Source organism: Pituophis catenifer, unplaced genomic scaffold (genome assembly GCF_029215685.1).
Source record: "Pituophis catenifer annectens isolate HBS135680 unplaced genomic scaffold, rPitCat1.0.hap2 SCAF_13, whole genome shotgun sequence".
NCBI classification, from domain to species: domain Eukaryota; kingdom Metazoa; phylum Chordata; class Lepidosauria; order Squamata; family Colubridae; genus Pituophis; species Pituophis catenifer.
Genome location: NW_027256893.1, coordinates 10,412,061 through 10,556,239, shown reverse-complemented (window position 1 = coordinate 10,556,239; position 144,179 = coordinate 10,412,061). Strand labels below are relative to the sequence as shown.

Here is a 144,179-nt window from a genome sequence, read left to right as displayed (position 1 = left end):
TTCCATGACATACAAAACAAAAATGTCTAGAGAGAGCTTTTGGCTGTTTCCAGCAGCTAAAATCACGCAAGCCTCTTATTATGACTGTGGGGTCCATATCCCTTTGTTTGGCTGGATGACAGGATGATTAGTCCAGAATGATTAGTAGATAATTAATGGCAGCTAAGCACAAGAGATAGTCTCCTCACGATAGCTGAGGATTTATCTTAAAGTGCCTGATATCCATCTCAAGACAGACTTTAAGTAGTCCCTACCATATGTCTGCAAGTGTTTTTTTTTTTTTTACAGTGGCTACTATCCAGAAAAGAAATTATTTTACTCTCTTCTTTGCTATCTTTTAGAAACTATCTAGGGATTTTTTTTTATCGTGGCAAACACTTGTGGTCAGGGATGAGTTTGGCATTCTTTTGATGAGTTTTGGCAGGACTAAGCCCATATGTCCTGGCCTGCTTAATCTTATTGTCATCTTTCTCCAATGTTGACTTTATTTTTATCAACATAGGTAGATTTGAAAAGTGATAGGTTAGCATCATTCAGATAGAGAAGGCTGTGAAAGATAGGATGTGTCACTCCTTATGAAGCTTTGATGATACCGAACCCCAGAAAATCCAGCTATTAAATATGTATACTAAACCTCTGAGGCTTCTGTTTAAAGAAATCAACAAGATATGCCTTGTGTCCTTTTGAACCTCAAGTGTAAGGAAGAGAAGGTGGGGAAGGAGAAGGGGAAGGAGAAGGAGGAGAAAAGGGAAAGAAAAGGGGAAGGAGAGGGAGTGGGAGAAGGAGGAGAAGGAGAAGGAAATAGACAATAGACAATAGAATAGACAATAGAATTCTTTATTGGTGTGACACACCAATTGGACACACAAGGAATTTGTCTTTGGTGCATATGCTCTCAGTGTACATAAGGAGAATAAAATACATTCATCAAGAATAAAAAGATATACTTAGTGATAGTCAAGGTTACTAATAAGCTATCAAATCGTACTAGGAAACAAAAACAATATAAATTGAAAGATACAAGCAACATGGTTATAGTCATAAGTGGGAAGAGATAATAGTAATACAGTCTTAGTAAATTATTTGACAATGTTGTGGGAATGAGTTGATTAGCAGAGTGATGGCATTTGGGGAAAAACTGTCCTTGTGTCTAGTTGTTCTAGTGTGCGGTGCTCTATAGCATCTTTTTCAGGGTAGAAGTTGAAACAATTTATGTCCAGGATGTGAGGGGTCTGTAGATATTTTCACAGCCCTCTTTTTGACTCGTGCAGTGTACAGGTCCTCAATGGAAGGCAGGTTGGTAGCCATTATTTTTTCTGCAGTTCTAATTATCCTCTGAAGTCTGTGTCTGTCTTGTTGGGTTGCAGAGCCAAACCAGACAGTTATAGAGGTGCAGATGACAGACTCCATAATTCCTCTGTAGAACTGAATCAGCAGCTCTTTGGGCAGGAGAAATAATACAGATTCACACTCTGGTTTGTCCTTTCCATTTGTTCAGTGCTATGTAAAAATAAAGTTTGGCTTTTTTCACCTATTGATTTCATTCTAATCCTTGCAACTTGCATGTAACATTTGGGTTTCAAAGGACCATGCTGATGTGCAAAACAGCATTTTTTTTTAAAAAAAAAAAGCAAATTAAAAACACGCCTGCGAATGAATTGACAAATACATTGTCGTTGCCAATATATCTAACAATTACAGCCACATGCAATTCTCTCACACAAATTTGCAGACATTTGGTAAAGAATGTTGAAATGGAACATATCTGAAACCTCCAGTTAATCATATTCTCTCTCTCTCTCTCTCTTGCTTTCTCTGATGTCTCTACAGGCATGCCTTCCGTCAGAGGAGTTTGACTGATAGGAGGGACCATTCATAACTTTTCCATACCAACAAACTGTTGCCTTCCTTATCTGTTCCATATATATTCTGTAGAGCTATATCATTAATCTTTTATTCCCATGGACACTGTCTGCCCACAAATCAACTCCATCTTAACAACTGCAAGAACAGCCTTAGAGCTGATGCAGAATTCTGTCTAAAAGTATGTTGTTGAACATCAGCTATGCATGAAACTCAGTTCACACATTTTAGGAATAAGCTCAGTTGAAGCAAGTCACTTATTTCTGGTGCTTATCTCTTTATTTTTTTATTTTATTTTATTTATTTATTTTGTCAAGCATATATAAGATAACAGATAAAAGTATAAACATAATTTGAATACATGAAAAAAGTAAAAAGAATATTAGGACAGGGATGGTAGGCAGGCTGGTGCACCTATGCACGCTCCTTATAGACCTCTTAGGAATGGGATGAGGTCAACAGTAGACAGGTTAAGGTTTGGGGGGTTTGGGGAAGAAACTACAGAGTCAGGTAGTGCATTCCAGGCATTGACCACTCTGTTACTGAAGTCATATTTTCTACAATTGAGTTTGGAGCGGTTTACCTTGAGTATGTATCTATTATTTGCTCGTGTATTGTTGTGGTTGAAGCTGAAGTAGTCATTGACAGGAAGGACATTGTGGCAGATAATTTTATGTACTATGCTTAGGTCAGACTGAAGTCGGCATAGTTCTAAGTTGTCTAAGCCCAAAATTTGGAGTCTGGTGGCATAAGGTATTTTATTGCTGGTAGAGGAATGGAGGACTCTTCCCGTAAAATGTCTCTGGACTCTCTCGATTGTATTTATGCAGTGATATCTTTGTGTCTTTTCATTCAAACTTTGCATAAAATTTAGATAGAATAGATAGATGTGTTTGTGTGTGTGTGTGTGTGTGTGTGTGTGTGTGTGCGTGTGTGTGTGTGTGAGAGAGAGAGAGAGAGAGAGAGAGAGAGACAGAGACAGAGACAGAGACAGAGAGACAGAGAGACAGAGAGAGAGAGACAGACAGACAGAGAGAGAGTTAGGACAAGTGATCTTTGTTGTGTTATAACATTGTCATGTTAACGACACAAATTGTATACTGTACATTGCAGTCATGTTGACTTAACTCCTATGGATAGACAGATGTATATTTGTCAAAAGGGGTCTATGGCATTGTGTTTTCTTTAAATAGTACTATAATCATAGTACAAGCTGTATGTTTTTCATCGTTCTAACACACCAGTGGTCTCTCATATCAAACAAAAACAACCCCCCCCCATGACCATTCTGATTTCCATGAGTATATGCATTTCATTAACTCTTCTTCCTTTTGGTACTTAATTCCTGTAATTGCTCAATGTCCATAGTCTGCTTGATTTGAGATTATTGTTGTTATTCATGATGATGATGCTGTTTGTTTTCAAACAGGGAAGCCCAACGTAATTTTATTACGGTTGTGCAGCAACTGAGATCTGGTCTCCTCAAGGCACTTCAATGAATTCAGGAAAAGGTGTCATCACCTTAAATAGTTGAGATATAGTCTACATTCAATATCTCAAGTGGTTGCAAAGCATTATGTTGCCTAAACTTTATTTTTAATAAAGTCACATATAAATCAAGTATAGTATAGTCCCATATAAATCTGGTATATAAAAGGCAGTGCAATCTATAGCATAATACTTTGCTTATACCCTGTTTCCCTCCCCGCCCCCAAGTAAGACATCCCCTGATAATAAGCCCAATCAGGCTTTTGAGCACATGGCAATAAGGCTGTGCGCTTATTTCAGGTTTCAAAAAAATATAAGACAGGGTCTTATTTTCGGGAAAACATGGTAAATAAGTTCATCTGCTTTTCCAAGAGATAAAGGGAAGCTGGAAATGGGGAGAGGGGGGGTGAGGGACCAGAGGGAAGACTGAAAAGCAATCTTTTACCAAGATTGTGCTAGCCATTTTGTGATGATTCCCATGATCTGACCTTAAGTTTCTATCTCGTATTTATTCCTTCGGGAAAGATGGCATTTTGCAAAGTCATAATGAAGTCTTGCCATTTGCCACTAAGGACTTCCTTCTTGAAGAACTATCTTCTCAGTTTGCCATTGTCCTTTAGATAAGGCAAAACTTCAATTCCCATAAATCACAGATGTCCTAAGGGCTGGGGTTGAGACTTATAAGAACTACCAAGCAGGGGTGAAATCCAGCAGGTTCTGACAGGTTCTGGAGAACCGGTAGCGAAAATTTTGAGCAGTTCAAAGAACCAGCAAATACCACCTCTGGCTGGCCCCAGAGTTTGGTGGGAATGGAGATTTTGCAATATTCTTCCCCCAGGAGTGGGGAGGGAATGGGGATTTTGCAGTATCCTTCCCCTGGAGTGGGGTGAGAATGGAGATTTTGCAATGTCCTTCCCCAGCCATACCCACCAAGCCACACCATGCCCACCAAGCTGCGCCCACAGAACCGGTAGTAAAAAAATTTGGATTTCACCACTGCTACCAAGTTTACACATGTAGAGAACATCAGAATTAGGGAAGGCTGAACAAGAATGACATTCTAGAAGAGCATCAGAGTAAGAGAAGGTAACATTCAGGCACTTGACACTGGAAAACAAATCCCTGGAAGGCAGGGGAGTGATAAAAGTTGTGTCACACATTTGGCAAGGATGGGGATTTTTTTTTAAAGTCTTTTCCCTGGGGCATGGAAGAATTGAGGTGGGTCTTTGTTTTATAAAGCAACATTAAACTTTAAACAGGTTTTGTTTGTTTCAGGGGCTGAAAATAGCAGGAAACCACGCCAGCAATTTTCAACAATATTTGAAACTCCTCTAGGGTAGAGAACCAGATACAGTATGCAAAAATCTGGATGGCCACCAGAGGGGAACAACTCCCCAAACTCTGTTGCCACCTAGGACATCTCCAGATTTCTATAGTCTGGAGCAGTGATGGCTAACCATTTCCGGACTGAGTGCCCAAAGCGCATGTGTGCACCTGAACCCTGAAAGTGCATGTGCCCTACCCCCCACACATGTGTGCATGCCCCCCCACATATGCCCTGACCCCTGTGAATGCACACTCCCCCCACATGCTCCCTGCCCCTGCACATGTGTGCACCCCCGGCATGTCCCCCCACATGCCCCCTGCGCATGCATGCCCCATCTCCCGCAGAGACCTGGTGACCAGCTGGCTGGTGGGAGGCACATGCACATGTGCAGCGGGACTGAACTGGGGCAATGGCTCACGTACTCACAGAGAGGGCGCTGCGTGCCACCTGTGGCACGCGTGCCATAGGTTCGCCATCACGGGTCCAGAGTCAGCAGCATTAGTACAGGAGTGGACAAAAAAAAGGGAGTTTTGTTGTGTGTTGCTAAGGATTATAGACCATCCATTTGCCTTCTGGCAAAATGATCGCAGCCACAACATGTTGTCATAGTGCAGGGCAGACAACAGCCAGCTTGATGGGCAAGACAAGAACGTAATTCAGCTTCCTAGAAAACTTTCAGGCAGTTCTGGCTTCCTAGCATTTCTTCTTTACGCTGGACCAGTGGTGGGCTCCTCCCGGTTCCGCCGAGCCGGTAGCGGTGACGATATGACATCACCGAACCAGTTCTGCCCCCCCGCCCTCCTGCCCCCTCACCCTCTGCATTATTCTTATGTTTTCTTTGGCCCCCAATCTATTGCTGCTTCCTGAGTCCCAGCTGATGGCTAGAGGGGAAAAAACTGTTTAAACTCTTGCCGCGGGGCTTCAAAGGGTCGCCCTGCAGCTGATCAGTGTTAAAAGAAAACAAATGAGTAGATCAGTGCCTGCAAAAATACATGAGTAAATCAGTGCCTGCAAAAATAAATGGGTAGACCAGTGCCTGCAAAAATACATGAGTAGATCAGTGCCTGCAAAAATAAATGGGTAGACCAGTGCCTGCAAAAATACATGAGTAGACCGGTGTCTGCAAGAATAAATGGGTAGACCAATGCCTGCAAAAATACATGAGTAGATCAGTGCCTGCAAAAATAAATGGGTAGACCAGTGCCTGCAAAAATACATGAGTAGACTGGTGTCTGCAAGAATAAATGGGTAGACCAATGCCTGCAAAAATACATGAGTAGATCAGTGCCTGCAAAAATACATGAGTAGATCAGTGCCTGCAAAAAAACATGGGTAGATCGGTACAGCTTTGCAAGCAGTTAAAAGCCTGGTAGATCAGTATCTCTGCTAAATCCTAAATAATTGTAACATGACCATCAAGCCACGCCCACAAAATAAGCCACACCCACAGAACCGGTAGTAAAAAATTTTAGAACCCAGCCCTGCCCTGGACATACGTGGTATGGCATCACTTCCCCAAAAAAGGGCTGTGTTGCGTTGCCAGGACAAAGAGTCACTGGATGTGGAAAAAGGTCAAAGTGTGTAGAAACAATATTTGTGAAGGCAACCTCCTCCCCTCTCTTTTATTTGTCACAGTTTGCCTCCCTTCAATTCTCTCCCCAGAAGGAGCCAGGTGAAAAGAAGTCCTCCTCCGTAAGACCTCCTCCGTAGGAAGAAAGCTATATCTTTGTTTGCAAAGTGAGGAGAGCAGTTCATTTGAAATGAAACAGGATACAAACACTTGAATTAAAGGGCTCGCTAGGGGAAATTTCGGCTCGTAGCCCTATATCATTTCAGTGATCGAAGGAGATACTTAGCCACTCCGTTCCACCAGAAGGAGATATATAATATCCTGGGGAACTCTTTCCAATCCAATCCGTGCCCTTCCCCTTTCCAAAAACACAGTTGTCAAATTACCAGATATACGCTTACATTCATTCATTTTTATTAGATTACAGTTCATTTATCCCAGCCTTATTGATCCGTATCAAAGCAAACAACAAGTGGCCCTTATTGGTTGCCTCCAGCTTCCCTTAATTGGCCTTATCACAGTTTTCATGGCAACAGAGATGGCGGGGCCAAATGGGATATGAATTGCGGTCGTATTTATGCTAGTGGCATAGTCCCACATCTCTCCCCCCCCCAATTTGGTCTTCCTGCATTTATCTGCTTGATCTATGTAACTGCAAACATCTTTGGCAGACTATATTTATTCTGGGTTTTCCCAACCTCTATTCAAAAAGCTAAGACAATTAAATCTATGCTTCTATGAGTTTCAGCATTCCAGGAACATTGATGGCTGTCCCAGCTCAGTGGCTTTGAGGCCCAGACAGCATTCTGGTAACAGTAAAACTAACTCCATGTACTCAGCCAGTTCTATGCCAGCAAGGAGAGGAATGCTTCGGGAGCATAGATATAAAACATTAGCTGGACGCCCATGCTTCGCTACGAAACTATGTGCTCAGGCTTGATAAATTGACACTTACAGCCTGAAACTTAATGTAGAATGTGTAACTCCGTAGCATCAGAGTGTGTTAATATAATGCAACTGGCAGTTGGAACAGAGGGGGAGTGGGAGCAGAATATCCCAGCCCGCAGTATCCATCGGTATTCATCGGACTACCATCCTGTCAGTGTGTGAGAGAGTTGAGGGGTGTTTGGAAACTCAAACAGTATTTGCTGTGTGAGCAAGAAGGAGACAGGAAGGAGCCTGGCCGTGACTTAGCTCAAATGTTCTGTATTAAAGCTGCTTCCTGCTGTGAAAGTAAAACTGAAAGTGAAACTCCTCTCCTCTGCTTGTGTTTTGCATTTGGAACAGATTTCTTTTCAGGTGGGGAGGGGGAATCTTAGCATCAGAGCGTGTTAATCATAAGACAGGAAATACTAATGTTCTGATGGTCATTTCAAAAAATCCTTTCTTAGTGAGCACCTAGAAGCCAAGAGGAACATACGTGGCAAATTTCAAGTTTGTAGGCTTTACGGTTCTGGAGATTTCGTGATTAATGCGTGAATGGTTTTCGCTTTTATATATATAGATTGTCCAGTGCCAAAGCCATGGAAGAAATCCACCTATTTGAATATGTACATGAACAGAAAGTATAAGGATTTCAGATCAGATGGTTTGCATTCAAAAAGTGCCAGCTTGGCTCTCCAGCAGTGACATCTCAAAAGATGCTTTTCCAAAAGTCAACTGGTCTTTCTTGGATTTTTTTCTTTGAAAACATTTCAACCAAGAAGCTTCTTCAGTTCTAATGGATGGGTCAGGAAGGGAAGAAGTGAATGCTAATGACCTGATGACTGCAACAAATATAAACTCTTCCATTTCTCCACCAGTCATTTAGAACTGAAGAAGCTTCTTGGATGAGAAGTGAAATGTTTTCAAATTTAAAAAAAAAAAAACCAAGAAACTCCATGTTCCTTTGGGACAACCCTGACCTGGATGATTGAGAATCTTCATAGACATTCCACAGTGAAATCCTTGACAGTTTTCTGCCATCCAGTCTTGAGATAATACCAAATTAGACAGACTAGCAATCAGACACAGTGGCATTTTGCATTGTATGATTTTAGCTTAGCTATGTTATCAGATGGGTGAACTCAGATGTAATCTATAATAAAAATATTTCATCCCCATTTGCATCTCAGCCTACACAAGTACATTCAGAATAGAGCTGGAAAGGACATTGGATCAGAGGTGGGTTTCAGCAGGTTCTGACCAGTTCTGGAGAACCAGTAGTGGAAATTTTGAGTAGTTCGGAGAACCAGTAAATGCGACCTCCGACTGGCCCCGCCCCCATCTATTCTCTGCCTCCCAAGTCCCAGCTGACCGGCAGGAAATGGGGATTTTGCAGTAACCTTCCCCTGGAGTGGGGTGGGAATGGAGATTTTACAATATCCTTCCCCTGCCATGCCCGCCATGCCATGCCATGCCATGCCACGCCCACCAAACCACACCCACAGAACCAGTAGTAAAAAATTTTTGAAACCCACCACTGTATTGGATGTCTTCTAGTCCAACCCCCTGCTCAGGCACGAGACCCTATACCAGTGATGGCTAACCTTTTTGCTGTCGCGTGCCAAAAGCAGACAGAGTGGGGGGTATTGCACACGCATGTGCCCACACCCATAATTCAATGTGCCCCATTCCCCCACGCATGCATGTGTGACCTCCCCGCTCTCCCCCCGCTTTTGGCACGTGATGGCCCAGTAGGCCCATTTTTTTGCCCTCCCCAGGCTCCAGAGGCTTTCTAGGAGCCTGGGGAGGGCGAAAACAGCCTTCCCCACTCCCCCGAGGCCCTCCGGAGGCCCAGAAACAGCCCATTTCCCGACTTCCGGTGGTCCCGGAAGGCCTGAAAATCAGCTGGACAGTGCACACATGCTTGCGTGCCCATAGATATGGTTCCGAGTGCCACTTGTGGCACCCGTGCCATAGGTTCGCCATCACGGCCTTATACCAAGTGGCTGTCCAGTCTCTTCTTAAAAACCTCCAGTGATGAAGCACCCATGACTTCTGAAGGCAAGCTCTTTCCATTGGTTAATTGTTCTCACTGTTAAGAAGGTTCTCCTTAATTCCAGGTTACTTGGCTCCTTGATTAGTTTCCATCCATTGTTTCTTGCTTTGCCTTCCGGCATTTTGAACAATGGCTTGACTCCCTCTTCTTTGTGGCAGCTCCTCAAGTAATGGAATGCTGCTATCAAGTCACCCATAATCCTTTTCTCTAGACTAGCCATACTGAAATCTTGCAACCATTCTTCATATGTTTTAGTGACCAGGCCTTTCATTCTCTTAGTTGCTCTTCCTCTTATATTATTTAGTTGCCTACCTAATTGTGTTACTTTATTTAATTTATTATTTGTACGTCTCTCTCACACACACACCTTTCCTTAAGAAGCTCAAGATAGCATTTATAGCATTCCTTCTGTCCATCATGTTCCTTCCTCCCATTTTCCCTTCAGAAACAACCCTCAGAGGTAGTTGGGAAGAGAGAATAATTGACCCAAAATTACACAGGAAGATTGGATGAGAATTTTAATCTCTCCAGTACTAGTTCAGACAGCCTGAAAGGACCAGAAATAGCCTTAAAAATTGCTATTGCTGAAGCCACATATGTCTGGTAAAAGTTTCCAGTAATTTTTCAATCAATCCCCCTAATGCAATAAAGAAGGCATGAGAGAACTTTATTTGAGACAAGGAGGACATCTGCTGGCCAGCTGAATATGCAACTCTTCAATTTCAGTAAATCTATCTACCAGGTATACTGGACCAAGAAAAGTACATTTCAGTTGAATTTGAATTTGCTATCCAAATCGATTTAGTAACTAAAATGGAGGTAGTGACAGATTTTATTTTCCTGGGTTCCAAGATCACTGCAGATGGGGACTGCAGCCAAGAAATTAAAAGATGCTTGCTACAGGGGAGTAAAGCTATGGCAAATCTAGACAGCATACTAAAAAGCAGAGACATCACCCTGCCAACAAAAGTGCGTATAGTCAAGGCTATGGTTTTCCCAGTTGCAATGTATGGCTGTGAAAGCTGGACCATAAGAAAGACTGAGTGCCAAAAAATTGAGGCTTTTGAACGATGGTGCTGGAGAAGACTCCTGAAAATCTCTTGGACTGCAAGGCAATCAAACTGGTCAGTCCTAGAGTAGATCAACCCTGACTGCTCTTTAAAAGGCCAGATCCTGAAGATGAAACTCAAATACTTTGGCCACCTAATGAGAAGGAAGGATTCACTGGAGTAGAGCCTAATGCTGGGATCGAATGAGGGTAAAAGAAGAAGGGGACGACAGAGAACGAGGTGGCTGGATGGAGTCACTGAAGCAGTCGGTGTGAGCTTAAATGGACTCCAGTGGATGGTAGACGACAGGAAAGCCTGGAGGAACGTTGTCCATGGGGGTCACGATGGGTCAGACATGACTTCGCAACTAACGACAACAACAAAGTAAAATCAATCCAATTTAGATACCTAACTTAAATAATTCAGATGGCCTATTTAGATTTAATCAACTTCTGGATTGCCTTAGATAGCAAATTCAAGTAGGGATACCCTGTCAATTTTGAAGAGCATGTTTTGGCAGAAATTATATGTTGTTCGGTCTTCAGAACCCTCCATGCATCATGCACCATAGCTGGGCCTTCTTTTTCTAAGCAATAGAGCAGAACAGCTGCAAAATTTACCTTCACTGACTCAAAGATGAGCATTTGCCCCATATTTTAAGGTGAAGCCTTTAGTCCAAGCAACTCAACCCCATTCAATATGAAACAGCCCTCTTCAGTACTTTGCAGAGCAGTGCACATCACCTTGATCATGCCAAGTGAAGCATCAAGCTGGACCAATCCACCTCAACTGGTGTGAGGCAATGAAAGTGGTTTCTACAGAATGCAGTCCATCTACAAAATCTACTCTCCTTCATTCAAGTAGAAGCTGATAGTTAAAACAGATCAAGCCTGCTTCTGTGTTTTGAGAGTTTGGGGGGGTCTGTATTTTGCACAGCAAAACCTTCAGAAGGAATAAGCCTTCTGAAAATGCATTCATGCATTTATACTCTGTTTTTAGGTATTGTGCTGACTGTTCTTGCAACCTGAATAACAGAGTTGGACTGGACCTTGCAGGTCATCTAGTCCAACCCCTGCTCAAGCAGAAGACCCTACACCATTTCTGACAGATGGCAGTCCAGTCACTTCTTGAAAGCTTCCAGTGATGGAGCTCCCACAATTTCTGAAAGCAAGCTGTTCCACTGATTGACTGTTCTAACTATCAGGAAATTTCTTCTTAATTCTAGGTTGGATCCAGGGGGTTCACAGGGTTCATGAGAACCTCTAGCTAAGATTCTGTGCACTTCGGAGAACCCCCAAATCTCATTCCTGGCTGGTCCCGCTCACCTCACCCCACCCATATGGCCCGTTTTCGGATGCAGGTAAGTGCTGGGCACATGCGGAGGCTCAGGGAGGGTGAAAAATGGGCTTATCAGAAGTTCAAGAAGGCCAGAAACAGACCTGTTTCTGGCCTCCAGAGGGCCTCTGGAGCCTGGAGAGGCCATTTTGCCCTCCTGGAGGCTCAAGAAAGGCCTCCGGAGCCCGGGGAGGGCAAAAATGCCCCCTCCGCCATGGTGTAGGAGGCCTATTAGGCCATGCCCACCATGGCCACACCTACCTAGCAACTGGGCAGAGAACCCCTTGCTAAAATTTTTGAAGCTCACCCCTGCTTGGATCTCTCTCTGATAAGCTTCCATCTGCTGCTTCTTGTCCTGCCTTCAAGTGCTTTGGAGAATAGGTTGACCCCCTCCTCTTCTGGCAGCATCTCAAATATCAGACCACTGCTATCACATCTCTCCCACTCCTTCTTTTCATTGAAGTAGACATACCCAATTCCTGCAATGGTTTAAAGAAGAGAAGAGAAGTTTTTAGGAGATCACAAGCAAATTAGAGAAAGAATCAGACTCCGTAACATTTCCTGGAAGCATCAAAGAGAAGATTTGCAGCCATTCTTTATGGAGATGACTTCAAAAATGAGAGTGAATGAGTTTCATGTCAATTTTTTTATTGTATGCTCATGTGGCCAAGTGGGTCTTTGCTTTAGATTCATTTTATTTTTTTAATCTAAAGCCCTTATTAGCAACTCATTAAAGTAACCATGTGAGTTTCTTAGATCATGGTGGCGATGTGGAGAGATTTTCCATTGCAACTACCTGACCTTAGAAATGGGTTGCTTTAAAGTAAAAGGTAAAGGTTCCCCTCGCACATATGTGCTAGTCGTTCCCAACTCTAGGAGGCGGTGCTCATTTCTGTTTCAAAGCCGAAGAGCCAGCACTGTCTGAAGACGTCTCCATGGTCATGTGGCCGGCATGACTAAACACCAAAGGCACACAGAACACTGTTACCTTCCCACCAAATGTGGTTCCCTATTTTTCTACTTGCATTTTTTACGTGCTTTCAAATTGCTAGGTTGGCAGAAGCTGGGACAAGTAACGGGAGCTCACCCCGTTACGCAGCACTAGGGATTCGAACCGCTGAACTGCCGACCTTTTGATTGATAAATAAATAAATAAAAATAAAGTCCTTATTATAAAGCAACTCATTAAAGTAGCCACCTGCGTTTTTTTAGATCATGGTGGTGGCGATGTGGAGAGATTTTCCATTGCAACTACCTGACCTTAGAAATGGGTTGCTTTAATGAGTTGCAAAAAAAAAAAAAAAAAAAGTTGCTGTGTGTTTTGCTCCTATGAAACATCTGCACCCGATAGAGTCCAGATCATCTGTACCCAATTCCTGCAACTGTTCCAACGATGAAGGCCCCCTAGAACAAAATCCAGCTCCTCTCATTGTGGAATCTGGACCAGAGCTCTTTCCCCAAAAGTCTGCATCTGTTCACTCCAGGCGGTGTTTTCCCCTTTCTCCCAAATTAAGGTTTCACGGGAACATTAATCTGTTATCAGCAGCCGCCTCTTCCCTTTGAAGTGCAGTTTCCAAAGCAGCTCCGTTTTCCCCCCTGGGGTTCTGCATGGACTTGCTAAACGAGAAATTCTCGAGGAGCAGAGTGTAAACATTTCACACAGGCATAACTGGAAAGACACTAATTACAATAAACTCTGCCCCAGGTGTGTGTACAGCAAAGGGGATTAAAGAAAGTTCTCAATAAAAGGCATCTGTAATAGTGATGATAACTCATAGAATGGTGTAGAATGCAATCCAGGGCTCAGGATTACATTAGCAAGATCAAATGAAGGGTAAATCCTTCATTTGAGGAATGATACTGTTCAGGCAGTACTTACCAGCTATACATTTTTAGCCACGGATGGTTGTTGTTTTCTTTTCTTAAAGAGGAACATGAAAAAGTGTTGTCTCATTTCATCTCCATCACAACAAAACAGTGGGGTATGTTACGCGCAGAGACAGGAGCATCGGTCACAGTCTTCCATACAGAATGTGTCATCAGCCAAACGCCACAATTGAGTGCTTATCTTATGATGTCTAATTGTAAGTCATGACATTTGCACGGTGATGCAATCATCTACGTGTCATCGTTTGTTCCCCTTCCCCTCAACATGGACATTCATGCTGAGAAACGAGGTCTGCCCCCCCCCCCAGCTGCCCAGAGGGCTCCAGAGTTGAGTGATGACTTAAATCTGGCTCTTAACCACTTCGCTATACTGAGTTACAGATCGTGTACTATCTGCAAGTTGAAGTATCTCTTCCCACCCAAGGAGATCAAGGTTGGTCCAAGATATTTTGCTGCCAAAGAACAAGGTAGAGTCAACTCCCATTTCACATATGAAAGCAAATTTGGCAGTATCAATTTATCTCTACAGTAGTGGCCAAAATTGTGGAAACCTTTTGGGAAAACTGTATTTTTGAGGTTTGATGGCTAATAACACCACTTTTCTTATTTGGGGGACTTTCAAGATAATCCTATTCCACTGCTGGAATGGCCTGGGAATAGCCCAGACCTTAACCCAATTGAAAATCTATGGAGCCGACTAAAGAAACTTGTTAGTCAGAAGCGACCCAGCAATAAAACCCAGTTAATAGAAGCAATCCTTCAATCTTGGCTTCACATTATAACAGCTGCAGAACTAAAAGACTTGGTTCACTCCATGGGAAGACATTGTAAGGCCGTAATTCATGCTAAAGGTTACCCAACTAAGGATTAACTGACATGGTGATCATTTTTGTATATCTCTTTTTTCTACATGTTTCACTTTTCTTCTTTATACTGTAACTGCTATTCTAATAGCAAATCCTTCATAAAAGTTATTGCATTACATTCTTGATTAAATTATCTTTCCATTGATATATAATTTTATGGTACTACTCCAAAAAGAAATGCTGTTATTAGCTAGTTTTAGAAAATACACTTTTTCCAAAAGGTTTGTAGAATTTTTTTTTAATGATATTTTCATATTAACAGTCCTTACACGTTGTAGCCTCACAACAAGCTTTTATTTGGGGACAGATGTATAAAACAGCTCATCTTGTAACCCCAGAAATTGTGTAGGAGAAAAGCTACAAATAAGTCCCCAAACAAATTATATATACTTGCTAGCAATATACAGTTTGCTGATTTGATGATAGAACACTGTACTTCAAAAGCCATGCTGAGAGAACTTTGGCTAGAAATGTGGCCAATTAGCACCCTTTACATGCTTAAGTGTTCAACAAATGGAATTCAACAAACGACATCTTTCGAGCTGCTGAAAATCGTCTCCCTGAAATGGGAATACTGTTTTTGAAATCAGAAGGAGATGCGGTAGATTTTAAGGAATAGAGAACAAAATGAATTCTACACCAGGATAACAAATTCCACTTTTTTTTAATTTTAGTACATATAGAGTAGGACAGGTGACTATTAGGATGAGGTACAGGGAGAGAAAAAAAACCCCCAAATGTTGGGCAATTAAGAAAGCATTTTTTTTAAAAAAAAATATTTCTCAGATGCTCCATAAGATGATGAAATAATCGCAGTCCTTGTCCATATTTTGATAGTTTGTGGGGAAGTGAAGAAAGTAATTTGGAAGAATGCTAGTCCTGATCCCCCAACAGATTGGAGAGGAATCTAGAGATAGCCTGTTTCAATCCAGGGTTGGAAGGATAAAGGAAATTCTAACATTCAAAGGGAATTTGCCTATGGAGATTCTCAGCCATCCAGGTCATGGTTGTCCCAAAGGTGCTTTTTCAAAAGGCAACTGGACTTCATTTTTCCTTCAAGATATTTCACTTCTCATCCATTTTTCCTCTACCTCCTGCATTATTTAAGCTAGTATAATTCTAGGTTCCTTGAGTACACCATTGACACATAATCTGTGGTGACTTGCAAATTTCCACAGATAATAGCATAGAATTCTTTATTGGCCAAGTGTGATTGGACACACAAGGAACTTGTCTGTGGTGTATATGCTCTCAGTGTACATAAGGAGAATAAAATACGTTCATCAAGAATAAAAAGATACAACACTTAGTGATAGTCAAGGTTACTAATAAGCTATCAAATTGTACTAGGAAACAAATAAAAACAATACAAATTGAAAGATTTAAGCAACATGGTTATAGTAATAAGTGGGAAGAGATAGATACTAGTAAGGAAAAGAAGAATAATAGTAGTACAGTCTTAGTAAATTATTTGTTGTGGGTATTAGTTGTTAAGCAGAGTGATGGCATTTGGGGAAAAAAACCTGTCCTTGTGTCTAGTTGTTCTGGTGTGCAATGCCCTATAGCATCGTTTTGAGGGTAGAAGTTGAAACAATTTATGTCCAGGATGTGAGGGGTCTTATAATGATAATGTCATCATTATTAATAATGATATTATTAATACTACTACTGAGCCTGGATTTTAAAAAAACTATAAAATGGAACAGATTTATCCTTTTCCTAATCCTTAGATGAGAAACCAGTTTGGTGCAGTGGTTAAATAAAGCATCAGGCTAGAAATCAGAGACCCAGAATTCTCATCCTAGCTTAGGCACAAAAGCAACTGGGTAAGCCTGGACCAGTCACTCTCCATCCTAAGAAGCGGGCAGTGACAAACCATTTCTGAAAGCATTGCTGAACATCTGCAGGGACATCTGGAAGAACCAGCCCCTGATATTTGAGAACTGCTTGCTCCTCTCATCGTGTCTTAGAATGATCCTTTGCCTATGTATCTCCCTCCTTTTAAAACTGCCTGGCATTTGTTCTTTCCTCCCCCAGACATAAAAACTGGCCATCACTGAACATCACTCTCCTTCTCATTTTCTCCATTATTGGATGTAAAGATTGCATTAACGTCTCTGGAAGTTCTCAGTGATTTATTTATTTACCATATGGCTGGTCACACACAGCATTAAAACACTTCATTTTTACAGGTTAAAAACAATTAAAACAATAAAAAAGCAGTAAGTAAACCTAAAAGGAAAACAGAAAAGAAACAGGATGGAATGAAACTTGCGAAAACCTGTACCAAAAATTTTTAGAGGATGATGATGCTGAGATAGCTGATGAACTTCTTCATAATCTTGACCTGATGTGCAGGCAAAAATGGGAGCACACTACGTCTGGATTAGATTTTAAACACTCAAGCAGGAAGGCATGGAGCCTACTGAGAAAACTGGGAGGAGATCAACCAGCTCAACGTAAACAACAAGAGGTTACTCCAGATCAAGTAGCAACTCGCATTGTCAACTTAACTAGAGTACCCCATGATAAGAAACATACTAAACTAGTGAAAAGAGAACTAAAGCATCTAAAAACTCTGGGATTGCCTTACCAGGAATACACTCGACCCTTCCAAGCAGCTGAAATAGACACTGCCCTGAAGAATGTCAAAGCTGGAAAATCTCCTGGTTTTGATGGAGTAATGCCAGAATTTATCATCCATTCTGGACCTCGCATAAGAGAATGGCTGGCAAAATTCTATACAGATATCCTAACTTCCAGTAGGCTCCCTCCAGAATTTAAAAGAACCAAGGTAATCGGCATATTAAAACCCGGAAAAGAAAGCAATAAGCCAGAAAATTATCGCCCCATTGCTCTGTTAAGTGTCTGTTATAAACTAAGTTCTCAGTGAAAATGCCAAGCAAAGAAATCTTTCTCTGAACTTCTCAAGATGAGGGGGAAAGCCTCCAAACAATATCTCAAGGACAGGATTCCCTTGTTGACAAAAAAAAATCTTGGAAGAGTTTCTTCCTGATGTCTTGGAACCGATTTCAAACATGAGAATCCAAGGAGGATGCACACTATTGATAAAGAGAGGATTGTACAGTAAGAGCCAGGAAATTCACACGTACTATATAACTAAATAATTGCACACACTGTATCACATCCAAATTTTCTTTGATCAAATCAAAAGAGAATTTGTTTGGGAGGAAAGGGGGATACAAGGGAATTTGGACCAAAGAATAAAGTTGAGTTGGATCAGAGTTGGCCATCATGGCTCTCATAATTGGGTAACATTTTTATGAGAATGAAATGTTTGTGCCAGAGTCCCCATGTGGAGAACACATGTATTTGTGTCTCTGGATCACACTGAAGTCTCTCATTATCACCTTCAAACACTATACTAGCTAATCAGTGTCTATTACAAACTAGGGCATACAAAACCTTTGCTAGACCAATTCTCCAATACTGCATATCAGACATTAACACAGTTCAGCGAGTCCAGAGATATTTCACAATAAGAGTCCTCCAGTCCTCTGCTCACAGCAGAATACCTTATGCCACTAAACTTGAAATTTTGGGCTTAGACAACTTAGAACTACGTCACCTTCAGTCTGACCTAAGCGTAGTACACAAAATTATCTGCTACAATGTCCTACCTGTCAATGAATACTTCAGCTTCAACCACAATAATACACGAGCACACAATAGATACAAACTTAAGGTAAACCACTCCAAACTCAATTGCAGAAAATACAACTTCAGCAACAGAGTGGTCAATGCCTGGAATGCACTACCTGACTCTGTGGTTTCATCACCCCAAACCCCCCATAACTTTAACCTTAGACTGTCTACTGCTGACCTCACCCCATTCCTAAAAGGTCCGTAAAGGGGATGTGCATAAGCGCACCTACGTGCCAGGGGTGGGTTCTACTTACCTTTACTACCAGTTCGCAACTGGGCCGCGTGCTCTTCTGCGCATGCGCTCTTCTGTGCATGCACAGAAGCATTTTCATGATGTCAGGGTCAGTGGGCGGAGCCCTCTGCCAGTTTTACTACCGGTTCTATAGAACCGGTGCGAACCGGGGGCAACCCACCACTGCTACGTGCCTACCATCCCTGTCATACTGTCCCCATTTATTTGTACCCATTTCCTATATTCATAATCATGTTTATACTTATATCTGTTATCTTATACATGCTTGACAAAAAATAAATTTAAAATTTTTTTAAAATTTAAAAAACGTACTTGTCGTTGTTTTTGTGGAGGAAAAAAAAGTGCCTTAAGCCAACATGATGAAATGAAAAGCCCCTCATATGATTTCATTTTGGAAACAGCCTATGAAAAAACTCTCACAGTTTTTACATCATGTGGCTTCCCCTGTATTTTTAAACAAATAACCACAAGGCACCTTTTTTTCATAACGCCGCATATGGACTTATGTGAGAGCAGCAATGCTGAAAATATCTTGTCAGGTTCCTATGTTGGTCATCATGGGCAGAATGCTTCTCCGTTTTTATGTTTCTCCTCCTGAGTCCTTGTAGGATGGTGATAGTACTCATTTTAAAGAAAAATAATAAATGCACTACAAGCCTATAGAATCAAATTCTCCAAAAAGACAGCTAGACATCATGCCAAATATCCTTCTTCCTTTTTTTTCCCACCTCATTTTTTCAATCTGATGGGAGGGAAATAACTTTCAGAATTATTTTGCAAAGGAGAAGGGGAAAAAATCAGTAAAATTCCCTTTCGTGAATTTTTTGAATTTATCTTACCTACAAGGTGGTCTAGGAATGTGTTTCAGAATTCAGTCTGTTTACAGAGCAGTCATTTCTTCTTAGACTGCAACCTCTTTGTCTTTCCAGATCTGTGTGTTTGTTCTCCTATGGTCAAAAATCACAAACTGATAGTAGATTAGGCCATTACCAACACAATGATGAATATTTTATCTCTTACCCCAAAAAGAATTTATTTTAGTCTTGGATGTTGAGTGAGCAAGGGAAAAAAAGGTACAAGAATTTGAATCTTGATTATTATATAAACCAAACTTGCATTTGACACTCAGTCATGGGAGGGAGGGAGGGAGGGAGGGAGGGAAGAAGGAAGGAAGGAAGGAAGGAAGGAAGGAAGGAAGGAAGGAAGGAAGGAAGGAAGGAAGGAAGATAAAAAAACACCCAGACACTATAAGAGGTTATCTTATCTAGCAATGCCTCAACTCTGCCGGTACCAATATATCAAGAAAGTATATTTGATGTTATGGCTTCTCCACACTTTTTTCAAAGGCAGGTGCATAGTTCAGAAGCACACTTTGCATGGAAATGCCCCAAGTTCAATTATTGCCATTTCTAGATAAAAGGATCAAAAGACAAATGATATAAGATCTTCTGCTTGACACCTTTAAGTAGAGACTTTTAAATTTGACAGAGAAACAGTCTGGCTTGAGACAAGGAAATATCTTATATTTCTAGTAGCGATGTTCCTACTTTTGCCAAAACATCTCTTTAGAAACCAATTGAAGGGCTTGCGTTCCTGTCTAGCCTAGATGGAATATGACTGTGAACTTTTCAAGAGGAATCCTCTATGGAACAATTAGGGTTTTTCATTTGTTGTGTTGCTTTTTCAGAGGAATCATGTGAAACCCAACATATGCCTGAACATGTGTTGATTTTTCTGACTGCTGAAGAGATCTGCAGATTGCTTACAGCTGTGCGAACCACATAAAAGGAGTCAACATTCACTCAGAGCTATGTTTCACAGGACATGCATTGGATGAGTGTTAAGAGTCCAGACAACGACATCCATTATAATGAATATTTGGGCTCCCCCACCCCACCCACCCATCCTGACTTGCCCTGAACTTTCATCCTCTTAAATAACATCACTCTTGCTCCTGCTATAAAGGAGGGAAAACACAGTTCCTGTTCCCACGGGTACCACTAACCTTTACATGATTTTGAAAAAGTAGAAGAAAAGAATGCAACTGGAAAAACATAGTGTTTTGGAATGGACAGGCCTTGCTTTGAATGGGGCAAGAGATGGTGTCACCTTTCTGCTTAAAAATGGAATAGAGCAGAGAGAAGGAAGGGGGAGAATCTTGCTTTTCTCTCTGGTTTTTGATCATTGTTGGGCCCATTGTTGGAATTTACTGGTTTTGGCAATGGCATAGAAGTAGGAGTCCAGGAATTTGGCTTAGAATTTACAATTATTAGGACAAAAGAACTCAATATTAACAGTCAAAGAAAGCAAAACCATTTTATTCCTCTCTCATGAGAGATGACCAGGGTTTTATTCATAAAATCAGCTTTTATTCCCATACGGTGTTCAAGAACATGCCTGGAAGAATATAAATATTCTGTATTTTTAAAGGGAATATATTTATGAAGTTTATTGAGTCTACAAAAAAACCAAGATTTTAAAATAACTCATGCTTGGTTTAATAAATCCTAATTTGTTAGATTCATACAACATTCTAAGCCCCTCTATGGCTTGCAAAACACATAACAGTATACAGTACAACATTCTAAGACAATATTAAATTTAACCAGTCCAAAATGTCACTTGGAATAATTGCAACTTCTCAGAACTGTGATTTGATGCTTCTGAAATGAAAACTGGATGATGTGTCAGAGTTAGGAATGTTGATTTTGTTTGACAACTTTTCCGCTGTTCCAAAAATGAATTTGATGGTGGGTTCTGACTCTGTAGTAGAAAATATGGTCCTCAACTCACATTAAATTTTCATTGTAATAAGGACTTTTTTGTCTTTAACCTTTTCTGAAAGCAAGTTCAATGCTAAAAGTGAGATTTACTTGATACCTACATCCAGGGGTGAAATCCAGCAGATTCTGACAGGTTCTGTAGAATTGGTAGCGGAAATTTTGAGTAGTTCGGAGAACCGGCAAATACCACCTCTGGCTGGTCCCAGAGTGGGGTGGGAATGGAGATTTTGCAATATCCTTCCCCCAGGAGTGGGGTGGGAATGGAGATTTTGCAGTATCATTCCCTTGGAGTGGGGTGGGAATGGAGATTTTGCAGTATCCTTCCCCTGCCACACCCACCAAGCCACGCCCACCAAGCCATGCCCACAGAACCGGTAGTAAAAAAATTTGAATTTCACCACTGTCTACATTCAGGTATTATGGAAAAATGTGAAGGAGAGGGTGAAGACTGGATTAATTATGCAGACATAGGCATCTATTAGATCCTACAATGACATCAAAGTGATGTTTTATACAATATAATGTAGTATGCATCATTTGTGTGATGGTGTCATGACTTCATTGGTTTTCCTCCTTATTCCTACCAGGAACATCTAAGTAAGTAGATTAAGTTATTTCCAGTGTGAATTGCTTTCAAAGGTATTCCTCCAGAAATCCTATCAGTCCTATTTCCAAAATACTATTTTTAATTACCAGTACCTTCATGAAATTATCTACTTAAATTAAGATTTTAGTAAAATCATAAACCTTTTTTCAGTCCCATAATTGGTTTTTCTCAGAAGGTATATCTTTCAGTAGATATGTTCCTTTTTTAAAAGAAAAGTTGCTTGGGTTAAATGCCAATTAAAGAGCCGAGGTGGTGCAGTGGTTAGAGTGCAGTATTGCAGCTACTTCAGCTGACTGCTAGTTCAGCAGATCAGCGGATCAAATCTCACCGGCTCAAGATTGACTCAGCCTTCCATCCTTCCAAGGTGGGTAAAATGAGGACCCAGATTGTTAGAGGGCAATATGCTATTTAGTATATGGTCTTTGGTGTAAGCCGCCCAGAGTCCTCGGAGAGTGGGTGGCATAGAAATAATATTATTATTATTATTATTATTATTATTATTATTATTATTATTATTATTATTATTATTAATAATAATAATAATAATAATAAATACAATAATAATAATAATAGTTTAGCTGCATTTCCAATGACTACTCTGTACAACCTAATGCTTGAACTACAACTCCCATTATGCTTGTGCTGCTGATCCAAGTAAAATAAGTATGGAGAATACCAATTCAGTGTAAGAAATGTGTCAGTGTTAGACTCTTGAGTAAAAGCTGAGTGAAGTTTGCTGTTTGAGTGATATTTGAAGTTGGGAGTCAAATCTTCCTTTGGCCATAAAACTTCCTGACATTTTTCTAGTTCCTATCAGCCTACTTCACAAAAAAAGCTGAGCAGGAAAAAAAAGGGGGGGTGGAGCAAGGGGAAAAAAAGCATTTCACCCTAAACTCCTTGGAAGAAAGGCAAGCTATAAATAGAAGAGACCTGTGACCAAAATAAATAACAAGAATATAATTCTTATTGTTGAGAAAGGTTATGAGACTTAGACCATGTCTGTCTGGGTTGCAGAAGGCTTCCACCGAGGAGATTGCCCAAAAAAGCAATAATTTAGTTGTTATCATGACTATCTGCATCAGCTCTGATAGTTCTGATAGTTAGATTCAAAGTCCTTCCATGGCCTTTGAAGTAAACTTCATCAGGGGAAAACATACTGTAACAATCAAAGGGGAGAAAAGAGGAGTGAACTTGGAGGCCTGTCAAAACACTCCACAAATGGAAGCTGTCATTCCAAAGCTGGAATCTTCTTTGTTTCTTTCTTTCACATAAGGATGTGATGTGAAGCCAGGACAAATATGTGGTGATGAAAAATAGGACAGGATATAAAACATTTGCGTTAGAAGTCCAGTAAGTTTTATTGATGCATACACACACACACATATACAAATTCCACTTCCCAAGACCCCGGTTAACTCTCAGTTGCACAGGAAAAAAAAACTTGTTTCAGGAATACTGTTTTGTGATGATGTGTTTGCTTTGCTTTTCTCTTGAATAGAAACGGTCAGGTGCAAGAAGGCAGGGGTCAGTTCAAGAGACTGTGAGTTCACTTCATGATACCTATACACAAGAATCCGAACTACTAACAGTCAAGGCAAGTTGGTGCCGGATAAGAGTGAATGGACGTTATCCGAGTTTGTTGCAAAAATCAAATCCAGAAAGCACACACAGGCAAACTGATTCAGCAGGATTCATTAACTTCTTTCTATACATAATAACACATGAAGTAAATTTACAATACCAACAGTAGATTTCTTCCAACGTGGTAGAGAGGAGAGGTTGTTTTTAGTTCAGTGGTGAAATCCAAATTTTTTTACTAACAGTTCTGTGGGCGTGGCTTGGTGGGCGTGGTGTGGCTTGGTGGGCGTGGCAGGGGAAGGATACTGCAAAATCTCCATTCCCTCCCCACTCCAGGGGAAGGATACTGCAAAATCTCCATTCCCACCCCACTTCTGTCCTGGGGGAAGGATATTGCAAAATCTCCATTCCCACCCCACTCTGGGGCCAGCCAGAGGTGATATTAGCCGGTTCTCTGAACTACTCAAAATTTCCGCTACTGGTTCTCCAGAACCTGTCAGAACCTGCTGGATTTCACCCATTTTAGTTCCAGCAGTTCAGAGCAGACTAGACTAGTTCAGACTTGTTTGCAGCTTCAGAGCTCAGAGCTTAATGCTGCAGTGCTAAATCACTCCCAGACTTCTTATTTCTGTTTTTAAACAGTCCCCATTGGCTGACCTGTTACCATGTCTATCCAAAGTCCCCATTGGCTGACTTAGTTGCTATGCCTATTCATTGGCTGATCGATTCCAGTCTATGAATATTCATATGACAGACGTCAAGTGGGGTTGGGCTAAAGTCTCTTACAGGAGCATAGAGACTCCAAACTGATGATTCATTTGACCCCACCTTCAGGCTCAGGTATTATTGATGCTGACCCAAGGTTATTAATCTTTCTTCTTCTTGCCTCATGGACAAACATTTATCTCCTGTCGTCTAAGACCTACGGGCCCTCAAATGAGCTAGACGTATTAAAAATCTTAGTTAATTAAAATCAATAAAACAAAAAGGCAGGTCATAAAAACGTCAGAAAAAGTACTGATGTAGCTGGTTGGCTATTTATTGCGATTCTATGAACCTATTGTACTTGAAAGGATTGCTTTGATGCAGCAGGATCTCGGTTCAGCTGACAGCTTATATATTTAAGATAATTGTTGCAACAAATGAATAAATATTCATTGAATGTTTTTTATTATGAACTTCTGGAGATTCTCTTCAGAAAACAAGGGATTTCAGGCACTATTATTAGCAAATGGAGAAAACTTCCTGTTTCTATAGGGACAAAGAAAGAGATGTCTTTCAGAAGAGTCTTCTGAAGGAATACACAAACAAACAAACAAATATGTTTTAATCTATCCTATTGACATCATTGGATTAAGACCTAACGAATGCTTACTATTAAATAGCCATTCAATTCAGTACATGTCACATCATCTCTAGTGCATTATGCTTTGTATGCCAGTTTCCACCATATCTAAGCTGCATGAATTTGGCCTCCATTACCTCCGATTTGCCCACATCCTATCCCTACATGGGATTATCCTTTAGGAATGTCTAGAAGTTCACTTAATGCAGAATATAGCAATGTGGCTGTTAAAATATTTGCAGCAAATCTATACTAGTTGTCACTTGCTTTCTGGCCACAATTTACAATCTTGGCGTTAACCTTTCAAGGAGTAAACAGCCTGACTATCTGAAAAATGATCTATGTCAGAATGAACTGGCCTGGAAATTAAAAACAGTAGGAGATCTTAAACTCCATTTTGAAGATGCCTTCATTTTCTGAGAATCATTTTTCAAGCATAAAGGTGAAGTTCTTCTACTGTGTTTCCTTGGAAAAGGAATCAAGTTTGCCTACTAGTCTATAATACTTGTGATTGTTTTCATGATATTGTTAAAGACAGGGGTGAAATGCTACCAGTTCGGACCAGTTCAGGCAAACCGTTAGTAATAAAAAATGCTACTGGTTCGGACGAACTGATATTTCCGACGATCAGTTGTGCTGCGTGCTTTCTGGCGAATCTAAATCGCGCGGCACAGCTGTTCCCCTCCCCCTCGCTGTTCTACTAACCTTAGAAAAGGCTTCTTAATCCTCCTTTTTCAGCACTGTGCGGTAGCACCTGCGGTGCAGTGCCTGTGGTGCAGCACCTGCGGTGCGCATGCATGAGAAGCATATGTTTGGCGTCCCCTCGCATGTGCACGCACAGCGAACTGGTAGCGAAGCGAACCGGTAGCAGACGTCAGAGCTGGTTAACAATCAATTTTGTATGGACTATCCTGTGTCTTCAAGCTTCATCCAATACTTGGTGCTATACTGTAGATGTTAGAATTAGTGTAGGATTTTACACTAATCAGGAATATACAGTATATTTATTGCAGGGAAACAAAGATTAGCAATTTACAGCTCCTTCATACAATATAAATTACTAAGAGTCCTCTTGTTGTAGACTAGGAGAACATTCTAAAGATATTAATCTAATTTTTAGTCTTCAGAAACTGCTCCCAACCGTCGAAATTCATACAACAAATGCTCATGTGATTGTGTTGATTTTGTTTTTTCCCCATGTTCAACCATATTATGTTGCCTCCTATACTTTAACAAAGGGACGCGGTGGCTCAGTGGCTAAGACACTGAGCTTGTCAATCGGAAGGTCGGCAGTTCAGCGGTTTGAATCTCTAGTGCCGTGTAACGGGGTGAGCTCCTGTTACTTGTCCCAGCTTCTGCCAACCTAGCAGTTCAAAAGCACGTAAACAATGCAAGTAGAAAAATAGGGTCCACCTTTGCTGGGAAGGTAACAGCGTTCTGTGCGCCTTTGGCGTTGAGTCATGCTGACCACATGACCACAGAGACGTCTTCAGACAGCGCTGGCTCTTCGGCTTTGAAACAGAGATGAGCACCATCCCCTAGAGTCGGGAACGACTAGCACATATATGTGAGGGGAACCTTTACCTTTATACCTTAACAACAATAATATTTCTTTAAACCTTTCTTATTCCTAAGAGTCTAGGTTTTTGCTTTGTTTTTACATGGAAAAGACAAATTTAACCACCTTAATCAATGGTTAGAAGACCTGATGTTTCTTTTGGCTTACGAAGAAGTGTTGCTCATGGTTGCGGATTAAGGGTGGAGGATGACACTTAAAAATGGTCCTTATAAACAGGATGTCATTTTTAATTGTTGTCACTGGACTGCTTTTTTTAATTTTTTTGTTTTTATTTTAATCTTTTGCTCTGTTCAATTTAATTAAATGAAAAATCAAGGGAAAGAAGAAGAAGAAAAAAAAAGGGAAGGTTTTTCAAACCAGGAAGCAATTAAGTTCTCTTAAAGTTCTTCCTAACTTATTTTTCTTCTTCTTCTTCTTTAATTCCGAAGAACAAAAGATAAAATGAAAGGATACTACAATGTTTTTAATCTTCTTCTCTGGTCTCCCAGTTTTTTTTTGTTTCTTGACTTAAAAGCAGTTTCGGCCTTCACAACTATGGACAGAATGACAAGCTACGAATACTTAGACAATAAAAATCTCAAGAAAATGTTATACATGTAGCATGATTAGTCCCCGGAGACATAAATATAAAGAATATGTGCTTTGTGCATCTTGCAAAAATTATTTGTTTGACTGAATTGCCTTTCTGTTTGGGGTGAGCACTCAAGGCAGCCAAAAATTGTGTCATACCATTACTGTTAGATTGGGCTATGGTCTGGTTCATACAACAGACATGCTCATAATGTGATTCTAGGATGGGTTTATGAGCGTCAACCAAACTTGGCCAAACATTTGGAGAGCTGAGCGCACCTCAAAACATCTGTAACAACTCCTGCAGCTATCCTGGTCCTGGTGTCCAGCTGGTCCTTCCACCTTACGCAATCTTAAAACTGTTTTTAAAAGAATTTAGAACCGCTGGTTTTATTAATTCATTTACTTATTTATTTATAGCATTTATATAGCGGCCCACCTTGTCCTAAACTCTGGGTGGCTCATTAATATGAAATATGATAATGATATATGCACATGCACAATTAATCACACTTAATAGTTGCCAAGCCGTTAAATTGTTTACCCTGTCTGATTTTAATTCCTTTTTTTTCTCCTTTGACAACTGCCAGCTGTTTTTCTTTTATGAATCAGTTTCCTGACTTACCATAAAGTTTTGCAAAGTCTGTTTTTAGCCAAGAGAGAAATTGTAGGGAAAAGGTTCCCATAGCCACAGCTGCAATCCCTCAATAAACGTAAGGAAAAGGTAAAGGTTCCCCTCGCACATATGTGCTAGTCGCTCCCGACTCTAGGGGGCAGTGCTCGTCTCCGTTTCAAAGCCAAAGAGCCAGTGCTGTACAAAGACATCTCCATGGTCATGTGGCTGGCGTGACTAAACACCAAAAGCGCACAGAACGCTGTTACCTTCCCACCAAAAGTGGTCCCTATTTTTCTACTTGCATTTTTTACGTGCTTTCGAACTGCAGCAGCTGGGACAAGTAACAGGAGCTCACCCCGATATGCAGCACTAGGGATTCGAACCGCTGAACTGCCGCTGAACTTTCGATCAACAAGCTCAGCGTCTTAGTCACTGAGCCACCACGTCCCTCCTTCAATAAACATAAGAGATGGTAATTAACAGGAGATTTCTATTTGTACCAAAATTACATTTTTAACAAGCTCTCTATGTTAATGTATGCAAACCAGAAAGGTTAAGGACATTATTATTATACAGTTGGTTGGTTGCACAGTCAGCCAGATGTTTAGACTGCATTTGGTATTTTGGTTCACCTATCCAGTCCTTCCCAAGGACCTAAGCAGATGATGCTGTTTGCTGGTGCTAAAGTTATTGTTGCAGGATATAAGCTGTTCCTAGTTAAAGTTGCCTTTTTGCAATTGACTGATGGTGATTTTGTTAATGCCAGTGGTGTTCGTGCGGTGTTCCAGATATTTTGGGATTGCACCCAAGGCTCAAATTACTGTTGGCATTCATCTTTGCTTTCTTTTGCCGCAGCTGTTCTACTTCTATTTGCAGGTCTTTGTATTTTGCAATTTTCTCCAGTTCTTTTTCTTCTATTGTCCTCTCTCCAGGTACGGCCACATCCACCAGCCAGATTTCCTTTTTGTCTTTCTTATCAATTATTATGGTTCACTGCACAGTCAGCCAGATATTCAGATTGGATTTGGCATTATTATTCTTATCTTCTCACTATCCAGTACATTCTTTCAGATATTCTTACAAATTTCTTTAGAAAACAGATTTGAAGTTGCTGAAGTTTCTTTGATTATGTGTGCCTTTAAAACAGCTTTAAGGAGATTTCATTAAACGTACTGTATTAACTAACACCAATGCAATTATATTAAAAACAGGGGTGAAATGCTACAAGTTTGGACCAGTTCGGCTGAAGCGGTAGTGATGGCAGAAGGTGGTTCGGAGAACCGGTAGCGATGACAGTGGTGGTTCGGAGAACTGGTAGCGATGGCAGCGGGTGGTTCAGAGAACCGGTAGCGATGGCAGCGGGTCGTTCGGAGAACCGGTAGCGATGGCAGCGGGTGGTTCGGAGAACCGGTAGCGATGGCAGTGGGTGGTTCGGAGAACCGGTAGCGATGGCAGCGGGTGGTTCGGAGAACTGGTAGCGATGGCAGCGGGTGGTTCGGAGAACCGGTAGCGATGAGTGTGAGGCTCTGCCCACCCGCCCAGTCATTGTTACTTCATGGTTTTAACCAAGAATTAACCTGTCTTTTACTCTCTGGGCATGCGCAGGGGGTCCACGCGTGCATGCGGCATGTGCACTTCTGAAACGGTAGGGAAGGTAAGTAGATTTCACCCCTGATTAAAAAGTAATCCAAGATTCCTGCACTAAAGTATCTGATATGATATATTCACACATACCAAATTCAATCACTATTGTCAAAAGCAATGAATATCCTACACAAAGACAAGATTTTGTTTTTTTTAATCCAGACATGGAAATAATAGAACAAAAAGAGAACAGAAGAACAGATGTATTAACAGGGGAGATGTCAATTCTTACTTTTATGTCCAACCGATTATCTCTCTTGAAAGTCATGACTCGTCAACATGCTGGGATATTCACTCTATCAGGTTTTATATTATGAGTTTTAGAGGCATTAAAACTTTCAGAGCTATATTTATTTTTGGGATTTGCATGTTTGTGCAATTAAACAAATTACCCTTGAAGACAAAAACAGCAGCAATCTTTTCACAAAATACATGTAATGAGGCAGAACAGGCCCAACAGTTTTACAGTCACCTAGCTGGTGAATAGGTTCCTTATAAGAATGTGTCAAATTCAGAATTATGAAGTTTGTATAAAAGTTTTTATTTCCTACCGACTGGAAACTATTCAGGTATGAAATATAAGAGAGATATTAGGGCTAGTCTTTCTTATTCTCAGACTCTACCCTTCTAAAAAGGTAGTAATTGGCAAGAAAATATAATATCAATAATAGTTACTGCTGTGCTATGTTACTGCTTATGGGACAGTGATGACTACTTAAGTTCAGGTTCAGGTTCTGGTAAGATAAAACTATTAACATTTTTTTTAAAAATGGATCTAAAATAAGGAAAATATTCCAGATATTGTTGTAATGTGCAGAAATTTCTAGGTTGGATGTTAAAAGAAAAGGGAATGTTAGACTTACCCATTCCCTAAACTTTTAGAATGTTTTCAATAAAGCAAAAAAACCAAAATGATGAAATAGAGAGGACGGGAATTAATTTGCTTAAAACCATTACAATTTGTAGAGCTGAAATGTAGGGTTTACCTCGAGTTTTACTTTTTAAAGACTATTCGCTGTGAGAAGGTCTTCTGGAACCTTATAGTTTACTCTGATCCACTGATTTAACAGAAAGACAAGAGTTGGAAGGGATCTTAGATATCTTCTAGTCCAACCCCTTGCTCAAGTAGGAGATCCAATAGCATTCCGGACAAATGGCTGTTTGGTTTCTTCTTAAAAGCTTCCAGTGATGGATCACTCACAACTTCTGGAGACAAGCCATTCCACTGATTCATTGTTCTCATTGTTAGGAAATTTCTCCTTAGTTCTAGGTTGGTTCTCTCCTTGATGAATTCCCATCCCTTACTTCTTGTCCTGCCTTCAGGTGCTTTGGAGAACAGGTTGACCACCCCCTCTTTATGGCAGCCCCTTAGATATTGGAACACTGCCATCATGTCAACCCTAGTCCTAAACGGAGGTCCTTTTTAAAACTATCCCATCCAGCAAGTGAAAGTTGATGGTTTGCTTCCATAAAAGGAGAATCCAACTCTAGCATTCCTTAGGTTCTTTCTACCTCCGAGCTATTCAAGAAGGATGGACACGGAGAATATCAGAGGTGGGCATTCGTGAAATATAATCAAATTCTTCCCATTCTTGGCCTCAGCATGCTTATTTATCTCTCTCCCAGCTAAATATTAGGGCCTCTGCAGGTAATTTGAAAGAGAAATAGACATCTCCATTATACTGTAAGTAGACTGCCCTCCTCCACGTCTTTCTTCTCCGCCCTCCCCCGCCTCCATCTTCGCAACTCACAAAGATATCTTTCATGACAATGGAAGGAGAAACAGCTTCATGAAAATAAATAGCCAAGGAGCAATATGGATTTCATTCTCTGTGCTGCAGCATTACTAAAATAAAACAGCTGTGATCGCATACTGAGATGAAAACCATTGTTCAATAAATATGCCTTATTAAACACTGTAGCAGTGATGAAGAGTACAGCTCTCCAATAGTAAAGTCAGCCTTCTTGGGTAGACCACCCATTGCTATAGGGAATAACAATGGGACCAGTCTCGATCAGAGATATTTTCATTGGGGTGGAATGTTCAGCTTGCTATTTGTGTATGTAATGGGACTGTAGTTCACCAATAGGTTACTCTGGTGTAAGTTGGTTTATTTACCGATGGATCAAAGCCTCATTTGGGTTAGTCAATTGTCATACAGGAACTCCTTTCTAGGAGGTTATTCAAGGAAGGATCATTTATGAATTCATTTATTAAATCAATGTTTAATTCATTCAGAAAGAAATAAAATCCATATTTTTTAAAAAAAAATAAAGACAATCTATAATCGACAAAGAAGATAGGATAGAGTGCACCTAAAAACGGTATTTCGTATTTACTATACATTTTATCTATGGAAGTTCTAGGGCAGGAGCATAAAATCTGCCCTGTAAAGTTAGCATTCTTGATGATCATATGATATAATCATTCTTCATTATTGGCTATGATGCTGGAATAGTCAGAGATTTTAATGGAGCAGCTTATTGTAGGCCTATTAATTAAGTTTCAAATCCACGATTGCCTGAAAAAAAAAGCAATGCATTTGCTCCAGGCTGAAAATATAGCAATTGTTGTTGCTGGTTGCGAAGTCGTGTCCAACCCATCGCGACCCCATGGACAACGTTCCTCCAGGCCTTCCTGTCCTCTACCATCCTCTGGAGTCTATTTAAGCTCACACCGACTGCTTCGGTGACTCCATCCAGCCACCTCCTTCTCTGTCATCCCCTTCTTCTTTTGCCCTCAATCGTTCCCAGCATTAGGCTCTTCTCCAGTGAGTCCTTCCTTGTCATTAGGTGGCCAAAGTATTTGAGTTTCATCTTCAGGATCTGGTCATCTAAAGAGCAATCAGGGTTGATCTCCTCTAGGACTGACCGGTTGGATCGTCTTGCAGTCCAAGGGACTTGCAGGAGTCTTCTCCAGCACCATAGTTCAAAGGCCTCAATTGTTTGGCACTCAGCCTTTCTTACGGTCCAACTTTCACAGCCATACATTGCAACTGGGAAAAATGTGAAGCTTCAAAGAAGACTTTATCTTTTGTGGCCACTAGTCTGTCATGCTTTGTTTAGGATTCCTTGCTAAATTTGTTACTTCAGATCATTTTTATGTTCTCAAACTCAACGCAAGTACATTGAATTGGACTCTAAAGTAGTTTGGGACCAACACAAGTAATAAAATATGGCCAGCTTTTAATGGTTAGGCATTAGTATAACCAGCTGATAGGTACAGTTATAAAATCTGGGTTGCAAAAATCCAAATTACTTATTATTAATAATAATAAAGAGTTCCAGGTCTCCAGGTCTCCTGATCCAGCCTAGGGAACACCAGGAAGTTTGCAAGCGAGATCTGATAGCTCTATGATAGGCTTCTCAAAAAAAGATCCAGGTACTCCATCCATGCTTACTATCTGATCCTCAAAGAAGCACAATTTCTCCCAGGCAGATTCAACTGGACAGATGATCCAGTTGCTAACAGTTACTTCCAACTTCTCTGAACTGAGTTTTAGCTTGCTGGCTTGTCTCCACTCTGAATGCAAAACACTGACTATTCCATTCTCCCACCATATCTGGATGGTATCCAGCTTCCTATTCGGCTCAGCTGTAAATTTCAGTTCTACAGACCCTAAACTTATTCTGGAATTGGCTTACTCAGCGATAAACGTTTGATCATAACTCAACAAAATTTGACTCTTTATTGCAGAACATGAATGAAACAATACACGTAGAAGATTTACCTGAAGTCATATATGAAAGTCAAAGCTTTCCTCAGTTTTTAACAGCTTTTTAACCTGTTTTTTAAATTTTATATGTTATGTTTTATCTCGGCTGTGCACTGCCCTGAGTCCCGCAGGAGAAGGGCGGTATAGAAATATAAATAATAATAATAATAATAATAATAATAATAATAATAATAATAAATCTGTATTTCAGATTTAAACTCTAGGCTTTTTCTGCAGGTCAACAGGTACCCAACCTTGAGTCTTGGGAAGGATCTGACTTGTGTTGAAGTTATTTTTACCTGATTCCTGTCTCATGAGCTTCATTCTTCAGAGATGGCAAAATATGTAAAATGAAAATTTTAAAAGTCAGTGTTTCAGGCTCTCTGGTAGCTGCCTGTTTGTTCCGTTTAATAAGATTTATTGAGCTCATTTAGGTGGGGTTGCAAGAATTCTGGTAACTGAACTATTTTCCATTTCAAACTATTACATCTGTAATGGATTTCCTGACCCTAAAAACATGAATGGACATTTGGAAAACAATGCAGAACAGGAACAGATGGCTGTTCCATTCATATCTCATAAATGGTTGGCCAGTCCCTCCGTAAATCCAGAGAAAGTTCAAAAGAGGATAAGTAGCATAGAAGAGGTCATGTCTTAATACTGATTGCTGATTATGTGCCATCAAGTGGTACTTTTAGCTATCCCAGAGATAGATTTTATTCAGGAGGATTTGCCTCCAGCCTGATTTTTTTTTTTTTGTACCTATTGCCATTATAATCAGTCCCTTGACCTTGATGTTGATTGTCCTCTTCTCATCTTCTTTTTCATCCATTTTATGCCCCTTTGCAACCTTATAGACTTTTCCAGAGAGCTAGGTATCCGTTAATGTGTTCAAAGTATGATAATTTGAGCTTGGTCGATTGTGTCTTAGCATTCATAAATAAAGCGGGGATTAAAGAGTTCTAATTTTCATGATTTTGTAACCCAATTTCTTTTTATTTACAATAAATTTGAACCATGCAACTTGTGAAAAATCTAATTTTCCTGGTTACTGCAAGGGAGAGTTGAAAGAGAATAGAATAGATTAGAATAACAGAGTTGGAAGGGACCTTGGAGGTCTTCTAGTCCAACCCCCTGCTTAGGCAGGAAACCCTACACCACTTTAGACAAATGGTTATCCAACATCTTTTTAAAAACTTCCAGTGTTGGAGCATTCACAACTTCTGGAGGCAAGTTGTTCCACTGATTAATTGTTCTAACTGTCAGGAAATCTCTCCTTAGTTCTAAGTTGCTTCTCTTCTTGATTAGTTTCCACCCATTGCTTCTTGTCCTGTCCTCAGGTGCTTTGGAGAATAGCTTGACTCCCTCTTCTTTGCGGCAGCCTCTGAGATATTGGAAGACTGCTATCATGTCTCCCCTAGTCCTTCTTTTCATTAAACTAGACATACCCAGTTCCTGCAACCGTTCTTCATATGTTTTAGCCTGCAGGCCCCTAATCATCTTTGTTGCTCTTCTCTGCACTCTTTCTAGAGTCTTCACATTCTTTTTACATCATGGTGACCAAAACTGAATGCAATATTCCAAGTGTGGCCTTAGCACATTGGGGGGGGGGGAGGTAGTGAGAGATTGGGAGGGAAGGGGGATACATAGATAGTACAATAGAAAATAGAAGAGGGAGAGATTGAGAGAGAGGGAGAGAGAGAGAAAGAGAGGGGGTACATAGTACAATAGAAGAGAAGAGAGAGAGAGAGAGAAACTATAGATACATAGATGGTACAATAGAAGATAGACGGACATATAGGTTTCATACAATTATAGGAATGAGTTTGTTACAGAAGCATACTTACTGGTTTTCAATTAAAATTGTCCTATTTCTAAAATCAAAAAGCTTCTTCTGCCACAGAGTATGGTCTACTAACATTGCTATGACCTGTGGTTACCATAAATTTACTATATTTACTTCAAGCATTTACTATATGGTCTGCTAAGATAAATACTGTCCTCTAGTGGCCAGAGGAGTTACTACTAGCTTTTAAACACCCCTTACAATTTTGGGTGTGAAAAAAAGTGGGGTGCAAAAAGGCAGCATTTTCACTAAGGTTTAAAAAGAGTCCTTGTGCTGAACCTATGCTGAACTTTTTCTGCTTGTTGCATTTCAAATCATCAACTTTTCCCTGCATTCTACTTCAGAGAAATTCCAATTTAAATCCTTTTACAATTCCTTAGTGCTCTTAAAGAATGATAAAATAGCTCATGCTGGGAAACAAATGAAACAGTATTGCTTTGTGGTATAGAAGAATGAAGATAAGAGTTGTTCCAAAATTCCTTATGATAATTATCATATGATTTAAAGGTCACTACTTTTTTTTTAAAAGACTTTTCAGGCTTTTGGCTAGAATACAAGTTCTTATGGTTGACCCAGTTATGAGATTGGTAATAGGCTGGTGTATCCTGCTAAACTAAATCTCCTTCTAGACTCCCTGACTTTCTAGACTTCTATGCACCCTCCTCACCCCCAAAACAAGACTTTAAGCGGAAACGTCTTCCACTCATCACATTTTTTTTTCAGAAGCTTGGCTTTTGTCACTGCCAAGCACAAACCATCCCTTGAAGAAAATGGCTGGGGAAAAAAAATTTCTTTGCCTGGAGCAATTCTTCATCCACAAACTTCACAGAGGATTTCAAAAGTCCAATTATACTTACCTGCATTGTACAGAACGTTCTCCAGGTGATTTAAATCTTAATTCTTAGCTTTCCTTTTATTCTGAATAAGGAAGGCCAATTTTGAGTTACTGAGCAGAAGAGTAGGAACAGACTATCTTGGCGAGCACTGGGCTAACATCAATGGTGAGTTGCCCCCAGTTCAGACCAGTTCTATAGAACCGGTAGTAAAATTGGCGGGAGGCTCCACCCACCGACCCCGACGTCATCAGGAAGCTTTTGCGAATGAGTGACCCCGTTGCGAACCAGTAGTAAAGGTAAGTAGAACCCTCCCCTAGCTAACATGGTGTGCTGGTGAGAAAGATGGAATAGAATTGGTACAGGTGTGAAATCTATTATTAATTTGGGGGCAAGCTTGATATCTGAAGCTGTTGTACTCTTAAGATAAAATAAGCACAACATTTGAAGAAATCTGGGAGGGCGATGCATCCAAGTTTGAAGAACACATTTGTGGGTCCCTGAATCTGCTTTCATGTTCCTGGTGACTTGATGGCCATTTTGACTTCCATTTCTATCTTTCAGTCCTGAGAATTCCTAGAGACGTGATGGTGAACCTATGGCACGCGTGCCAAAAGTGGCATGCAGAGCTATCTTTCCATTTCCTGTTGCTCTTCTGGGTTCCAGCACACCAACCAGCTGGTCTTCATGCATGCAGGAGCACTGGAAACCGGAAGAGCAGCTGCCCAGCGTGCATTCACACACCAGGAAGGTGATCGTTCGGCTACTGGTGCACGCATGTGCACCTGCCAGCTGGTCTTTGCGTGTGCATGCACGCCAGAAACCAGAGACCAGGTGGCCAGTGCTCATACAGATGCTGGAAACCGGAAGATCATCTTCCTCTTGTGCTCCTGTTTCGGCACTCGGTGCCAAAAAGGTTCGCCAACACTGTCTCCTATCCTATTACTAATATATCCTAATACTGCTTTCTTTGCAGATTAGCCAGGATCAACTAGACAATGCTGTCTTCTAAATAAAAAAGAACTCCATTGGCTCAAACTTGATCCCTGGTGAGCTCATGAACATGTTCGTGTAATTTTTTTTTGGCAGCCACGTGGAAATACTGTTGGGTTTTTTTGTTCCAGAATCGTTTTAAACTTCTTGTAGCCAAGCTGATTCCTGCTGGTTTTTCATGGAATTAAAAGATGATTCTGGATGGATATCTGCCGTTGGAATAGCTGTTCACACATTTTGTATTTCACAACTCCATCAAGTCCTAAAACTTGACTATTTTGCTTTTCTTGCCTGCTTGCATTCCTTACAGAAAAAAGCAAGTGAGCCAATGCTGATTTTCTTCTCAGTTAAAGAATTAAAAAAAAAAAGTATGAAATTGTTTCAAGGCTAACATATGCATAAGGAAACAAATGCTTGCTACAAAGGAACTAAATCACACATTAAAATGATAGCGGGACTGCAGATATAAAGATTCACTTCTTTGTATTAATGAACTTTTCAGCAGCGTAAAAAGATGACTTTAAAAGATGCTATCTCAGGTGCTCTTTTAAAAAGTGTGTATTCAATTGGATGACAATTCTTGATTGGAATTTCAAAGTTATATATTCTGAAAGAAAGAAAAAAACCGATCAAATAAGATTGGATCAATAAGAAGAAGGTCAATGTCCTGAAAGCTGAATCTGATCTATATAAGCAAAAAGTATTAAAAAATATCAAAGCCACAGTGCCAACAGCAGCTTCTAGAAATGATCGTTGCAGATTAAAAAAAAAAAAAACGATCCACAGAGCCACTGGGTTTTTAATTTAAAAATCTGCCAGCTAGGTCAATCTACTGAGCAAGTGGTTTTAAACTGAATTGCTGCATTTCTTTTTCATGCCACATTTTTTTACGAGGTTAGATGGGCAAATAATTTATTGCTAGAGAGATTACAATCTCTGATATTCCGTTGTCTACATCCATTCCCAATGTAAAAAATACTGAAGTAGAGACAAGGATTCCAGTCTTAAAAAGAGATCAGAATTGAAGAAGTCAACTTTCCCTGGATATCTTGCATTCTTCTTTACTTATCTCCGAAGAGCAAAATAAGAACTCATTTTAGCAGTCAGCTACTAGATGAAAAAAAAAAAAAACCTGTCAGTTTCATTCAATTTCTCAATTATTCTATCCTATGTTTAGTTAAGGGACATGGTGGCTCAGTGGCTAAGATGCTGAGCTTGTCGATCGAAACGTTGTCAGTTCAGCAGTTCAAATCCCGAGTGCCGTGTAATGGGGTGAACTCCCGTGACTTGTCCCAACTTCTGCCAACCTAGCAGTTCGAAAGCACGTAAAAAAGGCAAGTAGAAAAATAGGGACCACCTTTGGTGGGAAGGTAACAGCGTTCTGTGCACCTTTGGCATTTAGTCATGCCGGCCACATGACCATGGAGACGTCTTTGGACAGCGCTGGCTCTTCGGCTTTGAAACGGAGATGAGCACCGCCCCCTAGAGTCGGGAACGACTAGCACATATGTGCGAGGGGAACCTTTACCTTTACCTATGTTTAGTTAAGCTTGTTTCCACAACATTTTGAGATTGTCTTTAAAAATAAAACATGAAAACCTGGGCTTCCTCCTCCTTATATACAAAATTAAATGCAATGTTGCTTAATAGACATATTTTTTAAAAAAAGCATAAACTAAAAGTTTAAATGCACACACACACAAACATATAAACACGTACACACAAACACACAATGTTTTCCTAAGTAACCACACACAAATGTTTCTTCACAAAAGAAACACCTCATGCACCAAAGTTAGGTAGAAAAAACTAATCATTATCCCCCAAAGAATACGAACCAATCCAAACAAATTATTTAGCCGTGCATACCAGTTGTAAACTAAAGCGCCAGACTGTTGAACAAGCTCTTTGCAGCACGATTGTGAGGTGTGCTGGGTTAAATTAAATCTATTCTGCAAACTGAACAAAGAAGGGTTGCTTGTTCTTGGAATCGATAGGCTTAGCAAATAAATTTGTAGCTAATTGGAGAGCCATTTCAGTACACAAAATTGGTCACAGTTTGCCTCTCTGTGCTCCTTACGTCTTTTGCCGCTTGCGTTGCACATATCTCCGTTTTAATTGTTATGAGCACTCTGACTTGCTCAACGATCCATTGCAAGATTATGATGCAATTCTTGCTTATTACAGCACCTTGGCGTTTGCAGCATCTTAGGCGCTCCAGGTGCCAAACAAAGCAAAGTAGAACCTCGTTTCATGCTTTGTTCTCACCGTGATGGAGAAAATCAAAGGAGGGAGAGGGTGGGGTCAAGGAAAAAAGGCTAAAATGCATCAATGCAGTTTTCTATGTTTTCAGAGCAGGCACACATTTGAAGTCTCCTTTTCAAAGGTCACATATACGAATGGAGACAAAACACAAATTCCCCTTACTGAGAAAGTAGTATTTTTATCTAACTCAAGCTAAATTTCTACATCATTTGTGATTACTGTATGAAATGGAGTTTTCATATAATTTGCAAGAACATTGTTAAACCAGTTAGCCTAGTGCACCACTTTTAGTATTCCATAATTTTATTTAGCCATGGTTTGTCAGATAAGTTTAGGGTGAAGAGATTTGGGCCGCAAACATCCAGATGACCTCTAGATGGCAGCACAGAGATACAGAAACACTAACTCTTTGCTGCCATCTGTTAGTTTTCTAATTGTTTAAAAACCCAGATTAGGAAGGTCTAATATAAATTGTACACTATCAAATAATTTACTAAGACTGTATTACTATTATTCTTCTCTTCCTTCCTAGTATCTATCTCTTCCCACTTATTACTATAACCATGTTGCTTGTATCTTTCAATTTATATTGTTTTTATTTGTTTCCTAGTACGATTTGATAGCTTATTAGTAACCTTGACTATCACTAAGCGTTGTAGCTTTTTATTCTTGATGAATGTATTTTATTCTCCTTTTGTACACTGAAAGCATATGCACCAAAGACAAATTCCTTGTGTGTCCAATCACACTTGGCCAATAAAGAATTCTATTCTATTCTATTCTATTCTATTCTATTCTATTCTATTCTATTCTATTCTATTCTATTCTATTCTAATACATTAAGTTATAAACTCTGCCTTATAAATTACAGTAGCTGCATTTTTTTCCATATGAAGTCATACACGACAAATAAAATACACATAGCTAAACAATGAAGTGCCTAAGTGCATATAACTATGAGGTTCTTTAGCTGAAGTCATACATCAGTAGTACATTAAATTTTGTGGAAATCCTGCCACTGTAGTTGTAAATCATGGATTAGCATAGCCACTGAGGATCTGATAACCAATCTGATCTCTCAGGTAATCTATCCCAAATATTAGATTCTTTCTTAGCAGAAGGAAGGGATGAGGGTATTCTTTATATAAATAAATAAACAGGAACAACGAAATTTTAAATTTGGGGCAATACCTGTATTTCTTCTCGGTTATGCAAGTGCATTCTGCAAAGCTTTTATACATATTGAAAATAACCAGATTCTATGTCCCCCACCTCTAAGGAGAACAAACCGTTAATTCTAAGAAGTGTCCTCTAATGCAATCTAAAATTTACACACTAAAATTCTGGCTACTACTCCTACTTCTACTACTGTGCCTTTATTATCCCCTCCAGAAATAAAAAGAACATTAACTGTGCAAAAAAAAATAATGCATCCCACGCTATTCTTTCCCCCAAAGGATCAAGATAAAAATGAACTATTATGATGCACTTAGAATGGAAGAATATATCACTGCTCTTAGCTGCTGCAAATTATGGCATTGCGGATTTCTGTGGCTCTCTAGATATGTCAAGCTGAAGATCAACTCTGGGATAGTCCTGAGCAGATGGACTTATGAAAGGAAGTATTATTCATCATCATAGAATAGAATAGAATAGAATAGAATAGAATAGAATAGAATAGAATAGAATAGAATAGAATAGAATAGAATAGAATAGAATAGAATTCTTTATTGGCCAAGGGTGATTGGACACACAAGGAATTTGTCTTGGTGCATATGCTCTCAATGTACATAAAAGATACATTCGTCAAGAATCATAAGGTACAACACTTAATGATAGTCATAGGGAAACAGTCAATATAAATCTTAAGGATACCAGCAACAAGATTACAGTCATACAATCATAAGTGGGAGGAGATGGGTGATAGGAACAATGAGAAGATTAATAGTAATAGTAGTGCAGACTTAGTGAATAGTTTGACAGTGTTGAGGGAATTATTTGTTAAGCAGAGTGATGGCATTCGGGGAAAAACTGTTCTTGTGTCTAGTTGTCTTGGTGTGCAGTGCCCTATAGCCCCGTTTTGAGGGTAGGAGTTGAAACAGTTTATGTCCAGGATGCGAGGGGTCTGTAAATATTTTCACAGTCCTCTTTTTGACTGGTGCAGTGTACAGGTCCTCAATGGAAGGGAGGTTGGTAGTCATTGTTTTTTCTGCAGTTCTAATTATCCTCTGAAGTCTGAGAGTACCAGGTTGGGAGAAGCTTTCTGGTTAGCCCTTCCTCAATCCTCTTTAGGACTTTGAATAATGAATAAAAACAAATCAATTTTAACGTTGGACTCTGCTTTGCAAAACGTTGCTTCCTTTAGAACAGAGGTCTTCAAACTTGGCAGCTTTAAGACTTGGGGACTTCAACTCCCAGAATTGTTTACTCAATAAATCACATTTGGCTGAATTTAGAATAACAAGAGCTGCATTTTATATGTGCGTTTGGAAAGGGGTACTACATTTTCCTCCTAATGCAGGGGTCTTCAAACTTGGCAGCTTTAAGACTTGTGGATTTCAACTCCCAGAATTCTCCAGCCAGCAAAGCTGGCTGGAGAATTCTGGGAGTTGAAGTCCACAAGTCTTAAAGCTGCCAAGTTTGAACTAGAACTAGCTTCACCGGCTGATCCAGCTTGGACTTCAAAAGCCTTTGCCTGTATCAGCAAGGGATTCTGGGACTTGAAGTTCACGCCGCAACAAGCCGGGACGATTTGCTCCGCCCTCAAGGTAACGTAGCTTGGGCCAGGCCTCTCCCGATTCGCCGCCGGTTCCCCATTCGGCTCCGCCTCTCAGCCAATAGCGAGGCCGTGGAGCGGCAAGGGGCGGAGTTGTGTTTGTGTGGAGGGGCTGTCAATCCACGCCCAAAGAGCGAATAGGCCCGTTTAGGTAGGAGAGGCGAAGTGGTTGAATGTAGAAGGTGGAAAATGGCGGCTGCGGATCTCGAGCCGGGCAGGTAATGAGAAATCAAAGAGTCGCCGCCCGTTTTGCGGGCACTCCTAGCTGTGGATTACGGGTTATGGAGTCCCGGCTCCTTTGGAAGGGGGCCTCGTGGGGCGAGAAAGCTGTAGAGACTAGCAATTGGTTTATATATTACATTGTATGTATTGTTTACACTCACACACACAGACACAGACACAGACACACACACACACACACACAGAGACACAAACACACACAGAGACACACACACATAGACATAGACACAGACACAAACAAACACACAGAGACAGACACACACAGAGACACACACAGAGAGACACAAACACACAGAGACACACAGACAGACACACACACACACACACAGACAGAGACACAAACACACAGAGACAGACAGACACACACACAGACACAGACACACAGAGAGAGACACAAACACACACAGACACAGACAGACACACACAGACACAGACACACACAGAGAGAGACACAAACACACACAGAGACAGACAGACAGACACACACAGACACACACACAGACAGAGACACAAACACACACACAGACACACACACAGACACACACACAGACAGAGACACAAACACACACAGAGACAGACACACACAGAGACACACAGACACACACAGAGAGACACAAACACACACAGACAGACACACACACAGACAGACACACAAACACAGAGAGAGACACACACAGAGAGACACAGACACGCACACAGACAGACACACAGACAGACACACACAAACACAGAGAGAGACAGACAGACACAGACAGACACAAATATATTAAGATAAAGAATGAACTGTTAAAGAATAAAAGAGAATAAATATGAACCAGCAGGAAAATTAGAATTTGAGGGCGAATGAAGATGCTGCTTATATAAGTAAGCAAAGAAATATTGAGATGATTAAAAAAAAGGAGAAAAAAAATTGTGGCAAAAATTGTAATTGAGTAAAATGTATTTGAATTTGATAAAGTGTAGAAGATAAGATATGGCCAATACTCTGTTGAAAAAAAAATGTGGGTGAATGTGGGTGGGGGACCAATAAAACTTGATTTAAAAAAAAAAGAAACACACACACAAACAGACAGACACACACACACACAGACAGACAGACACACACACAGACAGACACAGACAGACACAGACACACAGAAACAGTTGGAGTTTTCTTAAACGCACTTTTAAGGCTTATTTATTTATTTATTTTCTTCCTTTGAAAAAATGGAAATATAAATTTATAATCTAATTATAATGTAGTTAATGCAATATGTAGTGTAATATATAATATAATAACATAATTTAAAATAATTGTAATATGATATATATATATGCATGTCATATAAATATTATATTAAATATAAAATATGTTCAGTATTGCCCTTGATAGTACCAGGATTCTAAGAGTAAAGTTTTCAGGATTCTTTTTTTAAAAAAAGAAAGAAATTGGTTGTTTTAGAATAGAAGGGAGGGGAGGGGAGGGGAGGAGAGGAGAGATTGGCCAAGTGGCATTGGACACACAAGGAATTTGTCTTCGGTGCATACACTTTCAGTGTACATAAAGAAAAAAAATAAAATATATTCATCAAGAATCATAAGATAACAACACTTAGTGATACTCATAGGATACTAATAAGCAATCAAATCATACTAGGAAACAATAAAAACAATATAAGTCGTAAAGATACAAGCAACATGGATATAGCCATAAGTGGGAAGAGATAGGTACTAGGAAGGATGAGAAGAAGAATAGTAATGCAGTCTTAGTAGTTAATTTGACAGTATTGTGGGAATTAGTTGTTTAGCAGAGTGATGGCATTCACGGAGAAAACTGTCCTTGTGTCTTCTTGTTCTGGGGAAAAAACCTGCTGGCAAGGAAAAGAGATGAGCAAGGTACATACTTACATTCTGATTTAGCGAGCTGACACAGTTTGATAATATCAGAACATGTTTTTTAAAAAATCCAGGAAGGAGAGACATTAGCAATTCAATATATACATATAGAGTACTAATGTTGTTTTTTAGGTACATGAAATTGCTCTGCACACATACACAAACATACATATATACAGAAATATACAGTACATATACAAAATATATAAATATTTTCAAAAGTGGTATTAAAATCTAATACACCATTAACAGAATAGACCAAGATCCAATGAGTTTAACAACTTATTGCTAAGTAAATGAGATCCCCACCCCACCCCCTGTAGCCTAAAGAGCTGAAATTGAGGATTTTTCATCCTTGGATAATCCCCAAAACCAATTTTTGGATAGACAATAATCCCCTTTTACTCAAGAATTCAGCTTTTGATGAAAGTTAGCACTTATTTGTAAAATGCTGATTCTGCACTGTTAGCATTATTAGGCAGTATTCACAACAGAGCACAAGGTCATTGGACTATGATAAAGCTAAGTCTCTTATTGAAGAATGCAATAACCCTAACTCAAAATTAAGTGGTACGTTATTCAAGGCAGTCCATTGCTAAGATTAAACAGTATGCACAATTCTAAGTGTAAAATGCAGTACAGGATAGCGAAGATTATTGCTAAGTGATTGAATGTATGTATTTGGATTAGTTCTCCAAGAGGATTGGGGCTGTTTAAATTCAAACAGTTTTGTAAATTTATATACTGGCCTTCTAGAACTGTACCCAATTCCATAAAGTTGCTTTGGAGTGTATAAGGATGCAAACATGGCCCTTTATGCAATTCTTGAAAACGATCTGTTTTTCAGCATCTTTAACTGGCTTATTATAACTCAAGTAAGAATCTTTTCCCCCCCTCTTCTAATGCTCTGCGGAATCCACTGTGGCAATTATTTTACATTTATTAATCTAAATGATACGGCATCCAGTAAGACCACATAAATATTTCATTATTAAACTAAGCTGTAAAACTATCAGACCCATGCTTTTTTCTCTTAAAGCAAAGGTCATACTGTTCAGTATCATGTGTCTGATTCATATTGTGTTTTTTATAATAAATCTTACTTTATTGCAACAGTTTTAGTCCATGATTTCATTACCAGCAATACAAGTCTTATAGTGAGAACATTTCAGTCCTGTTTCATAGCAAGTTACAGCTTTGGATTATTTTTCTTAATAAATAAATGAAAAGTGTAATGTTTTCCACTCATTTATTTAATTGGTTCTCTTTATCTAATTTTAGGATTTGTGTGGAGAACAAATCATGCTTTAGGTCATGTTTATACAGAAATATTGAAAATTGAAAAGGGTTATCCAATTTTTAAGAGCCCTTGTATGTCTCTTTGTTTGCAGTAAAGGCAATCTATTTGACAATATCATTTTTTCATGTTTCTTTTTTGCAAAGATATCGTTATCGTAGAGTGACATTTTTGCCTGTTTTCTTTATAATAAAGATTTTGCTCTTTTTATTTATTCCAGAATGAGCATAAAAGAAAAAGCAAAGCTGCAGTTAAGGAAGTTTGACATTGGAGATAAATTTTCCAACATTCAATTAGCAAAAGCCTCAGTTCTTATCCCATTAATGGTCAAAGATGGAAAGCTATGTCTTCTTTTCACTATTAGATCAATGAAGGTATGTAAATATGAAAGCCAAAACTAATTTCACTATTAATTTGGTGAATATTTTTAGAAACATGTGAAAGGAAAGGCTAAAAGAAAAGGAGAGAACACATGTATAGAAATATATTCAGTCTGGATCAGCAGAGCTAACACTGACAGTGTCTCCTTTTGAGGCAGGAATGCAATCTCTGTTTGGACTTCCTTCTATAGGTAATCCTTGACTTACACATTTGTTACACATTTGAGCCCCACATTTCCTTTGTTAAGCCAGTCAGTTATTAAGCGAATTCTGTCCCATTTTACGACCTTTTTTGCCTCAGTTGTTAAATGAAACACTGCGGTTATTAAGTTTGTAACAAGTGAATCTAGTTTCCTCATTGACTTGGCTTGTCAGAAGGTTGGAAAAGATGATTCACATCACCCCAGGATACTGCAACTATCATAAATATGAGTTGGTTGTTAAGTGTCTGAATTTTGATCGTGTAACCATAGGGATGCTCCAGTGGTCGTAAATGTGAGAAATGGTCATAGCTTACTTTTTTGAGTGCTGTTGTCACGTCAAACAGTCATTAAATGAACTGGAGTCAAGGACTACCTGTAGTTAAACCTACCTTTGTTCTCCCTAACAGTTTTCACTTCCTTTTACATCGCAATCTCTTCTGTTTTTCCCTACTAATAATCAACCCATCCAATATAGCGCTGCCTTTCTTTTCTTACAGCCATTAATTAAAAATTTGATGCAATAAATTTGAAAGTTGGACTATCTGAGGACAGGGTAATGTTTACATCTTGATTTCCCTTGGGTCTCTTTCATTTTGTCACCAGCAGCCAAAATAGCAAGAGACTTCAGCAGCAGCCCAGGTAAAGATGTTAAATGTGTTTGCTAAAACAAGTTGCTTCCTTAAATCTCCATGAGCTGGAAGAATAGCTTAATTTTCTGAAGGTTAAGAGGAAAAAAAAACCCACTTTTATCTTTCTTTTTCTATAATAATTCTGGTCTGTCTTGTTAGATTTTTAAATTTTTCATTTTTATTTTATTTACAAATGCTTTGTAACCAACCTGAATCAGAGGTAGCTTGGTCTAAGTAGTTAAGGGTGTAGTTGAACCGGAGTCAAGACTGAACAAATGCAAGCAAACAGGTATATTCACACATATACCTCTACATCTACCTGACACAGTATATGAATAAGGCAATTAAATAAATACTAATTTTGTTTGGATTATTCTTTCTAATGTACCCACATCTTTCAGAAACAGTTCTGCTGAATTATCTGGGTGTAGAAAATAGGATTTTTCTCATGCTCTTTGGCTAGTGTATTTTATTGAAAATAATCTTAGAGATTTCATCTTTCAGGATGCAGGTGCTTTAAAAGTTACTTGTTGATTTCTTCTTTTCTTCTATTTTTCCCATACTTTTTTGTTTAGTTGATCATCTTAGTTTTTGGGTTGGAACATGCATATATTGTGCATGCTTAGCATTATGACATTGTTTTGCAGTGTGAAACCACTTATGCCCCACACCCAGTTGTTATCTCACAATAACTCGTTTAAGATTATTCAGTAACTCCCTTAGGATTATTGGATTATTCAAAACCGATACCATCAATTATAGGAAAAGTTATGAAAGTCTGTCTTGTTCATGTCTGTGCTTGCTAAGTTCCTATGTTGATGGTACTGATGTTGAATGAAAACGACAATGGAGACGAAGATCAAGAGATTGCAAAGAACAATTGACCTAATATTTGGATCTTTGTCGTCCCTGAGTGGGTATAATTTGAGATTGGAGATTATATTTAAAATGGAAATGAGTGCTATGAAACCACACAGGATTTATGCATACCAATTGCTAAATGGGAGTTCAGTTTGTTGAGCCCATTGATTTCAGTGACTCTTAAGTTTGACTAGTTCTTGATCTAAACTAGGATTTTATAAGTGCAGCTAGTCTTAAAGTGGCATTATGGATTTCCTAAGAGAGGGCAAAAGAAGAAAGGGACGACAGAGAATGAGGCGGCTGGATAGAATCATTGAAGCAGTCGGGTGGGAGCTTAAATGGACTCGGGGGGATGGTAGAGGACAGGAAGGCCTGGAGGAACGTTGTCCATGGGGTTGCGATGGATCAGACACGACTTCGCGACTAACAACAACAAAAGAGAACTCCATCTTGGCATGATGTGATAGTTGGAGCCCAGTGATTACTGCATCTTGTGACTCCAAATGGATTTTTTGTATGAAAAATTGTTTGTTTTCCTGACTGTCCCAAGTGTCTTCTCTAGTATTAGTGTTCAAACATGTTGGTATTCTTTTCTGTTATGCTTCTTCCAAATCCGCCTTGCACATCCATAGTGTCAAGAAAAAGCATTGCCTGAAGAATTCTAATCTTTGTTATTTTAGATGTAACATAGCATTTGCAGTATCCTTTTCAAAGCCTTCGGTGCTGCTTGCACTGCAGGCTAGGTCCTAGACTGCGATGTGTTTAATTAAACTAAAATATTTCTTGACTTTGTTGTTGATGATCGATCCTAAAAGCCATTATTATTATTATTATTATTATTATTATTATTATTATTATTCACCAATTTATAAGCGAAACATAAACTCAGAAATGCCAAACTGGGAGAACACGATTGTGGATTTAAGATTGGATGAAGAAACTTCAGCGATAATAATAATTACACATCAAACAAGCCTGAGTGGCGTAGGAGGCTAATGCCTCCTACTAAGGCAGCATTTAACATCCAGCTGCCTGCAATTACTGCAAGTTCAATTCTCACCAGGCTCAAGGTCGACTCAGCCTTCCATCCTTTCTAAGGTGGGTAAAATGAGGACCCGGTTTATGGGGGCAATAAGCTGACTTTGTATAAAATATACAAAAGTATGAAGGCTATTGCTTAACGCATTGTAAGCCGCCCTGAGTCTCCGGAGAAGGGCGGCATATAAAAATAAATAAAATTTAAAAACAAAACAAAAACAATAACATGTGCTTATCCCAGGTCCTTGAAAAATACTTGATAGGTGAATCAAAATGGCAAATCTAGTCGAAACATCTGAGGGATTTATGCAACCAACAATGTTAATGTTCTAATTCCAGTTGAGAACATCTCCAGGAGAAGTTTGTTTTCCAGGAGGTAGAAGTGACCCAACAGACACAGATGAAATTGCCACGGCTCTTCGAGAAGCTAAAGAAGAAGTGGGACTTCTTCCTGAACAGGTTGAAGTCATCTGTAGACTTGTTCCTGGAATAGATAAAGTAGGTACTGTTTGTCTGAAATATTTCAAAGAAGCTGTAAGTTGTTTTGAATGGGCCTTAAAAAGGGATACAACAAATTCACGGAGGATAAGACTGTCGGCAGTCACTAATTAAAATGACAATAGACTTAATCCGGTGGGATGCGGTGGCTCAGTGGCTAAGACGCTGAGCTTGTCGATCGAAAGGTCGGCAATTCAGCGGTTCAAATCCCTAGAGCCGGGTAACGGGGTGAGTTCCTGTTACTTGTCCCAGCTTCTGCCAACCTAGCAATACGAAAGCACCTAAAAATGCAAGTAGAAAAATAGGGACCACCTTTGGTGGGAAGGTAACAGCATTCTGTGCACCTTTGGCATTTAGTCATGCCGGCCACATGACCACGGACATCATAGAGTCTCCTCCTAGCACAGCGTCCTTTTTCCTCTGCTAACCAGAAGTCCGGTTCCCCCACATAGAGTCTCCTATTAGCATGTTTCCTTTTTCCTCTGCCGACTGGAAGTCGGTTCCCCCACTATAGAGTCGTCTCCTAGCGTGGTATCCTTTTTCTTCTACCTGTCCTAACTGAAGGCCCTATCAATTGTGGAGCCGACTGGCAACAGGGAGCCGCAGCAGAGGGATGAAAGAGCCACATGCGGCTCCAGAGCCACCGGTGGCTGACCCCTGAGATAGTCTCTCCACATTACAGTTACAAGTTGTAAAAGTCGTAAAGAATTCATCATGCGGCCCACCTGATTTAACTTTTTCTTGTGGCAGTTGTTAAGCGAGTCACCAGGATTGCTAAATGAATCACGAGTCGTTAAGCAATACGGGGTATTTTGCTGAACATTGGAAGCAGATGCCTGTTAAAACATCATGAATTGGAGTCACATGACCACAGGACACTGCAAATGGCCATAAATGCGGGCCATTTGCTGAGCGCCCGAAATGCAGCCACATGGCTGGGAGGGCAGCCATTGGAGCTTTGGAATCAGATCAGTAGTACCGTATTTTTCGGACTATAAGACGCACCGGAGTATAAGACGCACCTTAGTTTTTGGGGAGGAAAATAAGAAAAAAGCTGATTGGCAGTTGGATCAGCCTCCCTGAATACCTCCAATCAGCTGTTCCCAGAGGTGATTTTAGCAACAGGTTCATTGGTTGTGAGCTCTGTGCCTTGCTTTTTTTTCTGCCTCTGAAAGCCTCCAAAACAGAGCTTCAGGGAAAAAAAAGGCTTTTTTTCTGAAGCTTCTTTCAGAGGCTTTTTTTCTGAAGCTTCTTTTAGAGGCTTTTATTTTGAAGGACTATCTGTACTCTGTTCAATCTCCTTTCTTTGGTATTGGTATATAGATTAACCTCTTCCGATCTGTTGGTTATTGTGTCATTCTCCAGATTTGTTTACATAACTATGCTAACAAACTTTAGTTAGAACTTTTACTGATTCTTCTTTTGTTGCTTGCCATATTATTTTAAACAAAAGCCTTTCAAAGGCTTTTTTTTTTCCTGAAGCTTCTTTCAGAGGCTTTTTTCAGCCTCTGAAACCTCCGTTTGAGAAGCTAGGCGGGGCTATATTCGGAGTATAAGACACACCCAGATTTTCACCGTCTTTTTTGGGGGAAAAAGGTGCATCTTATACTCCGAAAAATACGGTACATTTTGGGGGAGAGGGGGGGTCTGTCTTAATTTGAACATTTGCTAAGTGACCAGTTGTAAGTGGAGGACTATCTGTATTTTAATTGTGATGCTATCTTTTACTGACTTCTTTATAAACCATTCTGGACTGCTCCAAGAAGAAGAACAACATAAATAAGGGATGTGCAAAATTCATTGACCTGGGAACTCTGGAATGCTCGGTTGACCTCTATCCAATGCCATTCCAAGTATGGGTTACAGTAGTTTTCAGGAATAAATCTTCCATGATGGAAGCTTGTTTCACACCTCAAACCAAGACCTATGAAGTTTACACGTCCTTCATATTGTTTAGGTAGTACAGGGCTTGTCCCCAGGTGTCTTCAAAAACATTGAGATTCCATTCAGAGTTTTAAAAGTGAAGACTATTATTTTTCATGGTCTCTTGTTCACATTCAGTAAGACTCTGGAGACCCACCCCCCTCAAATTTATTTTGTAATATGTTTAAAGCGAAGTGGAAGAGTAGTCGGTTAGAAACATTAAAGTTTTAACTATAACTTTTCTTCCTTTTAGACTTCTTCTGTCGTAACTCCAGTTGTAGCCTTCATAGAAGACACTTTTCAAGCCCAACCAAATCCAGAGGAAGTCAGCCACGTGTTCTCAGTACCGCTGGAATATTTTATACGCCCTGCGAAACACAGAGTTGTACCTGTGGAAAGAAAGGGACAGTCTCCATATTTGATGCATTTCTTTGACTATGATGACCCAGAGCATCAGATGTCATTTACAGTGTGGGGGCTCACTGCCAATTTTGCAGCCTTTGTTGCTCTTGCAATTTACGGGGAGAAACCGACGTTTGAAGTTGAATTTGACCTGGATAATTTGAATTCTTCAGCTGAGAAAAACTTTATGACGCGCTACCATGGCGTAAAAAGCAAACTTTGACAGGTAACATTGTAATATTTTTTTTTTCAAATGTAATTGAAACTCTTGAAACTATGATCCATGTCTTGGCTGAAATAATTTGGTTAATTTATATTTATAAATCACGTTGGAAGCGTATAATTGCAGGAATCTGTTTTTGCCACATTCGACTGTGATAGGGTGGTGTTTAATTAAATTTTTAAAATATAATGATCATTTTGGGCCACAGTCTCTTAATGCTTGGCATTTTATCCTTTTCCTTTAACTCAAAATGCCAATAGAGATAATACAGGGGGACTGCTTGCGCTACCAGTGCAAATTTTTTTTGCACGTTTTATACAAATAAAATTCATTTTTATTAGATTTTTAAAAAATATTCTCCCTTGTCTATATACCTACTGGGCTCTTTAATAGGTCGCTATAGGGCAGTGGTGAAATCCAAATTTTTTTACTACTGGTTCTGTGAGCGTGGTTTGGTGTGCCTGGCTGGGGAAGGATACTGCAAAATCTCCATTCCCACCTCACTCCAGGGGACGGATACTGCAAAATTTCCATTCCCACCTCACTCCAGGGGACGGATACTGCAAAATCCCTATTCCTTCCCCACTCCTGGGGGAAGGATATTGCAAAATCTCCATTCCCACCCTACTCTGGGGCCAGCCAGAGGTGGTATTTGCTGGTTCTCCGAACTGCTCAAAATTTCCGCTACCAGTTCTCCAAAACCTGTCAGAACCTGCTGGATTTCACCCCTGCTATAGGGTAAAAAGATAAGTTATTTTTGAGAAACAGAACTGTCATATGCACAATACGAGTTGCAGTTCAGGCGGAAGCCTCTTGGTGGAGTTTTAACTACTCACTACTGCAGCATCTGCCCTTTTAAAACCGTTCAATTTTGTTTTGTAAATGTTGTCATTACTGCTACTCTTCGATGTACATTTCTTGAAATTGAGAAAAAAAAACATTGAAATGCTTTCTAATGATGTTACCTCCTACTGCATGGGTAAGGGGAAAACAAAAAAAAAACCTTCACTATTTCTCTAGGGATTTGACTTGGTCAGTGATGCTGCAGAATTAATCCTTCACTTGGATCACACATTTTAGGTATGTATGACCTTTTTTTTTTTTTTTTTAATTTGATGTATATGCCGCCCTTCTCCGGAAACTCAGGGCGGCTTACAATGCGTTAAGCAATAGCCTTCATCCTTTTGTATATTTATACAAAGTCAGCTTATTGCCCCCACAAACTGGGTCCTCATTTAACCTACCTTAGAAAGGATGGAAGGCTGAGTCAACCTTGAGCCTGGCGAGATTCGAACCTGCAGTAATTGCAGGTAGCTGGTCTTAATAACAGGGTGCTTTAAACCACTGTACTACCAAGGCTCCTTGCATTAGGCACCCTTTCTCTCAAAGTATTGCAGTCGTAATTGTGCTCTATTTTTCATATTGAGATGGGAATCATAACTGAAGGATGTGATATGTTCTTCACAAGAGATGCTACTGCAGAACCCACATTTCTGCAAATTAAGTCCAGAAGCAGTTGCTTCTTGGTTATTCCTCTGATATTACAGAACTGCCACTTTGAAAAAAAACGTTCCAGGGATGGGATGGGATGGGATGGGATGGGATGGAATGGGATGGGATGGGATGGGATAACAAGAGTTGGACGGGACCTTGGAGGTCTTCTAGTCCCACCCCCTGTCCAGGCAGGAAACCCTACACCACTTCAGACAAATGGTTATCCAACATCTTCTTAAAAATTTCCAGTGTTGGGGCATTCACAACTTCTGCAGGCAAGTTGTTCCACTTATTAATTGTTCTAACTGTCAGGAAGCAATAAGATTTAAACTATTTCTGCTATAAAACCACAATTTATCCTAACATTCTGATAACTTCACCGGCATCTAAGAGATGGACAGGGTCTCAAGTCCAACCTTTTTTTGCAAGAATACTGTGGCAAATGTACATCAGCCTCCTTCATTCCACCTGTACACTTTCTCCATCCTATTTTTTCCAACTACAGGTACGCCAAGAGGCTAAAAAAACGAAGCAGGGGGGAAAAAACAGCTTCCAGGACTTGAGAAAATATGCGAGGGAAAGGAGAGTGTTTTTGTTTGAAAACTGAATTGTAAAAAAGAAGAAAAACATACCCAGGGTTATTTTGGGGGCTGGAGGGAATGAGGAAAGGTTCATATAAGAACCTGCAGACGGAGTAGGATTTAGCTGTTGTAATTAATTCTCTTGTCTACCAAAGGTGTTGCCATAGTAATTTGGTTTGGCTGAGGAATTAAAACGTAAAAACCTCTATCCATGGAGCAAGTCAAATTGTTTGGAAAGGTTTGGTTTGGTTTTTTCTTTTCCTGGAAGAGGAGGAAAAAAATCAGCACCAGGGACTGTATTGTTCTCATTTTGTGAGAAATAACAGGAACATTTTGGCATTTAAAAAAAAAAAATCAGGTTTTTAAGTTAGGTAAGATGCATCACTTTTTGACCTCGGGTGTTTCATAAATATGATAGCCACATTCAGATATGCACTTCTTGAGTTTCTTCCAGGTTCCCTGATTTAAAGTCTGAATTGACAAGTGTTTCTATTCCCACCGTGGCGAGCAGCAGAGTTGATTCTTTCTTCTCCAACTCTCTTAAGGGCATGGTCTGGGGGCTAGTAAATCTGGGCTGCAGAATTCTCTTTCCTGCCAACCAGCAATCTTCTTGGTCAGTACAGCCCACGCTTCGTAGCTGGAAGCAAAGTCAAAAAGTCAATATTGGGGAGAGAAAAAAAACCTTTGAAGAATAAAAATGGAGCTATGCAAAGGGACTCAGTGGTTCAGTGGCTAAGACGCTGAGCTTGTCGATCAAAAGGTCAGCAGTTCAGCGGTTCGAATCCCCAGTGCCGCATAACGGGGTGAGCTCCCGTTACTTGTCCCAGCTTCTGCCAACCTAGCAGTTCGAAAGCACATAAAAAATGCAAGTAGAAAAAATAGGGACCACCTTTGGTGGGAAGGTAACAGCATTCCATGCGTCTCTGACGTTTAGTCATGCCGGCCACATGACCACAAGAGACGTCTTCGGACAGCGCTGGCTCTTCGGCTTTGAAATGGAGATGAGCACCGCCCCCTAAAGCCGGGAAGAACTAGCATATATGTGCGAGGGGAACCTTTACCTTTACCCTTATGAAAAAGCAAGTAGCATGTTGAAGGAACCATAAGGTGTACAGTAGTACTATATGAAAATAATTTTAAAAAGAAGCATAATTGTCCAATGAGTGCGCTTCAGAGCATGAACTGTTGACTATCACCTAGGAAAGAAATGGATCGTTATATCAGAATTGTAAATGCAACTGGTTTACGGAATGCTGTCCTGCTAAGGCTAAAGGTGACCTCCCAAAGCCTTAGATACAAACTTCAGACATCTGAGCTACCATACCTTCTTTGTTCAACCATGTTTAAAAAACAGCACATTGTGATTTCTAATCCTGCAAAACCGTTGAGGCTTTAGATTAACGGAAATATATTCTCTAATCTAGTTTATTATTTTTTTTAAATTTGCAACATTTATTAAAACAATCCTGGTCTTAACCACGCTGGATTGCACACAGCCACTCAAACCAAACCAAACCAAACACACATATATATAATAAAATTCATAGTCAATTAGAGGTGCAAGAAAAAATGTACATGGAAGAAGCGGTCTCCATGCCTTAATCATCTGGAGCCAAAACCCAATTGAAAAAGGATGGTTCTTTATAAATTCAAGAACGGAAGATGCCTTCTTAGACTCCACGTGTAATATATATCTCTCTATATAAAAGCGAAATACCACTCACGCGTTACCACGAAATCTCCAGAACAGTACAGCCTACAAACTTGAAATTTAGCACGTATGTTCCTCTTGGCTTCTAGGTGCTCGCTAAGGAAGGATTTTTTGAAATGACCATCAGATCATTAGAATTTCTTATTATTATTAACAAGCTCTGATGCTAAGGAGTTAGACTTTCTACTCCCCCTCCCCACCTGAAAAACGCTCTGATGCTAAGGAGTTAGATTGAGGGAGAGAAGGGGATAAAATAGGAGAGGCCTCTGTGGGGCAAACCTGAGGGAGAGAAGGGGATAGGAGAGGATCAATGGGGCAAGCCTGAGGGAGAGAAGGAGGAGATGATCAATGGGGCAAGCCTGAGGGAGAGAAGGGGGTAGGATAAGAGAGGCTTCTGTGGGGCAAGGCTGAGGGAGAGAAGGGGAGAGGAGAGGCCGATCATAACTACTCATTAATTTTCAAGCTGTAAGTGTCGATTTATCAAGCCCAATCACATAGTTTCGTAGCGGAGCATGGGTATCCAGCTAGTTCCATGATATAAAGGCAACCAAGAGAATGCCTAGGTCACAAAACTAGCTGGGAAATTATAAACAGCAATGAAATGGTGCCTCTTAATCACAGATTTAGAAATACATGCTTTTGGGTTGAAATTTTGCCACCGTCTCTTTGGAATGTAGGCTATCTCTTTCCTTGCCGTTTCTAATTGTTATACAGTTTCTGATATGTAAAAATAGAAGACTTGTCCTGCTGGGCAGATCAAATATCCACCTGTCTAATCCAGCATCCTGTTTTTCACAGCTGGCAAATGCAGATGTTTCCAGGAAGGCCACAAGGGGAGCCTGATGAAGGCATTCATTGAACCTTGAATTTGTTCCCCCTCAACCAACTTTCAGTGGCTTCCTAATTCGGAAGATAAAACTATTGTGGCTAAGAGACGTTGGGTTATTTTTGTTTTGTTTCTGTCTAATAAAAATAGTGTGGGTAAAAAAAAATGTAAGGAAACAAAAACGATGTACATGGAAGTGTAGACCTACTGTTGGATAGATCTAGATCTATCTATAGAAACTACAGATAGATGATAGATAGATAGATAGATAGATAGATAGATAGATAGATAGATAGATAGATAGATAGATAGATAGGACAGATAGAATCTACTGTTCTAGGCCTCTGACATACTTTTCTGTGGGTGCTTCATCATTGCAGGTTTTCAAGAAGAGAAGAGACTAGGTAGCCATTTGTCCAGAATAGTATAGGGCAAGGAGGTCTCTTTCAGCCTTAGTGTTCTATGTTCCTCTCCCCCATGGCATTCTGGAGGTTTTAGAATAGAATAACAGACTTTGAAGGGACCTTGGAGGTCTTCTAGTCCAACCCCCTGCTTAGGCAGGAAACCCTACACCACTTCAGACAAATGGTGATCCAACATCTTCTTAAAAACTTCCAGTGTTGGAGCATCCACAACTTCTGGAGGCAAGTTGTTCCACCGATTAATTGTTCTAACTGTCAGGAAATTTCTCCTTAGTTCTAAGTTGCTTCTTTGGATTTTTCTGGAAGTCAAATCTTTTGATCTGGTGTTCTGAAAGAAAAAAGGGGACTATTTTAGGACTGGACCAAGATTACAAGAGTATATCCCACCCTTCTTCCAAAACATGAACATTTGCAAAGGCAAACCCTAGTAATTTCCCATAATATCCTGGAGTAGCAGCATGTTGGGATTTTAAAATGACAGAATGGCAGTTTAAACTGCCAAGTTCTCTCAACGTCAATTCTGCACTGTTAGTTTTAAGGCACATTATTTGCTTAATATATATTTTAGTTGTTTAATACATTTTATTTGCTCGAGTCGGTAAAGAACGTATCTTCTGCTGTGAACAGTTATAGACTCTTTTTTTCTGTGCTGTGAATTATTTACACTTTGCTGCTTTTAATTTTTTTTTTTCCTGTTGCAATCTATTTGACCCTCCCTCCCCTTTTTTTGGCCTGCTATGTTATAAATGAAATTGTGTTCCAGTGACCTTCATTGCATGTTGCTATGGAGCTGGGTTTTGTTTTGAATAAAAATTTAAAAATAGAATATGTAATTTAATCATAATATTTTCTATTTATTCAACTTTTATGATTATTATTCAGAAAGTGACTCTCTACAGAGAGTTGAAAGCCACACAATGCAAGTCAGAAAATGATGATGATGATGATGTTGAAAATCAGCTGTAAAATATGTAAATTATCCATTAGTAAAGCATTGTATTGTCTGCAGGTATGGGTCTGAAATTATATAGAACATGTTAATTCTCTTGCACACAAAAAAGGTTTTCACTGTCAACTTGCTAGTAACATTCTCTCCATTACCTCATAAAATTATTCACATTCTTTTTTTTAGGAACCAGGGAATTCAAAATTAATTAGTACAGAATTGCCCTTGTTTGCTTATTCCAGTAAGCCATGTTTTAACTAAGATTGAGATCACTATCCTGATTCATTGATAGCATTAAGCTACATTGACAAAGTGCATGAATACCAAAAACATATAATGCATAGAATACTATAGAAACAATGAATGGCTAGATTTACTTACATACCACTCCATGCGAGTAGGTTTTAAATCACGGTTTGTAAAACAAACCTTAGTAGCCAAGTCAGCACATACGGCTAAACACTATATACCTAATCAACTCAACATTCTTACAGCATTCAATTAAATGAAAACGCTGGACTGATGCTTCTTCCTAGTGTTTGGAGACAGTATTACAGGCTGTTGTTTGTTTCATGCTCATCTTATGCTAACCTTTTGGACTCCGGTAGAAGAATATGTGCAGGACTCCAGTCTCGTGGACTCAGTAGTATTTCCTTCATGATGTTGTCATGACAACTACATCTCTTAAACCATCGCAATGTACAGCATGCTCTTTTAGCAAGCAAGGAAAACACAGGCATTGGGTGCCCACCAATCTGTAATACCAGGGAAGAACGCATGTGGTGGATTTGATTACTATTTTAGTGTTTTCCACAATGACTCTGAACTTGGTATGGAGGTACTTAAAGACTGACTACAGTCAAACTACATTTTTAAGCAAATTTACTTTAAATACGGGAGACTTTTATTCCCATATGCAACAGAGACTTCCCGAATTGGCTGCAAGAAGGGGAAATATTCTGTGATTATTATAAATATTCCTGTTGGGGGGGGGAGGCTTTTTTGGGAAGCCATAGCGTCTAACTTATGGCATAACTGAAAATTTATTCTGTGCCATGTGTCGGATGAGTGTTGGGGAATGAATGGAGCCTGGACAACAGAGTAGTGAATGAGATCAAAGCATAATTCGTGATTTTTTCAAAGCGTTGCTAACCACATTTTTTTCCTCCTCAAAAACACCATCCGCTTAAATTTTATCGCATGTGGAAATTGTTACAGAAGCTCTATCTTCTTTCTATGTGCTGAATTAATTATTGGAGAAGCCTGGAAGACTCCCAGATTTTTATTTTTGCATTTCAGAACATTCGGATAGACTTTTATCTTTAGGAAATACATATGCATGCAAATGGAGATGCATTCTCAGTAGCCAAACTTCAATTGAGCACGTAGTCCAGGAACTGAGCTTTGAGGCTTTCTCGTCTGTAATGCAAATATGCACGCATTAATGTTACAGAACTAGGCAGCATCCATTTCCATGCTACAATTGGCAAAGTTTACTATAGATTGTTGAGATATGTGGAATCTCTGTTGTGGAGAGAAAAAGAGCAACTGGGAAATGCTGATACTGGAACCAGACATGCAAGAAATAGCTATTTTGCTGTATAAGCTGAAAGGAAGAAAGTTCAAGGAATTGGACAGCAGAAGGAGTCCTAAAATTAATTACATATTGCTTCCTGTTCCAACACTTTCTATTTAATGGGACTGGACAGATACCTCTGCTGTCTGACACTTTGCAATGGATCTTAAATGTATTATGCATTTAAGGAATTTTCATCCTATCTTCTGACTGTTAATTGGTATTGGACATGTAGAACATATTAACTAAATAAATAAATGCTCCTTGTGTGTGTCCCGTTTCTCTTCTAGAACTGAGCTATAGGTTTGTTCATGGAATCCTGCTGTTCTTAAATACAGTGAATGACACTATTTCATTCCAGCAATAAAATAACAGTCAGATACTTGGCATGATGGACCTTATGCTACATTGAACTGAGTGTAGCACTGTCTTGTCCTTAATAGAAAAAATGGCTATGCTTATATTGTGCCTTAAGCGATAATGTCAACCCAGTCACTGTTTTTTTAAAACCATGATTTAGGGCTCAATGTAATAGGTTGAAACTAGCTTTACCTTATATCCCACTTAACAATAAAACATAAGAAGATATATTGATTTTGGGAATGTTCTCCCAACATGACATATATGTTTCAAGTTCTTCTTATCTAAGCTTATAAGAAATGGCCTAGAGGATATTGGTAATCTTAGACCTAAGTTTGAAAGGACACAATTCATCACCAACTTTAACCAGAAACAGAAGATGTCAGAGTGTTTACAGTGTGATTACTATTTTGAGACAACCCAGGAGCAGAATACAGGACACAGTGGTTTGTCATTACAAACAGTGGTTTATATACAAGACTTCTATATACAGACATACACATGGTAGGCACATACCAGGCAAGCAAGCAATCTTCAACTCTACACAGAGAGCTACAATGCAGATAGAACACAACGAGGGGAGAGAAATACGCCCTCTCATGACCTCCCTTATATAGACAGCTTCTTAAAGTGGCAGTAACCCTGCTGACTCATCCTCAGTTCATCATCTTGATTTACAGCCTTACAACGGCTGGTCAGCTTTAAATCTTCATTACCCTGACAGAAGAACCCAAAGTGGGGAACTCAAATTATGAGTTTGAGGCAAGGATGACCTTTTTTAAAAAAATAAAAAATGGTACCCTTCTTTCAATATTCTTAAGATGCTATTTTGATTATTCATCCAGTAGTGAAAATCTCTTGACATTCTGATGGGCCAAACAGCATGGACTGGTTTGACTTCTTTTCTTCAAATGCTGCCACAGCTCTTGGAAAATGCTCACCATTTCTTTTAGCCCTTTTTCATTCTCTGGCTTCCTCCTGCCAATTCAAATGAACGTTTGCGGGGATTTGGACTTGGCTTTGTGACAAGTGCACCGTTAAAAGATAAAACACTGTGTTTCAGAGGTCCCCTTCAGAATTCAGCAGTGGGAGCCCAGTCATCCGTTATTCGGTCTGAAACTTGCTCAGTTTTCCCTAATCTATTTTGATAGCTGTGCCTGAAGACTCCTGGTGATGTTTAAAGGATTCTGTTGAAAGCCAAACTACATGCAATTGGGAATTCATCCAGCAATTTCATTGAATCCAGGCAGTGCAAACAATTCTAAATTCAAGCCATAAATTGAAATAATTGGTGGATATTCAATAAATATTGAAGAAACAAATTCATTCCAGCTTGTGCCTTTTTTCCTCCCTCATGGAACATTGAAAACCTATTTGAAACACATTTATTTATATCCCAGTGGGCATAACCAGTTAGGATATTATAATCTCCAAGTGTAATTTTATTAAACTAAAGGTGCCCGTTGAAGAATTCTCTGAGCCTTTTTTAGTAACTTCATATGTAATAAAGTGCAGCAGTACGGTTTGATTGGGGCTGAAGCAAGAATTTGGCTCTTAATAGTCAACTACCAGCTTAAATTCTTTCCAGTAGGTTTAGCATCTATCAATTATCAATTCAATCAATGTAGAAATGCAAAATTTTAACAGAATTTGCAATTCATTTGTTAATTCATTCATTTATTCATTCATTTGATATACTGTGTATTATCGCATCTCACTTACATGACTCTGAAGGGCTTATAAAGATTAAAAAACACAAAATCAATACAGAAATAACCCCAAAGCATAAACACAAAACATTAAAAACAATAAAAACCATTAAAACATACAGATGTAATCAGCAGGAGCGTGTATGGCAAATTATCTCTGGGTTTAAAAATGGTAGGCAAAGAATGTTTTATTTGAAACTGTCAAGTAGAATTGTTTGAATTCAATGTCACTTATCCTGGTGAATTTTTTATTCTTTCCCAGCTGAATATGCTCCATAGGACTTTTAAGTCTGGACTTGTATATTTGGTAAAGTATAATTTGAGATTTAATATTCCTTTATTGTACTGTTTCCCCAATATATTTGTGCCACCTATATTTCCCTGTTATGGACTAGTAGAACTGACCCATTATCTATCTCTTTTATTTTGGCAGTTACATGTTCAAAATGTTCCCCTGAGCATGGCCAAATTTTGTACTATTTCTTGGAGAAACTGCCAAACAATCCTTTCAGATTTGGCCCAATTATGATCTAACTGGGGCCCAAATGTTATTTAGCTTATGCCAATATGCTCGTGATATTTCTTCTTTATTACTTGTTATCTGTTTGTTTATATCCTAGCTTTATTAGTTTTACAAATAACTCAGGGATGTTGAAGATATCCAGAACACCTTCCTCCTCCTATCTTATCTACAACAATAAATCTGTTAGGCTGAGAGTTGGTGACCGGCCCAAAGAGACTGGCCCCACGTTTATGCCTAAGGATGGACTAGAACTCACTAACTCCGGGTGTTTGAGCCAAACTTTTTCACCCAGCAGATTTTGTTGTATATGATGGGACTAGAACTCAGTCTCCTGTTGATTTGCCCAAATTCATCTAGCTGGCTTTCATGGATACAGTGGAACTAGAACTCACTGTCTCCTGGTTTCTAGAGTGGTGCCTTCTCCACTAATCTGGTTCTTTTTTCTTTTATTCATCCTGGTCTGTTTTAATTTATCCTGGGCACAAAGCAGTGGTGAAATCCACATTTTTTTACTACCGGTTCTGTGGGTGTGGCTTGTTCGGCGTGGCTTGTTGGGCGTGGCAGGGGAAGGATACTGCAAAATCTCCATTCTCACCCCACTCCAAGGGAAGGATATTGCAAAAGCTCCATTCCCACCCCACTCCGGGGCCAGCCAGAGGTGGTATTTGTCGGTTCTCCGAACTGCTCAAAATTTCCACTACCGGTTCTCCAGAAGCTGTCAGAACCTGCTGGATTTCACCCCTGGTGCAGAGATGTTTCGAGCAAACCACAATTTTGTCAGAGTGATAAAACCTGCAGTATGATACCATGATACAAAGTCTACTCATTACATATTTGTGTGCAACATTGTGATGGATACTTTGCATTACTATGTTGCAATGAAATGTTCATTATTTATCCCATATAGATACAACATAGAAGCCCATGACTGCCCAAAAACTATAATAAAGTGTGTATGTGGATTTGTGTGAGTATATTCAGATTTGCACATATATCTATTTATTTGGCATTATATTTATTTGGCATTATAATATATTATTTGGCATATATTTTCCATACATAATATCCATAGTCACAGTCTTCCCGTAATTCAGCCTTCCTTCAGAGCTGACATACTCCATTAAAACCCTGAAATGCAACGTAAGTGATAATGACACAAAACCACGTTACATTAAATTCTACATGGTTTTCTTTTTTTTTTTCAACTGCAAAAAGAGAGAAAAATGTAATGACATTAGACGATTAAAGACGACCGACGGAAGGAAGCATGCTAATGAAGCACCCAACATGAAGAACAAAGCAAGTTCAAGTAATTGCTTTGAAGCATGCCTGTTTCACTAATAGGCTGAATCCATTATGAGCAAAATTCTATCCTGATATAGAAAACTAAAAATAATATCTAGTCTCTGGGCTTTATATAAGCCATTCCAATCCGTTTTCTCATGCCCAGGAGCACATTCTTTTAATGGGCACTAGCAATTGAGTCCTTTGGATATTGAATTCCTTCTCTTCTGTAGGATTAATGGGTTTGCACTTCACCAATAATATAGAGATATGCACACACGTGTACACACACACACACACACACACACACACACACACACACACAAAACACAAAGCTCTGTTTAAGTAATGCCAGCATGACTTTCAGAGATGGAATTGATCTGTAATATCAAGTGAGAGTTTAAATTACCCAGACACTAAATTTATATACGCACAGAAGAATAAAATAATTTACCCCCCAATAAACTTGCCATATTTTCTGCATGAGTGTTAAGAATCGCAACAAGTGGACTATGTCTTAGTATGTTTTAGGAATACTAAACAAGGCAAAACACAAGTGACAGAATCCAAGGAATAAAACCATATATTTATCAAGGGAAGTTGCACCAGAAACTCCGGTTGATAAAATTTTGGTTTAGAGTCAATTGCTTCCAGCTGTTCAGTGAACAGAAATGTTTCTCTTATGTTTATTATCTTCATATCTTTTACAAGCAACCTTACAATCTCCCTAGAATCTTAAGTCAATATAATACCAAGGGGGGGGGGGGGAAACCTGGATAATTCCAGAATTAGAGTTAAGAATTCAATGAGTGAAACCTCCAAGAAGTATGTCACTTTGTCCCTGTTATATTACACTCCCAGTAAGACAAATGATACGATCCTCATTTTTATTGTTGTGTTGTACTATTTATTGCTCACTGAGCATTGGTCTTGTTCTGACCTAGGCTTCCTTAAAAAGTATAAAGCACAATCTTTGTCCCTGCAAAACCTCTTTTATTTACACGGCTGTCAATTACTGTCATTCACAGTCCGCAAGGCTTCACAAACAGTCTTTCAGGGGAATGTTTATAAACACCCACTGTATCTCCCTTGGAATGCTGCCAGAGAACTAATCGCCAAATGCAGGGCAAGGCCAAACTGGGCTCAGAGTGAAACAGAACTTTTCAAAGCTTGAACCGACCAGATGAACTAATTGCTTCCTGCAAAAGCTCACGTCCTGTTTGCTCCTCTTTTATGTCTTATGGGAGGGGCCAATCATCTCCAAGCCTTACTCCCAAGTTGATCCTGTTTTCTTAATTGTTCTTGTCTTCTGGCAGCTCTATGCATGCGCACACTGGGAACAGGCTCCCGCTGTTCTTCTGCCTCACTGATGTCAGACTCCAGAGGCTCCGGAGACTCCAGAGGCAGTACATAACTATCAGATGGCCTTGGCCCCCTCTCTGCCTCCGATGCAGAGCCCTCATCTGAGCTTTCCCCAGCCCCCAGGACTGGCCCAAGTTCCTCCCCAACTTCTTCACTGTCTGACTCTGCTACAGCTTCGCTGGCTGCAGGCAGGCTACAACAGGTCTCTGCTTGGGGATTTCTCATCCACTAAGAATTTCTACTAGGAAAAAAGTTCTTTTGTAATACAGGGAGCTTCTTGGTTGATATCAAAAACTCAAGCAGGTTGGACTTTGTTGGCAGTTACATTGAAGGTGACAAAGATGGTCCAAGAATTTAAGCAACACTTCAGATTAAGCTGGATGTTGATATAAAGCTAAAGTCCTAGAATTAAACTATTTCTGTGCCATCACCAAGAAAGCTAGGTATATGGTTGCCCCTCTATGTGTCAGTTTCTATTCTGCCCCAGCTACGGACCCCAAAGAACGCAGCACACACAAACTCTATACAAAGCTTATTTTACTCAAATAACTTAGTCTTTATCATTCAAAGGCTGTTAATGAACTGTCTTAACAGCCTACCAGAATTCTAAGATAAGGTAATCACAGTCTTACTAGAGTTGGCAGAAAGTCCAGAAGCAATTTTGCAGACACGAAGGAGAGTGAACTAAAGTTGTTCTCTACAGCTTGTTGTAAGCGGTGTTCCTTCTTAAATAGGCTAAGGGAGTGGCCAATTAGCCCCAAGCCTTACTCTCGAGACCTCCTCCTGAAGAGCCACTCCTGCCTTTTGGCAGCTCTGCACGGCTGTGCATTGAGAAGAGGTTCCTCCTCTTCGTCCTCTTCACTTAAGGGAGCTTTTGGAGGTTCTGAAGGCCCTGGCTGAATCCCTGCCTCTGGCACCACATCTTTTCCAGCCTCCTCACTGTCCGACTCGAACGCCAGTCGCACAGGCTGCTGGCGCAGCACCACACCAGCCTCCTCGTCGGAATCAGCTACAATCTGCACAGGCCGCTGACGGGCCACAACACTTTCAACTCAAAGCTGATTTTACCTATTTTTGACATATTTTACCTATTATTGACACTGTCCCCTTGTGTAGAGGGCTGCTTTGTTAGCTTTTATGACTGAGACTTTTTTTTTCCAATATCTATAGGATGACACATAAATAATGTATAAACCCAACCTGCCTAAACACTTTATGCACAATCTGCACCAGGGGTGGGTTCTACTTACCTTTACTACCGGTTTGCAGCGGGAGTGTGCGTGCGCATATGCAGAAGCTTCTGCACATGTGCAGATCAGTGGTGGGTTGCCCCCAGTTCAGACTGGTTCGCAAGAACCAGTAGTAAAACCGGCGGGAGGCTCCGCCCACCGCCCCAGATGTCGTCATTGGCGATCTGCGCATGCGCGATCCCATTGTTAACCGGTAGTAAAGGTAAGTAGAACCCGCCCCTGGCACAGATGACCCATGATGATGTCGTGGCAGGTGGGCGGAGCCTCTTGCTGGTTTTACTACCGGTTCTATAGAACCGGACAGAACCGGGAACAACCCACCACTGATCTGTACCATCACGCTTAGACCTCAGGCAATTGCAGAAAAACAGGTGTGACTTTTAGTTAGATAAGATAATGTCTTCTATGTTTTGAAATGGAGGGTGCAAAATCATTTGCAAGAGGAACACTTTTTTAAAAAAAAAAAATCCAATACCAGGCAACGGACTTCTAGGTGGAATAATGAGCTTTAAATCTACCTCAAACTAGCAGAATCCATCTACTTTCTAAATATACTACATATTTATCCCTGAGGATTGTTTACTTAAGGGGGCGCATACAGGATTTCTCTTTCCATTCTGAGGTTGCTGATATAATCGAGGGAGACAGTTTAATGTAGTGATTAAGGTGCTGGATTAAAAGAAAGGTGATGCGTTTTAGTTCTGCCTTGGGCAGAAAAGCCAGCTAGAAGTCTTTGGGCCTGTTCATTCTTTTCTCAGCCATAGGAAGAAGACAAATCGCTCCTAAAATGCTGCCTAGAACCAGCAGTGACAATGACTTTTCATTTGCAAATAGCAGGACATTCATTGGAGTCCTTGTTCTCCCACCTTATGTTAAAAAAAAATAAAAATCTGAAAGTTTACAAGACTATTGCATTCTTGTGCAAAAACTCACCGAATTGCCCAAATCTCACAATATCTTTATAGTTTAGTTCTGCCCCCTCTTATTAAGATAGATAGACAGACAGACAGACAGACACACACACACACAGAGAGAGAGAGAGAGAGACAGAGACAGAGACAGAGACAGAGACAGAGACAGAGACACACAGAGAGACCAGGAGACAGCAGACAGAGGAATAGATATATAGATATATACTGAATCTAGAACGTCATCATGCCTAGGTAATTTTTGGTTTATCATCCGACTAACTTTTGCCCCCAATCTCTCTGGAATTTTATTGGCACCATTTTTTTTTTTTAAAAAATGATCTACCAGCAAAAGATTTTGGAAAGCAAGTAACTTCATGACAAGTTTCTACCAGACCTTCCCATGCATATGGTCCTGATATGGTCTATGGTGCTTCTTGTAAAGTAGAAGAAAAACCATTTGACATGTAGATATAGAACAGACAGAGGAAAAAAAAGAATCCTATGAGATCGTATTCCTAAGAGATAGCAGGTTTGGTACAAGAACAAGTTGGCCAGTTAATGTTACATTATTTCACTCAGGGAGATAAAACCCAATGGCCTAAATCAACTTTCAGTCTGCACTGTAGGGATGATCTTGTTCAGCCTTGTTTTTTCTTTTGTTCTTTGTTCACTGCAGTATGTTCTCTTCAGCGGAGGTATTCGCTTACCTTCGCTACCAGTTCGCAAATGTGAGCGTGCATGCCACCTCTGCACCTCTGCACATGCGCAGGACTTTCTGTGCATGCGCAGAGTGTCAAAAACGGGACGTGATGACAGGTGGGCCAGAGCATCCTGCAGCCGCCGCTACCGGTTTGCCTGAACCGGATAGAACTGGCTGAATACCACCACTGGTTCCCTTGCAAAAGAAGCCCCTAAGGAAAGTCTTTGTGGCACAGTGGTTAAGATGTTAGAGCAGGACAGGAAAGTTCCAGGTTCAGTTTCTGCTTCAGCCTTGAAAGTTCATAGGTGGATTTTGACAATCATTCTCTCAGCTCAGTGTATAGCTCAGAGTGACTGTTATAAGGAAAATTAGAATGATAACTCTGTTCCTCTTGAGTGTTGTGGTCCACCAGCAGCCTGCAGAGCTGGCAGCAGAGTCAGACAGTGAGGAGGCTGGGGAGGAACATGGGCCAGTCATGGAGTCTGGAGAAGGCTCGGACGAGGGCTCTGCATCGGAGGCAGAGATGGGGCCAGGGCCAGTTATGCGCGGACTCCGGAGCTTCCAGAGTCGGATGTCAGAGAGACAGAGGAACAGGTGGAGCCTGTTCCTAGTGCACGCATGCGCAGAGCTGCCAGAAGGCAAGAACAGTTAAAACAAAAGGGACGACTCGGGAGAAAGGCCTGGAGATGATTGGCCCCTCCCATAAGGCTTAAAAGAGGAGCAAAGGCACGTGGGCCCTTTGCAGGAAAGCAACATTGTTAATTCTGTTCCCAGTCGGCATCTCTGTTTGATTCTGGACTTCATGTGGCTTTGCCAAGTAGGTCTTTGGCAGCCTGTCAAGGGAGATAAAGGTTGGTGATTATCCCGAAGGACGTCTCCTGAAGGACTTTTTGCAACTAATTGGGACTCAGCTGTGAATGAATGTAATTCACAGCTGTTGCAATAAAAGAAGTTTTTGGGATTACTCATGTGTTTTAATGACTCAGGAAGCCTAGATCACAACATTGAGGCCATGGAGGAATAAATCTAGCAAAAAGAGAAAAATTGGCTTTCCCCAGTATTGCCAATTTATGATTCCTTTTTTGCAACAACTTCAGTGATGGGCTGACTTTTTAAGTGGAAGCTAAATTTTCCTTAGAACTTGCAGTGAAGACTTGTTTCACTCAGTTTCTCAGACTTTCCCCAAAGACATTTGTAACTTTGGCCTCCCAGGAATTTCAAGCACAAACTGTACAAGAAGGTTTGGGTGATGGATGGGAATCCTGTAAGAAGGCAAATCAGAAAGAAGAAGAAAAAAACAGTATGGATGTATCCACTGAAATCATTAGGAACTGGGCTCAGTTCAAAGAAAACTATTTTTTTTTTCATTGATAAAAACGTCCTTCTTGGACTCACTTTTCATTTTGCTAAGGGATGGATGGAAGATGGGTCGAATGTATCTCTTAAACATTGTGTGGGAGGCTGTACTGATGAAGATACTATCAAAGCACATTAGAAACCATCTTGCAATTATGGGAATCTGTTGTCTGAGCTTTTAAACTTCCCCCTCAACAGTTCTGGCAAAACCCCACCAAAATTAAACTCAGGAATCAAAATCAGGGATCTATTGTACCCTATCCAGACTATGTACTATAGCTGAACACAGCTGGGCACAGTTTGTAGACAGAGAAATTATATTATCCTGAGGGGAGGAGAGATTCTCCGAATTTTTTTAGGATTAAACTCTCTCTTAAAGGTAACAGGAGCACTATTCCTGGGAAGAATTCTCACCTGAAAATGGGAGAGAATTAGAGTTGCCAGGTGTCCACTATTTGAGCGGACAGTCTGCTTTTTTCACATTATGTTCACTATTTTTTTTCACAAAATAGTGGACATTTTTTTTATTCAAAAGCTTTATGATGAAATGGTACGTAATCTAAAGCTGTACAGTCTAAGAGAATAAGGATAGGAGAATCGCGTTTTGTCTTTTTTTTTCATAAGTTAGAATGAGACAAAGATAGAATATCCACTGAACTCGATTCTCCAAAAAACTTAATGATGACATTAAAATAAAAATATATTATAAAATTATGTACAGTTCACATTTTTAAAATGTATTGTAGCTTGTGTCGACTGACCTAAAATGGCGTCGAGTGATGAGAGTGACAGCGGCGAGATTTTGAATTCTTTAAAACGAAAGAGAGGAGTGTGCAAATACACCAAAGACTGGGAAGCTACTTTTGCATGGATTACCAACAACGAAACCGACAGAACAAATACGACGGCCTACTGTAAATTGTTTGTAAGAAAATATATAATTTAATTGTAAAAATTTTTTAATTTTTTTTACTACTTAACACCCCCCCCCGCTTGTCCGCTATTTTTTGGAAGCAGACCTGGCAACCCTAGAGAGAATGAAAACATGAGAAGACCAGGAGATTGCAGGCAGATGGAGAATCATGTACGCTGAAAGACCAGATAACTCACAAAGCACAAGAACAGTATCTATTCTTTTTTTTCCTTTCCTCTAAATCCTCTTTAAAAGAATTTCTAAAGCAAATTCTCCTTCATCAAATGAAGTGAAAGCCAAGAGAAAACAACCCAGAGAATGGAAGTGAATGCATTGTATATCTCTTCCACTGAAAGCAGAACCCGTTTTCACTCCCATGTACATTGTGGTTTTTGTGTCTGTGTGTTTGAGATGGAGAAGAAAATACAGCTCTCGGTAGAGTCTCTAAACAGAAAATTGCTTCATTACAGCCATGATTCATACTGACTTCTGGAGAGAAGGGGGAAAAGAGCTTTGAGTGAAGTTGGCAGGGAAGAGGGAGGAAGGAAAACAATTATCTTAGATTGTGAATAAGCTTTTTGAATGGCAAGATTGCTTGATATAGAAAATGGGCATAGAGAAGTTTTCATGCCTTTTCTTTACTGATTCGCTTTCTGTAATGAAGAGAAGTCACTGGGAAGCAGATCAGGGGTGGGTTCTACTTACCTTTACTACCAGTTCGCAACGGGATCACTTGCGCACACGCCTTCCTTCTGCGCATGCGCATAAGCTTCTGATGATGTCAGGGTCAGTGGGCGGAGCCTCCCACCAGTTTTACTACCGGTTCTATAGAACCGGTCCGAATCGGGGGCAACTCACCACTGAAGCAGATCTCTTAAAGGAACGAAAAGGGATTGTAATTTCAATAGTAGAAATAAAAAATTCTCAAGTATGAGAAATTCAATACTGGGACCAGGGGTGGGCTGCTATGGGTTCACCCGGATTCGGGAGAACCCATAGCTAAGGTTATTGCCAGTTCGGAGAATCTCCAAATCCCACCCGTGGCTGGCCCCACCCACCCCACCCTCCGCGCCCCTCCCAGGAGTCTCCTCATGGCCCATTTTGGATGCGAGGTAAGTGCAGGGCCCACATGGAGGCTCAGGGAGGGGCGGAACGGACCTCCTGGAAGTTCCAGAAGACCTCTGGAGCCCAGGGGAGGCAGTTTTCGCCCTCCCAGAGGCTTGAGGAAAGCCTCCAGAGCCTGGGGAAGGCAAAAACACCACCACCCACCATGGTGCAGAAGGCCGAGTAGGCCACACCCACCCAGCAACCGGGCAGAGAACCCATTGCTGAAATTTTTGAAGCCCAATCCTGACTGGGACCACCACTTACCTCAAAAGGTGATAGGTTATCCTTGATTAGATGGGCTCAAGGGGATGCTAGGTAGACATTTTCCCAGGATTCTTTCAATTGGGTTCCAGCAGAGACAACAGGAGTATGGCTTAGATAATCCTTTCCAGCAGGACAATTCCACAATTCTATAAACCGACAAATCCTACAACAGACAAAAATAGCACTGATGGTGCCTCACAATCAAGCTTTGAGAGCACCGCAGGCAAAAATACTTCAGGTGTACCCCATTCCATACATTATTTGCTTATTTTCCGTGGTATTTTGAATATTTTTATGATATCGAAAGGAATTTGCTGGACCATGTAATCAACAAAATGTACAGAAAGAATCCAGGCTTTTGTTTGTTGGGGTCCTTGGCGATCTCTGAGCTTGCAGATGTTTCATTACCCAACTAGATAACATCATCAGTGCTGGAAGACAGTGAGGTTTGCTCTCTGTTTACATAACAATGGTTTGCCCTGTCAATGTGGGTAAGAAATTGGTTTCTTGATTCCTTGTACATGGAACAGAGAGCAGATTCTGACAGATTCTGGAGAACCAGTAGCGGAAATTTTGAGTAGTTCAGAGAACCAGCAAATACCACCTCTGGCTGGCCCCAGAGTGGGATGGGAATGGAGATTTTGCAGTATCCTTCCCCTGCCTGCCCACCAAGCCATGCCCACCAAGGCACACCATGTCCACCAAGCCACGCCCACAGAACCGGTAGTTTAAAAAAAATTGGATTTCACTACTGAGCAGATCCCATTCCTTTCTAGCACTGATGATGTTACCTGTTTGTGTAATGAAGCATCTGCCAGTTCAGATACCACCAAGGAGCCTGTAGAGATTCTCAGTCATCCAGGTTCTTGGATGAGAAGTGAAACCAGTAGTGGGTTTCAAAAATTTTTTTACTACTGGTTCTGTGGGCGTGGCTTGGTGGGCATGACATGGCTTGGTGGGTGTGGCTTGGGAAGGATACTGCAAAATCTTCATTTCCACTCCACTCCAGGGGAAGGATACTGCAAAATCCCTATTTCCTCCCAATCAGCTGGGATTTGGGAGGCAGAGTATAGATGGGGGTGGAGCCAGTCAGAATTTTTACTACCGGTTCTCCGAACTACTCAAAATTTCCGCTACCGGTTCTCCAGAACTGGTCAGAACCTGCTGCAACCCACCTCTGAGTGAAACATCTTCAAAAAAAAAACAAGTCCAATCTCACCTTTGGGACATACCACCAAGGACTTCACAGTTCAATCCTGAGTGACCAATATTCTCTTCTGTTAGATTCTTGTTTATTTCTAAGCCTTCAGCATATTCATTTCAAGACTGCATCTGAGCCAAATGAATTCATATTGCTGTGTTTTTCCTATTTTCACAAAAAACATTGAATTGTTGATGTGTCCACTCTTCCCTGTATTTTCAATTTGCCCTTTCTCACCTGCCTTTGTGATGTCACAATGCAGCCGGGCTAATTAACTTCCTAGCAGTGTTGTGTCATCCCATTCACTGTTTGTGATTCGAAATTGGCTGCTATTACCCCTGAGATTAAAGCAAAACAGAGATTGAAACAAGAGTTGGAGAAGAAAACATCAGTAAAATAGCACCATCCCAGGGAACCAATTTTGCCTTTTTTTTTATTTTATTTTTAAGGTGGGCTTCAGAAAATCTGTATAGTCAGATTTTCAATGCAGTCTTGTCTAAGGACAATTTTCTACAGTATAATTTAATTTAAAAAAAAAACAGATGGGAAATAAGATTTATTATTTAGGTGGGGAACGTTTGGGGAATGTCAGCTCAATTTGGCCCTTTTCTGTACTTACATTGTGAGACTAAATTGTTTATTTTTGTTAACTGAACTGAGTAGGGCTTACACTGACTGCAGTGATTGTGTCTTCTCTTTTGAAATAAACAGAAAGTAGGGGAGGAAAGCAAACTCGACATTTTGATTGGAGGAACAAAAGAGAGATGGAAAATCACATTTTATGGTAGAAAAGAACTTTCCTCTTCTTTCATCGTGGACAATATGCTAAGCTGTAATGTGACTTATTGATTGGGATTACTGTATGGTGTCAACCCAGATAGATAAATAGATGCTAGGTAGGTAGGTAGGTAGGTAGGTAGGTAGGCAGGCAGGCAGGCAGGCAGGCAGAAATGATGGATTGGAATGGAATAATAATAAGAATAGAATAGAATAGAATAGAATAGAATAGAATAGAATAGAATAGAATAGAATAGAATAGAATAGAATAGAATAGAATAGAATAGAATAGAATAGAAATCTGGAAGGGACCTTGAAGGTCTTCTAGTCCAGCCCCCTGGACTAGAACCTATACCTATACCATTGAACCTATACCATTTCAGACAAGTAGCTGTCTAGTCTCTTCTTAAAAACCTCCAGTGATGGAACGTCCATGATTTCTGAAGGCCAGCTGTTCCACTGGTTAATTGTCCTCACTATTAGGAAGTTTCTCCTTAATTCCAGATTGCTTCTCTCTTTGATTAGGTAGGTAGGTAGGTAGGTAGGTAGGTAGGTAGGTAGGTAGATAGATAGATAGATAGATAGATAGATAGATAGATAGATAGATAGATATGGGTGGATGGATGGATGATAGATAGATTGGATTGATTGATTTAAGGATTTTTTTTTCAATTTAGCATAGAGACCACGATCCTTTTCCAAAGTTGATGACCATTGACCAGCAACTTGAAGTCAGGTTCTCATCTTCTCAACAGCCATTTTTTTCTCTATATTTCAGAGACCCCCCCCACCCTCTCCCCCAAATCCAAGCTGCATTAGATGGAAAGAGAAATCCAATCAAGCTTCTCTTGAATCCAACTTGACTCTTGGGTGCCTTTGTGAACACGTCCATGTTGTTTCCTTTGCTACAAGTAAACAGTTTGCTTAAAAGTTATCAGTGTCTTTCATCTAAGTACTGCAAGGGCCAACCTTGTTTAGTTTTTGGAGATGAAATTAAGTCAAATGCTGCTTTTTTTAAATTAAAAAAAATGGAGGGAATCCACTTTTGGAGGCATTGGGTTTGTTTGTTCACATGGGTATTCTCTAGGATTAAGTTTCTCTCTCAATTGTTTTCAGTTTTTGTGTTTTGTTTTTTTTTTCAGAAATTTGAGAGAGTCTGCTGGCATATGATTTTCCTCTCCAGTACTTCCTATTTTCCACACTACATACTGCTTAATTAGGAGACATTGCTTCTGAAAAGATTTGATGGGTTGCTATTCTTTTGTCAGCAACATCATTTCTCTTTGCTAGCAAAGGAACCTATTAGGCAGAAGATGGATGGAAGGCTACTGGAGAAGACCTCATCAAATTAGATTCATACCAAAATGCTCAGACACTTCTGATGCAACTGAATTTGTCAACCAGTTGTAAGCAAATTTCTTGAGACGCATGTCAAAAAAAAAGCCACTCCACCAGCTACAATGGTGGATTTGAAGCTGTCGGTCACAGCACACACAAACCAGGCAGAGTTTTGATTGTACTGTTGTGACACCCATATTGAGTTTTGACCATACAGAAAAGAGCAGAATAAATGCTATTTTAGGAGCATTCTTCTCTCAATTCTCTCCCACCCACCCCCGAATTTATTTCTGAAACATAACCTCTGAAAAGATCCACAGGTGTAGCATTTCTGATTTTTTTAGCCAGGCAACTAAAGTTGAGAAAAAAAAAAAGACAATTTAATAGTGGCGATACCTTTTGGTATCACTTCCTCTAGCGAGCTTAAATGTAGTTTATTTGAGAACCTCCTTTTTAAAATAAAAAATCACGACCAATTAGAACAGGGTGATGAATCATAACTTAGTGCCTTTTCTGAGTCTCTGGCAGATGTTGGGATTGTATCCATGGCTATAGTCATATAGTCATACCTGCATCTGAAATTTTTCATGGGAAAAAAAAGAGCATCAATGAGAAAAAAAGACAACTGTAGGAACATTTCATGTGGAACAACGGAATTTAATTGGGGGCAATGGGTTCAGAGGTATTCTGAAGACCACAATTCTTCTCCATATTATTAAGGATGATCTCATCTACTTAGGGTTTTTTTCCCCTTAGTTCCCTGTTTATGCCGTCAAGATGGTTGGAAGCACAGCCTACAGCCCATCGCAATGTCTGAACCTCACCAAATGCAATTTATTTCACAGATTCTGAGGTTAAGCCCACTCATGGCTTCACACACTGTGTGTGGAACCAGTTCCAAAATTCAGTAATAGGACATTTCCATAGAATTCCATAAATACCTGCATCCTTTGCTCAGCATTCAGAGTCAGAGACAAACAACCACAGATAACTTTCTTCCAAAGTGCTTTGGGAGAAGCAGGAGGATTTATTTATTTTTTAGTTCTTGTTAAAAGCAGCTTTAGGATGTCATGCAAAGCTAACTAAGTGTGGCTTACTCCATAAATCATGATTTGCTCAACTGAATGGATCAATTTTGCATGAGTGAGCTCTGGCTCCAGCAAACTGAGGGTTGTAAGCCCCGGTTTATGCTTTTGTGGAAACCTAATCATTGTAGCTTGCACAACAAACCATGGCTTCTGGGCAGGTCTGCCAACCTAAGCCAGCTAAAATGATCTCAGGCCACCTGTACATGTGGGAAGCATCAATGAAGGCTCATCTGCCTGGGCAGAGACACAGCATAACCCTTCTCCCAGGTATTTTTTTTGGGGGGGGGTGGCGTCTTCCACACAACATCTTTTCTTCTCAAACAGCGGCATCCTTTCCAAACCTGTTTTCTTCTTCTTTTCCTTCCTGCCTTTAAACTGCTCCTTTCAATCCCAAATGAGGATTAAAACAAGAGATTCAAAGGAGCAACAAAACCAAAACAAAACATCCAATAGCATCCACAGGCCAAACTCAATCAAAGCAAATTATTATTATTATTATTATTATTATTATTATTATTATTATTATTATTATTATTATTATTATTAGTAGTAGTAGTAGTAGTAGTAGTAGTATCTTTTTTATTCATTAAACATGAAACTCAATCAACTGAACATTTAAAAATGTCACAAATTTACCATTGACTGATGCTAATGGTTGATATGGGTTGTTGCCAGCGTCCTAGGTATCCAACAAGTATCTTTTTAAAATATATTGTTATTAAATAAATATTAAAATATTTTAAAAATTATTATCTTTTATTCATTAAACACGAAACTCAGTCAACTGAACATTTAAAAATGTGTCACAAATTTACTATTGACTGGTGCTAATGGTTGATACGGGTTGCTGCCAACGTCCTAGGTATCAACCGAGTATCTTCTCAAAATGTATTATTATTAAATAAATATTAAAATGTTTTAAAAATTATTATTATTATTATTATTATCTTTTATTCATTAAACATGAAACTCAGTCAACTGAACATTTAAAAGTGTGTCACAAATTTACCATTGACTGGCGCTAATGGTTGATACGGGTTGCTGCCAACGTCCTAGGTATCAACCGAGTATCTTCTCAAAATGTATTATTATTAAATAAATATTAAAATGTTTTAAAAATTATTATTATTAGCTTTTATTCATTAAACATGAAACTCCGTCAACTGAACATTTAAAAATGTGTCACAAATACAAATGACTGGTGCTAATGGTTGGTACGGGTTGCTGCCAATGTCCTAGGTATCCACCAAGCATCTTCTCAAAATATATGATTATTAAATAAATATTAGAACATTTTAATATTTTAAAAATTGTTGTTGTTGTTGTTGTTGTTGTTGAAAAGCCGATGGCTTGACGGAAGCCAGCCAAGAAGCTGCCGTCCGAAGTCGCCTCCGTCTCTCCTCCCCTCAGGCAAAACCTTGTGGCAACAACCCCCCCCTCTCCCCTACACACACACAATCCTCTCCCGTCGACTTTTAACAAACCCGGGGCGGGCTGCGCTGGAGCAAAATAATAAAATTAAATTAAAATTAAAAAAAATCTCTGCGCGTCTACGCCATGGGATACGGTAACCAGCCGGCGGGCACGCGCCCCGAGCCCCCCTTGGCCGCCCGGCACCTCCGCCGCGCGCGCGCCCCGCCGCTATCGTATTGGGTGAGGTGTGGTGAGGGGACTCGACGGACCGAGTTGGTTCGCGGGCGAAGCCGGGCCGGGCCGAGCCAAGGCGCGCTCCCGTCCTCCGTCTCTCCCCCCCCTCTTCTCCCCTCCCCGGCGCGCGCCCCCGCCCTCTTAAACGCGGCTCTCCAGCCCCGCCGTCCTTTCCTTCTTGCCGCCGCCGGAGGAGCAGCGCCATGGCCAAGGAAGGAGCCGAGAAAGCCGAGGAGACGGAGCAGATGATCGAGAAGGAGGCGGCCGAAGGCGGCGGCGGCTGCGGCGGCGACGGAGCGAACGGCGGCAACAACGGCGGCAACAACAGCAGCGGGGTCGGCGGCGTCGGCGTCCAGAAAGCCGGGGATGCCAAAGAGATGCGAGCCGTGGTGCTCTCCGCTTTCGGGGGCCTCAACAAGGTCCGGGTGTCTAAAAAAGTGATGCCGGAGCCTCAGGAAGGAGAGCTGAAGATCCGCGTGAAAGCCTGGTCCAGTATTCTGGGTTTTTTTGTTAAAAAAAAAAATTACTATTTTTTAAAAAATTCTTCTGGTTAGCCGGCGGTCGTTTGGAAGCATCTCTCTAACCTTCTTCCTTCCTTCCATCCTTCCTTCCTTCCTTCCTTTCTTTCTTCTTTCCTTCCTTCCTTCCATCCATCCTTCCTTCCTTTCTTCCTTCCATCCATCCATCCATCCATCTTCCTTCCTTCCTTCCTTCCTTCCTTCCTTCCTTCCTTCTTCCTTCCTTCCTTCCTTCCTTCCTTCCTTCCATCCTTCCTCCCTCCCTCCCTCCCTCCCTCCCTCCCTTCCTTCCTTCCTTCCATCCATCCATCCATCCATCCATCCATCCTTTCCGCCTTTTGCATTGATGGGCAAAAAGGGGGTCTGGATGGTGGTGTTGGAGGGGGGGGAGGCTCCCCCATCTGAGGCAGCGACATTGGAGACCCTTTAATTCCAATAGAAGTAAACGAGTAAAGAGAAGAAAGGGGTGGTCTCACCCACACACCCCAAAAAAGAACCCTGCTCCCCTCTCTCTCTTTCTTTCTCCAGCTACTTTTGCAAAGTTCCAGCTGAAGCTGGGGGTGTGGGGGGGGGGAAGAATTAGATAGGGAGCCCCCCTCCCCCCCCTTTGTCTTTGCAATCTGTGCCTTTAACCATCATGGGGAAAAGAGGCATTAAAAAAAAACCTCTATAAATAAACAAACTGGGGTTTATTCCCAAGTTATGGAGCGTTTTGGTTGGAGCTCTGTAAGAAGAGCCGCCTGAGCTTTGACTCAGCAACAAATGCAGCTCTTGCCCTTAAGTCATCCTTCCGTAGGAAAACGGGCACAAGATTGCAAGTGAAAATGACCATCTTTTTTCTTTCTCTTTTTTTTCCCATTTCTCTTTCTCTTTTCATCTCTCTCTTCTCTCTTTCTCTCCCTCCCTCCCTCCTCCCCGCTCAATAATGGGGTGACTCTGAATCTTACAAATGTGAATCATTTTTGTCATGCTTTTTTTTCTCCAAAAGACCAGTGTATTAGAAGTCCTTTCCAAGGTTTTTTTTCCCCAAACATTTCTTTTTTTTAAAAGGGACCTTTGTTTCAGAAAGCTTTTTCCGAATCAAAGCAGCATTTTTGGCCTGTTTTGGTCTTTTTTTTTTTTTTTTTTTTTTGGAACCTTCCTGTTTCTCTTACATCTGTGTCTGTATGGATGTTGACACTGCTAGATAAGGGACCGATTGCCTTTCCTTCTGATCGCCTAAAGTTCTTTTCTTTGGTCAAGCTCATGAATAAATCCTATTTTTCCCCTGCTCTACGCTTAATCCCTGTTTTTCTCCTTCCAGCTAATTCCCCACCCCACCCCCACCCCCTGTAAATTCTCTGTTAGAAGGATGCTGGTGACAGACACACAGCTACCCTGTTTTCCCCAAAATAAGACATCCCCTGATAATAAGCCCAATCGGGCTTTTGAGCGCATGGCAATAAGGCCAAGCACTTATTTCAGGGTTCAAAAAAATAGAAGACAGGGTCTTATTTTCGGGGAAACACGGTACTACAAGCTGAAATTATTCAAGGCCAGCAAAACTTGTTGAGATATTGACAAACTGAGTAAAAGGTTGGGTTGGGATTTCTAAAAGTGAGCAGTAGAAATCAGAAAGAAGGAAAAAGCAGGCTTGCAAAGGCCAATGCTAGTATGCTTCTTGAGCTCCTTTGCTTACCTGAAGGAAATGCACACATTTAAGCAAAGGATAACTTACTCATTGTGAAGCTGAAGGGAAGGTCCTTGAGTTGAGCTTGTCTCCTGATGACTCCCCGCATGCAGAACCATGCAGTTTTTATGGTGGCAATATGGGAGTGGTTGGCCAGTATCTTCTTCCTGATTATTTTAATCTGCCTGGTGGCCCTGAAATTCCTTAGGATATCTAACTAACTAATTCTCCTGTCTAGGTAACAGTTATGCTGCTTAGTGCTGCTTAGCTTCCTAGCCCAAACAAAGTTTAAGTTGTTGCCATCTACTGAAAATGCAATATTTTCCATAAACGGTTCATGACCAACTTGGCTCAACCCAACTCATGGGGACGACCTAGACGTGCAGTTTTGGCAGGAGGCAACAGTCATTTGCTGCTGCCTTCTTTCTAGGATGTTCTTAACAGTTTTCTCATTTAGCTGGTTTTCTGTGAAAGTCTCCCATCCAAAGAAGTAACCAAGCCCAATCCTGCTTAGCTTCTGAGCTGACAGAAAGTAGGTCAAGGGTGGATTGTGTTGCTTAGTTTCTTCTGAAAGTATGTGACTGTATGAACTTAAACGTACTTTAGCCAGAAGTCATGGGACTTACCCTGTTGGAACATTTTTGTTTCTTTTCCAGTTTTAAAAAAAAATTAAAAGAGATTAGAGTGGTACAATATATGTTTGTGCACGTAATCTTTCTCTGGCTTTAAATTGTTGGTCTTGACTGTCTCTGGGTTTTAAATTGTTGGTTTTAACTCTTTTAACATCTGGGGGGGGGGGTTGATGTTGTGTTTGTTGTTAAATCAGCAGGATATATTTACTGCTGCTCCACAAGGCCATTCCAAACAATGGGGATAATTGGAAGGAAAGAAGACTAGGAAGTGGCACATAAAAAGTGGATTAGAATTAACCGTCAACCCATCTCTTCCATCTTCCTGTTCCATATTAAAACTGCCTTCTCCTAATGATGACGTGCAAGGATGGGAGTTTGCTCTATCAGTGAAATCTTTATTATAGTCCTAGACTAGCATAAGGAAAGTGGAATACAACAATTATTTAAAATATATTAAAATAAAAATTACACAGAATTTAAAAAACATAATATAGTTTTTAAAATGCATGTGTGTGCATATATATATATATATATATATATATATATATATATATATATATATATATATATATATATATATATATATATCAGCAAAATATAAATTTGATATAAAATGGTTTGTCGTGAATGCGACTGCTTGAGGGCTCCTGGATTGGAGCTGAAAGGCGAAAGGAAGCCACATGTTGGGGTAGACCAGGTGTCTCGATAGAAAAACACTTTATACACACACACACACACACACACACACACACACACAGTAGCAGGGGTGAAATCCAATTTTTTTTACTATCGGTTCTGTGGGTGTGGCTTGGTGGGCGTGGTGTGGCTTGGTGGGCGTGGTTTGGTGGGCATGGCAGAAGAAGGTTGCTACAAAATCCCCATTCCCATCCCACTCCAAGGGAAGGATACTGCAAAATCCCCATTCCCACCCCACTCTGGGGCCAGCCAGAGGTGGTATTTGCCAATTTGCTCAAAATTTCCGCTACCGGTTCTCCAGAACCTGTCAGAACCTGCTGGATTTCACCCCTGTACAGTAGATATAGATATAGATACACACACATAACACACACAAATCTACAAACTATAGGGAGGAGTAAAAACATTAGACAAATACATAAAAAATTAATATGTCACTAAATGTATAACAATTCAAAATACTCTTAAGTAACAATGTAAATACTCATTAAGGCTAGTTTGAAATCCAGGTCATTATTTGAGGGATTTTAAGCGCTGTTGGCAACATTGTGTTGTAGCAGGTTTAGGCTCTGTAAGCTGCAGAGAAATATAAAATTATCTTGTGTGTCCTTGATATTTATGCAATCCTGGTGAAATACTGTAGGCTATATGTTTTCCTATAGTATCTGATTAAGTGATCAGAAGTGCATGTTTCCCAAATGGATGGAAATAGGTGTTGACCATAATAAAACATACTGCAGAGTTCCAGTTCGAGAATCCAACTGATTTTGCCTATTTCAGGCGTGTTCCGCCTTTTCTTTCAGCCTCCAGATTTTCAACAATTAATCAGCAGGCGGTGACTGTGGAGTGTATTCCATTTTTATGGGTATTCTTTTGGGGTTTCCACATTATTTTGGAACCTTGACCAATGAACAGAGTTTCACAGTGTCTTTTTGTGTTCCTCTTGGATATGCATGTGTGCCATCTCCTATATGTTCTTCCCATGACGTATGTGCTACTATCCTATAAATCCAAAACAGAGACATAGGAATTATTTGGCCAATGACCTATTAATAGGCTATAATACCTCTTTGATCTGTAGCAAACATACAAGATGTACACTATAGTTTCCGTTAGGTGCAAGTTTCAGAGGACACTCAAAAAGTTAATTCATTCTACCAAGTTTTGGGGGAAATTACCTCCAGAGGTAAGGCTGAGTCCTAGAAATCTTAACCAATTTGGGGCCCTGGTTAAAAACATTTTGGGAGATCGCAGGTTTATGGGGAGGCTATGTTTTAAAGGATATGTTAGTAGAGTGAGCAGGAGTTGGAGAAGACAATTTCAGCTCTTTATGAAGCTAGAGATTTTTCAAAACAATAGGCAGAGAAGTGATTCAAAATGGCCTCCTCTCATGGCTGAGCTTTAAAAGCTTCAAAAAACACCCCTGGAGCTGAAACGGGGGAGCTTGATACTCAGTCTAAATGCCTTTTTCAATCCAAGGGTAAGACAGTGGTGGGTATGGCTGAGAAAGACTAATCTATTATTTAAAACATTTCACACGTTTGAAAATGGAATTTCCCATAAAGACCATCCATGCATGAAATGTCCACATGCATCAGATGTCCACAGACAGAATCTGGAGCCACAGCTCCTGACATCACTAGTGTCTCCTGATAGCAAATATAACTTTGTACTGTCACCTTGCATTGGCATCCATGCTGAAATGAAATTCCAGTCGAGAAGCACTCATGGGTGAGTGAATATCGATGCTCTGGCAGTATAAAAAGGTAGGAAATGTTTCAGTGCAGATTTGGCATGAGGAAGGTATCACTTGTGAAGCGTTTTCCAATAGAGTTCAAGAAATGGAAATATCTCCTTTGTGCCACCAGGTCAGAAAAAAAATCACATTTCTGCCATCTAAGTCTAGCTCCTATTACACAAAGTCATGGCATTTTTATTGGAAGAAAAAAAAAAGGTGAAATGCTGCAGTGCTTATTTTAAAAAACCTTAACCTTGAAAGAGGCATTACAGCATCTGGTTGATGGGAACAATTAGTTGTATTGCAAAGGACCAGGAATACATTGGATCTTGTTGCTTATTTGAAATCTGCCTAGTTTTACTGAATCCCTAGAATTCTAGAATTCTCACTCTAAAATGTAAATAATCAGCTCAAATCATGTATTTAATGCATTTTGCAAAGAGCCAGCTCTCTTCAGAAGTCTATAATGTTGGGGAAAGTAGAAAGAATAATAGGAAGAGGGCAGCCAAACAGCAAGGTCAATGTACTTGATTCTAGTACTTTGGCAATAAGTGTGTCATTGAAAGAGTTGAAGGATCAGGCAGGGGCCAAATCATCTTGGAGAAAGTCAACCAAGGGTAAAATCCAGCAGGTTCTGACAGGTTCTGGAGAACCGGTAGTGGAAATTTTGAGTAGTTCGGAGAACTGGCAAATACCACCTCTGGCTGGTCTCAGAGTGGGGTGGGAATGGAGATTTTGCAGTATCCTTCCCATGCCATGCCCACAAAGCCACGCCATGCCCACAAAGCCACACCCACAGAACCAGTAGTAAAAAAAAATTGGATTTCACCACTGAAGTCAACCTATGTACAGTCATAAGAACTGGTGCTAACCTGGTGGCATGATCATGGATTATGGGCACTGTAGTCCAAAACACTTGGAATGTATAGTTTGCCTACCCTTGGGGCTTTGAAGTGAATGCAGTCTGATCTTGGGATGGTATTAAATTTCATTCTGCATTAGAAATGGTAACTGTCTGTCTTCATCTAGCATCTATATTCTGGCTCCATTCCATTGCTTTGCTACACAGTGGACTTGATTTGCCTTATGCAGTCCTTCATATTCCAATTCTGTTCCTTATAAAATATATTCCACAACTCTTAAGCATCGTATTACTGTTTACCAGAGACTTATGTTTGGGGGAAAAAAAAAAAGCAATGAGCACGGGTTAGAGAAGAGTTATCATTCTTCTCCTTTTTATTGTAATGCAACGTCTGATTCAATAATATGCCAAGACTTCTCTATTTCACCATCTCAGGGTTTTATATATTGGAGTTAGCCATTAAGAGTTATTTCCTTTCTTTCTGCTAAAAATGTTAACTCAAAAGGAGTAGGAGAGAGTCTGAGCCTAGAGAAAGAGACAGAGAGAAAAGGAGTCTAACTGGAATGTAGAAAATCTTTAAAAAGCACATCGATAAAAAAGAATGAGGCAGCGTTCACCAGTTTGAAGCCATTTTCAGCAAATTAGGCTTAAGTACTCAAAGAATAACATTTTTGTCTTTCAATAAAATAAAAAAAACGAACAGTTTAGCTTCAGAAAAAAAAAAATCTCCAGTCCTGGGGATAACCATTGTCTTATTTCCACTAACATATTTAGTGGGAATTGAAAATCTCAAGGACAGAACCAGGTTATTCCAATTTTGTTGTTGTTAGTTGCGAAGTCGTGTCTGACCCCGTGGACAATGTTCCTCCAGGCCTTCTTGTCCTCTTCCATCCTCTGGAGTCCATTTAAACTCATGCCGACTGCTTCAGTGACTCCATCCAGCCACCTCGTTCTCTGCCATCCCTTTCTTCTTTTGCCCTCAGTCTTCCCCAGAATTAGGCTCTTCTCCAGGGAGTCCTTCCTTCTCATTAGGTGGCCAAAGTATTTGAGTTTCACCTTCAGGATCTGGCCTTCTAAAGAGCAGTCAGGGTTGATCTCCTCTAGGACTGACCGGTTTGATCGCCTTGCAGTCCAAGGGACTCGCAGGAGTCTTCTCCAGCACCAAAGTTCAAAGGCCTCAATTCTTTGGTGCTCAGCCTTCCTTATGGTACAACCTTCACATTGCAACTGGGAAAACCATCGCCTTGACTATACACAGTTTTGTTGGCAGGGTGACGTCTCTGCTTTTTGGTATGCTATCTAGATTTGCCATAGCTTTCCTCCCCAGGAGCAAGCGTCTTTTAATTTCTTGGCTTATTCAAATACCTTTGTCCAAAATCCCACACAAGTTTTGAAGGTTGCCATCATTGTTTTAGACTGTATAGGTATACTACAGAAATCCAAGGAAACTGTTGTAACAAGGAAGTTCGGTAGTCCTCGATTTATGACCACAAAACTCAATTGCTAAGAAAGACAGTTCAGTGAGTTGTGGCCCATTTTACCATTTTTGCCAGAGTTATTAAGGCAAATTGTTGCCATCGTTAAGTGAATCATATAGTCGTTAAGTGAATCTGGATCCTCTCACCCATTGACTTCTCTTGTTGGAAGCCATCTGGAAAGTTGACAGGTAGTGATCCTATGATCCCAGGATGCTGAACCTTCATAAGTACATGCCAGTTGCCAAGTGCCCAACATTTGATCATGTGACTGTAGGGATGCTGCAATGGTGATTGACAACTTGTCATGAGTCACTTTTTTCAGCATCATTGTTAACTTTGAATGGTCACTAAACGAATGCTTGTAAGTCGAGGACTATGTGTAATAAGTTCATGATAACCAATTTGATTAATAGTCTGGAGCCCATGGATCATCTGACAACCGCCTTTTTGAAAGATATTGGACCATGGGAAACAATCAAATAAAAGTTACCAGTATTTGTGGGAAATGAATGTTACATTTCATTTTTTTTTAAAAATTGCATGCTACATTAATATAGAATAGCATAATAGCTTCCTTAAAAATTAAAGCATTTGCAATCTCTTCACCGTATATTGTCTGTTGCTGCTCAGTTGAAAACTGAACAGGTTCATTTTTGTGAAGTCCTAATATTGCCAATTTAGAATAGAAAAGAATAACAGAGTTGGAAGGGACCTTGGAGGTCTTCTAGTCCAACCCCTTGCTTAGGCAGAAAACCCTACACCACTTCAGACAAAAGGTTATCCAACATCTTCTTAAAAACATCCAGTGTTGGAGAATTCACAACTTCTGGAGGCAAATTGTTCCACTGATTAATTGTCTAACTGTCAGGAAATTTCTTTTTAGTTCTAAGTTGCTTCTCTCCTTGATTAATTTGCATCCATTGTTTCTTGTCCTGCCCTCAGGTGCTTTGGAGAATAGCTTGACTCCCTCTTCTTTGTGCAGCCCCTGAGATATTGGAAGACTGCTATCCTGTTTTCCCTCTTTTCATTAAACTAGACATACCCAGTTCCTGCAACCGTTCTTCTTCATATGTTTTAGCCTCCAGTCCCCTCATCATCTTTGTTGCTCTTCTCTGCACTCTTTCTAGAGTCTCAACTTCTTTTTTACATCGTGGCGACCAAAACTGAATGCAATATTCCAAGTGTGGCCTTACCAAGGCATTATAAAGTGGTATTAACACTTCACGTGATCTTGATTCTATCCCTCTGCACTCTTTCTAGAGTCTCCACATCATTTTTTTATATCTTTTTTTTTTTACATTTATTTTAATATTATTTTCCAAAGCAGCATAAACAAGAGGTTTTTAGCTGTAGAAGATTTTGAAGATACAGAAAAGCAAAACCTATTCCTCTCTTCAGATTGTGGACTCTTTCCTTTGGGGAAAAACCTGCTAGAGAATGTACTCATTCATGTACATTGAATGAGACATCGCTCAATCTATTGTCGCTGTGGCCTGTTTCTTTGGGATTAAGTTCTTGAAACTTCAAAGATAACATGCTGATTTTTGGGAGGGGTGGTGATGGTAATCAACAAAAGGACAACGTGTAAAGAGGTGCCTGCTTTTAACCAGAAATTATTTTGCGTTGCTCAGAGAAGACACAAAGAAGGAAACAAGGTAACTTGAGTTTCTCCAAGGAGTATCCCAAAAGATGAATAGTGAATTCAGCTTAGGGGAGTGGGAAATGGAAAGAAATCTCATATAAAGAACATTTTGGGTTTTGGTGACTAAAATATGGTTGTGAATGGCATGATAGGTTGTGTTTATCAGCTACCTTGGAATGTAGACCTTCATATCTTCCCTTCTCATTTTTTTTTTCCTTTACAGTGGCTTAAATTTTATTGATCTGATGGTTCGCCAGGGGAACATTGATAATCCACCTAAAACACCACTTATACCTGGATTTGAATGCTCTGGAATTGTAGAAGCTCTGGGTGAAAATGTGAAAGGCTATGAGGTAATATGATGGTGCTTGAGAAAAAAACAATATAACATAAACATAAACCATGATAACAAAACATAAACCATGATAAACCAGTGGTTCTCAACCTGTGGCCCAGGGACCCGTTAGGGGGGCCACAATGTCATCGGGGGGGGGTCCATAAAGGCTTGAAGAAATGTAATGATTTACTGTATTTTTTGGAGTATAAGGCGCTCTGAACTATAAGACGCACCTACTTTTTGGGGGGAGGAAAATAAGAAAAAAAAATCTACCTCTGCCTCCCAGCAATTTGCCTCCTTGTAGCAAACAGCCTGTTTCAGTTTTATTTTCATTTTCAGCACAGCCTGATTAGCACAAGAAAAAAAAATCTGCCTCCCAGCAATTTGCCTTCTTGCAGTTTCATGTTCATTTTCAGCACAGCCTGATTAGCACAAGAAAAAAAAATCTGCCTCTGCCTCCCAGCAATTTGCCTCCTTGCAGCAAACAGCAGAGGCCGAAAATGAAGCGCGCGTAGGTGGCAATAGGCAATGGCAATCCCTGCAGCCTGAAACAGCTGATGGTCGGGAGGCTGATCCAACCTAAAATCAGCTGCTTGTGTTAAGCAGGCTGCGGGGGGGGGGCAGGTGGGCGGGGTTACATTCGGTGTATAAGATGCACCCAAATTTTCAACCTCTTTTGGAGGGGGGGAAGAATAGAATAGAATAGAATAGAATAGAATAGAATAGAATAGAATAGAATAGAATAGAATAGAATAGAATAGAATAGAATAGAATAGAATAGAATAGAATATAGAATTTTTTATTGGCCAAGTGTGATCTTATACTCCGAAAAACACAGTAAATCTTGAGTTAGGTCTTGGGGATCCTTGGCCATGGTTCATGGCCACAAAAGGTATTTTAAAGGAAGGTTTGTGGTGAAGAAAAGTTTAAGAACCACTTTGATAAATGATAACATGGTCTGTTTGGGATTTATTATAATGTGATGTGTGTACCTACCTATCATTGCTTTGTGTTATGTGCGGATCAGGTTATTCAGCAGACTGTCATTTAAATATCCTGTCATCCCAATGTTGAATTCTAAAGTATTGTGAATCGTCACCTCTTGATAAGGATATAGTGGAATCCCCAAAACGGAAGAAATCAATTAACCAGATATTAATGAATTTCAAATGGTGGCAGAGCCCTTGATGATTAAATAGTCTTGTTCATAGCTCAGGTCAAACCATGAAACGGCTTGTTTGCTTTTGGGATTAGGATTGCATATCCCCATTCCAATTTGTGTTCTATATCTACCAGGAGACTGGTTTTAAAATGGCTGGTTTAGAAATAGGTCTAAATATAGCAGCTATATAAATATATATATCAATACAAATATAGCAAATGCGCAGCAGCAGTGGTATAAAAGCAGTTTTAAAAGGCTGGCATCATAACATCATTCTCTCTTGAAAAAAACAAAATTCACATTAGGAACGCTATTGGTGATGCAGCCAAAACAACACTGTCTACATAGCAGAAGATGCGCAGTATTGCAAAAACAAACAGATCACTATCATCATCGTAGTCGTTGTCATCATCATCATCATCCCTTGATGACAATAGTCATGCTTGTTCCTAATAGAATATAGACCCCTTGAGGGCAAACTGAATAGGATGAAAAGGAGAATCCAATAGGGTGAAATTCTCAGTAGGAAACTTGAAAGGCTAAGATACTAAGATCTCAAATTTACAACCCAAGTCATTTTATGTAAAATAAATATATAAATAAAAGATAGTTGAAAGAGTGCAACGTACAGGTCTCAGCTGACAAGGGCTTACCACTCCCATCTTATTTCAGAAGATGTGGGATGGTAACAAGGGAGGCAAGAGCAAACTAGACTTGACAAAAGTGGGGAGTGTAAAAAAAAAAAGGAGGAGGGAGTTGGCTTGCTGTGACCAAGAAGAAGAAAAGTCCCCTCCCCTCCCCATTGTTGTAAACCCAGCAGAAGATTGGCTGTCTTAGCGAAGACAGTGTTGTAGCTTACCAGTATTGGCCAGATCCTCCTTGGGGCTGAAGCGAGAGGGCTGGAAACGATTCCTAGGATGGTGGTATTCACTGGGTTCATCCAAGATAATTCTAGGTGACTGGTCAAGTTAGCCTTGCTCCCTCTTCTTCTAATAACACCTCAAACAGGGGTGCTATTCAGAAGGTTCTGACAGGTTCTGGAGAATCAGTAGTGGAAATTTTGAGCAGTTCGGAGAACCGGTAGCAGAAATTTTGAGCAGTTTGGAGAACTGGCAAATACCACCTCTGGCTGGTCCCAGAGTGGGGTGGGAATGGAGATTTTGCAGTATCCTTCCCCTGCCATGCCTACCAAGCCACACCACATCCACCAAGCCATGCCCATAGAACCGGTAGTAAAAAATTTGAATTCTACCACTGACCTCAAGTAGATGCCTGCTTAGGGAGATGATGACAGGACCCTGGATCCCATGCAGGCTGATGCATTCCAAACTCTGTTAGGAATTAGAAGGAAATGCCTCATCTGAAACTTGAGGGATTCACATTAAGCAGGGTTCCTTCCTTGCTTCCACGTAGCCCTCAGCTTCCAATGGTCCCAGCTGCTCTCCACCCACACAAGATCCAGCCACAGCCATCCCTGCTTCCAAGTGGCTTATATAAAATAACCCAAAATGTAGTTACGTTTCATAGTAAAAGTTCATCTATTTAATATATGTATGCTTCAGTAGTGGGTTTCATTTACCTTCGCTACCGGTTCGGAACTGTGTGCGCGCTCACTTTGCTTGCGCATGGCGCTTCTGCACATGCGTAATACCTTCTGCTAATGCACAGCGTTCATGATGACATCTGGGTGGGTGGGCGGAGCCTCCCACCCCTGCCGCTACTGGTTCGCCTGTAGAACTGGTAGAAACCCACCACCGGTATGCTGACTGCCCTTATTTCCTTCATTCTTGACTCACCAGAGATTTCATTGTTAAGGCCTTTGGGCTTTTGAGCTAGTCTCAAGTAACGTTCATGGCAATCTTGAGTTTGAGATTCCAGCTGAAAAGGAAAAGCAATAATTTCTTTTGGGCCCTAAATCTGTTTTTTCTTTGGACAATACAATGATAAATAACCCAGGACTATTCAGATAATCAGAAGATAACTGCATTTACCTCTGTGCAGACTGCAGTCAAGACAATAACTTATGAATTGTTCAACTGTCTACTATATCACCCTTAGTATTTGGCACGAATAAATTTTACTTGTCTTACTGAACAAGAGACTGCAGACTTCCTCCTAAAAAAAAATTAAACGCAAGCAACCCTTTAAAATATTACCAACTTCTCAGCAATAGCTATGGATTGTAGAATTTGAATGGTGCCCTCTTTTTATTATTTATTGTTTCAAGGTTGGCTTACCATATATACTCTGACATTTTACAGTATATTTGTGTTTTATTGGTCTGGGACTATAATCAGTAAACATAACCAGCCAATCTGTGAATGGAATAGCCTTCCACCCCAGCTGTCATTCAATGCCTGCGTCCATCCCATACTCTCAAAATTTCCCATGTGCCACTAAGCACCAAAGATTGGGGTTCTAGAAAGAGCTCACTGCAGTTTGCTTGTTTGTGACTTAGCTGTTGTGTTCCAAAGGTGCTTTTCCAAGATGCTTTTTCTTGTTGGATTTTTTTCTTTTTTAAAAAAAACATTTTGCTTTTCATCCAAATTTCTTCAGTTCAATCCAGAACTGAAGAGGCTTCTTGGATGAGAATGAAACATTTTCAAGGAAGATAAACCAAGAAAGTCCAGTTGCCTTTTGAAAAAAACATCTTTGGGACTACCATGACCTGGATGGTTGAGAATCTCCATAGACACTTAGCATGTTTTGTAAACTCAGTCGACTGTAGTTAAACTCTGTCGACTGTAGTTCATTCTTCTCAAGCCAAATAGACTTTAACATATTGGGTAAACAAACTAGTACAGTGTATATCTATTCAACTGAAGGCACTAAATGAATTTCCATCAGTTATGGTTGCAAGAAACTTCACTCCAAATCTGCAATTCATCAGCCAGTTGAATGAGTTTGTTTCCACTTCTTTGGAACGGGACTGTAGTTGAGATATTCAACTTAATTCTAAGCTTTCACCCATTGTATGCAAATACTGTATCATTTTTTATTTGTTAATAATGAAAGCAGGCAAACCATTTCATTTCACATAAAAAAATCCAACCTTTTGCTGATGGGGAAGAAGACGTAGAGAAATAGACGTGTCATCCTGTTTCAGTAGCATTTTAAAGCAAATTTTACAACCTTTTGTAACCTTTTCTGTATCCCAAGGCAGTTGAAATGTGGCACTACTCAAGATGCTATAAATGTTTCCCTGCTATATACCTCTCAATCCAGCCCCCCCAGCCTTTGAGTGAAGACGATTTGGGCTCTAAAAGAGTGCAGTAGAATTTGATCAAGATCGAAAAGCGCAGTTTCAGAATAAATGAATATGTGGGAGATAAAAAGGAGAGGTGCTTGCCATTTCATTTTCTCATTTTGAAAGGTTGTCGCCCAAAAGACATGCAGAGCTAATAGAATTAGAGATGATCTACGATGGAAGATTTAATCACTGATTGAGCATTTAACAGCCTTTAACATTTAATAGGTGTCTTCGTTAAAAACAGAAGATAGGATTTGCATCCGGTGGGGCCCATTTCAGTTCCCAGTATTGCTAGTTTATGAAAATAATCTTTGATATTATTAAAAAATGTACAGACAGATTCAAGTCAGCCTAGCGTGTCGTCTGCCTTTAAAAAAAAAATCACATTATGATAGTTGGTGTTCTTAATTCATTCTATAGACTCAGCTGTTTTATTTGCCCATTTTAATCATGCTATGGTGCTTCATTATTTAGTCAACATTTATAATAGCAGTGAAGATCCCCAGTTTATCCAGTTGTTGTTGGATTACATCTCCATCCCTTTAAATGAAAATAGGGATGAGGGATGCTGGAAGTTAAAATTGTTCCAGGTCTGAACTTTATCAAGTCCATTTTTCTTGAACTTGAACAAAGTTCTTAAACTTTATTAAGTTCAAGTTAATTGACAGTGTCAATGGTCACTATTACCGTTTTGTATTTTGCACCTGACCATCTGCAGATATCTCCCACCTTGGGTCAATCAGACCCAAGGTTGATTGAGACCAAGACTCACCACTTCCTAAGCAAATCCCAAATTGCAACATGATTCAATAATAATAATAATAATAATAATAATAATAATAATAATAATAATAATAATAATAATAATCAGCAAGAAAAAATCACAAAGTACCGAGATTTGCAAATTGAAGTTGAGCGACTGTGGAAAAAGAAATCGTGTGTTGTCCCGATTGTAATTGGAGCCCTTGGAGCAATACCCAAAGGGCTACCCCGCTATTTAGAAATTCTAAATTTGCTGGACTTGAACATTTTGACTCTACAAAAAACCACCTTACTCGGAACAGCTTACATCCTCCGACGATACCTTAACAGTTCCTAGGTCCTTGGTTAGGACTCGAGCTGCTGAGCTATTAACCAGCCTCAAAGGCTGTGAATCTCACTAAAGATTAAATAATAATAATAATAATAATAATAATAATAATAATAATAATAATAATAATAATAATAATAATAATTTTATTTCTATACCGCCCTTCTCCAAAAGGACTCAGGACGGTGTACAGCCTAATTAAAAGCACAAAGACAAACAACATTTAAAAATAATTAAAATTATTAAATAATTGCCTCAATTATAAAACCCCCAAATTTGAAATCCCACATTTAAAACCAATTAAGATCTTTACATTGATAGCCCGGCCTGGCGGAACAACAAGGTTTTGAGGGCACAGCGAAATATACGGAGGTCAGAGATCTTAACGCATTTCTGGAGGCAGTTCATTCCAAAGGGCAGTAAGACTGAAATCCTGAGTAACCTGTAAAGAAATAAGCTCTCTTAAATATTTGTTTTTATTTATTAAAGTTGTATGCTGCCCATCTTCTCTACCAAGCAATTCTGGGCAGTTTATAAATATCATAAATAACCAAATAAAACAACTTACACATCACCATGAAAGCAAAAATATTAACATTAATATTAAAATGGATAAAAGAACCAATGCATAGATAGGGTGGAAGTGAGATCTTGTGCTGGTCTACTAGCCACCTCCAAAATGGCATGGTCCGAGCCAATTATAAATATAACCATTAATATAAATTATATTAATAGAATAATATATTAATATAAATATGTACGCTTGCTTCTAAAGAAGCACGGTTAGAACTGTACTACTCTACAGCTAGGCAATCTTTGAAGCATGGAATTGTAACTCACATTAATGACCCCCAACTGTGCCATAACACTGTATTCCGGCTGGCTCACTAGCAATTATTTCATTTGTCATAATAATGCACTTCTCGGAAGGAAAAAGTACAATGGACCAAGCTAATTAAGTAACCAAAATAATTTCATTTCAGATGTGAGCTCATGTGAAGAATCAGGTGAGTGTAGCAAACGCCTTAAATTGTTACCAATAGGCGAGCCAGCTTTGCAGTTTAATTTCATTTCTTTCCTCTAACGCTGTAATTCTGTATTGACATCTGAATGAAACTGCACTGAGTACTTGAACATGCTATAGAGAACGATAACATCCAGTTTTAAAAATTGATTTTTGCTGCTTTATATGTGAAAACAGTCTTCCTTTCCCTCTCCCCATATTTTATTGTATGAATAATTGCCGTAAATATGACCAAGGTACGGAATGGATTCCTTCTTTAAAAACTATCAAAAGCAACTGATAAAAGTTGAATGTACTGTAGGCAGAAGAATGCAGAGATACACATGTTGCAGTCTGAATCAAACAGTGTTCTCTGAAACACAGTTCAGCATAGTGAAGCAGCTTATACATGAATTTAAATCCACAGATATTAAAAATGCCAGGAGGGGGTGGATTTGCAATGACTGTTAAACAACTTTTTAACATATTTGAAATGTGGAGCATGTAGGACTGATTTTGTTTGGGTTGGAATAAGCCAGCTCTATAAATTGGTTTAGCAATAGCAATAGCACTTAGACTTATATGCCGCTTCACAGTGCTTTATAGCCCTCTTTATAGTTTACAAAGTCAGCATATTGCCTCCAACAATCTGGGTCCTCATTTTACCCACCTTGGAAGGATGGAAGGCTGAGTAAACCTTGAGCCTGGTGAGATTCGAACTACCAAATTGCAGGCAGCCGGCAGTCAGCAGAAATAGCCTGCAGTACTGCACTCTAACCACTGCGCCACCGTGGCTCTTAAACAATAAACCACTGATTACTTTGAACTTACCTTCCCAAAATATTACGGAAAGCATTGGGTAGGTTTTATGATATAGACCAGGAATCTCCAAACTTGGCAACATGGCTGGCTGAGGAATTCTGGGAATTGAAATGCACAAATCTTAAATTGCTGAATTTGGAGACCTTTGTGACAGACTATTTTCTGTATAACTCTTCTAGCTTCAGAAGGAGGTCTTGGTCTCATTTGAGAAACTGAGTAGATGTATTGCTCTATTTCAGGAAAAAAAATATAGTCCTGTCCCGGAGGAAAAATAGGGTAGAAATATGGTATAAATAATAGCTGATATATTTCTACACATTTTGCATCATTCTTATGTCCACAGTGATTGATTCTCCTCTGCCATCACCGTATGTGATTGTAGCCCTAATCACTGGATGTTACAGTCACCAAGGGATAACTGCCAATGGTCTGAAGCCAGCTTGTATTTTGGGTGAGGATTATCCAGAAGGTTGTAATCGGACTGTGTTTCTTTCAAATGGTTTCAGATTGGAGACAGAGTCATGACATTTACTAACTACAACGCCTGGGCGGAGGTTGTATGCACACCTGTTGACTTTGTGTACCACATTCCCGATGACATGAGCTTCTCCGAAGCAGCTGCTTTTCCTATGAACTTTGTAACGGCGTATATGATGCTCTTTGAAGTTGCCAACTTGCGAGAAGGCATGTCAGTCCTGGTTCATTCTGCTGGAGGTGGAGTGGTAAGTTGATTCTGTCCAGTAAAGAATTACAATTTTGATTGTCAGTACAGTATTAATAAATTAATAAAGGGACGTGGTGGCTCAGTGGCTAAGATGCTGACCTTGTCGATCAAAAGGTCAGCAGTTCAGCGGTTCGAATCCCTAGTGCCGCGTAACGGGGTGAGCTCCTGTTACTTGTCCCAGCTTCTGCCAACCTAACAGTTCGAAAGCACGTAAAAAATGAAAGTAGAAAAATAGGGACCACCTTTGGTGGGAAGGTAACAGCGTTCCGTGCGCCTTTGGCATTGAGTCATGCCGGCCACATAACCACGGAGACATCTTTGGACAGCGCAGGCTCTTTGGCTTTGAAATGGAGATCAGCACCGCCTCCTAGAGTCGGGAACGAGTAGCACCTATGTGTGAGGGGAACCTTTACCTTTACCTATAGTATAAAGGGGGAAATTAATCTGATTTTTATTTATTTCCTTTCCACCCAGTAACCCAGTTTCTCCCTTCTCATGAGAAGAAAAACTTTCCATCTAGGTATTAATAATCGCTATTGTTGTGGATTGTGCAGTTCCATCTTATAGATTGAGAGGGCTAGATGTCAAAAAAAAAAAACCCCATCCAACCAGATAAAAGTCTCTCCTGCCCAAAAGAAAGTGTCTTCAAGGGGGATTACGTCATGTAAATAGAGGAAAAAGATACAAAAAAAAAATCAAATTTCAATTTCACTCTATAAATAGGATTGGATTTAAAACAAAGCAGGTGCTGGAATTCAGTCTGCTTAGCAGATTTTGTGTACTTCAATGCCATATGTGCTGTTTCAAGCCCAGCTTGTTGAAAGAAAACTGGCACCTTGACCAAGAAAGTCTGTAATGACTTCCTTTCAGAATAAAATACGAGAATAATTATGGGCTTGTGAACTCTGGCTTTGAATCTGTGGCTATTGCTGAAAATGGGATGAGCATTGAGAGCTGGGTAAGTTAAAACGGAGAAAGAGCAACAGGAGCTTCCAAAAGTGAACGTACGTGGACTTTCTATGTAGAAGTAGAGATACTCAGTTGAGTAGGTTTTGGAATAATCTAACAGGATTTTATGAAAAAAAAAAATTTTTTTTTTTAAGTAGAGCTATTCAATGACATGTCACAAAGGGCTTTGGAAAACAAAGGTGTAAGCTTTACCTAGGCCAGGGGTGTCAAACTCAAGGGGCTGGATTTGGCCTGCAGGGTGCTTAGATTTGGCCCACGGGGCCGTGCTAGCAACAGCGAAGGACCAGCCCGCAGTGCTTCTGCCAGTGAAAATGGAACTCGCGAGGGCCACAGGCAGCACTCCCAAGCTCTGTTTTCGCTGGCAGAGGGGTTGCAGGAGGCTGTCGCAGCCAAAAATGGAGCCTGTTTTTGCTGACAGAGCACTCTGGCCACCACAGGCACCCCTGACACGAGTGATGTCAAGCTGGCCCCACCCATCCTGGCCCCCCAAGGTCAAACACAACCCTGATGCTTGGCAGTCCGTTTTCGCTGGCAGAGTGCTCGGGCCGCCACAGGCACGCCTGACACAAGTGATGTTGAGCTGGCCACGCCCACCCTAGCCACACCCACCCCGGCTCCCCAAAGTCAAACACAACCCTGACGCGGCCCTCAATGAAATCGAGTTTGACACCCCTGACCTAGGCCAAAATCTTGATCATGTAAGTTACAAACTGCCTAACAAAGACAATAAAATAATTTCAGCAGCCCATGTTACCACTATACCCTTGTTCGTGTTGAATGATTACTCCTGAGCCATTGCAATAATGGTTTGGAATTATAATCTCACGATATTGTAATTTAGTGTAAACAAAGAAGATATTTATTTTTCTCAAATATTTTCTTCCTCCTACTAACTCCCCTCCCCCAACCCCCCGCCCCCACCCAAATGCAGACCATTCAAAACATTTGAAGCCAAAAAAAAAAAAATTGGGTACAAGAGAACTTTGGAAGGAGTTAGTGAACTCCACAGGAGCATTTATCGAGTTTGCAAATAACCCCATACAATCATGTAGTTAATAACAAAACACTTGCAAAAAAAAAAAAGGTCAGTCTGGAGACTCCCACACTAGCTCGTGGTAGGAAAAATATCTACAGCAGTACAATCCAAAACAATTATTGCCTATAAAGCTGGTTTATAAAAAATGCAAGGGAGTAGGCATTGGACATAGCCCCAAGAGCGTGATTTGTTAGGCTTGTGTGGATAACATATTCCAGGGCTTTAATGTCTACCAGGAGGAGGACAGCCAAAGTACCCCATTTATTTCTAAATGTCATAAGCATTCTTGAGCCATCCAGTAAAACAATGGAGGTCCTGTAGCCCAAGAATCTTGGACTTCGTTTTGCATTAATGAAAAAGTTCCATGTCATTGTTTCAAGGACTCCAAACATTCCAGGAGCACATGAGATCTTGCCATATCAAAAGTGTGGGAAGTCTTTTGTAGTCTTGGACAAATTGATTTCTTGCCCTTGCAAGAAAAGCTGCCCAGGAGATGGGTGAATGCTAGGGCCATTCCTTTTGAGAGGAATGCAACTTTTTCAGCAGGGGTATTTTCAGTGGTGGGATTCAAGTAATTTAACAACCGGTTCTCTGCCCTAATGATTTCTTCCAACAACCAGTTTGCCAAACTGTTCAGAAAGTTAACAGCCGGTTCTCCCGAAGTGGTGCAAACTGGCTGAATCCCACCACCGGGTATTTTTTTTAATTGTTCACTGGACATGAAAGCATTGGAGGAATAACCTAAATTTCAAAGAATCAGTTATCAGGGTTTGGTTTCATTTTTAATTTAAAAAGAAAAAAAGCCTTTTAAAAAATCTTAGCGTACTTTGCCCGTTCTCAGCTCATTCTGAGCTTTAGCTTTTCTGATGCTATTTCTGTAATTTCAAGATACCTTTGCAACATCTCCTATGGGTGCCCATGTTTGTTCTCAGATCTTCAGGGCAGAAGCATGGCAAGAATGAATTCTTATCCTAAAGGTGCTTTTTTTCAACAGACTTCTTGGTTTTTTAATTTGAAGACGTTTCACTTCTCATCCAAGAAAAGCTGCTTCAGCTCTGACTGGATGATGGAGAATGGAAGGAATTTATATTCCTTGCAGGCAGCTGGTCATTTGCATTCTTTTTTAGAGAGTCGTTGAGGCCACTTGGAGGTTTATCTGTGTCCTTAGGGTCACCTGAGTGGTGCAAATGGATGTGGAGCCTTCTTGGAACTGCTGAAAGGATTGTGTTGTAGTCTAGAGATAGATGATGTCGTATCACCCCTCCCCCAGTTGAGAGAGGGTTGTTCAATTTTAACATCAGAATTTTCCAACATTGAATATCCGATCACCATCCCTACCAAATGCTGTCAATAGTTAGGGGCCTGATATCATCCTTTCTTCATCCCAACAAGCACCTAAAAATCTAATTTCTGATGAATTGGAGAGCCTCTTGACTAATTTGGGAATAAGTATAGTATAAAGAAGGGACGTGATGGCTCAGCGGCTAAGACGCTGAGCTTGTCAATCGAAAGGTCGGCAGTTCAGCGGTTCGAATCCCTAGTGCCGCGTAACGGGGGTGAGCTCCCGTTACTTGTCCCAGCCTCTGCCAACCTAGCAGTTCAAAAGCACGTAAAAAATGCAAGTAGAAAAATAGGGACCATCTTTGGTGGGAAGGTAACAGAGTTCTGTGGGCCTTTGGCATTTAGTCATGCCGGCCACATGACCATGGAGACATCTTTGGACAGCGCTGGCTCTTTGGCTTAGAAACGGAGATGAGCACCGCCCCCTAGAGTCGGGAACGAGTAGCACCTATGTGTGAGGGGAACCTTTACCTTTACCTATAGTATAAAGGGGGAAATTAATCTGATTTTTATTTATTTCCTTTCCACCCAGTAACCCAGTTTCTCCCTTCTCATGAGAAGAAAAACTTTCCATCTAGGTATGTTATTTGGATCTAAGTACTAACTGTGTCTCACCCTGTGAGCAAAACTGGGAAATTCATCAAAAGGGAAAGTATTTGAGTGTGTGCCTTCTACAGGGATACTGCCTAAATCAAAGCATGTTCATTTTTCATTACCAAGAAGCCTATTCTGTCAGATTTCCACATCACTCTGCAAATGATGTCTTTAAAATATAGATTAAAATGTAAGGTTTAATGCAAAACTCTACTAGCCATAAATATTTTAAACATGGAAGCCCTTTGCTCTGTGGGAAACCCTCCTGAATGTTCCTATTTTTATATGTGGTTATTGAGTCAAATGCTGCATTGCCAGATCTCCAGGGAGTTACTAAGGGGAAGGTTAGTAGTTCTGCTTTGTTCCTATGTCTAGAAAATATCCAAATCAGGGCACTTTGCTTTAAAACTGCAAACCTGATGAAATTTTCCTACATCTCTCCTTTTTTTCAAGAATGAATCTTGACAGTTCACTTTGCAAATGCTCCAATTCACTTCAAGTGTGGTTTGTTTAAACCAAATAATAGACTGTTCACTTAATAATTATCTTATATAATAATTATATGTGGTATCTTGCTCAATAGCAGTAACTGTGAGAGAGATCTTGGAGTCCTAGTGGGCAACCATTTAAATATGAGCCAGCTGTGTGCAGCAGCTGCCAAAAAAGCCAACACAGTTCTGGGCTGCATAAACGGGGATAGAATCAAGATCATGTGAAGTGTTAATACCACTTTATAAAGCCTTGGTAAGGCCACACTTGGAATACGGCATCCAGTTTTGGTCGCCACGATGTAAAAAAGATGCTGAGACTCTAGAAAGAGTGCAGAGAAGAGCAACAAAGATGATTAGGGGATGGAGGCTAAAACATACAAAGAACAGTTGCAAGAATTAGGTATGTCTAGTATAATGAAAAGAAGGACTAGATACGATAGCAGTGTTCCAACATCTCAGGGGCTGCCCCAAAGAAGAGGGAGTCAAGCCATTCTCCAAAGCACCTGAGGGCAGGACAAGAAGCAATGAGTGGAAACTAATCAAGGAGAGAAGCAACCTAGAACTAAGAAATTTCCTGACAGTTAGAACAATTAATCACTGGAACAACTGGCCACCAGAAGTTGTAAATGCTCCAACACTGGAAATTTTTAAGAAGATGTTGGATAACCATTTGTCTGAAGTGGTGTAGGGTTTCCTGCCTAAGCCGGGGGTTGGACTAGAAGACCTCCAAGGTCGCTTCCAACTCTGTTATTCTATTGTATCTTTCCCAATTTAACCGTTGCCTAAATTCTGAAGGCCCTAAGAGAATAAAACAATCCTCTATTCCAGTTGAAGAGCAACTTCCTGGTACTTTTACATAGGTGAGAAATAATGCAGCAGAACAAGTATCATAAAATAAAACAGTCCATTTACCAAAAAGACAGCGATTCCCTCCTTCTACAAACCCAAAGTGTGTGAATACAAAGGAAAGCGCGGTAAGTGTTACCAGGGGGCTTCTCAGCTAAAGTATGGAAACTTAACAAGCATCAGAACACATAAGAAGATGGGCTATGAAGTGAAGCAAATTCCCTACGAAGGTCCTTATTAAAAAAAATGTTCAAGTATTTCAGGTATTCCTGGTCTAAAGGGAGAAAATGTTCATTATGTTAGTTACAGCATTGATTTCCCTGTATTAGAGCACAGGTTAGCTTTAAAGAATATTCTCCAATATTTTTGCAGAGTAAAGGTCTTAAAAATAATAGGCTGGTTGGATGTACAGAAGGTGTGTTCCATTTTGATTGCTTAAAAGTGTACTCACTACAGTTCTCCCTAGGGGTGGGCTTCAGATCCTTTAGCAACGCTGCCCTGTTGCTGGGTGGGCATGGCCTAGTCAGCCGCCTGCACCACGGCGGGGGAGAGGGGCGTTTTTTGCCCTCCCCAGGCTCCGGAGGCTTTTCTTGAGCCTCCGGGAGGGCGAAAACAGCTTCCCCCGGGCTTCAGAGACCCTCCGGAGGCCAGAAATAAACCCGTTTCTGGACTTCCAAAACCTCCAGTAGGCCCATTTTTTGCCCTCTCAGACCCTTCACGTGGCCCCTGCACTTACCTGCACTTACCTGGAACGGGCTGCATGGAGACTCCTGGGAGGGGCAGGGCAGGAGGGGAGGGGCGTGGCCAGCCAGGGGTGTCATTTGGGAGTTCGCCGAACCCTGGCGATCCTTGGCTAGAGGATCACCTGAACCCCCAGAAACCCACCCCTGGTTCTCCCTCTGTGATGCATTGCACAAAAAGCTCTCCAACTCATTGGGCATAAATGACTGAGGCACTTGTGAGAGGCAGGCAACAGTGTTTTTCTATGAACTATCCTTTTCCTTGTTGATTGGAAATCATCAGCAAACAGAAGGAACTAGACCTGAATGGTTAACATTGCAATTTCAGCTGGTAATTGAGTTTGGAAAGACATCCTCTTCTCTCAATCCCCAGGAATCCCATTTGCAGCTGAAATACAACATTTGGCATGTACTTTATGCCTGTAGTGGAGCTTTTTGAAAGTTTGGATTGTTAATGCTTTTACAAATTAGACTGGGCTTGGAATCTAGGTTCAGTTGAGGTCCGTAATCAGAGTTTGAGCCAACATTGTGACCACAGAGAGCTAAGTGCTTCTTGACTAAGATTTGAAGGCCTGAAAAATGAGGAAGCCATCCAATTGATTCTCTTCATTAAAAGATAAATTGCTATCTACAATGAGTTCACATTATGAGAAACCTTTGTACTCTGGTAAAATACAATATATATCTTGACTTGGCCATCGCTTGGAATTGAGGTTACACTTTTCTTCTAGATGAATTTTTATTTTAGTTTCCCAGTGTAGATCATAGCCCCTAGAACATCTTGGAAGTTCCCCATGCAGCTCTTAGTAGTCTGATCTGACTGCTTAGCTTTTGTAAGATCATCTAAAGTCAAGTAACTGCTGTCACATTTGGCAAATCATACAACCTCAAACACAACATCTTAACCAGTGGCTATCTGTGGCCGAGTGGCAATATGAGGTTCTTTGATCCAATCATGTCTTAGAAACAACGGTGTTCTCCTAAATCTGGCCCTAACTTTAATCCTACGCTCAGTGGCTAAGACGCTGAGCTTGTCGATCGAAAGGTCGGCAGTTCAGCAGTTCGAATCCCTAGTGCCGCGTAATGGGGTGAGCTCCTGTTACTTGTCCCAGCTTCTGCCAACCTAGCAGTTCGAAAGCATGTAAAAAATGCAAGTAGAAAAATAGGGACCACCTTTGGTGGGAAGGTTACAACGTTCTGTGTGCCTTTGACGTTTAGTCATGCCGGCCACATGACCACGGAGACGTCTTCGGACAGCGCTGGCTCTTTGGCTTTGAAACGGAGATGAGCACCGCCCCCTAGAGTTGGAAAGACTAGCACATATGTGCGAGGGGAACCTATATATCACAATAATATACTACTTTTCAAAATTTATCTTATTTAAACACAGTTTACAAGTAACTTGGGGAGGGGGGGAGTTCAAAAATGGCAAGCGATGCTAACATAATATTGCCCAATGGTGACATAACTTTGCATAACCTAACATTGATTTTGAGCAGTAGGTAAATAAATAAAAGTATTTTCAGGTCACTTGTTGGCAGAAAGCCAATTACACAGTCTCAGTAATGAATGGTAAACACATTTGATATATCCATGCAACTAATGTACAAATGCATTTGTAGGGACAAGCTATTGCTCAGCTCTGCTCAACGGTTCCCAATGTTACTGTCTTTGGAACGGCTTCTTCTTTCAAGCATGAGGCCATTAAAGAGTCTGTGACCTACCTGTTTGACCGAAATATGGATTATGTCCAAGAAGTTAAAAAGTAAGTGAGCGAGCTTGCATTTTACTTGAGAGTGGAAAATTGTTAATGAGAACTTTAAGAAGCTAATGGAGATGACAAATTCATTTTGGAAAAAATATTTTTATTGTTTCTATTTTATTTATTGTCTCTTAGAGTAAAAAATGAAACAGTCTCACAATGTGTGTGGTTTTGGGGTTTTTTGTTTGGCAACTCCTAGATTGTATTTCTGGATAACAGCGATGTAACCAATTATCAATGGGAAATAAAATGTTATGAGGTCTCCGGTAGGTTTATCACATTTACAATATATTCGCTTTACTGAATCTTTCTTTTACATATACAGAGATAGTAGTCAGGGAATCCAGATGTGGAAAAAAAAACCTTCTCCCTTGATCTATTTTTGTGCTCCCTTAATCTATAATCTATTTTTATCTGACGAGCAAAGTCAATGGGGAATCTGGATTCTTTCACTTAACAACTGTGTTAATAACTTAACAAATGCTGTCATTCACTTAACAACTGTTGCAAGAAAGGTCATAAAATAGGGCAAATTCACTTAACAAATGTTGCACTTATCAACATAAATTTTTGGCCTCGATTGTCGTCTTCGCTTGAGGACTACCTGTATAAAAAGGCTGTGGTTGCATTGTACTGCTCATTTTGTCATTCTTCTCCTCATCCCCAAACATTGTCGTTATGTCTTAGCCCAGGGATGTCAAACTCTATTCAATTGAGGGCCGCATCAGGGTTATGTTTGATCTCATTGGGAGATCAAATGGGAGACAGATGGGCGTGGCCAGCTCAAGATTATTTGTGTAAACTCGACGTCACTCATTTTCAGCTGTGATGGCCTCCTGCACCCCTCTGCCAGTGAAAGCGGAGCTTGGAGGAGTGTGTGTGGCTCCCCCGGCCCCTGTTTTCAGTCACAGCGGCCTCCTGCAGCCCTCTGCCAGTGAAAACAGAGCTCGGAGGACTGCGCGTGGCTCCCCCGGGCCCTGTTTTCAGTCACAACAGCCTCCTGCAGCCCTCTGCCAGTGAAAATGGAGCTCGGAGGACTGCGCGTGGCTCCCCCGGGCCCTGTTTTCAATCACAACGGCCTCCTGCAGCCCTCTGCCAGTGAAAACAGAGCTCGGAGGACTGCATGTGGCTCCCCTGGGCCCTGTTTTCAGTCACAACAGCCTCCTGCAGCCCTCTGCCAGTGAAAACAGAGCTCGGAGGACTGCATGTGGCTCCCCTGGGCCCTGTTTTCAGTCACAACAGCCTCCTGCAGCCCTCTGCCAGTGAAAACGGAGCTCGGGGGATGGCGCGTGGCTCTCCCGGGCCCTGTTTTCAGTCACGACGGCCTCCTGCAGCCCTCTGCCAGTGAAAACGGAGCCTGGGGGGACCGCGTGTGAGCTTCGTTTTTGCTGGCAGAGGCCGTCATGACTGAAAACAGAGCCTGGGAGGGTCACACGTGGCTCTCCTTAGCTTTCTTTTTGCTGGCAGAGTCAACGCGGGCTGGTCCTGGGCGGTCCCACAGGCCAGATCTAAGCACCCCTAAGACATCCCTGTCTTAACCCCACTGTGCGTACTTAATCAGAATTATAGCTTGTTCGACAGAAACAGTGGAAAAATCATAACATCGTGCAATAGAATTTTCACAACCCAACAATATGGAGATTATCCTGCCTTTGTTCCTTATTATTCTGCCTCACAGCGTAAGTGGGTAGAAACTGAAATCTGGGAGCAGGTTACGAGTATCACTTACTTTCTAATTAGAGCATAATTTGTTCTCTTGAAGAGCAAATACAGTATTATGTACTCCGTAAGTTATAGATGCAGAAGAAAAGGTTTTGCCTCCCCCCTTCTGCTTTCATCTTTCTTTCCTTTTTTTAAAAAGAGAGGTTAGTCAGCAGGCTTTTATAAAAGAAAAATGATCAAAAGAAATGTTGTTAGCTAGCACTCCTCAACAACTGCACAGGGCACAGGCAAAAAAATATAGTAATAATGACGATGAAAGTCTTGGCTCATAACACACCAGCTATAAGAAGAAGGAAGTGTGGATAATTGATGTGGCGATAACAAGAGAAGAGTAGAAGATAAAGACTTGGAGAAGATCACAAAGTATCAAGAACTGGAAACTGAAGTCGGAGAACTATAAACTGAAGATTATAGCAAAAATTGGCTGCGATGATCCCAGTTATTAGCACACGGAATGGCATCCTTACAGAATCTACACATTGACATTCTGGTTTTCTTTATCAAACAGACCGTGCTTTGCAAGAAGCTCAGTCTTCAGTGAGCTGTTTTAGGATTTTCCTGCCTTTAGCAATCTCCCCCACTATCCTTCTGAAAGATGGATTTCCCTCTTCTCCAACCTTGCTGGTACTTCTGCTTTTTGTGGCTGTTACCATTTTGGATGTAGAGCGTGAAATTGGAAATAGAAGGATTTGTGAGATGTTGGATGCCATAGCAAAGGGATCACAATAAAGTGAGCTAATCTGCAAACTGCTCTCATCAGAGAGGCCCCGCTGTACAGATCACAGGGTCGCAAAATAATTCCTTCTCTTTAGAAGTATAATGAAGTATAATGTTTAGAATCCCATCTTCCCATATGAAGAACGGCTGCAGATTTTGGGTCTGGCTACTCTAAAAGAAAAGAAGATTTAGGGGTGACATGATAGCAGTATTCCAGTATTTGAGGGGCTGCCACAAAGAAGAGGGGGTCAAATTATTCTACAAAGCACCAGGGGGCAGGACAAGAAATAATGGTTGGAAACCGATCAAAGAGAGAAGCAACCTGGAATTAAGGAGAAACTTCCTAACAGTAAGGACAATTAACCAGTGGAATAGCTTGCCTTCAGAAATCACTGGAGGTTTTTAAAAGGAGACTGGACAGTCACTTGTCTGAGATTGTATAGGTTCTCCTCCTTGAGCAGCGGGCTGGACTAGAAGACCTCCAAGGTCCCTCCCAGCTCTATTCTATTCTATTCTATTTTTACTCAGGATGGAAAATAAGACAAATTGCTTCTGTCTGTTTTGCCTGTACCTTTTGATCCATAACTTTCTTCCTTAAAGGATACTTATCAAAATTTTGTTTCACTGATGTGGCTGAATCCTGCAATTCCACCATCCTTTTAAACATACAGATTGTGCTGTGAAACGTGTTGACTAGCAATTGGATTACTTTTTGGGGGAAGTGCAGAATTAAAATGAGCTTTATAAACAATTTTTCCATAGCTTAGTATGGCCGGATAACATCCTAATCCTAGCAAACTATTTACATGTAATATAATTCCATCACTTTCTCTTGTCATCAGATGCCCACTGCTTTTCCTGTTTCTAGAAAAGGGGGGAAAAAGATCCATAATCTAGGTCAGTAAGTTTAACCTATATCCCCCTAATGGCTATTAACCAATTTTAGACAACAATTGTCATGAGATAAAAGCTGGTCTTGGGAGTTAGGAGTTATTTGGTGCACCTTATGCCCTTCAGACTCTGTAGAATACAATTATCCGTAATGAGTGCACCAGTGATTTTCATAATTATTTAATTGAAGTGAGCCATTGAAACAATCTTAACAACTGCTGTAGAGGCTGGTGCATATATTCTATGTAGAGAATGGTTGAAGCCAGTTTTTCACAGATTTGGTTAATTTAAGGCAGAAACCTAGCAACCTGGTGCCATCCAGATTCTTTGGATTTCACCATCCATCAACCACATCCATTGGGGCTGATTGTAAGACATTTTAGCCCAGAGTTCTGGCAGACCGAAAGATGCAGATTTAAATTTACGACATGGAATTTGCTTTTTGAGAATATGCACTGAAGTTGGCTTCTCATTGCACATTTGCCTTTGATTTTTTTTGTACATAAGTGGCTCTAAAGAAGCTCACAATGAAATCTGAAATAATCATATGAATTTACTCTCATTCTGTCTGGCATTTTCTTCCACGGATCCTCCAAAACATCTGTTGGCTACAACCTATTTTTATGGGGTTCTTGGCTTAATTTTTAAGAATGTCTACAAAGATGTTCCAACTTCTTATAGAAACTGTTCCTTCTTTAGTTTAGGGCAGGGAAGAGAAAAAGCAGGGGGAAAAAAGAAAGAAAGTTCAGAATGAGTAAAAGAAGAGTATCAAAAGAAGAGAGTGAGTTTTGTTAGGATATGGTTTGAGCCTAACAAGTTGTCCAGGCAATATAAGTGTACTGTAACTTTAATCTGTAAATGTATTATGTGACTTTAATGCTGAGTCATGCTGTAATTAGGTAATCACTGGTTGTGAGAGTATTTAAGCAAGGTATCGTAATGTGTTCAGTTGCTGCTATGATATGCTGCCATTGTGTATGAAGATGATGTGATATGCTACCAGAGTATGATAAGCTACCATAGTGTGAGGAGTGCTATCCATTGTGCTATCATCGTTGGATGGATGCTACCATCGTGGTTTGTGAACCAGAGTGAGTTTGTTATTTTAACCAACTACTGTTTGTTTGGTAAAGAAGATATCTACTGGACTGATTTGAATGGCAAAGACTTGGAATTTGTTTAAAGACTATGAGACTATTTTTCTACTATAAAGTAAGCTTTTGATAAACCAGTTTGCATAACTTTTATTCATCGCTCTCAGCAACGTTTCCTTGTGCATTTACTCTGCTGGTTGGTAACACAACACCAATATCCTTAACAAGTTTTGTTTCTTTTTCACCTCTACATATAGAGAAGTATGTTCTCCATTTTTTAAATGCTGTAGATCAGGGGTCTCCAACCTTGGCAACTTTAAGACTGAGGAAGCTGGCTGAGGAACTCTGGGAGTTGAAGTCCACAAGTCTTAAAGTTGCCAAGGTTGGAGACCCCTGCTGTAGATGGTCTGTATTTTCATTTTAATTGATTGCAAGATTAAAAAAAATTGAACAGCTCTGACTTGTAGGTTCTTAACAATAGAATGCCTTATAAAAGTATAGGAAATAATTCTTCATTGTGAGGGCAAATAAAATATCCCTGTTCACAAGGGGACAGTATCCGCAATAGTAAAGACAACTTCACCTTTGAATTTAAGACAGCTCCTGGTGACTTTATAGATACCATAAATAAGCCTGTAGTTTTCTTGGTAAAGAACCAGGCTCTCTGTGTTTTCTTCTAACCCTTAAAAAAAACAACCTCCCAGTCTAGCTGCAACTCTTTGATTTGGAGATTTCCTATTCAGCACTAAGCAGACTTGACATTACATTGCCTTTCAATATTAGCAAGGTTGGCCAAATCATTCTACCTGCTGGGCTGCTATTTGTATCTCTGCAGAGAGCCATAGGTTACTCCAAACTGAATATTTTAATAGTTGACCTTTATGCATTACCTTTCTCATCTGCTACAAAGACTTTGTAGAGGGCATTGGGAATGACCTTGAAAGGCAGGAGTTAGAGCCACTATCAAGGCAACGGACAGATAAACAGGACTTGTCTCGATGTCCAGAAAGTAATTTGGGAAAATGTCTGAGAGAAGCTTTTGGAGGAGAAGGAGTGGCAGAGTCTAGGGGGCAGAGTTATATGAGAGATCAGCCTAGAATTCCTGCGTAGCCACAAGTAGATTAAATCCAATTTCCCTTGCATTCCATGACCATTAGTTGAGAAGATCCCTGTGCATAAGCTGTTTACCAACACATTACTTTAATTGGAGCTTCATGTGTAGATCTGGCCCTTTCCTAGTTGAGATAAAGATGGGAAGAGGCATATTCAGAGTCTCAAGATCCTGTTATTATAGCTGTTCCAATGTAAGAAGTTCTGATTTCCATGATAATGGTTTCTTAGCCTGTTGGGCTGACAGCCTTCTATACATTTAATTAAAGTAGTGTAGATCAGTTCTACTCACTTTTTAAAAACCGAATAAATTTGAGTGATGGCTGGACCAATACATGAAGAGAAAGGATCAATTCAAACCAGTGGTGAAATCCAATTTTTTTTACTACCGATTCTGTGGGTGTGGCTTGATGGGCGTGGTGTGGCTTGGTGGGCGTGGTTTGGTGGGCGTGGCAGGGGAAGGTTACTGCAAAATCTCAATTCCCATTCCACTCCAAGGGAAGGTTACTGAAAAATCTCCATTCTCACCTCATTCCAGGGGAAGGATACTGCAAAATCCCCATTCCCTCCCTAATCCTGGGGGGAGGATATTGCAAAATCTCCATTCCATTCTGCACTCTGGGGCCATCCAGAGGTGGTATTTGCTGGTTCTCCGAACTACTCAAAATTTTCACTACCGGTTCTCCGAACCGCTCAAAATTTCCGCTACCGGTTCTCCAGAACCTGTCAGAACCTGCTGGATTTTACCCCTGATTCAAACAGTGGCTAAAGTAGAATGTCTAGGGAGGGAAATGCTCAAATAACATCATGGGAATTCTAAAGAGATCTTGTAGATTCAGTATTTGTGGATTTGGGTCTTCACCTCCCCAGGACCAGCCTAGCACCTGATACACAGGTAGTCCACACATAACAACTGTCCTGTTTTCTGATTGTTTGAAGTTATGATGACATTGAGTAGCAAGTATCATCACGGTGTTTCTGTGCTTTGCAGAATCTCTGCAGATGGTGTAGACATTGTCCTGGATTGCCTTTGCGGTGAAAATACTGGTAAAGGCCTCAGTCTACTCAAACCACTTGGGACTTACATTTTATATGGTGAGTAAAATTCAAAAGCTAGATAAATCCTGAACTTCTCAAGAATCACCATTCTATTGTAGCTGTTCCAGTTAATTTCTAATGAGTAATTGCATGAAAAATTCAGTTACTATTTCAGATATCAACCAAGAAGCACCTTAATGGCGGGAGGAGAAATGAAAAGATGGCAGAAGTAGAAGAGAAGGGATATGAAAGATAGATAGGACCAATTAATCTGTGTTGGCCATCCAGGCTGGCTGGATTTTCATATGACCATACTTGAAGTCCTTCTTGACCACTTTGTGCTGAGGTTTTCTTTTGCTCTTGGAGAAGCATATATTATGGTTTAAACTGAGAAGAAATGTTAACTATTAAACGTGTTGATTGGTAGCATAGAACTTGTTGACCCTTGGATGATATTCTACCAAGGGCATCAAAAAATGGAGGAGACGATAAGGAAGATACTAGTCTGTGCGGAAATGGACAGACTAACACTAACAATAAAAGATAAAGGAGATACAGAATACTATGCTACGTGGAATAGATTTTATCAATGGTTAGAAACACGAGGTAGAAGTTGGAATGCGAAAGAATCCGGTTAGGTGGACATGGAAAGAGATACTATGTATATATTAGAATGTAGCTATTAGAATGATAGACATTCTAGAATATGATGGTCAAAAATAACTGTACAACACTAGCACTGTTTAAAATAGTATATATGTTATTTGTTTTTACCTTTCTTGCATGGCAAGTGGAATGCCAGGACAATTACACTGTATTCAATATATTTATATGTAAACAATAAAAATATATTTTTTTAAAAAAATGCAGCTTTAAACACAATTTTCCCTCTTTCTCTCCAAGGAGCTCCTCTTACTATCTGATAAGCAATCATATCTGCAGGGATATGATAGAAGGTTTTCCATACAGCAGGGTAATTGTTAGGCCCAGATCTCAAAGATTCCCCACATTTTTTTTTTTAAATTTGATTTATATGCCGCCCTTCTCCGAAGACTCAGGGCGGCTTACAATGTGCTCAGCAATAGCCTTCATCCTTTTGTATATTTTATACAAAGTCAGCTTATTGCCCCCACAATCTGGGTCCTCAATTTACCTACCTTAGAAAGGATGGAAGGCTGAGTCAACCTTGAGCCTTGGCGAGATTCGAACCCTGCAGTAATTGCAGGCAGCTGGTCTTAATAACCAGCTTAATAACAGGGTGCCTTAAACCCCTGTACTACCAAGGCTCTTTAATTTAATGAAGAATATGTCATTGGCAGCAAAGGAAAATCTCTCCTCTTGAACCTTATCATTTAAAAGTCCTTGGGGAAGAAGCTTGACATGGCAGAGACCCACTCATCTATAATTCTTTCCCTCTTCGGAATAATTTCAGTACAGAATTATTACTACCATTCATTACTCTGTCATTTCACAGATCCTGGAGACTGGTAGGCCAAGTGTGATTGCCCTTTAGATGTCAAAGTGCTCAAGAATACTTTAAATCCCCCTTTTTTGCATTAATGAAATTTGGGCCCCTTGTCCGAGCTTTCCCCAGCCCCCAGGACTGGTCCATATTCCTCCCCAACCTCCTCAGTGTCTGAGTCTGCTGCCACCTCTGCTGGCCACCGGCGAGGCACAACACTTATGAGGGACAGAGCAGATATCATAAGATTTATTAGATGCTATTATTTTCCTTCATTGTGTTGTACCTAGAATACTGCAGAAGGACATCCCAAGGATAGGGAGTCTAGAGAAACAGAATTTTCCAGGACTCCTATGTCCTTGAGATATCACCTTGCCAGTAACATGACTCAACAAAAAGAGGATGAAAATAATGCACAATGTTTGCCAGAAGACTTGCACCATTAATGCTGAAAGCTCCAGCATTGCCACTAGGTAAGGGGCACATGGGTTAGGTGTTCGTTCAATGGCAACTGAGAATAGCAGAAGGTTGTTTGGTGAGAGATAGTTGGAGTTTTCTCCTTCTGATGGCATCATTAAGAGCACAACACGAGAGTAGAATTAAACCCCAACAGTAGACAAGATGCCCTTTTTCAAGAAGACCTTTATGGAGAATGGAGATGTTGTTTTATGATTTTGACACGGGATATCAATATTCTCCCATTTTATCCTTATAAATAATCTACTTCTGTGCTCACATTTTCGTCTGCTGCTTCCCTCCCTCTTGACTGTTTTCTAGGCTCATCAAACATGGTTACTGGGGAAACCAAAAGTTTCTTTAGCTTTGCAAAATCAGTAAGTATAAGGCCCTTCCGGCTTTGTTAGAGCTTATTTGTATGTGCTGTGCTCCGAGTCTCTCTTCTTTTTCCCTGCCGTTTTCTCCCCTCTCTCCCTTTAACAGCATGACTCATCTTTTGCAGATTCAGATCCAAGCTAGGCATTATCCACAGCAGAGGTATGAATGTTTCATTAAGTTTGTTGGTTTCTTTGTACCTAGGAAGACATGGCAAGGAGGAGCTGCTTAAATACAATTTACATTTCTAGGAGTCTGGGGAGGGCAAAAACGGCCTTCACCACCCCCCTGGAGGCCCTCCGGAGGCTGGAAATGGCCTTTTTGGCGACTTCTGGTGGGCCCAGAAGGCCTGAAAATCAACTGGCCAGTGCACACATGTGCAGTGGAGCTGAGCTCGCGTGCCCACTGATATGGCACGTATGCCATTGGTTCGCCATCATGGGTCTAGGGTGATATATCAACCAAGCCATGGTGTCTTGTTCATTATATTTAAACTCTGGCTTATAGCAAAGTGGGAACCCATCCAGTTTTCTCCTAACCTAGATTTGAGAAGGGAGAGCTGCTCCTTTCATGTGAGAATAGGGAGAGTGAGCTTGTACATCTTGAGAGCAAAAGGCTGAGGCCCATATCTTAATGGTTCATCTGGATTTACCTTTGTTTCATGCCTTTTTTTTTTCTTTGAGATCCTCCAGACTCCATCATTGAAGTCTATACTCCAGCTCCTCTGGCCTCCTATCTTCTGTACATTGAGTGAATGAGTGAGTGAGTGAGTGAGTGATTATGAGGTACATCATGCATTTCCAGTGTAATATACACATGGAATACCTTGGTTCTAATCTTGTTGCAATTTGTGTGCCCTTAGTGGTGGCAAGTGGAGAAAGTAAACCCTATCAAACTTTACGAAGAGAACAAAGTCATGGCTGGATTTTCTCTGTTGAACCTGCTTTTCAAACAGGGCCGAAGTAGCCTTGTCACTAAAGTAATGGACAATCTCATAAAACTTTACAACGAGAAGAAGATCAAACCAGTGGTTGATTCACTGTGGGCGCTGGAAGAGGTAAGGACTTTTATCTTTTTCCTTCTCTGATACGTTAGTTCTGGTTTGTTTTTTCTTAAAACAATGTATTATTAAAATAGGCCACGGACATTCTATCTGCATACTTCAAATAACATAACGGGAGCACTGGGGTTTTTATAAGTTTGTATTTTTAAAAATGTAATTTTTTGCATAGAGATGAGAAAAGCAAGGATCCCATTTCCTGGTTTTATGTTCTAGTGTGTTAATTATTAGCATACTCAGTGTAGCTTATTTAAACATTGGCAGTGTTCCTATTAAAAAAACCCCAAACCTGAATGCTTTCCAGTCATGTGTACTTTGCTGTCGGTTGTATCTTACAATGGATTTTCTAGCTTATTGTCTCAAAAAGCTTGCAGGCACTTCCCATAGAGTGTTAGACAACAAGTACTAAATGTTTCAGCCAGCCATGCTGGTTAAAGGTGGGATGCTTGGTCTGGCATTGAGCTTTCCAACCTGAACAACTTCCATATGTGTCGACTTCAATTCCCAGGTCACTCAGCAGTGGCCATGATGGTTAGAGAATTCTTGGAGTTAGTTCACACATCTGTTCACATGTTCACACATGTCAGGGTTCCGATGGATGCCCTAATTAAATCATGAGCCTCAAGCCAAGTTTCAAAAGAAATCCAGTTATTTATTAGGAGCTTCATGTCAGCACGTTCCCAAGTGAAGCCAGCTCTGACCCTACGTAATTTACGCCCCAATCATGACCCAGTTTCCCCACTTCCCCCCAGGGTGTGTCATCAATCACATTTGCCAATGGAGCAATTTTGCAGGTTGTAGAGACCACTCCCCTCTGGCCGCTGTGGGTAACCCTGGGATATAGGCTTGAGAGAGATAAGTCTGGAATGTGTATCTGTCTTTGGCTGCCGTGCTGTTTTGTTGGTTTCCCATCCCCTCTTGCTTATGGCAACTCGAGAGCAGGCCAGGGATGCTTTGTGAGTTCACACTGAAATTTGCCCAGGTTAGGAAAGGTTGGTCTAGCACACCTGAAGAGCATCAGACAGACATGAGGGAAAACAGGTAGGAAGAAAGCTACAAAGGCAGTACTTCAGAGAGATAAGGACTCAGGCTGAATATGGGTCAAAAAGAAAAAGAAAAAAAGTGGACTGAAGAAAGAACTGAGCACTTAGCTAGAAAAAGGTTAGTATATTGAGGGGAGTTAAAGACTTGAGAAAGGACCTCTAAGCATGCCATGCTTGTTGTGTGCCATAATGAAAATATTGATTTATTTGTTTATTTACTTATTTATTTATTAATCAATCAATCAAATTTACATCCTTGACTATCCCACAGAAAGTGACCCTGGGCTGCATACAGTAAAATCAGGAAATGAGTAAGACCATCATTAGTTAAAACCATTACATAATTATTTTAAAAATGAGAAATTATAAAAGCAGACACAAGAAAAGGGAACAATAGACAGACAGATATTAATAATAAGGGAGCCACCCACAAATTCACCCATCCCTAGGGCTCCCAGGCCTGCTGCCCTAATATGAAAGATATATTAAACTAGGATTTATTGGAATAAGCCTTCAAGAAAATATGTATGAGTTTTAGTGCAGGTTTAAAAAAAAAAAAGAATAAGAAAAGTAGGCATAGCACAAAAGAAGTTTGAGAAATGAGAAATGGAATGAAACCTAAAGAACCATAGATGTTCTTAACGCTTATATTTGTAAATGGTGTCATGCTATTTTACAAAATAACGTTCTTCCATTTGTTTGGTAACACTTCATACCATTTGGCAGCTGTCTCTCCTATCACACTGACATTAGCTTTGAGAAGTACATAAATACAGTCTGGCTCATTCATCAAGCCTACTCACTGTCATCTGGTGGGAGAGTTTAAAAAACACATTAAACCTCATAATTACCCTTGTCCTTTCCTTTCCTCTCTAAGATAACACATTTATTTTTCAATTATCAGTCTGAGGTTTTTCTTGAGTTGCCGTATGCTGTTTTCGTTCCATCATTGGAATCTAAAAGTCTCAGAGGTTACATAGCAAAAGATAAAATAAAATAATAAAGTAAAATAAAATAAAATAAAACCATCAAGGCCCATCAGCTGTAGGATAGGATCTGTCCAACTCCATGTTTGGCAAAGTACAAACAAACAAACAAACAAACACAGATGCTCAGGAAGACAGAAATTTCCATTTCCTCCCTAACAACTAACATAGAATAATTTTGCCTGCTCTTATAAAGAAAAGAGTTCCTGTTGTATCTGATCTGTCCCAGGACGACCACACAAATGTACAAAGGGGTGGCTTTGTTCTCTTTACTAAATGAGGCTTGCCAATACATTACTTGCAATATGTTGTGGTCCGTCGGCAGCCTGCAGAGTTGGCAGCAGAGTCAAACAGTGAGGAGGCTGTGGAGGAACATGGGCCAGTCCTGGAGTCTGGGGAAGGCTTGGATGAGGGCTCTGCATCAGAGGCAGAGATGGGACCAGGGCCATCTGGGAGTTATATGCTGACTCTGGAGCCTCCAGAGTCTGACATCAATGAGGCAGAGGAACAGGGGGAGCATGCTCCCAGTGCACGCATGCGCCGAGCTGCCAGAAGGCAAGAATAGGTAAGACAAAAAGGGCGACTCAGGAGTAAGGCCTGGAGATGATTGGCCCCTCCCATAAGAAATAAAGGATGAGTAAAGGCAAGTTTTTTTTTTTTAATTTGATTTATATGCCACCCTTCTCCGGAGACTCAGGGCGGCTTACAACGTGCTAAGCAATAGCCTACATTCTTTTGTATATTTATACAAAGTCAGCTTATTGCCCCCACAACTGGGTCCTCAATTTACCTACCTTAGAAAGGATGGAAGGCTGAGTCAACCTTGAGCCTTGGCGAGATTCGAACCCTGCAGTAATTGCAGGCAGCTGGTCTTAATAACCAGCTTAATAACAGGGTGCCTTAAACCCCTGTACTACCAAGGCTCTTCATTTAAACCAACTCTTCTGGTTGGTTTAAATGAAGCTCCGTTTTTGACTCTGTGCTCCGTATGGCCTTGCAAAGCTAATTGCCAATTAGGTCTTTGGCAGCGTGTCAAGGGAGATAAAGGTAGGTGCTTATCACCCTTATCCCGAAGGACTGTGGCAGACTTCTGTCTGGACTCTTTACAAACTATTTGTGACTCATTACGGGCTATGAATGAATAGAATTCACAGCCGTTGAAATAAAATGAGGGTTTTTGGGACTAAGCGTGGTATTGTTACTGTCTCAGGAAGCTTTGGTCAGAACACAAGATAGAGATAAATTCCTTCCCAAAGTTCAGCAAGTTTGGCTTATCAAGGGTTCCAAATCACAGAGGCAAAGCAGGAGAGTCGTCAGGTGGCATCCGGAGGGTCAAACCTTGTAGCAAATTTGTCAGCCAGTTCAGGTTCAACGTCAGGGTGTGTTTGTGTCATCACAACTCAAGGCAAACAGAGTGGGAGTTAATGGGTAGTTGTTGCCAGTCAAAAACTTGTACTTGCTGTTCCATTTTAATGGAGGCAGACATTTAGTGAGGTAAGACTCCTGCATGAGTGATCTTTGCTCCACTCTCTTCACAGCCCAACAAACTCTTGCATTGGACCGGGGGTGGGGGGTGGGCAGTAATTTCATGCCCTCACCTTCAGATGGCAGCTGAAAGTGTCTGCTGTTTTGCCTTGCCTCCTTTGCTGGCTCACACACCAATCCAAATGGTAGCACTGGAGCTGTCTGCTTTCTCTGGGCATTTCTGAAGCTAGCACCATATTGTCAGCCCCCATCTCAGACTTCTAATCTGAACCCACTACGATGGTGCCTCAGAAAAGCAGAGCCTGAATCAAAGCACTGTTGTTTAATTTTTTTTAATCAACAAACAAAGAAAGGATGTAATCTGCAATGCAGGATGGACAGCCTCCAGTTTTCAATCCAAATCCCCAAATGCCAATGCAGAGAAGTCACACAAAATACTCCCTGTGAAGATTTCAAGTAGTTAAGAAAAAGCATTGAGAGAGAATGAGCTTTCAGGACCCTGGACAGATCATTAGGAGCTGAACACTCGGGCCTAGCAAGTTGTTGCTCCAACTGAGGCCATACGGATGTTTGAAATCTGCTGTCTACTCCTCCAAGGTTCAATCAACCATCTCCAATTGAAGATACTCTCAAGTGTTTTGTCTTAGATTCCCAGATGGTACTGCTAAGCATGAAACTTTCCAATGAGAGAGATTCTAGTTTATCTCAAAGCCAGTCTTGTAAGCGAGGGGTCTGCAGACTTCACTTGGGGACTTTGAGTCTACTATTTTCATTACTTGATTATTTTCTCTGCCTTGGGTGTTTCTTAGTTCTGGGCTAATACAAAATATCATGATTGTTCTGCTATGAGATATTTTTACTGACGATTGACTGTGTGAACAAATATCACAGGTGTCCATGGGAAATAAAACCTAATAACTATATCTATCTATATCAGTTACGTATGGGTGGATATTACATCAATACATTGGTTCCTTTGTTATGGTAAAGTTCATATTGTCAAACTAAATATTAGAAATAGAACACTGATTTTGTTAATTGAGACTTTCCCTTCCCTAAAGTTTGCTGCTAAACTAATGAAATGTACTGTATGTTCATACTTGATATTTCCATGACAACTTTTCCTTTGTCATGCAGATCAATCTATTAATGGGAAAAAGACCAAGGGGAGTGATGTACTGGCATTGCATATTGTCATTTGCTTTGCAAAGTGAAACCGTCTTCCTCTTCTGGTTTCGCTATTAAATAAACCTTGGAGGTTCAAAGTCTAGTAATAAAGTTAGATGGTGGATCAGTGCTACCTTTCTTATTTTCTTCCAACACAGCAATAGTTCCTGTAATCAAATGAACTGGATTGAGAAGGAATCAATGTTAATAGTAAACTGAGATTTGAATGGGCCTATCAATTTACCATTATTATTTTTGGCAAGTTCTGGCAAGATAGCAGAACTAAGAAAAGATTTGTAAGCCTAGAACTAACCAATAAGAACTCATGTTTGAAGGTGAATGTTAGGAACAACCTGTCAATTAGATGCTAAACACGACAGAAGTTACCTCAATTTACTCCACTTGAAATTAACTATAATGGGCTTTGGTCCTAAACAAATGAAAATAGAGAGAATTAGGATTACCTGCACCATCTGGTAGAAACGATATTTCTAAATATTCCCAGCTGAAGACAAATTCTAAATTATTTCTAATTAAATTTAAGAACAAAACACTTTAAAGAGAAACAGATTTAAGCCAGGATCCCAGTGCTCATTCTCCAAAATCAAAAAATTGGGAAGAATAAATGGATTCTTCAAATAGTGTTGCTTTTATGACAATGAGTTTGTATCTATAGCTCAGGATCATCGAAGCAAATCACGTGGGCAGGAAAAATGGTAGTATACATTGAAAGACCATGACTGTAGTGAACAAGGAAACAAGTGAATTTCATTCCCCACAGAGACAATCCTAGTTTCAAACTATGAAGGATGGTTGCCTTGGCCATTGTTACTGCTTTCTTATACTCTGTTTCCCTCAAAATAAGACCCAACCGGGAAATAAGCCCTAGCATGATTTTTCAGGATGCTCGTAATATAAGCTCTACCTCAAAAATAAGCCCCAGTTAAGATTGTCAACCAGACAGAGGTGTTTAGTACTGTATTTCCCTCCAGATAAGGGAGGGAACCAGAAAATAAGCCATAATGCATCTTTTGGAGCAAAAATTAATATAAGACCCGGTCTTATTTTGGAGAAAACACGGTATATATACATATTAGATAGATAGATAGATAGATAGATAGATAGATAGATAGATAGATAGATAGATAGATAGATGATAGATCCATTAGTTTCCAGACCCCTCAGTTGCTTATACTCTAGATTTAGAGAAAGGGTTTTAATTTCTTGTCACTGTAATTCCACCACTATCACAGTGTATGTACACTTTAGTCTCCACTAAAATGTAACACATAGAGTAGAGTAGAGTAGAGTAGAGTAGAGTAGAGTAGAGTAGAGTAGAGTAGAGTAGAATAGAATAGAATAGAATAGAATAGAATAGAATAGAATAGAACAGAACAGAACAGAACAGAACAGAACAGAACAGAACAGAACAGAATAGAATAGAATTTTATTGGCCAAATGTGATTGGACACACAAGGAATTTGTCTTTGGTGCATATGCTCTCAGTGTACATAAAAGAAAAGATATGTTCATCAAGAATCATAAGGTACAACACTTAATCATAGTCATAGGGAAACAGTCAATATAAATCTTAAGGATACCAGCAACAAGATTACAGTCATACAGTCATAAGTGGGAGGAGATTGGTGATAGGAACAATGAGAAGATTAATAGTAATTCAGATGTAGTAAATAGTTTGGCAGTGTTGAGAGAATTATTTGTTGATGGCTTTCGTAAAAAAACTGTCCTTGTGTCTAGTTGTTCTGGTGTGCAGTGCTCTATAGCGTCGTTTTGAGGGTAGGAGTTGAAATAGTCTATGTCCAGGATGCGAGGGGTCTGTAAATATTTTCACAGCCCTCTTTTTGACTCGTGCAGTAGACAGATCCTCAATAGAAGGCAGGTTGGTAGTAATTGTTTTTTCTGCAGTTCTGATCAGATTGTTCTTTTATTCTTGCTGGTGGAATTGTGTGCCCAAGGTGGAATTTAATTCCATTGCTTGATATTAGCACAGAAAATAGCATTCTATATTTGAATGCTAAACTGAATCCCAAGTGATTTTAATTTATCAGCAAGGGTATTTTAAATTGGTTCCAATTTAAAATGTTACTGCTTGTTTTTGAATGTTAGGGAAGCTGGTATCATCCTATCTGCTGGCCTATTCGAACAAGAGAGCTTCTTGGACAAGCCTCCAAACCATCCTTTGCAGTTATTAAATTTGCCAATCGATTTGATAATAATTATGCCCCAGGTAATAATTATGTTCACTTTAAAATAGTTAAAGCTGAATCTCAGAGTTTGATGCTCTGCGATGCTCAGTTGTGTGTTATGAAGAATCTCCAAGTTTAGAAATAATCTAATCACAATTCTTGAAAATCTTACTAGGAGTTCCTTAGTCAACTCCCGATGTCCTACCATGTTTAGAATTAGAATTAGGCTGCCTTTCCCTTAGGCACCAATTAAGCCTCTGAGATCTTAGATTCTGGCTGAAAGCAGGTCTACTAGGAAACTTCCTTAGTTCATCTCATCTTGCTAGTTAGATTCTTTTCTGCCTTAATGATTTGGCATATTGCAGTCTTACTTTGTCAGTACTTTGCAGGGGTGGGTTGCTGGGGGTTCGCAGGGGTTCGGGAGAACCTCTAACTAAGATTCTGTGCAGTTTGGAGAACCCCCAAATCCCTCTCCTGGCTGGCCCTGCCCACCCTGCCTCGCCTCTCCCAGAAATCCCCACACAGCCCATTTTGGATGCAGGTAAATACAGGGCACACACGAAGGCTCGGGGAGGGCGAAAAACGGGCCTACCAGAAGTTCGGGAAGGCCAGAAACAGGCCCGTTTCCGGCCTCCAGAGGGCTTATAGAGCCTGGGTAGGCCGTTTTTGCCCTCCCAGAGGCTCGAGAAAAGCCTCCAGAGCCTGGGGAGGACAAAAAGTCCGACCCCACCACCTTGGTGCAGGAGGCCAACTAGGCCACACCCACCATGGCCACGCCCACCCAGCAACTGGGCAGAGAACCCCTTGCTAAAATTTTTGAAGCTCACCCCTAGTACTTTGCAATGCTTTGCAATTTGATAAAACCCTGACTTAACCAAAGTAGAGGATTTGGCATCTAGATATTCAAAATGACAGAACCAAAGTTTCCCATCCCTTTTATAATACAATCATTTCCCCTTCCTAGATATTTCTATAATGTCTTTCAAGATGCACATGAGAAGTTATTTACTTGATTAGAATTAGGCCGCTACCTATCCAGGGGACATATAAGCCTCTCATATAGAAGCCAAAGTTATTTCTATTCAGACTTGGACAAAATATGCCCCAAATTATACTAATAAAATGTCCATTGTGCATCCAATGGTGATTACTTGCCCATATGAGAGAGAGAAACTTGGCCAGCCAGAAACACAGGAAGCTTAAAACAAACCATAGTTTGTTGTTTCTTATCTATACTACCTAGAGGGAAGTACCAGGAGCTGGATTTGCCAGCCTGCTATCCCAGCAGTGCACCACCAGTACTGATGTTACCTTGTTTGGTAATGAAATGTTTGCAAGAAAACAACCAAGCTCAGAGAGCACCAAGGATTCCACAATTCAATTGTGGAATTGAATTTCACAATTCAATCTGTAATGTAGCATTTTGTTCAAATGTGCCCTATGTAGACTCAGGATTTTTTTTTAATTTTTTATACAGTTGAACCATGTGTTTGATTATCTGGATTCCAAAAGTTATCTCATCCATAATTCTATCAAAACACTAAGAACATTTTCCTATTTTGTGGCTCCTACCAAACATTTTGCTCTGTTCTGTCTTTTAAATGGCTTATTATCACTGACTTTTTGTGCCAGGCAGCTGGTGCTACAGACTGACTTGTTTCATTACTTTGTCATTTAAAAAAAAATATAGGAATAAACTCAAGCAGTTCTCTGCCAAAAGCCTAACTCTGCACGAAAAAACAAGAGTGTTAATATTTTAGAAGGATGAGCTAAACATTTTGGAATTCAAATATTTATTGGCTACACTGTTGAATTCTACACACAATTTCCCATAACCCCCTCTCTCAGCCTTTCTAAATGTAATTTATTATATTCCCCCTGAGCTTTGTGATATGGAAGATCAAATATAAACCTTTATGGATATTTGAGATATTACCCCTGGTGTAAAATGTCATTGCCAAAATATTAATAGTGACAGTTATACCGGAATATGCAACCCTGGTTATGAAAGAAAACCCTGGTCATGAATTTAAAAATGGTGGTTTTTAAATTCACTGTGCTGTTGTTGACCTAGAAGTTTCATTTGCAGATATATGGAGAATTGTCTCATTGTGTTCCAGCTTTCCCAGGTTCTTACTGTATTTCCCCCAAAATAAGACCGGGTCTTATTTCCTGACAGTTAGAACAATTAATCAGTGGAACAACTTGCCTCCAGAAGTTGTGAATGCTCCAACACTGGAAGTTTTTTAAGAAGATGTTGGATAACCATTTGTCTGAAGTGATGTAGGGTTTCCTGCCTAAGCAGGGGGTTGGACTAGAAGACCTCCAAGATCCCTTCCAACTCTGTTATTCTATTCTATTCTATTCTATTCTGTTCTGTTCTGTTCTGTTCTGTTCTGTTCTGCTCTGCTCTGCTCTGCTCTGCTCTGCTCTGCTCTGCTCTGCTCTACTCTACCATTCCATTCCATTCCATTCCATTCTATTCCATTCCATTATTCTATTCTATTCTGTTCTGTTCCATTCCGTTCCGTTCCGTTCCGTTCCGTTCCATTCCATTCTATTCTATTCCATTTTAGTTTTAGCCTTCCGGTGGAGTTGATTTCCTGCTATGGTCTGCCTAATAGCCTTGAGAACATCACTTCTATATCCTTGGTTATATAAATTAACATGAGTTCAGTTCACAGCACAAGAATTGATATGAGGTATTGCCTAGGAATGTTATGGAATACTTTCATCAGCTACAATGATTTATAGCCAGGAAGGAACAACAGAGAAGTTCAAAACTTTGGTTGACTGTTTGGGCGACTGAAATTTTCAGGTTGTTTTTCAATGTTTTGCCTTTTTCTTCATTTCCCTTCCATCTGGTGTGCTGAACTGGTTTGGGTAACTTCAAAAGTTTCCACACCCTTCCCCACTACCCACCCACCCATTTGTGTTGACTGTAATGATGATGAGAACTGGAATTATTGGTTGTTGCTTTATTTACAGTTTTTTAATATCCTGCCATTCTGGATAATAATCTCCCAAAACCATTTAGAAATAAAACAAGCTATTATGTAGGCGTACATGCCTGCATGTAAACAAATGGTAGGTGGTGATAATAACGTTTGGGATCATGGGAAGGGAAGCAATACTGTTGAACAGCCTTCATCCACCCTTCCTTCCTCTCTTTTCAAGAATTTTACTGCTTTTGGTTGTTTGTATAAAAGGATTGTGGAATTGTGTATACACACACACACACACACACACAAACACACAGGAAATTTGTGTTTCCATTAATATCACATACTCTGGAAGGAGACTAATCAGTTCTTAGGGTCTGTGTTCCCACAACCCACTGATTTGATTAACTCCAATGGGCTTCAGATTGTACAATCAAAAAAGGTTGGCTTGCATAATCTTCAAAGCCACAATGAACCAAGATTATAAAACTAATCAATTTAAGTCTGTTAAGTGCATGCAGCTCCTAAATCTTTCATTAGCCTACCCAAGTACGTTGTGCGAACGTGGTCGGTGGCTGTGATTCTGCTTTTCTTCACATATCCAGTGAACAGTTGCGACTTTTAGGGAGTTCTTGTGACAGCATAAGTGCTTTGCTGTCTGTGGGTTAATGCCAGCAGCTGGATGAGCATCAAAACGGAAAATCAGACAGATGCTTTTATCAGTTTCGGCAAGATCAGGATGAGCTACGTGCGCCATTGGCGTTACCAAAGTAACTCTGACGCTAAAAGCTTGTAATTTTAGGCCACCTGACCTGTAACCATGGAGACCTGATCCTCATAATTTGCAGTGGCATGTTTTAGTAGCTTGTTCCTTAGCAGCACTGGGGTAAAGCAGACAGGCAGAAGAGTGACAGACCAAAAGTGTCTCCTTTAACTCTTCTCTCACTGGTGTGGATTAGAAAGCTTTAAATATGTAAAGCTTTCCATCTTTGTTACGATGTAAAAAACTTGGAATACGGCATTCAGTTTTGGTCACCATGATGTAAAAAGCACGTTGAGACTCTAGAAAGAGTGCAGAGAAGAGCAACCAAGGTGATTAGGGGACTGGAGGCTAAAACATATGAAGAATGGTTGCAGTACCTGGGTATGTCTAGTTTAATGAAAAGAAGGACTACAGGTGACATGATAGCAGTCTTCCAATATCTCAGGGGCTGCCACAAAGAAGAGGGAGTCAAGCTATTCTCCAAAGCACCTGAGGGCAGGAGAAGAAGCAATTGATGGAAACTAATCAAGGAGAGAAGCAACTTAGAACTAAAGAGAAATTTCCTGACAGTTAGAACAATTAATCAGTGGAACAACTCACCTCCAGAAGTTGTGAATGCTCCAACACTGGAAGTTTTTTAAGAAGACGTTGGATAATCATTTGTCTGAAATGGTGTAGGGTTTCCTGCCTGGGCAGGGGGTTGGACTAGAAGACCTTCAAGGTCCCTTCCAACTCTGTTATTCTATTCTATTCTATTCTATTCTATTCTATTCTATTCTATTCTATTCTATTCTATTCTATTCTATTCTATTCTATTCTATTCTATTCTATTCCCTTCAGAAAAGTCCCAGTAATGTTGTATTAAAGGCTACCTATAGCACATCCAAATCAGTAGGATATTTTCCATATTGACAAAGTCAACATTTGAGATTAAGGAGCATTGCCTCCTAATATCTGACTACTGTCTCTATAATAAACTCGGACACACAAGCATTTCACCTTGGAATGAAATTCTTATAAGAAACTTGTCTAATCTTATATCAACCTCCCAGTTCCAAGCATTCACATATCATTTTTATTAAGAATTTTTCAATTACAATAAAATGTAATATAAACTAAATTTAAAGAAAGAAAAATAAAATAGTTGTAAAATGTAAAAGGAAGAAAAAGATAAAAAAATATATTGCAGGATGAGGGAAAAAAATACATAAAGAAGTGACTTCCAAGCTTTATCCCAACAAGCATAAACAAATTTAGTAGCACTTTGCCTTCTCTAAAGTTACAAAGAAGAAAATTCTCCTTTTCTGCTTTAGAGAATAATAAAAACATGCTTTATTCTTCCAGGTGTTGAAGAGGTTGGCATTATTTGTGTTTGGCTTAGCATGTTATGAGAACTGTGATCCTTGGATCGCGGATTATGTCCAGCTGTGCTGAAGGAACCCAACTATTGTGTTTCAGTTTTATCTAGTGATGGTTTTGCTCTTCTGTTTATTTCAGCCTTTGAATACTTTTCAAAAGAATTGTAGAAAATGTAAAGCCATGCTCCACTCCTGGTAACCACTTGGCCGTTACTATTTTGGGAAATGGTATAATTTGTGGTGTTTTTTTCATGCTTTATTTGTTTCATTTATATAACATTCAATTTTCATCAAACTGTGTGTGTTCTGGGTACAGTTACATTTAAATAGTCACATTACACATCTTTGCTGTGATAATTCATCTCCATCCTATTAATAATATAGTAACATAATAATATAATAACATTAATATTTAGCACTTAACATCATCTTCTTTAACAACTCTCCACTTTACCATTTCCTCTTTTTATATCTCCTCCTTTCTAACTTCTGTTTCTGTTTTTTAGCCATTGATTAAATAAGTCCCATATCAAAAAATAAGGATTATTAATCATCCTTATTAAAAATAATAAGGAAACGATATAATTTGTTGCTTACTTAATCTAGGTTAATATTTGGTCTTTCGAATCTAGCATTCGCTCCTGAGATTTCCAACTGGCTCTGTTCCTTTAGCTTTTCGAGAGTTCATAAAAGTGACCTAGAGCTGCTATCTAGCTTGGCAGTTACATTTTATTGCTGTTTGTTAGAATTATTAGTAATGCAAATTCATTCCTTTATGTGAATGTTCTAATCTCCTGTGAGAAGTGGGGCAGTTTGCAGCCAAAAGGTCAGCATTGAACTTGTGTACAAAATGAGTTAATAGTCTTTGAAGCGCTCCTCCTGAGGCAAAATGAGGAATAAAGAAAACATTTTTTTTTTCTGAGAGAAAAAGATTCCCCCCTCCCACACACACACAAACATTACCCATTCTTATGTTAAGCTCTGATCATCGAAGTAGAAAGATTATTCTGTCCATTCAAATAATTGGCTATCAGAAATGATGGAATATTATGTGTAATGGAAGGTTCTGGAACTTGGCAGAGAAAAATGGTTGCCTCCTTTATCTCCATCAAAGCAAAATATAGTATTCATACTGTTGCCTTTCTATGGGTGGTTAGATGCCTATAATGTACAGAAAATACTAGCATAGGAAAAGCTCATCTAAATTTTTGCAGAAGTGAAGAACTTATCACTGGAATGAATGTCAAGCCTGCCTTAGTTACAGAAATTCAAGCACACCCAATATAATATAGAATAGAATAGAATAGAATAGAATAGAATAGAATAGAATAGAATAGAATAGAATAGAATAGAACAGAACAGAACAGAACAGAACAGAACAGAACAGAACAGAACAGAACAGAACAGAATTTTTTATTGGCCAAGTGTGATTAGACACACAAGGAATTTGTCTTCGGTGCATAAGCTCTCAGTGTACCTAAAAGAAAAGATACGTTCATCAAGAATCATAAGGTACAACACTTAATGATACTCATAGGGTACAAATAAGCAATCTGGAAACAATATAAATATAAATCGTAAGGATACAAGCAACAAAGTTACAGTCATACAGTCATAAGTGGGAGGAGATGTGGTGGGAACAATGAGAAGATTAATAGTAGTGCAGACTTAGTGAATAGTTTGACAATGTTGAGGGAATTATTTGTTTAGCTGTTGCTTCCATGATAGCTTAGTTTCCCTGGATTTTGTTTTTCAAACCCAAACAAACTACAGGTAGGAACTCAGTCAAAATGGTTTCAAAAGCATCATATTGGTATAGGCCAATGATGGTGAATCTATGGCATGCGTGCCATCTCTGTGGGCAAGTGAGCAGTCACCCTAGGTCAGCTCCACCACGCATGTGCACATGCCTCCCACTGGCCAGCTGATTTTCAGGTCTCTTCTGCGCAATCGGGAGACGTGTGTGCATGTGTGTGTGTGGGGGGTCATGCACAGGGGGCGGGGGGCGGTGTGCCCCCCATGCCCCAGTTTTGGTTCCAGGAGGCTTCAGGGAGGCCTGCTAGGCCACACATGGGCCGCATGGGGATGCAGCATGCCTCCCATGCCCTGTTTTGGGCCGCCCCCCCCATGGCCCATTTTTGGTCCCAGGAGGCTTCAGGGAGGCCTGCTCGGCCCAAAACGGGTGTGGGAGGTTGTACTCGCATTCACGGGGGGGAAAGGGGAGCACGGGATTGCGCGCATGCACAAGGGGCAGGGGAGCACAGGGGGTCATGCGCACATGCGCAGGGGGGTAGGGAGCGCGGGTTGGCATTGCCTTTTGGATGTGGGAATGTGCACATGCACTGTTGCACGCCCGCGCTTTTGGCACCCAAGGAAAAAAAGGTTAGCCATCATTGGTATAGGCAATGTTGTGTCATCCAATGAATTGTGTTTATTCAATAACTCTTGATTAATCACTTCATTGTATTGTGAAAACATCTATAAAGTGTATAGGAGCCTTAATAACTTCTTTCCACTTTTCCCTCATCCATATTAAGTGCATATATTGTCACAGAAAGCACAAGTAATTTCTTTTTTTTTTTTTTTGTCTATAATATGGCATTTGAGTAGCTCCTGAGGCGCAGCTATATTTTCAAAGAACAAATGAAACATAGACAGCATGATTATTTTTTTTCCCTTGATAGTGTAGAAGCAATTGAAGCATTTGTTCTCCGTAGACTTAAGAGCTTGTGAAATTGCAGTTAGCTGCTAATCATTCTTTAGCGAAATTTCAAATTAAAGCAAGGATTGGAAACCACTGAAAGTCCAAAAGGTTCTTTAATTCAGCTGAACAATAAAGTTCCTGCATTCTTTAGGGGAGAAAATGTGTTGGATGCTATTGATCAGAGCTGGCTAGCATACGAATGGCGCTGAGAACCATTCAACAACATCTGGAGCCCCACGTGTTAAATAGATGGCTGACATAATGATGGCTTGCATGAAGTAAGTCAGTCCCTAATTGTTATTGAACAAACCATATTCAGAACTGACAAACTAGATAGATGGTTTGGAGACCACTTGTTAACATTGGGCTTGCATAAAGCAGATGCAGGTTGAAATCCCCGCTTGATCTCAAGTTGAGTGATCTACCCTCAGGCCAACCTCCCTTTCTTGGGTGTTGTGGGAATGCAATGAGAGAAACTTTCCCCTTCTCTGAGCTACCAGGAGAAAAGAAGATAGAAATATAATGATAGATCCGTGGATAGTTACTAAACATGCAATATTATAATATGTGTGTGTGTGAATCCATCTCTACTAAGATGGAGAGTGGAAGCTAAACTTTTCCAGCTGTAGCCCACATACAGTGTGGAAATCGCTAATGGTGACATTCCACCTTGCCTCTTTACAATCTGGTATCTTCAGGATGTGCTCATGGCGTTTTCTTAACCATAACAACTTCACAATTGCTGCTTTATGGGGTATTTTGGAGAGATTTCAGCTCAGGTACTTCAGGTGGATGTCCTAAAAGGGACCTCAGAGCTCAAAAGACTGGATGAAAGTTGCCCATAGCAACTGCCACAGGCGTAAGATTATGCAGCAATTGGAATGACGTAGATGACGTTTTTGTTGTGACCTCCGCCAACATTTCTATATTTTTATAACCATGTCATGTGTTATAATCTGGTTTTATTACATTAATGCAATGCTTTCTGGTTTTGCCATTGTATGGTTTACTGCATTTTATTATATACACTGTCTACTACAGCCTAAACTCTCTTTGAATTGAGCTAAGGTATAAATGTAATATTTAACTCTGTGATTACAGGAATTTGTCCATGTATCATAAAATGAAGCTGCAGTCCATGTAACAGCAAAGGAGCTTCAGCAATCATTAAAAAAACCAAAATCATAGCATGGAATGGAATGGAATGGAAATCCAGAGTTCTGATCTTCCAAAGTGATATTCATTGCAATATCTGTCAGAGTTTGTTGCAGAAATCACATCCAGAAAGCACATCCAGAAAGCACATCCAGATAACTGATTCAGCAGGATTCATTAACTTCTCTTTATATACATAATAACACATACAATACCAACAGCAGATTCTTCCAACGTGGTAAAGGGTTACAAGCAAACACAAGCAGAGGAGAGAACAGCAGAGATGAGCTGCAGTTTCAAGTCAGCTGGCAGACTAGAGCAGACCAGACTTGTTTGCTAAGCCACACCCAGGCTCCCTGCTGCCTCCAGCAAATACTGTTTCAGTTTCCAAACAGTCCCCATTGGCTTACCCAGTTGCTATGCCTATTCATTGAATAGAATAACAGAGTTGGAAGGGACCTTGGAGGTCTTCTAGTCCAATCCCCTGCTTAGGCAGGAAACCCTACACCACTTCAGACAAATGGTTATCCAACATCTTTTTAAAAACTTCCAGTGTTAGAGCATTCACAACTTCTGCAGGAAAGTTGTTCCATTGATTAATTGTTCTAACTGTCAGGAAATTTCTCCTTAGTTCTAAGATGCTTCTCTCCTTGATTAGTTTCCACCCATTGCTTCTTGTTCTACCCTCAGGTGCTTTGGAGAATAGTTTGACTATTCTTTGTGGCAACCCCTGAGATATTGGAACACTGCTATCATGTCTGACCTTGTTACCATGTCTCCATTCCAGTTCGTGAATATTCTGACAATATCCTCCCAAGAAGATAGAAATAGGATTGCACATGACACTTCCATTTTTTCCATCAGGGGTGCTCTCCAGATGCTTTTATTACATTATTATTCTCTAAAGTCACATGGTGTGGGAGAGATAACTTTGGAAAAAGCATCATTAGAAGACCAGGGAAAGAAGAAGCAATGTGCTAAGCCCAGGGAGGTAGGACAGTATTAGAAGAAGGCTTAGATTGGATTCTCTTTGACCCCCAGGTGTAAAAGACAGACGGAAGTGAAAACACAAATAATAATAATAATAATAATAATAATAATAATAATAATAATAATAATAATAATAATAATTTTATTTCTATACCGCCCTTCTCCCGAAGGACTCAGGGCGGTGTACAGCCTATTTAAAAACACAGACAAAACAACAATATAAAATTTAAAATAATTAAATAAAGTGGCTCAAATTTAAAACCCCAATAAATTTAAATACCCCAATTTAAAACTATTGTGTTGATAGTCCGGCCTGGCGGAACAACAGGGTCTTCAATGTGCAGCGAAACACCCGGAGGTCGGAGATCTTACGAATTTCCGGGGGCAGTTCGTTCCACAGGGCTGGGGCTCCCACAGAGAAGGCCCTCCCCCTGGGCGTCGCCAGCCGACATAACTTGGCTGATGGCACCCTGAGGAGACCCTCTCTGTGGGAACGGACTGGTCGGTGGGAGGCTATTGGTGGCAGAAGACGGTCTCGGAGGTACCCGGGTCCTAAGCCATGGAGCGCTTTAAAGGTGGTAACCAACACCTTGAATCGCACCCGGAAGACCACTGGGAGCCAGTGCAGCTCGCGCAGGAGGGGTGTCACATGGGCACAACAGGTTGCGCCCATAACCACCCGCGCGGCCGCATTCTGGACCAGTTGGAGCCTCCGAGTGCTCTTCAAGGGGAGCCCCATGTAGAGAGCATTACAATAGTCCAACCGGGAGGTGACAAGGGCATGAGTGACCGTGCGCAAGGCGTCCCGATCCAGAAAGGGCTGCAACTGGCGAATCAGGCGAACCTGATAAAAGGCCCCCCTGGCCACGGCCGTCATGTGCTCTTCTAAAGACAGCCTGCAAAATTGTGTTATTGTAGCCTATTACCAAAAAGTTTCAGTCTAATCTTCCAGTAGAGTGAATTTCCTGATCTGATATGACTTTGTAGGGCTGACACATGGACAATCCCGAAGAATTCTAAGAGCTTTAGTCTAAGTCTTCTGAAGGCATTGTGTTCCTAGTTCTGCCAGACACATTTACACAAGAGAAATCTCCCAACATGGACTCCTAGGAAACAGATACAAATACAGATTGACAGAGTTGGAAGGGACCTTGTAGGTCATCTAGTCCAACACCCCTGCTCCCACAACTTCTGAAGGCAAGCTGTTCCATAGGTTGATTGCTCTCACTGTCAGAAAATCCCTCCTTATTTCCAGGTTGAATCCCTCCTTGTTCAGTTTCCATCCATTATTCCTTGTCTGGCCTTCAGGTGCTTTGGAAAATAGCTTAACCCCTTCCTTCTAATGCCACGACCCTTTAATACAGTTTCTCATGTTGTGGTGACCCCCAACCATAAAATTATTCCTAAGACCATTGAAAATATGTGTTTTCCGATGGTCTTAGGCGACCCCTGTGAAAGGGTCGTTCGACCCCCAAAGGGGTCGCGACCCACAGGTTGAGAACCACTGTCCTAGAACCTCCTAAAACAGGTTTTAGACAGCAGCCTTTCTAGTGCTGTGATATTCTCGTGATAACAATATTTTCTTTTCTTGTGATGTGTAATTAATTCCATGTCTTTCGTGGGCTTATACTGAAAGTCAACATGGGTATATTTTTTTTACATACATACATACATATCCTAGGAAACATACTTGTGCTCAAATAAAGTTGTAGGGGGGTTATTGTCTTTGATTTGATTTGCTTTTGTATCACAAAGAGGATTAAAATGTAAGCTCTATTGATTATAGGTGAAGGAAGCAATGCAAAGAATCCACGACAGAGGTAATATAGGAAAATTAATTCTGGATGTGGAGAAGACACCTACTCCTTTGGTAAGTTACAAGAAGTAGAAGATTTCAAATCCAACATATTGATCAATATGTGAATATTCGCACCCTTTATTAGCCCCCTAGGTGACCTGTTGAGTTATTGTTTCAGGGGCATTTTTATTACCAGATTCCTTAATGCCTTCAAACAATGGCAGAACTTCTACTGTTCTATCTTCACTGGAAGTTTTTAAATTTAAATTTAATTTAATTTAACTTAAATTTAAATTTAAGTTCTTAAATTTCAGGAAGATATTCAGAGATGTGACTATTTGAAAATAGCCCGTGTGGAATTGTCAAACATCAGGAGTTGATCATAGAAGACGTTTTATGACATCTGTGTTATATCATAAAGTTTTATGATAATGTTTATGTCATGAAAAGTTTTATAAGTTTTGCCAAATTTCAATTCCATAAGAGTCATCAGCTTAGAATGCATTTGGAGATCTGCCAATTGGCGATCGTGCCTTTGCAAATCATGGCTTGGATCCATCGTTTCTCCTTTTACTCAAAACACCTTGAAAATAGCACCATGTATGCAAACCTGGATGGGTTGGGCATCTGTGCATGCGTAAAAGATGATGGTGATGAACTAAAAGGTCACTCCTCAAAATTATGGCGCTCTTCCCCTTTCATCTTGTTCTTGCAATTCTTGACAAAGTTTTGGTATGGTGATACCTCTGCTTTTAAGGCAGTGGTGGGATTCAGCCGGTTCTGTCCTGATTGCACGAACTGGTAGCGGCGACTGTGGGAGGCTCCGCCCACCCGCTCGGATGTAACGCACGAGTACTGTGAATGCACAGAAGGCTCACATTTGTGAACCGGTAGGGAAGGTAAGTGAATCCCACCTCTGCTTTAGGGTCTTCTCCATTATGCTGATTGCTTTGCACATTAGCCAGAGAATTACTGTATTTTCTGGAGTATAAGACGCACCTTTCCCCCCCCTAAAAGGGGGTGAAAATTTAGGTGCGTCTTATACACCGAATGTAGCCCCCCCCACTGGCCCCCACCCTTTGGCCTCTGCCTCCCAGCAGTTACCTCCTTGCAAGAAAAACAGCAAGAAAATCAGCTCCTTTCAGCTTCAGCACACCCTAATTAGCACAAGTTGATTGGATCGGCCTCCCGACTCTTAGTTGATTTGCTCTCAGCTGTTTTGCATAGGGTTCTGCTGCTTGCTGCAAAGAGGTAAATTGCTGGAGCAGATTTTTTTTTCCTTGTGCTAATCAAGCTATGCTGAAAATGAAAATGAAAGTAAAGCAGTCTGTTTGCTGCAACGAGGCAAAATTGCTCAGAGGCAGAGGCAGATTTCTTTTTCTTCTTTTCCTCACCAAAAAAGGTAGGTGCGTCTTATAGTCTGGAGCATCTTATACTCCGAAAAATACGGTATATTGACTTGACGTGCATCCTTTTGGTTCCGTCTCATCCCCAGATGGCTAACGACAGCACAGAGACCAGCGAAGCTGCCGAAGAGGAAGAAGACCACGAGGGGGACAATGAGAACAAAGAGTGTATACCATTCATTCAACAGTAGTTGGAAAAGGTGGGAACGAGAGCTGGAAGAGTTGATAAAGCAGAAGAAGGGAAGACAACTGGGGAAACCCATTTTGTGCACCAGTGAACAAATGCTCTAGTACAGTGTTTGCTGTTTTGTTTTTTCCTTTTGTCTGCAGTCAGCTGAGCTATCAGGTGTTGGTCATTGATGTTTTGAACTGAAGTGCCATTCTGACTTTCCCAGTATTATGACATTCCATCCTGTGGTCTCCAGTTTGCCTGTAAGAGTCTTGTTGAATCCCTATCAAAAGCCTTATTGTCATCTACAGCGATAGGAGACACAAACATCTTTCCATGTTGGTTCCAGAAACAAATTTTCGATCCACTTTGATAGAGTTGACATGGGTTAGTTTTGGAGAGTGGAGGGATGTTAGGTTCTGTGGACAGGGTAGTCAATATGTACAATAATTGCAGGCATGAATAGCCTGAACTCTTCTTGGCATTTTCTTCACTTAAAACATGAGTACCAACCCCCAACCTATTAACCAGCTTTATTTAGGTAATTTTAAATTAAAATTGAGAGCCAATTTAATGTGATAGTTAAAGCATCAGGCTAGAAAGCAGGAAACTGTAAATTGTAATTTCACTTTGGGAACCGAGCCACCTGAGTAGCCTTGGGCCAGTCACTTTCTCTTAGCTCTAAGAACCAGGCAATGGCAAATCACTTAGGAAAAACCTTGCCAAAAAAACAAACCAGCCCTTCAGGGACTTGTTCAGGCAGTCTCTGAGAACTGGACACAATTGAACAGAAGAGAAACAAGTTAAAATTAGTGATTTGATAATATGGGGGGGATATGGATGAACAGAAATCAAGCTATTAAAATGTATTTATAGTCAAGGAAACAAGAAAAATATTTAAAGCTTGCTTTCTCTTGGGTGACACTTAACTTTTTCTCCTTCCCCAGCCCTATGACCTGTTCAGACTGATCCACAGGCAAACTTTGTAGTCATGTTTTGTAATAAGTGGGAAAGTTAGTACAAATAGGCCCTCTCTGTTGATAAACTGATACAAAGCCTTAAACCATCGCATAGGCCATGACAAAATTATAATCATGAACTGGACAATGATACGAATGAACCCTGATAAATCTATGTGCACACAAAGCCCTACCCTACTATACATTTGGAGAACTGCTCATGATGTATCCATAAATGTGCATCTTCTCCTTTATGGGCATAAAGAAGGAAAATCCTCTCTTGAATCACAAACTAAGGCTACCATGGTAGGCAATTACCAATTTTTCCCGCTCTGTAAAATCACACCATCTTTGTTAAACAAGCAACTCCTTCTCATTTCTCAAGAAAATACCTCATGTGTACAATATTGTATGGTATACAAAAAAAAAACCATCCTCAAGAGATGCTAAGACGCACTGATTTGTGTAACTCTCAGTGTATAATAGTTGTTACGGGAATAGTAGCGGCTCAAGACTCCACCAATTAATTAAAATGGGTTCGTTGAAAATATTGCCAACAAATGTTTATCGTTGGTTTGCCTAAATTATATTATTGTACAAAGAAAATTCTTCGGAATGACTTTATACTTTCATATCCTAAAAGTTTGTTTAGCATTTTTTTTTAGCATTGTTAAGCAAAACAGCACTCTTAATAATACTTAAAAGGTAGCTCAAGAGTAAATATCTCCAATCCACACATTTAAAGAAATATTAGTCTCTTAATGCTTTAGCCAAATGCTGACACTTTGTGTAAACCTCACATTATTTTTGTCTCATTACCATTTTTCTTATAGGGAAAAAAGTACTGTGATTCCATATCTTGTACTCACAGAGAACCTAGATTTCCTATGCAGTTTTAGTGTTATCCGCCTTATTAATCAAAGAAAATATTTGTCCAAATGTCTTGGAGAACCACTAAACTATTACTAACATCTTTCCCCAAAAGAAAGATGCATTTGGATTAACGTATTATTTTAAACATTCCAATTTTATTTTTTCTAATTTTCGGATAGGTGCTGTCTGTCTGTTGAACAGTTCGGTTCTGTTATGATTCTAAAAGATGGATTTTGACAATAAGCCATTTTACAAAGGTGATTCTGTTGTTCCTTGAAGCTGTCGATCAACCAAACCACAGATGAAAACAAATCAAGTTAAAGATGAGTAAAAACCCAAAGTAAGGGAGGGAGTTGAGATATCACAATGTTAGAATAATTGGTCATTATTTATACACATCATTTAGTCTAAGTATATCACTTTTCAGAGTGATGGTAAATAAAACAGCCGCTTTAGGTGTGGTATGCAGTCCAATCAGACTTAATAGGAATTTTATAGTCATTGGTTTTTAGAAGGCGGGTGGGAATTTGCCATTCCTGCATTATTACTCCCCCCCCTCAAATCTCTAGGTGGGGAAAATGGCTTTAATGGTAGGAGAACATCTATACTAGTTTGGAATTGCAACAGGTCCGAGCTAGATTGGGAAACAGATCCATTCAAATGATTTGATTTGATTTTGAAAACCGATCGGATTCGATTTGCATTGCATTGACTCATAAAACTGACATCATGAGTCCATTCAAAAGTTTGGATCAAGCAAGCAAATTGATTCAATTTTTTTTAAAGCCATTTTTTTTGCATCTCTACCAAAAAAAAAAAAAAAAAATCCAGATCACTTCAAAAGGATCCAATAATAATAATAATAATAATTTTATTTCAATAAGATTTAAGCTCCTGTTCAATGGTATTTTTTAAAAGTCAGTTTGTTTTCAATACTTGATCGAATCTCTTTCAGGTATAATCTTCTTCAGACCGAACGTTTGCACATTAGTAAAAATGAACAGCTTTGATTCAAGTCCTGCTTTTGGAATTTCACTGGCAGCATCATTATAACTCCACTGTGGTTTATAAGAGCCTGCTCCAGTTATCCACTGCCCTGCCAATCGATTTTATATCCATCATTAAAATAATATTCCTGCCGCATTCTAATTCTACCACCATCAGCCTTCTCTTATTACCCAGGTATCTCTAGCAGTGCAATGATGATTAATAGCCACTTTCTTCATGGATTGGTTTCAACCCAATTTTGAAAGCCATTTAAATTGCAGCTGTTGCACATTCCGTTTTTGCGACTCATACGGAAGCTTTTTTTTTTTTTTGCGGTAAATCGATGTATCTCCGCAGAATGCCATCTCTTCAAGAATATAGAAGAAAGCAAAAAGGGATGGAATGAAGGGACCATGTCAAACAAATTGCAAAAGAATGCCATCATTTAGGTGTGTTTTATGGGCAGGAGCCATTGCAAGCTTACCACTGTAATCAAATCAAACTTTATTTTGGTCATTAACCAACGTATATACCAGAATCAAAAGTTTCCTCTTCCAAGAAGATCAGCTGATCCTTCACTTTAGACTTTGGAGAACAGCGATGACTTTGGTAAACACTCCCTGAGTGGGCCAACCTTTTCACATCGTTGCGGCTATCCACCTATTTATCTTCTTGTTTTTAATTCAATCCCCAGAGATGCCCAGCAATTAGAAACTAGACCAGTGAAAGCCAAGAATTTATCATAAGCTCTTAATTTACGCAGGGGCAGATGCCTTAAAACTCCCATCTTTTGACATTTTTACGACTCAACTTTTTGAAAGGAAACTCTTAGAAATAAGGCAAAACTGCAGGGATTGCTTTTGATGGAAAAGATTCCTCTCCATGGCTAAATAACAGAATAACCGAATTGGAAGGGACCTTGGAGATCTTCCAGTCCAACCCCCTGCTCAGGCAATTTTCAGACAAATAGACTAACTTTCAGATGAAGCAGAGTTCTGGAGCACAGAGGGGAAACGTTACAATGTTTTCTGTACCATGCACGCGATAGAAATTAATGCACAAATCCCTAAATCTCTGTGTTGTCTGGATACAGTCTTCCTCACTAATTTAGAATGTTTTGTAATCCCTTAGGACTGCCTTTTAATCCGTTGTCCATCAGTCTTATATCACAGAAAGAAAAAGGCATTCCTGCTTTCCCCTTGCGCAGGTTTGCCTTTCATGATGATGGCAAAGATACCCAGAAGGCAGCCAAGCCAAAGCCGAAACCTCTAGCCAGCAATGCAAAATTTTATTATTTCACCTGATTTTCATCTTGAGTATGCCCATCAGGAAAAAGGTAGAATCAAGACTGAGTGTATAATCAGAAAGGAAGGCAGAAAATTAATTGGTGTGAGATTAGCCTTGGTTCCCCCACTCTCTGTTTTAGAGATGTCATGATGATAGCATTCTGTGATTCAGCTCCTTTTGTGCTTGAAGGCCAAGGTACACTGGAAGTAACGCTAAGTTTGCTCCTCTTCAGCTTTGATGTTGCCTTTGGGTTGCAAACCTTTGATAACTCAAGACAAATTGATCTCACGCTTAGTCCTGCAGCATTGCAAATATTGAAAGAAAGGGGTGAGCATTTGTGGATCATTTATTTGCTTTGTTGTTGTTAGTTGCAAAGTCGTGTCCGACCCATCGCGACCCCATGGACAACGTTCCTCCAAGCCTTCCTGTCCTCTACTATCCCCCGGAATCCATTTAAGCTCACACCTACTGCTTCAGTGACTCTATCCAGCCACCTCTTTCTCTGCTGTTCCCTCCTTCTTTTGCCCTCAATCTTTCTCAGCATTAGGCTCTTCTCCAGTGAGTCCTTCTTTCTCATTAGGTGGCCAAAGCATTTGAGTTTCATCTTCAGGATCTGGCCTTCTAAAGAGCAGTTAGGGTTGATCTCCTCTAGGACTGACCGGTTTGATCACCTTGCAGTCCAAGGGACTCACAGGAGTCTTCTCCAGCATCAGAGTTCAAAGACCTCAATTCTTTGGCGCTCAGCCTTTCTTATGGTCCAACTTTCTTTATTTGCTTAGAACACTTAATTGTGGAAATAACTTCAGAAACACAACTGTCCTTGGACGCATTGTTTTGAAACATGCCAGTGTGCTTATATTTTATAAGCTAGAGAGAGGCTTTCACATCGAGTGGAATGAAAATAGCCCAACGTTCATGCAAACTACCAGTGCCTGTGATCTATTGAATTCAATCTTATGTGCCTGAGCTTCACTGGACCTTCGGATTTTCTTCTGGGATTAGGTGAAAGAGTGCAAAGCATTGGAAGCTTCCTCCAAACACTTGGCTTACCTCCTCCCCATCTGTTCACAAAGCAACTCTATTTTCCTAAAATTTCAGCCTGGCTCTTCAGGGAAATTTAGAAAGGGATCTCATCCCTTTCGAAAGAGATAACTGCCCACATCAGAATACATTGGAAGTACAGCAGGTTATAATGCCCCATATAGGTGAAGAAATACCTCTGTAGGTGGAAAGCAGTGGCAAATAAAGTCTCAAAATCCATCATTAACAGGTCTTGCTTTCAATGTGCAGGGAAAAACTGGATGGAGGTGGAGAAGTTAGTTTGCAATTTTGCCAATTTTGGGGTTGGGTAGACTCCTGTCTCTTAAGGCAGCAGGAGACACTATATAGAGAAGGAATTTTATTTAATCAGTATTATTACTGGGGAACAGAGTTCGGAATCTTGGAGCCCCAAACCTCTTGTTATTAATCTGCTTTCAAATTTTTCCTCTAATGAATTGATTGCTTTCATCTAGTAAAAAGGAAATGAGTTCCCAGTTTGGATTATGGAACTATGACAGCCTCTCTTCATCATCCACCTGAACTAAGTAAACTGAAATGTTTGTTTTAATTGTTCTCTGTTGCTTTAAAGCTTTTGTTATATTGTGCCTACCAAGCAAATGATGTTTACATAAAAATATAAATAAACTATGAAGCATAGCATTAACTTTGCCTCATGGCATTTTATCCAGCACATCTAAGGCAGGGGCGGATTCCAACTGTGGTTGCTACCTGTTTGCTTGTGCGTGCGCTTGCGTGTGTGGCACTTCTGTACATTCGCAGAAGCATCTGGGTGGATGGGGGGAGCCTCCCGCCACCAGCAGTACCGGTTTTCCCGATCCGGTGCGAACCGGTAGCAACCCACCACTGATCTAACGGTTGACAAGGGAGGTGGGCTCAGGAAGAGCGGGGGTGGGTGGGTGCCAAACATTGCTTACAGAAGTAAAAAGGTAAAGGTTCCCCTATGTGTTAGTCATTCCCGACTCTAGGGGGCAGTGCTCATCTCCGTTTCAAAGCCGAAAAGCCAGCGCTGTCCAAAGACGTTTCCATGGTCATGTGGCCGGCATGACTAAACACCAAAGGTGCACGGAACACTGTTACCTTCCCATCAAAGGTGGTCACTATTTTTCTACTTGCATTTTTATGTGCTTTCAAACTGCTAGGTTGGCAGAAGATGGGACAAGTAACGGGAGCTCACCCCGTTACGCGGCACTAGGGATTCGAACTGCTGAACTGCCAGCCTTTCGATCGACAAGCTCAGCATCTTAGCCACTGAGCCACCATGTCCCACTGAAGTACAGTGGGATGCGATGAAGTACCTTACAGAAGTAGCCTCATGCAATTTCTAGACTCTTCAGCAAAAGGCTGTGCATTAAACCAGATGTACCTGCAAACATGAGCTTCTTTCTGGTGCAACCCAATACCTTGAAAACATGAAGTCATAGTGTCAGAATCGTTAAATATTGGTGGCATGGTTTCCTGGTATTTTGAGAGGTTAAAGGAACAGTTTATAGTTTAATTCAGTGGGTGGAACTCTAGACTTGGACTCTGGGTTGACCCAATCTAACATTGTCAGCCTTGGACTACCAACTCTAGGCTACAAAAATCATGTCAGCCAATAAACAGGAGAGATGCAGAAGACCTGGGGGTCAATGGGATTTCTGGTAGCTTTACCTAATGCTGCCTAGAAGTATCTCCTTAGGCAGGAACATTTTCTATCCCTCCTGAATTTAAGGCATCTTTCATAAGAAACAGCCTTTCAAGAAGGGGTGTTTTTCTCTTCAACTTCCCAGTCCACTCTGCAGCAGCCCTGCTAATTTTTTTGAAAATTCATTAAAATTGGCTATATCACACTACCTAACTAGGCCATCTTACTGAAGGAGCCGAGGCTACTCTTGTATGTTTCTGCCACAGAGACATTCAGATTGCTCCCAACAAGATTGCCTTGGAGGACTCATTCAACAGTCTAGTGTCAGTTCTGGAAGTAAAATGGAAAAAAAACCCATCAGACAGTTGCCAGGAAGCAAACACACAGATCAATGGAACAAAACAGACACGTCTTCAGGCCTCCCATCCAAGAAGATGCCAAGCAATTCCAAAAGAGCTGTAAGATCGAGATGGACCTAGCAGAAAATCTAGTCAAAGGACAAATGATAGCTTGGGCAAGGAATATTGGCAAAAACATACAATTGGAAGAATGGAAAAGAGTATGGGAAACCAACTATAGAATAACAAAATCCATAGGATATAAGGAGAACCACTACAAGATGTGGTACAGATGGTATCTAGCCCCTGCGAGATTGGCGTGGATGTATGCAAATCTTAATCCAATGTGTTGGAAATGTAAGCAAGCACAGGGAACCTTCTGGTGTGGCTTGCCCAAAAATTAAGAAATATTGGATAAAAATAAAAATTTGGATATCAGAAATAATTGCGGAGGATATTGAGTTAGAACCAGAAATTTTTTTGTTAGGAATGCTTAAACAAAACATTAGAAAGGAAAAAAAGTACCTAATATTACATATAATCACGGCAGCTAGGTTAGCCCTAGCACAAGTCTGGAAAACAGATCAATTGCCAACGGAGCAGCAAATAATTCAAAAAATTTATACGTGCAGAAATGGATAGACTAATGTTGAAATTGAAAGATAAGGAAAACACAGTATTTTAAGATATGGGACAGTTGGTATGAGTGGATAAACCAATGGAAAAGAAGGTAAAGTCAAAATTTAATAAATTAAAAGTAATAATTATACACCATCATTAAGGAAAAAAAAGGAAAATAAGTTTTTGTATATATGTGTACTTATATACATTATATATACTTTGTTTGTTGTTTGTTGATACTGTTGATTGTATTTTAAGGTTGTGAATGTTTTATTTTTTTAAAATCTAATAAAGTTTGTTTTTTAAAATTTTTTTTAAAAAAAGGACAGTTGCCAGGAAGCAAACACACAGATCAATGGAACAAAACAGACACGTCTTCAGGCCTCCCATCCAAGAAGATGCCAAGCAATTCCAAAAGAGCTGTAAAATCGAGATGGTCCTTTCACCTTTTCTCCACGCGCATCTTGATGCAAAGGATTTTTTTCCTAGGGTTCCAGAAAGACGTTCACTGCATTCAGAAGCAGAATGACAGAACTTTTTGTGTCCCTTGCTGAGAATATAATTAGAATTAGAATTAGAATTAGAATTAGAACAGAACAGAACAGAACAGAACAGAACAGAACAGAACAGAACAGAACAGAATAGAATAGAATAGAATAAAATAGAATAGAATAGAATAGAATAGAATAGAAGTTGGAAGAGACCTTGGAGGTCTTCTAGTCCAACCCCCTGCTTAGGACAAATTTATTTTTATTTTATTTTTATTATTCATATTTCTATGCCCACTCTCCGAGGACTCTGGGCAGCTTACACCAAAGACAGTATACTAAATAGCATATTGCCCCCAACAATCTGGGTCCTCATTTTAGCCACCTCGGAACGATGGAAGGCTGAGTCAACCTTGAGCCGGTGAGATTTGATTTGCTGATTTGCTGAACTAGCACTCAGCTGAAGTAGCTGCAGTACTGCACCCTAACCACTGCGCCACCTCGGCTCTCCCATCTCTTCTTAAAAACTTGGATAACCGTTTGCCATCCATTTGGTATGGGAGAATGTAGGACTGCTATGGCTGTCCATTTTTTGTTAATTCCATTTTTACAATCTCTGTTTTCCTTTTGGGGGGGGGGCTCGTTCTGCCTGTACATTCCTAGAAGGATCATGTTATCAGTTAGAGACAGAAAGGCAGAGGACTGTAATAGTTTAGTAATGAAGCCACTTTCAGGAAGGACCATCCTCTACCAAAACTGTTAATATTTTATTTGCTTGTTGCTTGCTAACTAGCATGTCTCTGTGTTGTTTTCCAAACGTGCATAAAAGCTATGCTCATTTGTACATTAGGGGCTCTCGAATTGAGATTTAGTCCCAAGACCACACCTCTTTGTTGCTGTACAGAATAAACAACAAATCATTTAACGATAGCGATGGGGACTTCAGGGATGGACATCACTAAGCGTCGTGGTTGCGCTTTGCATTGCTTAGTGATAGAAATTTCAGTCTGGACGGCTGTTGTAAATCGAGGATTACCTGTACAGAAACATTTCAGGACAAAAACAAGCAATAGCAAACCGCCAAGAAGTCTGACTCAAACCTTTTATTTTAAGATGCAAGGTGTTTGTGTGTGCATGGTGTCACTTTATGGACTAAAATGCATACAGTTTAAAATATGAGGATGTATCTGTTTCCTGCATTGATTATAACCCAATACAGTACTCAAGATTTGTATACAATTCCTCACATAAAATATTGCGGAGACCTGTCGGGTTCAAAACAAATGACACATTTGTCTAAGGTGACTTTTTTAATTGTTTTAGAATAGAGTAGAGTAGTGTAGCGTAGTTTAGCATAGCGTAGCATAGCATAGCATAGCATAGCATAGCATAGCATAGCATAGCATATCTTTTCTTTTATGTACACTGAGAGTGTATGCACCAAGACAAATTCCTTCTGTGCCCAAACACACTTGGCCAATAATATTTCTATTCTATTCTATTCTATTCTATTCTATTCTATTCTATTCTATTCTATTCTATTCTATTCTATTCTATTCTATTCTATTCTATTCTATTCTATTCTACCCTACCCTACCCTACCCTACCCTACCCTACCCTACCCTACCCTACCCTACTCTACTCTATTCTATTTTATGGGCCACCCACAAAAATAATGAGAAAGGAAAGGACAGCATATACATTTTGCAGACATATTCAAGAAAAGGAAGTGTATCTTTTCCGAAAGACAGCAAGGGAGATTTACTTCTGCTAAATTTGACATAGGTGCAATTTTTAAAACAGTCGCCTTGTCGTGGCCTGGGGAAATTGCAACCAGGGGGCCTGTGAATTTGCTTGTTTTGCTATGTAGGTAGGTATTCTGAATGGGTCACATGAAATTCCCCCCCCCTTTCTTTAGGAAGATTACCTTAATAGCTTTGGCCAAGCATAATAGCTAGCAATATATTACCATGGAAACAAAATAATTGGCTGATTGCTTAAAATGGGCAGGAAGGATCTGAAAGGGCAAGATTTCCTCATCCCCTCTGAGCCACCAAATGTAATAATCCAATTGCTTAGCATGAATACTGAGTTAGCCCATTATCAGGGTCACAGAATATATTCTATTGTAAAGGAACCTCCAATGGCCAAGTTTAACTGTGCACACAACTGGCAAGGGGAAACTAATTGTTAGAAGAAATATCCATCTGGTTCAGTTCCAAGCTGGGAGAAGGACACTGGAAACATCAAGGCTGATTGGTTTATGGATGAAGCAGAACCTCATGTTTGTGGTTCTGGGCAGCTGACAAAATGGAGTTGAGAGTGGGTGGGTTTTTTTACCTTCTTTGGGCTTTGTATTTGAGCTTCCTGTTCCTGTGTTAATATTCCATTGGCTGTTGTCAGATTCATGTAGGGGGCAAAGCTGGCTCCATAGGCAAAAGAGGAAATGCAAATCCTGGGTGTTTGTCTGAGCTAATCTGGTCAGCCTCTGGCTTATTGTTTATCTGAGCTTCCAGGTTTGAAGTTTGGATTGCTCTGGGATGGTGCAATGAAGGGACTTCTGTTCTGAAAAGGTGTTGGGCAATGGTCACCAACTGGTGGTCCGTGGACCACAGGTGGTCCACGAGAAAATGTTGGTGGTCTGCAGAAAAATTATTTGCATTTTTAATATTGCACTAAATTAGGGGTCCTCAAACTATGACCCCTGGGCCGGACACTTGCATTGCTGCAGAGGGTCTCCCCCTTCGGGGGGGTTTTGTGCAGGTTGGAGGGGGGGCAGAAATTCTGACTTGGGGTCTGCTTCAGCCACCTGGTACGGGGCTTTGGGCATCCCTGGTGCAAATATCCCTGGGTGCATCCACCCAGTCGTGCCATAGCATTTAAGACATTCCTCTCTTTACATATCAAGGCAGGGTCTTGAACTGAAAGTGCAACTTTTTCCAGGTTTCAGAACTGGAAAAGAAGAAAAGTTTGAGCTTCACCTTTGAAATGCAACTAAATCCTTAACGGAGGTTGATTAAAAAACATAACCCGTTTGCCTTCTTTTTTAAGAAGCATTTGAAATGCTGCCATCTTGAGGGTAAACTGTACAACGGCTGTTGAATGAGGATCAGCACAATGTCAATAGAATAGTTGTAGAGAGCGTGTAGGGCTAGAGATCCTTCTAGCTCACTATTCAACGCTATATAAGGTACCATATGTGGGCAAAAGAGATGGGTCTGGCTAATGGGGTGTAGGAAGTTAGCACCCACCCCTCTCCTAGGAAAGTCTAGGAAATATTAAAAAGGCAGAATATTATATTTCCCTGGATGAGAAATGGAGAAATGTGTTTTTAGACAGGAAACAGACTCACTCTTAATAGCCCCCACCCTCCTCAATAGCCCTCAGCAGATGTCCACAGTTAAGAGATAAAGAGATAGCTAGCAAATGCCCTCACCCAAGATCCAACAAAGCAGTGGTGGGTTCTAAACGGCTTTACTACCGGTTCTCTTCGTGCACACACTTCGCGCACGATACGGCAAAATCCCCATTCCCACCCCACTCCAGGGGAAGGATACTGCAAAATCCCCATTCCCTCCCCACTCCTGGGGGAAGGATATTGCAAAAACTCCAATCCCTCCCCACTCTGGGGCCAGCCAGAGGTGATATTTCCCGGTTCTCCGAACTGCTCAAAATTTCCGCTACCAGTTCTCCAGAACCTGTCAGAACCTGCTGGACTCCACCCCTTCTTCAATGTGAATTGTAACGGTTCTTTTCTGCTATTTATTTGACTTAAATAGTCAAATAATTTTAGGCTTGTAACATTGAAATCCTAAATTGCAGTCAGTAATGATGGAATTCTTACTTTCCCCTTTTTATTTTCAATACTTTTTAAGTTTTCTAAATAGCAGAATGTGTCACATTTTTAAGTCACATTGCAAAAGATGACTGCATTAAAATCTGCCTTGAAATAATACTTTGAATTATTTGTATTAAGATTTATAGCATTATAATAGGGTGGGGGAAAGAAATGTTCTTAAAAAAAAAGCTTACTTTCAAACAGAGCTGAATTGTATTTATATCCTATATAAATCAAAGCTGGATTGTAGCT

At 40.3% G+C, this 144,179-nt stretch overlaps 2 protein-coding genes across 4 annotated transcripts; both read left to right on the top strand.

Annotated features, from left to right (window-relative positions):
- The first annotated feature begins 41,577 nt into the window (after window positions 1–41,577).
- Window positions 41,578–60,936, top strand: NUDT7 (nudix hydrolase 7). Of its 3 annotated transcripts, none has more exons than XM_070952798.1 (6): window positions 41,578–41,653; window positions 45,068–45,221; window positions 48,298–48,456; window positions 50,633–51,007; window positions 52,025–52,084; window positions 60,892–60,936. In XM_070952798.1, the coding sequence occupies exons 1-4, from the start codon at window positions 41,625–41,627 to the stop codon at window positions 51,002–51,004; spliced, it is 714 nt and encodes a 237-aa protein (XP_070808899.1). In that variant the 5' UTR covers window positions 41,578–41,624; the 3' UTR covers window positions 51,005–51,007; window positions 52,025–52,084; window positions 60,892–60,936. The 3 variants fall into 3 exon arrangements, with proteins under 3 accessions (XP_070808899.1, XP_070808898.1, XP_070808897.1); XM_070952797.1 differs by lacking the exon at window positions 60,892–60,936 and adding an exon at window positions 55,589–55,823; XM_070952796.1 differs by lacking the exon at window positions 60,892–60,936 and adding an exon at window positions 53,004–53,341.
- Window positions 60,937–76,553: 15,617 nt separating this feature from the next.
- VAT1L (vesicle amine transport 1 like) lies at window positions 76,554–132,093 on the top strand. The gene is made up of 9 exons (XM_070952948.1): window positions 76,554–76,837; window positions 85,809–85,938; window positions 93,756–93,971; window positions 101,613–101,755; window positions 108,278–108,381; window positions 110,564–110,619; window positions 111,480–111,674; window positions 130,264–130,347; window positions 131,771–132,093. The coding sequence occupies exons 1-9, from the start codon at window positions 76,554–76,556 to the stop codon at window positions 131,870–131,872; spliced, it is 1,314 nt and encodes a 437-aa protein (XP_070809049.1). The 3' UTR covers window positions 131,873–132,093.
- Window positions 132,094–144,179: the final 12,086 nt, after the last annotated feature.

Bases quoted from the DNA above. Each gene is read 5' to 3' on its own strand.
- NUDT7 (XM_070952798.1), top strand. From the start codon at position 41,625: ATGGCGGCTGCGGATCTCGAGCCGGGCAG. The intron at 41,654-45,067 runs GTAATGAGAAAT...TATTTATTCCAG, and splicing joins GCGGATCTCGAGCCGGGCAG to AATGAGCATAAAAGAAAAAG. The intron at 48,457-50,632 runs GTAGGTACTGTT...TCTTCCTTTTAG, and splicing joins TTGTTCCTGGAATAGATAAA to ACTTCTTCTGTCGTAACTCC.
- VAT1L (XM_070952948.1), top strand. From the start codon at position 76,554: ATGGCCAAGGAAGGAGCCGAGAAAGCCGAGGAGACGGAGCAGATGATC. The intron at 76,838-85,808 runs GTCCAGTATTCT...TTTCCTTTACAG, and splicing joins AAGATCCGCGTGAAAGCCTG to TGGCTTAAATTTTATTGATC. The intron at 101,756-108,277 runs GTAAGTGAGCGA...TGTGCTTTGCAG, and splicing joins TATGTCCAAGAAGTTAAAAA to AATCTCTGCAGATGGTGTAG.